The 142,654-nt window shown below is 44.9% G+C and overlaps 7 protein-coding genes across 14 annotated transcripts in view; 3 read left to right on the top strand and 4 right to left on the bottom strand.

Moving 5' to 3' along the window:
* The first annotated feature begins 33,766 nt into the window (after window positions 1-33,766).
* Window positions 33,767-44,379, top strand: ARAF (A-Raf proto-oncogene, serine/threonine kinase). 3 transcript variants are annotated; one of them, XM_025277167.3, is made up of 16 exons: window positions 33,767-33,973; window positions 35,632-35,786; window positions 35,930-36,033; window positions 36,821-36,923; window positions 37,007-37,161; window positions 37,274-37,372; window positions 38,793-38,934; window positions 39,039-39,066; window positions 39,146-39,291; window positions 39,386-39,588; window positions 41,228-41,404; window positions 41,506-41,552; window positions 42,039-42,157; window positions 42,393-42,524; window positions 43,490-43,624; window positions 43,815-44,379. In XM_025277167.3, exons 2-16 carry the CDS (start codon window positions 35,691-35,693, stop codon window positions 43,947-43,949), a joined length of 1,821 nt encoding a protein of 606 aa, XP_025132952.1. In that variant the 5' UTR covers window positions 33,767-33,973; window positions 35,632-35,690; the 3' UTR covers window positions 43,950-44,379. The 3 variants fall into 3 exon arrangements, with proteins under 3 accessions (XP_025132952.1, XP_006058624.1, XP_006058625.1); XM_006058562.4 differs by having other exon boundaries at window positions 33,768-33,973; window positions 38,778-38,934; XM_006058563.4 differs by lacking the exon at window positions 33,767-33,973 and adding an exon at window positions 35,406-35,541 and having other exon boundaries at window positions 38,778-38,934.
* On the bottom strand, window positions 44,374-98,837 carry SYN1 (synapsin I). Of its 2 annotated transcripts, none has more exons than XM_006058559.3 (13): window positions 98,272-98,837; window positions 82,782-82,839; window positions 82,584-82,675; window positions 80,395-80,551; window positions 80,133-80,222; window positions 50,537-50,599; window positions 49,342-49,484; window positions 49,169-49,243; window positions 48,966-49,068; window positions 47,553-47,699; window positions 47,086-47,173; window positions 46,395-46,986; window positions 44,374-45,455 (listed from the first exon to the last, which is right to left on the bottom strand). In XM_006058559.3, the coding sequence occupies exons 1-13, from the start codon at window positions 98,646-98,648 to the stop codon at window positions 45,320-45,322; spliced, it is 2,121 nt and encodes a 706-aa protein (XP_006058621.2). In that variant the 5' UTR covers window positions 98,649-98,837; the 3' UTR covers window positions 44,374-45,319. The 2 variants fall into 2 exon arrangements, with proteins under 2 accessions (XP_006058621.2, XP_006058623.2); XM_006058561.3 differs by having other exon boundaries at window positions 44,374-45,417; window positions 98,272-98,836.
* TIMP1 (TIMP metallopeptidase inhibitor 1) lies at window positions 54,734-58,660 on the top strand. The gene is made up of 6 exons (XM_006058558.3): window positions 54,734-54,891; window positions 55,779-55,907; window positions 56,662-56,741; window positions 56,924-57,050; window positions 57,303-57,427; window positions 58,387-58,660. The coding sequence occupies exons 1-6, from the start codon at window positions 54,756-54,758 to the stop codon at window positions 58,555-58,557; spliced, it is 768 nt and encodes a 255-aa protein (XP_006058620.1). The 5' UTR covers window positions 54,734-54,755; the 3' UTR covers window positions 58,558-58,660.
* A 4,416-nt stretch (window positions 98,838-103,253) lies between the features above and the next one.
* LOC102390159 (complement factor properdin) lies at window positions 103,254-109,109 on the bottom strand. The gene is made up of 9 exons (XM_006050976.4): window positions 108,523-109,109; window positions 108,290-108,440; window positions 106,903-107,081; window positions 106,259-106,429; window positions 105,930-106,121; window positions 105,573-105,746; window positions 105,134-105,325; window positions 104,857-104,971; window positions 103,254-103,485 (listed from the first exon to the last, which is right to left on the bottom strand). Exons 1-9 carry the CDS (start codon window positions 108,593-108,595, stop codon window positions 103,335-103,337), a joined length of 1,398 nt encoding a protein of 465 aa, XP_006051038.2. The 5' UTR covers window positions 108,596-109,109; the 3' UTR covers window positions 103,254-103,334.
* A 3,937-nt stretch (window positions 109,110-113,046) lies between these two features.
* Window positions 113,047-129,682, bottom strand: ELK1 (ETS transcription factor ELK1). Of its 2 annotated transcripts, none has more exons than XM_044936815.2 (6): window positions 128,545-129,682; window positions 119,223-119,496; window positions 116,423-116,866; window positions 115,299-115,766; window positions 114,531-114,632; window positions 113,047-114,446 (listed from the first exon to the last, which is right to left on the bottom strand). In XM_044936815.2, the coding sequence occupies exons 2-6, from the start codon at window positions 119,430-119,432 to the stop codon at window positions 114,348-114,350; spliced, it is 1,323 nt and encodes a 440-aa protein (XP_044792750.1). In that variant the 5' UTR covers window positions 119,433-119,496; window positions 128,545-129,682; the 3' UTR covers window positions 113,047-114,347. The 2 variants fall into 2 exon arrangements, with proteins under 2 accessions (XP_044792750.1, XP_025132954.1); XM_025277169.3 differs by having other exon boundaries at window positions 119,223-119,466.
* Window positions 129,683-129,826: 144 nt separating this feature from the next.
* Window positions 129,827-136,234, bottom strand: UXT (ubiquitously expressed prefoldin like chaperone). The gene is made up of 7 exons (XM_025277189.2): window positions 136,208-136,234; window positions 135,916-136,022; window positions 134,840-134,921; window positions 134,637-134,704; window positions 134,263-134,370; window positions 130,138-130,201; window positions 129,827-129,922 (listed from the first exon to the last, which is right to left on the bottom strand). Exons 2-7 carry the CDS (start codon window positions 136,011-136,013, stop codon window positions 129,872-129,874), a joined length of 471 nt encoding a protein of 156 aa, XP_025132974.1. The 5' UTR covers window positions 136,014-136,022; window positions 136,208-136,234; the 3' UTR covers window positions 129,827-129,871.
* Window positions 136,019-142,654, top strand: part of LOC102390493 (CXXC-type zinc finger protein 1) — a 65,898-nt gene continuing 59,262 nt past the window's right edge. For all 4 annotated transcript variants that reach the window (XM_044936818.2, XM_044936817.2, XR_006640647.1 and 1 more), the window contains exon 1: window positions 136,019-136,265. The gene's annotated coding sequence lies outside the window, so the exon portion shown is untranslated. The remainder of the gene's footprint in view (window positions 136,266-142,654) is intronic.

Below are 142,654 nucleotides of genomic sequence, written 5' to 3'. Positions count from 1 at the left end.
AGAAATGGTCCAGATTAAAAAAAAATCTAGAAAAAAAAAAGAAATTTAAGCAGGCAATTGAAAAAAGAAGCAAATAATCATATAAAAGATGCTCAGGCTCATGAATAAAATCTCATGAAGAACCAGAGGCAGTAGTCATTGTGCTATTAACCCAATACTGGAGATTTTCCAACACTGTAAAACCTACTTAATAAGAAAATGATTGCTTTCCTCATCATACATATAAAAATGATTTGTATCCAGTATATTCAATATCATATGAGTAAATGTAGCTAAAGTGTCTGATCTTCATAGTGATTCATACCTGTTCTACAATATTTATTTATTTAACAGCTTTATTGAGATAATTGTGCAGAGAAAAAAATGTTGCTTGCTATTTCAGTAAACAAAGAATCTTGCCTGTCATTCAAGCAAATGACAAATGTTGCCTGCCATCAAGTCATCCACCACTGTAGCCACCACTGATGATGCACCTTGAGGGGAATTCAGGATGGAGAAAAACAAGACACTGGCCCTAGATAGTTAAGATGCATATCTAAGGAATAATTTCAGTGGATCTAGATTCTTGCATCTTCCCATACATAGAAAAGCACTAAAGTAATTAACTTGAGATGTCTGTTTTTCTTGTTAGTAGTAATCTTTTCATGTTTGACTATATTTTGGGTTATTTCCCCCACCAAAAACTCCTATATATCCTGGCTCCTTCCTTATTACTTTGGAACAGTTCCTCCAAGCTCTCTGAGAGGCTGTCTCCCAGGCTATAGTCCTCAGTAAGGTCCTTGAATAACACCTAACTCACAACTTTTAGGTTTTGCTTTTTTTTCTTCAGTCAATAATTGACATATAGCATAGTGTTAGGTACCACCTCCATCCTGTCACATAGTTACCATTTTATTTTTGTGTGTGTAGTGACAATGTTACAGGGAAGATCCAACTTTGACTCCATGTTGGATCTGTTTATTTTACTTTAGTGTTTGCTTCCTAATGCTTTTGTTCACTAAAAAGATACTGTTTATACATAATGGCCTGCCTCAAGGAACCCTGCCCCTCTGCCTGAATGTTGATCTGATATGCCTTCCTTTAGGACTCTTTCCACCTGTTGATGACTTCAGGAAGGCAGAAATTGACACATCCCCACCCTGAAGCTGGCCACTCCAAGAAATATTTGTAAGATTAATGGCCCTTTTTACTTTACTTCCTCACCACCCCGCTCTGTTCTATAAAAGAAATTGGCATCTAGACCCCACAAGAGGGTTATTTTGAGACATTAGTCTGCCATCTTCTCAGTCTGCTGGCTTTCCAAATAAAAGTCATATTCCTTGCTTCAACATCTTGTCTCTTGAATTAATGGCCTGTCATGCGTGACAGAGCAAGCTTGGACTTGGTAACAAGAACATTTAAGATCTACTTTGTAGGCAACATTCAAGTATATGAACCAGTATCATTAGCTATACTCATCACACTGTACAAAAGAGCCCTAGTTCTTGTTCATCTTAAAGTTTGAATTTTGTGCCTTTGACCAGTATCTCCCCATTTTCCTATGACCAATCCAGGATAACCACCACTCTACTCTATTTCTGAGTTTGGCTTTTTTACATTCTACATATAAGTAATATCATTCAGTGTTTGTATTTCTCTGTCTGGTGCTTTATTTCGTTTAACACAATGCCCTCAAGGTTCATCCAAGTCATCACAAAAGTCCTTCTTACTCACAGCTGAATAATCTTCCATTATATATATGTGTGTGTGTGTATATATATATATATAACATCTTCTTTAACCCCTCATCTGTTGACAGACACTTTGGTTGTTTTCATTTCCTAGTTATTGTAAATACTGCTGCATTGAACATGAGAGTGCAGATATTTCCTCAAGATCCCAATTTCTATTCCTTTGGGTATATACTCAGAAGTGGGATTGCTGGATCATAATGTAGTTTTATTTTTAATTTTTGAGGAAGCTCCATACTGTTTTACTAGTGGCTATACCAATTTGCACTACCACCAATGGTGCACTAAGCTTCCCTTTCTCCATACCCTTACCAACACTTGTTATCTCTTGTCTCCTTGATGGTAGCCATTCTAACAAGTGGGAGGTGCTATCTCACTGTGGTTTTGATTTGAATTTCCCTGATGATTCGTGATGTTGATTACCTTTTCTTGTATCTTTTGGACATTTGTATGTCTTTGTTGGAAAACTGTCTATTCATTTCCTTTGCCCATTTAGAGTTGAGTTGTTTGAGTTTTTAATATATATGGATATTAACCCCTTAACATATAAATGATTTGAAAATATCCTCCCCCATTCCATAGGTTTCTTTTTTTAATTCTGTTGGTTTCCTCTCTGTGATGTAGTCCCACTTATTTATTTTTGCCTTTGTTGCTTGTGCTTTTGCTGATGTATTTAAGAAGTTGCTGCCAAGACCAATGTCAAGGAGCTTTTCCCTGCATTTTCTTCTGAGAGTTTTCTTATAAGAGTTAAATTAAGTCTTTAATTCATTTTGAGTTCATTTTTTGTGAGTGGTACAGATTCAGCAATATTGTATTACCCAACAAAAGGGTAAAGGAAACATATATTTCAGTTAGCTGCCTTACATTCTGTTGGCTGAAAACCCGAGAGCAAAATTTACTTGTACTATTAATCCCTTTAAACAACTACTCTCTTATAAACTTAAGGGGAAGGCAATAAGAACTCTTTTCTTCCCTACCAACTTGAGATTTTGATATCAAAATAGCATGCATCATGATTTCCAGGTGTTGTGACTTTTCCCTATTCAAGTAATACCATGATATTGTTCTATTTTGGGTAGTGATTATTTTAATTACCTGTTTCATGGCATTTTCTTTCTCTATCTCACTACTTATAAAACTGCAGATTTTTAAATAAAAAATAAATGAAATATTTCCAGTTTTCTGGGGTATCTAGTAGTTATTTGGGGAAAAAATGAAAACATGATATCTGTCTTCTCCTACCAAAAAAGAAAATTCTATCTGGTTTGAAGCTCTAAATGTTAAAAAAAAAAAAAAAGGAAAAAGAAAATAAAACTCAAAGGAAAAAAAAAACCTTGAAAGTGTTAAATTAAAATAAGGGCAAATATTTTTATAATTGACAGATCGGATGTCATGAAAGAAAAAACATTGATAAATTAAGCCTCCTAAAAATATAATTGTTTGTGTATGCTTCTGAACATTTTGCTATTCTTATACCAACAAAAGTTTTTAACAAAAAATAAGATCAGTGAATGCTTATTGCTCTGCAACTTATTTTTATTCACTTTGAAATAAAATAATGGCATCTTTCCAAATCAGTGCTTTTGTTTTCATGAAAATATATCTCATTATATAGAAATCTATAATGTATTCTTTTATATTCTTCTCTTTTGTTAATATCTTAACTCACCAGGTTATAGGAGGAACAAAGAGTAAGCCTACACCAACACTTATAATGCCTAGAGGTTCTTATCAAAGGGTTTCAAAGCATCTAATGCAATGCTTTCCTGATATTCTTTGCTCCAACAAGTGGCAGGAAATAAGTGATTCTGAAAATAAAACTGCTGAGTCATGAAGCATATTTTTTACACCACCCACAGGTGGATATGAAGTTTAGTATTTAAAAAAACTAAGATTCTAAGGAAAATAAAGTTATGGATGTTGAAAAGTACATAATTTTGCTTTTCAGAGTGATAATAAAATGCACCATCTTAGTAAATTTAAAAAATAAATTTAACGCATCAATACATCTCAGGTGATGCTAACAAAAAGGAGAGGAAAAATGAACTTTCTAATTTGATGATTTAAATGTTTTATCTTCTAAGAAGTTTCCAAATTGTATACAAAATAAAATGTATACTTAGTTGTCTTCTTTGGTTCTCAGAAAAAAATTTCCCTACATTACATTCTCCTTGGCTTGTTTCCTTCCAGAAAGCTCCCTGGATGGAATTTTGCATAAGGCCCAGAAGAGGGCTCTGTGTGTGTTCTGAGGCACCGTCAGGCATACATAGAAGACACTGCAGACACCCAGTTAGGGAATTAGGAATGAGGGCTCCTACCTCCCACACTCCAACCACAGGGCTATCAAGTTCTAGTTACAGCTGTTCAGCTAACAACAGATGGTGTTTGCCCTTCCTTTTAATCAAGGAGTCAGAAGAAATGGTTTCTAAGAATAACTAGCAGCTTGGAAAAATATCCCCATTATGTGAATTACCATGCAAGTATTTTATATTGCAGCTTTTATTCCCCTAAGTTCCTATTTCCATTTTAAAATGTATTTGAAAGATATACAGGTATATAACATAAATGCTCAGGAAAAAATACATTAAAAAGAACCACATCACAGTGGTGGTGAACAATGGTTATTAATGCAGAGGTTATGGTTGATTTTGCTACATTCTTTTTTTCTCTAAATTTTACAGTTTGTGCAGTTCTTTTGTTTTGAATATTCCCCTTTCAAAAAGAGACAATATAGAAGAATGAAAAAGCAAGAGACAGGAAGTGTAATGCTTATCAAAAAGATTCAAAACATTTGGAACAACTTTAAACAATCTTTATTTGAAAGAGTTTTTAGAACGGTTAAAAATAATGTATGTGAAAATGATTCAGTTAGCCTATATAGAATTGGACCATGAAGAAGGCTGAGCACTGAAGAGTTGATGCTTTTGAACTGTGGTGTTGGAGAAGACTCTTGAGAATCCCTTGGACTGCAAGATGAAACCAGTCAATCCTAAAGGAAGTCAATCCTGAATATTCATTGGAAGGACTGATGCTGAAGCTGAAGCTCCAATACTTTGGCCACCTGATGCGAAGAGAGCTGACTCATTAGAAAAGATGCTGATGCTGGGAAAGATTGAAGGCAGGAGGAGAAGGGGACGACAGAGGACAAGATGGTTGGATGGCATCACGGACTCAATGGACATGAGTTTGAGCAAAGTCTGGGAGATGGTGAAGGTCAGCGAGGCCTGGTGAGCTGCAGTCCATTGAGTCACAGTCGGACACAACTGAGCAACAACAATATATAATTGGTCATTTTTCATCTTTTCAGGGAAAAATAATGGAAGAATCCACTTATGTGAAGAAGGCATGGATCTTTTTTCCCAAAAACAAAGTTTAAAAGATGCACCATGAAGTACTGTTGTTTTTATCTCCGTTTCAAGGAGGGATGAAAACCCTGTCTGATGACTCTGTCATTAACATATATTTTGAATTAAAAGATCATTTACTCCTTTATTTCACAAATATTTAGATTCCTTTTATGTGCCAGGCACTTTCACACCCTGAATGCTCCCCTATCAAAACCACAAAAAAGGTTTGCCTGCCTAATCTAGATCACACGCCCTTATCAAGAAACTAAACATGTTACCATCTTATCCCCTTTAAGCAGGTCCTCTATCTCCCCAACTCCAGCTGTGACTTACCCAAGCCTCCTTCATTCTTTGGTTCTCCAACTATTCTTTTCTTCTAATTGAAGTCTAGTTGATTTGCAGTATTTTTTTAATATGCAGGTCAAGAAACAACAGTTAGAATCAGATATGGAACAACAGACTGGTTCAAAATTGGGAAAGGAGTACATCAAGGCTGTATAGTGTCACTCTGCTTATTTAACTTATATGCAGAATACATCATGCAAAGTGCTGGACTGGATGAATCACAAGCTGGAATCAAGATTGCCGGGAGAAATATCAACAACCTCAGATATGCAAATGACACCATCCTTATGGCAGAAAGCAAAGAGCAACTAAAGAGCCTCTTGATGAGGTTGAAAGAGGAGAGTTTAAAAGCTGGCTTAAAACTCAACGTTCAAAAAACTAAAATCATGGCATCCAGTCTCATCACTTCATGGCAAACAGATGGGGAAACAATGGAAACAGTGACAGATTTTATTTTCTTGGGCTTCAAAATCACTGTGGATGGTGACTGCAGCCATGAAATTTTTGATACTTGCTCCTCAGAAGAAAAGCTATGACAAACCGAGACAGTATATTGAAAAGCAGAGACATCACTTTACTGACAAAAGTCCATATTGTCAAAGCTATGGTTTTTTCAGTAGTTGTCTATGGATGTGATAGTTGGATGATGAAGGCTGAGCGCTGAAGAACTGATGCTTTCAAACTGTGATGCTGGAAAAGACTCTTGAGAGTCCCTTGGACAGCAAGGAGATGAAACCAGTCAGTCCTAAAGGAAGTCAGTCCTGAATATTCATTGGAAGGACTGATGCTGCAGCTGGAGCTCCAATACCTTGGCCACCTGTTGAGAAGAGAGCCGACTCATTAGAAAAGACCCTGATGCTGGGAAAGATTGAAGGGAGGAGGAGAAGGGGGTAACAGAGGATGAGATGGTTGGATGGCATCACGGACTCAATGGACATGAGTTTGAGCAAACTCCAGGAGACAGTGAAGGATAGGGAAGCCTGGTGTGTTGCAGTCCATGGGGCCACAAAAAGCTAGACTCTTACTCCATTTAAAGTTATTATAATGGCTATATTTTCCTGTGCTGAAGTATGTATCTTTGTTGCTTATTTATTTTATACATGGTAGTTTGTACTTCTTAATCCCTTACCCCTATTTTTCCGCTCCCTCCTTGCCAGTGGTAACCACTAGTTTGTTCTCTATATCTGTGAGTTTGTTTATATTTTGCTATATTCATTTGTTTTATTTTTTAGATTTCACTCTCCAACTATTCTTCAGGGAGATCTACTCATCTTCCCCCACTGCAACTAGCTTCTGCTCTCTACCACCAGGTCATTTGCTGAACCAGGAAGGAAGGGCTCAGAAAATTCTTGAGCCAAACCTGCATTTTATGTATGTGTAAGTGAACTGTACTTATAGAAAAAGTGGGTTTGTAAGCATTCTCTAGTTCCAAGATGGGTCTTCCTTCTCTTTCCCACCATATTTTATTTTACTTTTCAAAAACTGAAGCATAGTTGATTTACAACATGTAAATCAGGTGCACAGCAAAATGATTCCGTTATATACATATATATTTCAGATTGTTTTCCATTATAGGTTTTTACTAGATATTGAATATAGTTCCCTGGGCTATACAGTAAATCCTTCCTATAGTAGTTTGTATCTGTTAATCCCATATTCCTAATTTATCACTCCTCCTCTCCCTTTCCCTTTTGGTAACCATAAATTTGCTTTCTATTTTACATTTTTAAATGTTTATTTTGAGATTATTTTAAACTTAGAAAACGTGTAAGAACAGTTCAAAGAACTCCTTCGTCCAGATTCCTCATTTGTTAACATTTTGTCCCATTTGCTTTATCCTTATCTCTTTGCACCCCCCTTCATTTATATTGATGACTTAAAAAATAGTCATAACCTAGAGGTCTAGAGTTGTTTTTTATTTGGTGGAAATTTTTAGGACTTCAAGTTCAGGAGACAGCATCTCAAGAGACCCTGAGAGAATTTCTGAGGAGGTGGGGGTAAGTGGGGAGGAGTCAGGTTGTATAGAAGCTTGCAACAAGAGGCAGGTAGTCTGAATATCAAAAGATTATTGTTAATTAAGGAAAACCAGATATCTCAAAGTTAAGGAACTTAGCCCTTTTCTATATATGGGAATAAGCAAGAGTCTGGGCTTACTAAAATCATTCCTTTCATATGCATCTCAGCCATCTGAGGCCAGTATCCTGGCTTTTTTATATCCTTGGTTTTCTCAGTTCACTGCAGGGAGTGGCTGCAGCCTCATGGCAGCTTGATGGCTGCCGGAAGAACACAATTCTTCCTGGGTGCCCTCTAGGCCCAGAAATTCACATTTGGAGGGACAGGAGAGTTGATGGCTGTGACATCCTTGTTTATTGATATGAAAGGAAATACACCACTTCACAATATATATAATATTTTGGCATGATTTCCATTTACCCTTAAACATTGTGAGACTTTAAAGAAAATATTTTCATGTTTCTGCATATTCAGGGTTTTCTGAGCAAAGAAATTTAGGCTAAAAGATAAGCCTTAGAAGCTAAAGGGTGATTAGATAGGAGGAGACCACTGGGAGAAATTCAGAATCCCAAAGATATGAGTTTACATATCAAAGTGAGAAGAAATCCAGATCCAGTTGTTTACCTTCCAGAGGATTCTGAAGGACTGGGACTAAGGTACAATGGATTCTCTCTCTCTTTCACAGAAAGGAAATGGGTGGGCAGCTGTCCTATTCCTACTTAAGTTCCAAGATTCTTAATTTTGGTCCTCCTCTCTTATAGCCTAAACCCGGTATTGCATGTCTGTCAATTTAACTCTTAATGAATTCCCCTAGAAGAGGGAAAGATAGGGGCAAAGGGAAACTGATGTAGTTATTCCTGTAAGTAAATAACCTGCCTTGAAATCTTATGTTTACTTTCAATATAATATGAATAAATACAGATATTAAAATTTTATCAAATACTTCAGATTGTATTTCCTATTAACAAGGGCCTTCTCTTACAAAATCACAATTCAATTATAAAATTCAAGAAACTTATCATTAATATGAATATTGTCTACTCTACAGCCCTTATTCAGACTTTGACACTTTTCTTAATGATGCCTTTTAAAGCAATTTTTCCTGGTCCAGGATACAATCCAAAATCACACATTGCATTTAATTGTCAAATTCATTTTAGTTACTTTTAATCTGAAACAATAGATTTGTTTCAGTATTAACTTTGATCACCTGGGTAAGGTGATGATTGCCAGGTTTCTCTACTGTAAAGTTACTATTTCTTTCTTCCTAATTAATAAGTATCTTGTAAGGAGACACTTGGAGACGGCAATGGCAACCCACTCCAGTACTCTTGCCTGGAGAATCCCATGGACGGAGGAGCCTGGTAGGCTGCAGTCCATGGAGTCGCTAGGAGTTGGACACGACTGAGTGGCTTCACTTTCACTTTTCACTTTCATGCATTGGAGAAGGAAATGGCAACCCACTCCAGTGTTCTTGCCTGGAGAATCCCAGGTATGGGGGAGCCTGGTGGGCTGCCGTCTCTGGGGTCGCACAGAGTCTGACACGACTGAAGTGACTTAGCAGCAGCAGCAGCAAGGAGACACTTTGATGAATAGGATATTTTATAGGCTCAAACTCCTCCCCTGCCATTCATTGATTGTTGTTGTTTTTGTTGTTTAGTTGCTAAGTTGTGTCCAATTCTTTTAGACCCCATGGACTGTAGCCCACCAGGGTCCTTTGTCCATGGGATTTTCCAGGCAAGAATACTGGAGTGGGTAGCCATTCCCTTCTCCAGGGGATCTTCCTGATCCAGGGAACCCATGTCTCCTGCACTGGCAGACAGATTCTTTACCACTGAGCCACCAGAGAAGCCCATTCATTGATTATTCTTGCCTACATCAAGAATGGTTGAAAATAATGATTTTTCTAACTCTAAATTTTTTTCTACTGTTAATAACAGCTTTCTGGGCTTCCCTAGTAGCTCAGTGGTAAAGAATCCATCTGCCAATGCAGGAGACTTGGGTTCAATCCCTGATCTGGGAGGATCCCATAAGCCGTGGAGCAACTTGAAAACGTGTACCACTTTGAGTCTGTGCTCCAGAGCCAAGAAGCTGCAACTACTGAGCCCACCTGCCACAACTACTGAAGCCCACACGCCCTAGAGCCCATGCTCTGCAACAGGCCACTGCAGTGAGAAGCCCATGCACCACATCTAGAGTAGCTCTCACTTGCTGCAACTAGAGAAAAGCCAGCCCAACAAGAAAGATGCATCACAGCCAAAAGTAAGTAAATAAAAAAGTGCTGTCTAGTGTAAAGTACTTGGTATAGACTGAATATTTGCATACTGCTAAATTCATATGTTGAAAACCTAACGCCCAATGTGATTGAATTAGGAAGTGGAGCCTTTGGAACATGATTAGGTCACAAGGGTGGAGCCCTCATAAATGGAATAAAAGAGGGCCCAGAGAGCTCCCTCTTCTCTTGCACCAAGTGAGGGCGCAGAGAGAAGTTGGTAGTGTGTAACTCAGAAGAAGGCCTTCGCCAGAATCCAGCAATGCTGGCACCCTAAAATCTTGGACTCCCAGCCCCTAGAATGGTGAGATAAATTTCTGCTATTTGTAAGCCACCCAGTCTGTGGTATTTTGTTTTAGCAGTTTGAACAAACTAATATAACATAGACACATGTATGCTAAGTCACTTTAGTCATGTCCCGACTCTTCAAAATTTTATGGGCTGTAGCCCGCCAGGCTCCTCTGTCCATGGGATTCTCCAGGTAAGAATACTGGAGTAGGTTGCCAAGCCCTCCTCTAGGGGATCCTCCCGACCCAGGGATTGAACCCACAACTCTTATGTCTCCTGCACTGGCAGGCGGGTCCTTTACCACTAGGGCCACCTGGGAAGCCCATATATATTATATGATATATAATATATATATGGTATGGATTCATGGATTCTTAGTTTATTAAAATGGTTACAGTCTATTACGATGACAATCTATTTTGATGCTCATATGATTCCGTATTTGCTCAAATAATACCACATTTGGCTGGTGCAAGCTGGCTTTTGTGTCCTTTTGACATGTCTCCATCACTGTTTGAGCACATCCTCACTTAATTGCACAAGATGTTCCAATTTCATTTGTTTCCCCTTCCCTAGGTTCCTTTTAATGGGCAATGAAATTTAGAAATCAAGATTTGTATGCATATTAAATCTTGAAGAAGGAAATGTCAACCCACTCCAATATTCTTGCCTGGGAAATCCAGTATTCTTGCCTGGGCTACAGTCCATGGGGTCACAAAGGAGTTGGACACGACTTAGTGACTAAACAATAAAATGCATGTTAAAGCTTTTTATTTATAATTTATCAATTACAATTTACATTTTCCTTATAACAGTTAATATTATTTTTGAAGCAAATAATTTTAAATGTAAAAAAGTTTTTACATTTTCATTTCATTTCTTTTTCTATTTCATTTAATTTATATTGTGATGGAACACATAAAATTTTGTATACTTATTTCAATTGCATTTTATTTTTAATCCTTTAGTTCATTACTATCAATACAACCAAAATTTCACAAGATCTTGATTTTAGTATTTTTGCTAAAGTGAAGGAAAATAAATTATATGGAATGTACATGTAATAACTTAAACATTTTATGTGAATTCTTATTTTAATATTCATCAAAATATCAGCTATTCATCAACAGAATACATATGGGCAATGATAATTACAATGTAATTACATTACAATAATAATGTAAAGCACTTGGTGCTTTTTTAAAATAAAAAAGCAATTTTTTATTTTATTTATTTATTTTTGGCTGTGATGCATGTGGTGTTAAGTGGTTCAGTCATGTCCAACTCTTCGCAACCCCATGGACTGTAGCCCACCAGGCTCCTCTGTGCATGGGATTTCCCAGGCAGGAATACTGGAGTGGATTGCCATTTCTTCCTCCAGGGGATCTTCCCAACCCAGAGATCAAACCCAGTCCCCAGCACTGCAGGCAGACTGTTCACCATCTGAGCCACCAGGGAAGCCATAATTACATTTAGCCACCTATAATATTTTGCTGACTTTCAGTCATAAAACTACAGTTGCTCCAACCCGTAAGAGCTGGAAGATGTCTCTCCCATATTTATAATAAGAAAAAAGTTGGTAAAACTGAAAATCGATGACTCTTCTAAGATCCATCAGAGAACTGAAGTCACAGGACAAACTTCCACCCCCAAACTGGAGAGACCCATGAATACAGAGAATTCATGTCAGTTTACCAGAAGCAGAAGCTACTGGAGCCAATAGTTTACGTTTGGCCAGGGAAGGGGGAAAAAGTATCCATTCAGAAATAATCCCAGAATGTTCTCCCATAATGTTAATCCCATAGCAAAGAACTACCCCACAATGGAAAATTCTTTGCCAGGGCCTTATCCAACTTGGAGGAAGGGAAATTACCCAACTTTAGTCCTCTCCAGGCTTTATGTCTGAACTAAGGGTCAGGGAGGAGCTGAGAAACACTTGTGTATGTCACGGGCCAGGGGCAAAGAGTCACTAAAAGAGAAACCTAATCATATGATTATAGAAAGTTTCTCTTCCTCCCACACCTACCATCAACATGGTTCCTGTATAATAGCAGTGGATTAAGCTCAAAGAAATTCGAGCCTTGGTCTCCGTTTAAGAAGAAGTTTCTAGGGAAACCCAAAAACAACAGGAGCTGTAAAACAATGACACTAGAGGAAATTGAAGCCCCTGAAACTTGAAGATACGACAAACTGTAAACACAGCTTACCTCTAGCCGTATCAATATAAAACCTCACACTAAAGGTCTATCTACCTCAGTTCCTATTACCCAATATATCGTGAATGGCTTTTAACCAAAAAAATTATAAGACATGCTAAAAGGCAAGAAAAGACATGGTCTGAAGAGACAAAACATGCAACAGAACTAGACTCAGATATAGCATAGATTTGGAATGATCAGACCAAGAATTTAAACAGCTCTGATAACGTGCTAAAGACTATAATGGAATAAGACTATAATGACTATAATGGACAACATGCAAGGATAGATAATGTAAGCAGAGCAATAAAAACTCCAGAAAGAATAAAAAGGAAATGTTAGAAATCAAAAACATTGTAATAGAAATGAATTATTTTGATGCACTGATCAGAGGACTGGACAGGATCAAGAAAAGAATCAGTGAGTTTGAAGATCTGTCAACAGAAACTTCCCAAACTAGAATGCAAAGAGAAAAAAACCAATGAGAAAAACAGAACAGAATATCCATAAGATGATTAATGAAAGATGTAAGAAAAATGTAATAGGAATATCAGGAAAATAAATGAATTGAAGAAATAGTTGAGATAATAATGGCTGAGAATTTCCCAAATTTATTGATATAAACAAAACCACAAATTCAGGAAGTTCAAAGTATACCAAACAGGATAAATAACCCAAAACATTTATATCTAGGCATACTGTCAACCATGCAACCTTGAAGAGAGTGGAGTGAAATATTCAAAATCTAAAAAGAAACCCCATTAACTTAGAATTCTGTATCCAGTGAAATTGTCCTTCAAAAGTGAAGGAAAAAGAGACTTTATCAGGTGAACAAAAACAGAGAATGTGTTGCTAGTAGACTTGACTTGCAAGAAATGTCAAAAGAAATTCTTCAGAAAGATGGAAAATTATATAGGTCATAAATTTGGATATACATAAAGAAACGAAGAGCATCAGAGAAAGAATAAATGAGGTCAAGAGAAAATATTTTTCTTATTCTTATCTAATAGAGAATTGTTTCTTCAAAGTGATAATAGCAACAATGTATTAGGTGATTATAGCATGGATAAATGAAAGGAATGGCAGCAATGCTATAAAAGATGGGAGGGAAGAATTGCAAATACTCTGTTATAAGGTACATGTACTACCCGTGAAGCACTATAGCTTTATTTGAAAGTGGACTTGGACTAGTTTTAATGTATATTGCAAACTCTAGCGTAACCACTAAAATAAAATTTTTAAAAGATGCATAATTTATATGTGAAGGAAGAGAATAGAAGCAGAGGGAATTACTTCCTAATTCATTCAGCAAGGTCATCATGATTCTTAATACCCAAACAAAATAAAAATGTTCCAATAAAAGAAAACTATAAACCAATGTCTCTCATAAACACACGTTAATATCCTCAACAAAACAGTAACAAATTGAATCCAAGAAACAAGTACACAGCACGACCAAGTAGGATTTATATCAAGTATGTAAGGCTGGTTCAATATTTGAAAGTCAACTAATGTAATTCATGGCATCAACAGCCTATGAGGAAAAATGGTATGACCATATTGCTAGGTGCAGAAAAAACGTTTGATGAGTCCTAGTATTCTTGCCTGGAAAATCCCATGTTTGGAGGAGCCCGGTAGGCTGCAGCCCATGGGGTCGCTAAGAGTCGGGCACGTCTGAGCAACTTCACTTTCACTCTTTACTTTCATGCACTGGAGAAGGAAATGGCAACCCACTCCAGTGTTCTTGCCTGGAGAATCCCAGGGACGGGGGAGCCTGGTGGGCTGCCATCTATGGGGTCACACAGAGTTGGACACGACTAAAGCGACTCAGCAGCAGCAGCACTTATTCATGACAAAAGCTCTGAAGTGAAATAGGAACAGAGAGAAACTTCTTAAAGTTGATAAAGAACCTCTACAAAAACCTACAGATAACATACTTCAGAGTGAGAAACTAGAACTTTCCCATTAAGATCAAGAAAAGGTAAGGGTGTCCCCTCTCACTACTCCTTTTCAACTTTGTACTGGAAGTCCTAGTTAATGCAGGAAGACAAGAAAAAGAAATAAAGGTTATACTGATTGGGGAAAATGAAGTAAACTCTGTTCACAGATAACATGATTCTCTATGTAGAAAATCCCAAAGAATCGACAGCAACAACAACAAAAACCCCTGGACATCATAAGCAATTAAACAAGGTCACAGAATATAAAATTAATATATAAAAGTCAACTGCTTTCCTATGTGCCAGCAATGAATAATTGGTATTTGAAACTGCAAACACAATACCATTTACATTAACATCAAAAATTACTTAGGCATAAATCTAACAAAATATGGACAGAATGTATATGAGGAAAACTATGAAACTCTGATGGAAGAAATCAAAGAAAATACAACTAGATGAAGAGATTTGTATTCATGGTTTGGAATTCTCTGAAACTTCATTTATACCTACATTCAATACAGTCCTAATCAAAAATCCCTGCAAGTTATTTTGTGGATACTGATAAACTGATTCTAAAGTTTATATGGAGAGGCAAAAGACCCAGAATAGCCAACATAATACTGAACCAGAACGAAGTCAAAGAGCTAACTCCTAAACTTAAGACTTAATATAAAGCTACAGTAATTTAGATAGTGTGGTATCAGTGAAAATATACATAAATTGATCAATGGAACAGAATATAGATCCCAGAAATAAAACCATACAAATATAGTCAATTGATCTTTGAAAAAGGAATAAAAGCAATTCAATGGAGAAAGGATAGATTTGTTGTCTTTGCAACAAATGGAGCTGGAATAATTGAACATTAATATGAAAGAAATCTAGGCACAGTCCTTATACCTTTCACAAACATTAACTCAAAAATGAATCTTAGACCTAAGTGTAAAATGCAAAACTATAAAAATGTGGTTCTGGAAAAGACTCTGGAGTGTCCCTTGGACAGCAAGGAGATCAAACCAGTCAATCCTAAAGGAAACCAATCCTGAATATTCATTGGAAGGACTGATGCTGAAGCTGAAGCTCCAGTACTTTGGCCACCTGATGCAAAAAGCTGACTCATTGGAAAAGACGTTGATGCTGGGAAAGATTGAGGATGGGAGGAGAAGGGGGTGACATAGGATGAGGTGGCTGGATGGCATCACTGACTCAATGGACATGAGTTTAAGCAAACTCCGGGAGATAGTGAAGGACAGGGAAGCCCAGTGTGCTTCAGTCCATGGGGATGCAAAGGGTCAGACATGACTTAGTGACTGAACAACAATAACAAATAAAACTTCTAGATGATAACACAGGAGAAAATCTAAGTGACCTTAGACCTGGCAGTGAGTTTTTAAATATAATACCAAAAGCACAATCCATGAAAGAAAAAATGGTTAAGTTAAAATTTAAAACTTCTGCTCTGCAAAAGATACTGTTAACAGAATGAAGAGACAAGCCACAGACGCAGAGAAAATATCTGCAAAACACATATCTGATAAAAAATACTTGTATCTAATATATACAAATAACACTTGAACCTCAACAAGAAAACAAGCACCCCAATTAAAAATGGACAAAACAAAACAAAAAACTAAATGGAATCAGGCTCAGATGGTAAAGAATCTGCCTGCAATGCGGGAGACCCAGGTTCAATGCCTGGGTCGGAAAGATCCCCTGGAGAAGGGAATGGCTACCCACTCCAATATTCTTGCCTGGATAATTCCATGGACAGAGGAACCTGGTGGGCCACAGTCCATGGGGTCACAAAGAGTCAGACACAACTAAGCGACTAATACCAAAGGAATCAAACTGTCCTTCTATAGGTGAATAGGCAAACAAACCATAGTACATCCATATAATAGAATATAATTCAGTGATAAGAAGAACTGAACTATTAAGTTATGAAAGATACAGATGAACTTTAAACACATTGCCAAGTGAAAGAAGCCAGTCTGAAAGGCTACATACTGTATGGTTCCCAGTATGTGATATTTTGAAAAAAGCAAAACTACAATAAAGACAATATAAGATCAGTGGTTGCCTAGGGTTCAGTATAAGGGAGGAAAGGGATAAATAGGTGACATGTGGGAATTTTTTAGAGTGGTGAAATTGTCAAGTATGATACAGTAATGCTAGATACATATCATTTTGCATTTGCAAAAATGCATAAAACTATAATACAAAGAGTGAACCTTAATGTAAACCATGAGTTTTAATTATAATTTTGTATCAATAAAGATTTATTCCTTGTAACAGATATACCATATTAATTCAATATGTTAATAAGAGAGGAAACTTGTATCAGTGGCAGGAGGGATGTGGGGGACAGGGCTCTATGAAACTCCATGCTCAATTTTTTGGTAAATTTATTTATTTATTTTTTTAATTTTAATTTTATTTTATTTTTTAAACTTTACATAATTGCAGCCATAAATAACAATTTTTTAAAAATAAATTTACCAATATTTTTGTAAATTTATTTTTAAAAAATTGTTATTTATGGCTGCATCAGATCTTAGTTGCGACATGTGGGCTCTGTAGTTGTGGCATTTGGGCTTAGTTGCCCCATGGGATGTGGGATCTTAGTTCCCTGACCAGGGATCCAAGCCACGTCCCCTGCATTGGAATGTGGATTCCTAGACTGGACCACTAGTAGTGGTGCTCAGTTGCTTAGTCATGTCCGACTCCTTGGGACCCCACGGACTTTAGCCTGCCAGGCTCCTCTGTCCATGGAATTCTCCAGGCAAGAATAGTGGAATGGGTTGCCATTTCATTCTCCAGGAGACCTTCCCAGCCCAGGGATCAAACCTGCATTTCTTGCATCTCCTACACTGGCAGGTGGATTCTTTACCACTAGTGGGTAAAGGGAGCAGCCCAAGGAAGTCCCCTATTCTGTAAATTTAAAACTAATTTTTTAAAGTGTGAAAAAAACCTGTCATTGATCAGTATGAAATTTGTCAAGGCTGGAAGAGACAACACGTTTTGTTAAATTTTTAGTTAGATTTATAGCTTTTAAATGTGTATATATACACATATTGAAGAAGGCAATGGCAGCCCACTCCAGTACTCTTGCCTGGAAAATCCCATGGACGGAGGAGCCTGGTAGGCTGCAGTCCATGGGGTCGCTAGGAGTCAGACACGACTGAGCGACTTCACTTTCACTTTTCACTTTCATGCATTGGAGAAGGAAATGGCAACCCACTCCAGTGTTCTTGCCTGGAGAATCCCAGGGACGGGGGAGCCTGCCCTGGTGGGCTGCCGTCTATGGGGTTGCACAGAGTCAGACACGACTGAAGCAACTTAGCAGCATATATATATACATATGCATTATTGATATGTGTGTATATATGTGTGTGTGTGTGTGTGTGTGTGTGTTATACATATATAGAGAGTATGTGGCCTGTATCTTCATTCTTGCTTTAAGATCTGATAGAGGCAGCCTTAAATTGTGTAGATGATCTTTCTGAGGAAAAGCAAGTTTGGAAGACTTGTTCTACCAGATTTCAGAATGTTGACAAATTAGGGCAATATTAATAGTTATAGGGATAGGCAAGCAAATACTAACCCAGGTGGTGCTAGTGGTAAAGAACCTGCCTGCCAATGCAGGAGATGTAAGGGATGTGGGTTCGATCCCTGGGTTGGGAAGATCCCCTGGTGAAGGAAATGGAAACTCACTCTGGTATTCTTGCCTGGAGAATCGCATGGTCAGAGGAGCCTGGTGGGCTACAGTCCATGGGGTCACAAAGAGTTGGACACAGTTGAAGTGACATAGCAGGCAAGCAAATAAATGAAGTTGAATGGAAAGTATAACAGTGTGTCCAATATAGACCCTTAACCTATGATCAAGGTGTTATTACAGAGCAATGGAGAAAGTAGGCCTTTTCAATAATTGGCTCTGGGTCAGCTGTGTATCTATATGGAAAAAGGCTGAAACTGGTTCCCTCTTTCACAGTGTCCACAAAGCATCAACTATCAGGGCATTATAGATCTGAATAAGAAAGGCAGAACTATAAATCCTTTAATTGATAAGATAGGGGAATATCTTCATGAGTTGGTGGAAAGGAATTTCTTTTTAAATGAAAACTCCAAATCACAAATCTTAAATGTGTGATTTATTTTACTCTATTAAATTAAGAGATTTGTTCATCAAATTATACTGTAATTAAAATAAAGAGATAAGCCACAGTATGGGAGAAAATTTTGGCAAAATAGCTATGAAAAGGTGAAAAGAGTTTTTGCAAATCAATGTAAAAATGGGCAACCCAACAATTAGGGGACATACAGGCAACTCATAACTAGGAACTTCAGATGACATGGCATATAAACATATGAAAAACTGCTCTATTTTACTAGTAGTAGGGACAGTGCCAATTAAAACCATAATACAATGCCACTACCCACTCAAGAGATTGTCAAACATTTTGAAGTTTGATGGAACTGTAAAAACTGCACCTTTATCTAATGACTTTATGGATATGTACTCCCTATGACACAGAGATAGAAACACATCTCTGTTCGAGTCATTCATAAGGATAAAGTGCCATAGGCTGGCTGCAGCAGTTTAATCCATGCAAGTGTAAGGATTTCCCTAAATAGTTCAATTGGTGTACATTTCCTGAACCCCAGTAATTTGACCATTGAAACCCTATTTCTAACATCCACAAGCTAATAACAAGCGCTTGTTTTGCAAATGAAAAGACATTTTAAATATTCATTATGCAAATTAGCAAAGCCTCAAACGTTGATCAGAGAGAATATAGATGAATAACCAGTAGTAGCCTTCCAGAGTGAGGCCTTCCTGAACAAATGCTAGCTCACTCTCCTTGCTCTGGGAATGCTCAATTAGAATAACTTGTTGTTCTAGGTGTCAGTTAAAATCAACCCACCTAAGGAATTCCTTGTGGTCCAGTGGCTAAGACTCAGTGCTCCCAATGCAGGGGATGAGGTTCAATCCCTGGTCAGGGAACTAGATCCCACTTGCCACAACTAAGAGTTTGCATGCTACAAGGTGAGATGTATGGAGAGAGTAACATGGAAACTTACATTACCATATGTAAAATAGATAGCCAACTGGGAATTTGCTGTATGGCTCAAGAAACTCAAACAGGGGCTCTGTATCAACCTAGAGGGGTGGGATGAGGAGGGAGATGGGAAGGAGGTTCAAAAGGGAGGGGATATATATATACCTATGGCCGATTCATGTTGAGGTTTGACAGAAAGCAACAAAATTCTGTAAAGCAATTGTCCTTCAATTAAAAAGTAAGCAGATTAAAAAAAAGATCTTGAATGCTGAAACAAAGATCAAAGGTCCCACATGATCAAAGGTCCTGGATGATCATGAAAGCTATCTTAGGAACAGCTAGACTTGTCCCTCTGTCCAGTCTGGCCTCTCTGCCTCCCCTACACATGTACCAATAACAAGAACATTCCAGTATAAATCATCTGAACATTAAACTCCATCATGGGTTGGGACTGCTTGTTAGAGAGCCCCACCTGAAACATCAACTTCTTATCTTGCTGCCTATGCTGTCAGGTTTTAAAAGAAATGACGAACATTGCAACTACCAGATCAGATGGATGAGTCTATGGCTTCAAGGTATATGGTTTCAAACTTGTGTATATAACATAGCTATATTCTAGAATACACCTCAAGTTGCAAAGCTTCAGCCTGCTGTGAAATGTGTTCATTTTGAAGACATAAATGGAAAAAAATCATTTAACTCAGCTTAGATTTAAATTAGTTTGTACAAATGCTAAGGTATTCATATTCTTGGATTAAACCTGAAAATTTTTCCATTAATTGTAAAAAAAGAAAGAAAAAGAAAAAAAAAACCGATGCTCTAGAAATACAAGAATTTTATCTGAATTAAAATTTCATATTGAAGGTGAAATGGTTTTTTACCATCTTAGCCCTTTTTGTTTCTTATATTTTATTTTTTTATTTTTATTTTTATTTTTTTTTTAGTTCTACCAGTTTATTGCTACCAACCCGTGACCCTCCACCCTCATGCACACATGCTCAGTCATGTAACCCCATGGACTGCAGCCAGCCAGGCTCCTCTGTCCATGGACTTTTCCAGGCAAGAATACTGGAGTGGGTTGCCATTTCCTTCTCCTGTTTCTTATATTTTAGTGTGACATAAATTTTAAGATTAATCTGAATAGAAACGTTTGAACTCAGAGTAAAAATTTGCAACTTTTTACAATCTTATGCTAGTTTCAGGTATACAGCAAAGTGATTCAGTTTTATATATATATATATATATATAAAATTCAGTTATATATTAATATATATTCAGCTATATGGTATGGGGAGGGAGGAGGGAGGAGGGTTCAGGATGGGGAACACATGTATACCTGTGGCGGATTCATTTCGATATTTGGCAAAACCAATACAATATTGTAAAGTTTAAAAATAAAATAAAATTTATAAAAAAATTATTTATTTTTACTTGAAGGATAATTTCTTTACAATATTGTGTTGGTTTCTGCTATACATCAACATGAATCAGCCATAGGTATACATATGCCTGCTCCCTCTTGAACCTCCCTCCCACCTCCCTCCGCATCCTACCCCTCTAGGTTGTTACAGAGCCTTGATTTGAGTTCCCTGAGTCACATGGCAAATTCCCATTGGTTATTTTACTCATGGTAGTGTATATGCTCCTGGAGGAGGGCATGGCAACCCACACCAGTATTCTTGCCTGGAGGATCCCCATGGACAGAGGAGCCTGGCAGGCTACAGTCCATGGGGTTGCAAAGAGTCGAACATGACTGAGCAAGCACACAGCACAGTGTATATGCTTCCATGTTGCTCTCTCCATTCGTCCCACCCTCTTCTTCTGCTCCCCCGGACTTGTCCTTACGTCTGTTCTTTATGTCCGTGTCTCCATTGCTGCCCTGCAAATAGGTTCATCAGTACCATCTTTCTAGATTCCATATATATGTGTTAATACATGATATTTGTTTTTCTCTTTCTGACTTATTTCACTCTGTATAATGGGCTCTAGGTTCACTCACCTCAGTAGCACTGACTTAATTGCATTCCTTTTTATGGCTATTATTCCATTGCATATATGTACCACAACTTCTTTATCTGTTCATCTGTCAGTGGACATCTAGGTTGCTTCCATGTCCTAGCTATTGTAAATAGTGCTGCAATGAGCATTGGAGTACATTTGTCTTTTAGAATTTTAGTTTTCTCAGGGTATATGCCTAGTAGTGGGATTGCTGAGTTATATGGTAGTTTCATTCCTAGTTTTTAAAGGAATCTCCATACTGTCTTCCATAGTGGCTGTTAGCAATTTACATTCCCACCAACAGTGCAAGAGGGTTCCCTTTTCTCCACATCCTCTCCAGAATTTATTGTTTGTAGATTTTTTTGATGATGCCCATTCTGACTGGTGTGAAGTGGTATCTCATTGTAGTTTTGATGTGCATTTCTCTAATAATGAACCATGTTGAGCATCTTTTCATGTGTTTATTATCCATCTGTATGTCTTTCTTGGAGAAATGTCCTTTTAGGTCTTTGTCCATTTTTTGATTGGGTTGTTTGTTTTTCTGATATTGAGTTATATGAGCTGCTTGTAAATTTTGGAAACTAATTATTTGTCAGTTTTTTCATTTGCTATTATTTTCTCCCATTCTGAGGGTTGTCTTTTCACCTTGTTTATAGTTTCTTTTGCTGTGCCAAAGCTTTTAAGTTTAATTAGATCCCACTTGTTTATTTTTGCTATAAATTATTCAGTTATATATTAATATATATTCAGTTATATATATTCTTTTTCAGATTCTTTTCCATTATAGGTTATTACAAGATATATTAATAGAATATATTTCCCTGTGCTATACAGTTGGTCCTCTTGTTTATCTGTTTTACATATAGTAGTGTGTATCTGTTAATCCCAAACCTCTAATTTGTATGTCGCCTCTGCATCTCTTTGAAATAGACATTTTTTTGTGCACTATAAATGCTTAAGTCTTTGTTGAAATCTTTCAACAGTGCCACCAGAGGGCCTGCACCTTAGGAACACTAGGTATAGTAGAGATTACTAGGTTTAGCAATTGATGGTTTTAAGAGCCTTAAAAACTAAGACAGAAAATAACCTGCATGAAGGAAATAAGAAAGAGAGAGATACAGAGAGAGGTAGATAGTGACAACAAAGCATTAGGTGTTGATGGGTTACAAAGTGTGTTAATTGCTCAGTCGTGTCCAACTCTTTGAGACCATGGACTGCTGCCCGCCAGGCTCCTCTGTCCATGGGATTCTCCAGGCAAGAATACTGAAGTGGGTTGCCATTTCCTCCTCCAGGGGATCTTCCCAACCCAGGGATTGAACTTGGGTCTCTTGCATTGCAGGCAAATTCTTTACCCTCTGAGCCATCAGGGAAGCTGATGGGTTACAGGAAGGATCTTAAATGTCCTAGGGCCTAACAGTGCCAATATTGCTCTTCAGAATTAAGAAGTACCATTTCTTATGGGAGCCTGAACTTTTAAAGAAAAAAGGTTAAAAGAAACTCACCCTTGGGGACTTCTCTGGTGGTTCGTTGGTTAAGACTCCACACTCCCAATGCAGGAGGCTTGGGTTCCATCCCTGATCAGAGAACTAGACCGACATGCCACAACTAAGAGTTTGCATGCCACAACTAAAGATCCCCAGTGCAACAACCAAGATATGGTTCAGCCAAATAAATTAAGTATTTTAAAAAGTAAAATGTAAAAGAAACTCACCCTTCTTTGGCATCCTTAAAAGCTTTGGCACTGTCTCTAGCATCTGTTAGAATTCTCCTAATATTATGATGCAAATTACATTAAGAGCAAGATTGGGAATAAAGAAGTGGACACAGGTTTAGAGAGCTAGGCTAGGCCCTGCTGGGAAAGGCAGATCTAGGCCCCCTCATTTTGTCCCTGGGAAGTTTGGCCTCCTCATACTTAGGACCAGGGAGGAAAGAAATGGGATCTGATTCTCCTCACTTGTTCCAACTTCATGTTTGCCAGCCTCTGCCTAGACTGACTCCAACTTAGGACACCTCACTCTACATCGCTTAAGACATCGCTTTTCTCTTTTGCATTGAAAAAGGCTTCCCATGAGGTAGAATAACATTTAGACTGGAAAATTTGGCATCATCTATAAAATTGTAAAGATTTTCAAATGTGTGTGCATTTGTGAATGCCAAGAATTGTTATTTTTCAGTGATTTCTCAAGGGAACACTGATAAGAAGATGTTTTGAATATTTTCCTTCCATGCCCTTTGCTAACATCATCTTTGCTCACGCATTTGCTGAGAACATGAAACAGAGACAAAAATGTTGTGCAATTTAGAGGAAAGAAATGTTCCCAGATCCTTATCCTTGAATGAGAAATATGGTGTATTTAGCTTCAGAAGTTCCCATTACAAAATACCACAGACTGGATGACTTAAACAACAGAAATTATTTCTCACACTTCTGGAGGCTGGAAGTCCAAGATCAACCTGCCTGTGAAGTGAATTCCATTCTGAGACCTCTTCTCTTTGTTTTTAAGCAGCTGTCATCTCTCTGTGTGCTCACATGACCTCTTTGTGAAGAGGAGGGGAATAAGAAGAAGAGAGAAAGGAAGAGAAGGAAGGAGGGAGACAGAAGAGATAGAGAGGGAGAAAGAGAGCTCATGAGCACTTTCTGATGTCTCTTCCTATAAGGACACTAAACCAGCAGATCAGGGTTCCATCCTTATGACCTAATGAATGCTTGCTAAGTTGCTTCAGTCGTGTCTGACTCTGTGTGACCCTTTGGACTGTAGCCCACCATGCTGCTCTGTCCATGGGATTCTCCAGGCAAGAATACTGGAATGTTTGCCATGCCCTCCTCCAGGGATTTTCCTGACCCACCCAGGGATTGAACCCACATCTCTTAGTTCTCCTGCATTGGCAGGCCGGCTCTTACCACCAGTGCCACTTGGGAAGCCCCCTTATGATCTCACTTAACTGTAATTACTGCCTTAGAGGCTGCATCTTTAAATATAGCACATTGGGTATTAGCCGTCAACATGTGAATTTTGAGGCAACACAACATTTACTCCCTAACATATGGTGAAGATGCCTTCATTCTCTTCCATGAATAAGGAGCTGAATGTACTTGATATACTTGTTCCTAATAAGTATATTGGTAAAATCTCTTTAAATATTAAAGCTAAGAATGGAATTTTACAGCATAGTAAAGTTTTTTCAGAAGGCTCAGAGAATATTCTTTCTATGCCTAAAGGTATTTATGTTTCTTATAAAACAGCTGATTAACAGAACTACTGTGCTGAAGCATGTTATATACCTAGACTATTTCTATATTAAGCATTTAACTGCTAACCTAGAATTAAACCCAAGAATAACAGACAGAGCTTTTCAAGAGGAAAGATGCTGTGTGTAGCAAAACTCCCGCCAATGTGAAAAAAAATTTTCGGGGAAACAGCTTTTAAAGAGACTTTAACCAGACTTATATCGTTATTTTGGGGAAAGCTCCAAGATTTTGATTTAGGGGTTTACGTGGAGCCACTAGGAAAATGAGCAGGCACTTCTTATTCCAGCCAAGATGAAGTAACAGGTAATAGATATAACCTTCCATCTAACAGAACCAGAATAAATGAAACAATATAAATGAAAATGGATAAAATAAATGAAACAATGGGTTTTTAAGACACTGGCTATCAGGTAATGAAGGAGAATGATCCATGAGATATGGAACATAAAGTGAGACCTGTGATTGCCCTACCTTACTGCCTTGAGAGAGCTTCCATGCCCAGCAAACCATCAGAGAAAGAGATGAAGCCCGACAGACTCCTTTAGTTGAACAGATCTCCTGGTTGTGATAGTGTACTACAGTTTTGCAAGATGTCACTATTGGGAGAAATTTGGAAAAAGGGTACACAGACTTCTCTTTATTGTTTCCTACAACTGCATGTGAATCTACAATTATCTCAAGATAATTTGTCTTAAATTTTAAGTTTTAAAAATCTTAACTTTAAGAATAAGAGAAATAAAGGTGCTTCAGATATAGAAAAGCTGAAAAAATTAATCATTAGTAGACCTGTAGTATGAGAAATGTTAAAAGCATGTCGTTAAGGCAAAAGGCAACTGATGTCAGATGGAATGATGAACACATAGGAATGATGAACACTGGACATGTAACTACATATATAAATATATAAGATTTTGCATATTCAAATCCCTTTTAAAGACAATTGCCTGGGCTTCCCTGGTGGGGGTGGCTCAGTGGTAAAGAATCTGCCTGCCGATGCAGGAGACATGGGTTCAATCCCTGGTCTGGGAAGATCCCAGATGCTGCAGAACAACTAAGCCTGTGCATCACAGCTATTAAGCTGTGCTCTGGAGCCCGGAAACCACAACTACTGAAGCCTGCGCCCTAGAGTCCATACTCTGCAACAAGGGAAGCCACCACAATGAGAAGCCTGCGCACTTTAACGAAGAGTAGCCCCTGCTCACCACAACTAGAGAAAAGTCCTTGAAGCAACGAAGCCCCAGCACAGCCAAAAATAAACACATAAATATTTTTTTTAAAAAGACAACTGCCTGTTTAAGCAAAAATATTAATACATGTTGAGGTTTATAACAGTTGTAAAAATATAATGCATGACAACAATAGTATAAATTTCAGGAGGGCAGAAATGGAAGTATACTGTTTAAGGTTCTTATACTCTATATGAAGTGGCATATTGTAACTTGAATGTAGACTATGATAAGTTAAATATGTTTACTCTGAAACCTAAAGCAACCACTAAAATAATAATTATAGCTGGTAAGTCCACAAAGGAGATAACATGGAATCATCATAAAACTATCAATCCAAAAGATGGTAGAAAAAGAGATAAAAGGGCACAAAGAAAAAGAGACAATAGAAAATGATTAGCACGAGGATAGACTCCAACCTAACCGTGTCAATAATCACACTGAACATAAATGGTCTAAACAGCCAAATTAGAAGGCACAGATTGTCAGACTGGATAAAAAGGCAAGACATCGCTATATGCTTCCTATAAGAAACACACTTTATTTTTTAAAAATTTTCATTTTTTTAACACCAAAACATTTGTATTGGGGTACAGCCAATTAACAATGCTGTGGCAATTTCAGGTGAACAGTGAAGGGACTCAGACATACATATACATGTATTCATTCTCTCCCAAGCCCCACTCGCATCCAGACTGGCACATAACACTGGGCAGAGTTCTATGTGTTATACAGTATGTCTTTGTTGGTTATACATTTTAAACACAGCAGTGTGTACCTGACCTTCCTAAAGTCCCTAACTATCCCTTCCCCCTCGGCCACCATAAGTTCATTTTCTGTGAGTCTCTTCTGTTTTGTAAGTTCATTTGTATCAAGAAACACACTTTAAATATAAAACCAGAAATAGGTGAAAAGTAAGAGTGGGAACAGATGCACTGTTCTAACACTAGTGAACACGAGTGGAGTGACTATATAAATATCACACAATGTAGATACCAGAGCAAAAGACTATATCACAGAAAAGGTCATTTCATAATGATAAAGTAGTTAATCAAGAGAACATAACAATCCTAAACATTTATGTACCTAATAACCGTGGATCAAGACACATGAAGCAAAAACTGATTGAAATGCAAGAAGAAATAGAAATTTCAATATCTTTGTTTCAAAAGCTGATAGAACAAGTAGGCAGAAAATTAACAGGAATACAGTAGATGTGAACAACAACTGTAGTATTCTGTTCAGGCTGCCATAACAAAAAAAAGACTAAGTGACTCAAACAACATAAATTTATTTTCTCACAGTCCTAGGAGTTGAAAGTCCACAATCAAGGTGTTGGCAGGTTTGGTTTCTCCTGAGGCCTCTTTCTTTGGCTGCAGATGGCCATGTTCTTACTGTGTCCTCTAAATCCACTATCATAGTTTGAAGATTTAAAACACCTTTCTTTCAGAAATGGACAGATCCAATAGGCAGAAACCAGTAACTAAAAGATCCTTGGAAAATCCCCCAATATTTGGGAACTAAATAATACACTCCTAAATAACCCATGGATCAAAGAGAAATCAGGAAGAAAATTTTTTTAATCTTAGAATTTGTGGGATAATGCAAAAGCAGTATTTAGGAGGAAATACCTATATTAGGAAAGAAGAAAGATCTCAAATCGATAAGCTTAGCTTCCACCTTAAGCAACTAGAAAAAGAGGAGCAAGTTAAACCCAAAGTAAGCAGAAGGAAGAAATTTGTAAAGATCAAAGGAGAACTCAATGAAACAGAAAACTGAAAAATTAGGAAAAAAACAATGAAATCAAAAGTTGTTTTTTTGAGATCAATAAACTTGATAAACATCTAGATAGACTGAGAAAAAAAAGGCACCACTTACAAAACTCAGGAATGAAAGAGGTGACATAACTACAGATTCTACAGATATTAATAAAGATAATTAGGGAATATTATGAACCATTTTATGGCAATAACTTTGACAACATGGATGAAATGGGTTAATTCCTTGAAAGACATAAACTACCAAGGCTCACTCCAGAAGATAACCTGAGTAGCCTTAAAGAAATCGAAACTGTAGTTAAAAATGTTTCTATAGAAAAATGAAAATCTCCAGGCCATGACTTTACTGGTGAATCAACTAAATATTAAAGAGGAAATAACGATTTTACACAAACTCTTCCAAAAAATTGAAGAGGTGACAATACCTCCCAACTCATCCTATAAGGTCAGCATTATCCTCGTATTAAAATCAGACAATGCCATTACCAGAAAAGAAAACTACACACTAATATCCCTCAGTAATATAGACACAAAATTTGTAAACAAAATTTTGGCAAATAGAATTCCATAATATGTTAAAATCGTATTACCTTGTGGCCAAGTGGGATTTATCCCAGGAATGGAGAATTGGTTTAACACTTGAAAAGCAATTAATGTGATTCACAATTACCATAATGACAAAGTAGGAAAGAAAACCATAATCATCTAAATATATGCAAAAAAATATTTAACAAAATCTGATACTTATTTTGATGAAAACTCCAAGAAAATTAGGATAACAGAAAATTGTATAGGGTATCTGGGAAAAGGAAAGGAAAGGGAAAGAAAGGAGCAGAGCTGCTGAAGGCCATAGCACTGGCTAAGCAGGCTAACTGCAGGCCGCCAGGATTGCTAAAACATGTCAGTGCTGGGAATGAGCCTTCTGAAATGACTCTAGCCTTCGTACTGGATTCTTGGAGATATTTAATCTATTGTAATCCTGTGAGAATCCTTGAACTTGGATCATACATCAAGTTCTGCCAAGGGACAAAGATCTTTGCTTTGATATTTTATTAATATTGGCGGTGATGATAGTGATAATAGGAGTAGCTAACAATTACTGCACAGCCATATGCACCAGGAACTTGATATAGATTGATATAGATAGTTCACAGAATTTTACAACAACTCTATCACGGAAGTACTTTTAAAAAATATATTAAAGATAAGGAAACCGAGACATAGAGAAAGGAAATAATTCATCCAAGGTCACACTATTACATACCAGGACATGGAGATACTCACACACTCCAATTGGACAAAAGGTCAACTCCTAAGGCATTCTGGGTAACTTCAGAATTGATTTTCTCATACCACATGATGTGACACAACATTTATATGGGTAGCACAAAAACTATGAGGAATTTTTATATACATGTGTGTGCTAAATGGTTTCAGTCATGTCTGACGTTTTGCGATCCTATGGGTTGTAGCCCGCCAGGCTCCTTGGTCCACAGGATTTCCCAGGAAAGAGTACTGGAATGGGTAGCCTTTCCCTTCTCCAGGGGATCTTCCCCACCCAGGGATCGAACCCAAGTCTCCTGCATTGCAGGTGGATTCTTTAGTCTGAGACACCAGGGAAGCCATCCCCTTTTATATATACAAATGACAAAATATAATACATATGTCAATAATGATATAGCAAAGACCACATGTTGGTCATTTATGCAGAAATAATGAAAATTTATTTGGTGCATATTTATCTGAAATCTAATTTACAATGGTTTTACAAATTGAATAAAAAATTATTAAATAACTGTGAGGTAAACCTACAGATATTAAACTCTTTTTTTTCACCCTTGATGGGCCTTTGGATCAGCGTACATGTGTTTGGAATAAATATGCTAACCTTGATAATTTTTTTACCAAATGCATTTCTGATCAAAACCAAAAGCAGACATTTCAGGACCACTTCCTTTGGGGAAATTGCTTTTTGTTTGTTTAATTAATTGATTAAAATAAAAAAATAATTGCTGACCATATTGAATTGCAGTCCCTACGGAGGGAGCTACCATGGAGGGTCAGAGGTGTTTGTCACTGTTATAGCATCTCAAAGATGGCTCCACTGATCAGTTTGTAGATTTATATTGATCCCTTTGCTCAACTATTGAGTATTTTCATATTTGAGTTTTGCTTTATTTCTGAGAAATAAACATACCCACCGAAGGATTTCCTTATCAGAGTAAACTTAAATTACAAGGCTGTTATTCGGTTTATTTTTTGACCCAGCTTTATTGAGAAATAATTTATCTTTTTTAAAACTCATCTGGTCCTTGGGTTTGGAAATTGAAAATATATAAAACTGCACGTTTGATTTTACAAAAACACAGAAGTATATATATATAATATAAGGAACTTTAAAAAAATTTAAGAACCCTGTTTGTTGGTTTAATAGTGTGGTTTCCATCAATTTGGTTCACAGAGATAGCAAATTAAAATTACCACCCATTGCATTTTGTAGGACATTTTAATAAGGAATATTAATGTTACAAGTAGCATTTCGGATCATTTGTAAATTTCCCACACCTCTGACCCCGAGGTTGTACATTAAAAAAATCTCTTCAAGGAATATTCAGAAGTGGAAATTTCCATACTCTGCTGTAGATGGAACAACTACAATTGCATTGGCACTCATTTAAAAGCAGCATTAAATTGCTGGTTAGTAGCAAGTCTCAGTCCAGCACCACCTCCCATTGGCTGGGACCGCCCAAAACCCACCTCCTATGCCTAACTACTGGTCTGTCAGTGGCTCCTAGGTCTGGATGGCCTCTCTCTTTTCACTCTTAAACGCTGGCGGTGAGGTAGGGCCTATCAATGGCCCCAGGCATCCCAAAGCCCGCCCTCCACTCCATTGCCATTAGTTGATCTCGCTGCCTGTCGGAGGCCTTGGGCTCAAAGTGACTCCCTTCAGAAGAGCCAACAGTTGAGGACGCTGAGTCAGGGCTTTGGGACACCTAGCAAAATTTGAATTGTCGCTCAGCAAAATGTATACGCAGTCACATGTGAGGTACATGACTGAAATCGTGTTAGTTTGGGATGGGTTTTGAGTGAGCCTATGACTCTTTGGAGAGAAAGGATTACCCTTGAGTGAGCCTCGCCTCCCCCCCCCTTCTCCTCCCTACACAGCACCTGTGCAGTGAGCTTACCCTGGAATTTTGCTCATCTTTTTGTAAACGTTGACCAACGGAGTCAGAAATCTGTGTTCAAATACTGCCTAGAAATTAAAGTTTTTAAACAAATTAAATAATATTTAGATGAACTGAAATTTAAAATACACTCTCCCCATCCATGAAATTATCCTTTCTCCTGGTAAGCATTTTGGAGCCCTTCACTGAGCTCCAGCTGAAGTTGTTCCTGACCCTATGTGGTGCTGAGGTTGCCACCAGGGCTCCTGCACTGGGAAATGGGGTGCCTGGTCCAGGGATTCAATTTCAGAATAGCGTATTTTTTTTTAATCCTCTAACCAATTAGAATTTATAAGAAATCAAATGTTTAGAATTACTTTTGAAGCCATTTTTTTTTGCCATGAATTTTTTAAAATCAAGGTATATTTTACATACAATAAATATGCCCATTTGCATGGAATTCCCTGGTGGTCCAGTGGTTAAGAATCCCTCTTCCAATGCAGGAGATGAGGGTTCTGTCCCTGGTCAGGGAACTAAGACGCCACATGTGAGGGTCAACGAAGCCCACATGGCCACAACCACTGAGCCTGCAAGCCACAACTAGGGACTCTGTGTGTCTCAACCATTGAGCCTGCGTGCCCCAACAAAGTTCCCGTGTGCAGCAACTAAGACCTGATGAAGCCAAAAATAAAACTAAAATATCATAAATAAACATGCCCATTTTCAGTACAGATTTCAATTTTTGACATATGCATACTGAACAGCCCAATCACCTCCAAAAGCTCCTTCATGCTCATTCCAATCATTCTTCCCCAAGACAACAACTACAGATTACTTTTCCTGGCTTAGAATTTCATACAGATGGAATAATAACAGCATTTCTCTTTTGTCTGTGGCTTCTTTCACTCACCCTTATGTTTATGAGCTTCATAGACATATGAAGTAGTTTGTCTCTTTCATTTGGTAAATAGTATTCTATGATCCCATTGTTGTGTTTGTTAGTTCTTAAGTTGTTGGACTTCTGAGATGTTTCCAGTTTTTTGCTATCATGAAGAAAGCTAATGTGGGATTTCCTGATGGTCCAGTGGCAAAGACTACGCTCCCAATGCAGGGGGCCCGGGTTCCATCCCTGGTTGGGGAATTAGCTCCCACATGCCGCAACTGAGAGTTCAAATGCTGCACCTAAAGATCTCGCCTGCCACAACGAAGATAGAAGAACTCACGTGCTGCAACTAAGACCTGGCACAATCAAATAAATATACAAATTTTTTTTTTAAGAGAAAGCCAATATGAACATTTGAGCACAAGGTTTTTTGGTGTGTGAACATATTGCAGTAGTATGCTGTGGCTGGCTCACCACAGTCAATTTTGCCAATCTCTTCTCGACTCTGGTTCTGTGATGTCATATTAGTACACAGTTTGAAATAAGCCAAGATGGGAGTATTTATACCATAGCTGGCAATCGCTACAAATTAGAGCTTTATTTCCCTGGAGAGCTGGTTGGTAAACATATACCAGCACACCATCAGACATATTTGTTTTCATTGTTTTTTCCTTTTTTTAGAGTAAATACCTAGGAGTGAAATTGCTGGACTGCATGATGTATCTATGTTTGACTTTATATGAAGCTGCCAAACTGTTTTCAAAGTGGTGTAACATTTTACACTCCCAAAAGCAACGTATGAAAGTTCCAGTTGCTCCACATTCTCATCAGTGCATGGTATTGTCAGTCTTAATTTTAGCCATTGAATGAAGATCTGAATAGAAGAGGGGTGATGGGAAATGGAGGTTATATGGCAGCCCAGTAAGCCATACATTTGTTTTCTCTTCTTACAGATGGAGAAAGCCCTCAAATATTACAAGTAGAAGCATGTTGAGATCCCCTCACATAATACCCTTTCTCTGATGTTCCCATTTCACTGCAGAGGAATGTTGATGCTACCAACATTCCTTTGTGGGGAGAAGGTGGTCACTTCAAACATAACAGGCCATGTTCATGATGTTGGGGAATAATTAAAAATAAAATCTCGTGCCAACTCAATGAATTCTCTCCACAAAGGTAGAAAAGAATGAACTGGTTTTATTATCGAGTAAGCATTAAAACAAGACAGTGAAGTGTATCACAAACAATTCACTAAAGTGATTTAGGAGAAAGTAACCTCATCCTTTTATATACCCAGGCAGATACAACCCATTTCATACATGTTCTTAAGACATGATAACTTGCCTTCAAGAGAACTTGACAGCACTATTTGCTACACACAGTTCATCTCAAATTTACCTGGTTATTGGTGTAGCCATCTGCCTTTAGGCAAAGGAAAAACAAAACACATATCTCTTTGACAAACAGCGACTTGGAGCCAGCCGCCTAGGTCAAATTCCTAGGGACCAGAAGATAGGGCGCTATCTCCGCTGACATTTACATTTCAAAGAGATGGCCCCCAGGGCCTCAAGAACGACATTCCTGAGTTGTAAAACTGGCAGGAGGCCTATTTAGTTTTTATTAAAAGGAGTTACATACATGTTGAAGGGAGGGAGAAAAAATTACAATTGAAAGTTTTCTAAGGGAACTACACCAAGAAAAGGGAAGATGGAAAGTCTCATTTGTGACACCAGAGACTATTTTACTTTTAAAAACTTTGTGTTTACCCTACAATACCTCCACATGCTTCCCAGCGTTATGCACCATTCCAGGTCCACAATTCCCCTGCACGTCTAGGATTAGTCTTTCAAAACCCGTTATCAACTCCATTCCTAAAGGAAGGAAGCCTCCGCCACTGCTAGGGTAAGACCTCCAGCCCCGGCTACACTAGAGACTCGCTGTTATCAAAAGCTATTACTACAGTCTTTCAATTGGACTACAGTCTCTCTGAAAACGTTGCAGATGTTTGGTGTGATTCCAACCCATTTCAAAGACGGTAAAACTGAGACCCAGGAATGGTACTTAGGGCACTGGGTCACTGGAGCAAAAAGAGCGCTTAAGGATCTCCCACCCATTTTCGGGAACCCCTAAAGTCAGCCCCAAGTGACCAAAAAAATAAAAGCCCTGCCTTATTCCATTGTGGCAAGATTGGGGTTAAAACCCTTGGCACGCAGGTCTTTTCCCGACTGCGCCTGCGCGAATCCGGACGAGCGAATTTGCCCTAGACCCTGACGTTTCAGGCAGCCTCTCCTAATCCGGAACACGACCCACATTCCGCCGGCCCTGCCTTGACAGGCGTGTACCTAATCCAATAAGGATGGAGGACTGAATCCTCCGAAGCCAATGACCAAAGTCCGAGGGGCGGTGGAGGCGGACTCTGTAAGGAAACAAGAAGACAGGCCCAAGATGGAGGCGGCGGCGGCTGTAGCGGCGTGACAGGTGAGGGCGGACCCGGTAGGGTTAGGTTTCTGGAGCTACTGTTGGGCACGGGTAGGGAGCCGGGAACGAAAGCTCAGCTCCAGGATGACTGCGCCTGAGCCCTGACGCCCCCCACCCGGAACCGGAGGAGTGGTTTGACCCGGGGCGAAACCATTGTCGACGGCGGGGGGGCGGATTGGAATGGGTGCAAGGCTGCGGGGGATGGTTTCGCCCGTCGCGTGTGGCAGCGCGCTTGCGCAAAGCTGGAAGGCCCTCGGTGGGCGGAGCCGGGCCGAATGTGGCTTGGGTTGTGGTATCTGTCTTGTGGAGTTCTTCTTAATCTCTTTAAGGTATCTGATGCCCATTCCTTACCAACAACGGGGAATGCGTGAAGACACGGCTCATTCCTCGCTTTCCTTATTCTGGATCAATGTCTAACCCAATAGGAGAATGTTTGAGGATTCTCACATTCCTCCCCTTTAACCCTCTCCAGCCTACATCCATTATCACTAGTAATATGTCTGCGACCCTTTCATTAGCTGTCAAGGAGAATGTTGGAGCGCCCTCTGCCTCATCTACGCTTTACCCCTGCTTATCTCACCTCAGCCACATCTGGTGATGCTCCATAACCCTCATTTCCCCCATTACAATGTCTGGTGATACCTGTTATCCACTCTTCCTCCCATTACAGTCTCTCAGTTCAGTTCAGTCGCTCAGTCATGTCCGACTCTTTGCGACCCTATGGACTGCAGCATGCCAGGCCTCCCATCACCAACTCTGGAGTTTACCCAAACTCATGTCCATTGAGTCGGTGATGCCATCCAACCATCTCATCCTCTGTCGTCCCCTTCTCCATCTGCCTTAAATCTTTCCCAGCATCAGGGTCTTTTCAAATGAGTCAGCTCTTCGCATCAGGTGGCCAAAGCATTGGAGTTTCAGCTTCAACATCAGTCCTTCCAATGGACACTCAGGACTGATCTCCTTTGGGATGGACTGGTTGGATCTCCTTGCAGTCCAGGGGACTCCTTACAGACTCCTTACAGTCTCTAGTGATGACTATTACCTCTCCCCTCAGCATAGTGTCTTTGAGCCTTTATGAACTCCCTATCACAGTCTGGTGACTCCCATTAGGCACCTAGCACAGTACCCGTGAACCTACTGTCATTACAGTCCAGGGCTTTGGGATGCCCACAATGTCCTTACAAATACTGTTTGGTGCAATTCCCATTTTCCCCAAGCTAAGGGCAGTGTCTGATGATCCTCGGTTAGTTCCCCATCACCCTGTCTGACTCCTCCCACACCGCAGTATCTGGTAACCCCCTTCTCCATTCAAAAGCCAGGACAGCCTGTTCATGTCCATTATGTACTTGACACGCCCCAGTGTAGTGCGTGCTGACTTCCCCATTAGTCCCCAGCACAGAGACTTATGTACTCCTATGCCCTGCGGGACAGTGTGTGCTGCCTCTCACTATGTCCTACCCCCACCCCTCCCCACCCCGCCCTGTGCAGTGAATCTGAGACCTTGGCACTTAAGCATGAGACAAACAACTGGAGGGGCTGAGCAGAGGAGGAACTGGATCCTTTGAGCGGTGTGGAAATAAGATTGAATTTTTTGTCCTCTGCTACTTTGCTTCCATACTATCATTATAGGACCTCTGAATTCTTCCTCTGTCTTTTAGGAGCCCCATGGCACCTACCCAGCCCCACCTTAGCCCATCTTGACAAAGTCCTAGGCTCCATGGAGCCACCACGGGGCCCCCCTGCTAACGGGGCCGAGCCCTCCCGGTCAGTGGGCACCGTCAAAGTGTACCTGCCCAACAAGCAGCGCACGGTGGTGAGTCTGATGGGAGCAAAACTGGCCGGGGGTGGGCATGGATCTTGTTGTAAATCTGGGATAAGAAATGTGACAAGGGCTGGGAGAGTCCACTGGGGACCCCTCGGGGTGCTGACTCCTTACATGTGTGCACACACACACAGGTGACTGTCCGGGATGGCATGAGTGTCTATGACTCTCTAGACAAGGCCCTCAAGGTGCGGGGTCTCAATCAAGATTGCTGTGTGGTTTACCGGCTCATCAAGGGGTAAGTGTGGCTCTCCCACCCTCAACTGGGTGCCCAGCCTTCTACCCCCTTATCAGAGTCATCCGACTCCTCCACTCTGCTGTGCAGTCTCTGTTAGTCTTCCCTTCATTTAGTGAATCCATAAGTCCATCCAGCTTTTGTCTTATTGCTTCATTAGTTCATTGGCCTGTAAGGTCAGTGATTCATTTTCTTCTTAGATCGTGAGTCCTTACCATGCTCCGTCGTCTCCTCCCGGAATTCATCTGTTTCATTCTTTCACTGTTTTATCAACTTGTCAACTCCCTCCTTCCTCTGTCTCCTCATTCTCTGTCTGCTGTGTGGGCCTTGCTGACCTTCCAGTTATTCCTCTATTTTAGAGTTCCTTAACTTTTGTATTCAGTTCACACATTGCTTTTTTTTTTTTTTTCACGCATTGCTTTTTATTTGTTATTTCACTGCCTTACCAGCTGCTTTGTCAGGGGCTTGCTTAGCACCTCTGGGATTTAGTTGTTTCTTCACTGTCTCATTTCCTCCTCCTCTTGTAGCTAAGAACATGGACTCTTCACACTGCCCTTCCACTCACAGTCCCTTGTGGCTCTGGGCAAGTCATTTCATCCCTCTTTGCCTCAGTTTCCCATACATAAATAGGGGTAAGGATAGTACTGGTTCCTAGAGTTGCCATACTAAAAATGCAACATGTCATCTATTCTTCCATGGATAGCAGGCTTGGAAGGACTTTTGGTGGGTTCCCTTCCTCCTTGTGGCCCCTGGCCACCTTCCCACTCACTCCCTTCCATGCCTTCTGCAGGCGAAAGACAGTCACCGCCTGGGACACAGCCATTGCTCCCCTGGATGGCGAGGAGCTCATTGTGGAGGTCCTCGAAGATGTCCCCCTGACCATGCACAATTTTGTGAGTGGAGAGTGGGGTCAGACCGTGGGCATGGTGGGAGAGTCCGTGACCAGGCTTCAACCTTCTCTACTCTGTGGCAACAGGTACGGAAGACGTTCTTCAGCCTGGCCTTTTGTGACTTCTGCCTTAAGTTTCTGTTCCATGGCTTCCGCTGCCAAACCTGTGGATACAAGTTCCACCAACATTGTTCCTCCAAGGTCCCCACAGTCTGTGTCGACATGAGTACCAACCGCCGACAGTGAGCCTGGCCTGGGGTGGGTGGGGAGATGGGGAGGACAGAGGCCCAGCCACCAGGCTTTTACAGACAGCTGACCCATGTTCCCTTGCTTTATACCCCAAATGCCCTCAAGGTTCTACCACAGTGTCCAGGATTTGTCCGGAAGCTCCAGACAGCACGAGGTTCCCTCAAACCGCCCCCTGAATGAGCCGCTCACCCCTCAGAGTCCCAGGTAGGGGATGCCTTAGCTGAAGGGCTACTGTCAGAAGAAAAAGATCTGGAGGCCTCGGTAGAGATCAAGCCATACTTAATTCTTTTGTCTACTCAATGAACATTTAGTGAGCACCTACAAGTGTAAGTAAGGGCATGGAGCTGTGGGGCCTCAGGCAAGTTCCCTAGTCTCTCTGGACCTTAGTTTTCTTATTTGTAAGGAAAGGATAATGATACTTTTACCACATAGGGTTCTAGTGTGGATTAAATAAATTAAGGTGGGTCCAATGCTTAGAACATGATCTAGCACAGGATAAGTTCTTCTTATTAATTATAATATATATCTATGTATATATCATCTAACTACTTTGTTAATACTTCCAGTATAACCATGCTCAAGCCTTTCTACTTTGGAATACATATTATTTTTCTCATAAATTCACTTTTACTTCTCCTTTAAGTATAATAATACTATAATATATTTCAATATTTAAATATACTATCACTAATATATCATGTTTATATGATATGCATTTTATATGTATATGTATTTTATGATGTCAGTATTTATGCTATTGTATTATGTGTTATGTTGATAATATTTTCATATAATGTAGAATATTAAACATTTTTATGTAATATATAAAATAGTAAAGTTAGGGCATTATGTTATTTTTAATTATGGGCACATGTGAATTGATTACCTATGAATTGCATTTCAGGATAGTGAAGGAAACATTAAGAAATATTTTTATAACATTATAATATATTTAATATATATCATATATAACACATGTATGTATGTAACATTAACATTATTATATGTTCATGTAAAGTATTGCCATTTTAATATAGATAACATTGTATATTACATAATGCATAATATATTTGAGTACTGCATATAGTTATACAATATTACATATTGCTCCTCCCCTACTAACTGTGTGGCTTGCTGTCCTTCCTTTAAGTCTTTGCTCAAATGTCGCTTGCTCAGAGAAGCCTTTCCTGACATGATCAGGGACACTTCTTGTCTTCTTATGTTGCTTTATTTTTTGCTTTATTGCTTCTACCATTGAATATATGAAATATTATTTGTTTTTTATTTGTCTCTCTCCCTACTGCAGTTAGTCCCATGAGGGCGAGAACCTTTGTTTTTCATTTCTTTTTTTTTTAATTTAAAAATTTTAGTACAGTTCAAATCAGCATGTGTGTAGAACCTTTATTTGTTTTGTCCACAGTTTTATTTCCACTGTCTAGAACAGTATCTGGAACACAGCTGGCAGTTAGTCAGTGTTTCTTAAACAAATGCATAATAGTAATGACAGTGGACATTTACTCTGTGTGAGCTAAACACATACCTAGGAAGGGGCAGTGGGTTGGGGGGGCATTCTACTGGTTCTCTCATTCACTCAACAGTGATTTCACAGCCTTTCCCCTGCCAGCTCCTGCACCCAGCACCGCGACCCCGAGCACTTCTCCTTCCCTGCCCAGGCCAACACCCCCCTCCAGCGCATCCGTTCCACATCCACCCCCAATGTCCACATGGTCAGCACCACAGCCCCCATGGACTCCGGCCTCATCCAGGTTGGTGTTGAGGCAGGCGGTCACCAGGGAGCACGAGGCAGAGGGGAGGGCCATTCCTGTTGTCCTCCATGTCCTCTCTCTGACTCCCAGCCCTCTTCTTCCAGCTTACTGGCCAGAATTTCAACACTGATGGTGAGCCCCCCACTGCCTGTGCCCTGAGCCCCCAACCCCACCCCACCCAGCTCCACTCACATCCTCTCTGTAACTGCAGCTGCTGGGAATAGAGGTGGTGGCGATGGAGCCCCCCGGGGGAGCCCCAGCCCAGCCAGCGTGTCCTCTGGAAGGAAGTCCCCACATTCCAAGTCCCCATCAGAGCAGCGGGAACGAAAGTCATTGGCTGATGACAAGAAGAAAGTGGTGAGCTCCAGGGGACACCTTTGGTGGGGGCACCACAGGCTGAGTGATGAGGGGTGTGGGCAGGCCCCTGAGATGCCGCCCATGTGGCCCACAGAAGAATTTGGGGTACCGGGACTCGGGCTATTACTGGGAGGTGCCACCCAGTGAGGTGCAGTTGCTGAAGAGGATCGGGACAGGCTCGTTTGGCACCGTGTTTCGCGGGCGGTGGCATGGCGATGTGGCCGTGAAGGTGCTCAAGGTGGCCCAACCCACAGCTGAGCAGGCCCAGGCCTTCAAGAACGAGATGCAGGTGCTCAGGTGAGATTGCTCGTGTGTGTGGATGGGGCGGGGGCGGCAGGCACGGCCTCCGTGCCTCTCTGGGGAAAGGCCCTGCTGGGGGTGCTTCCTCACATCCCCCATATTTATGTTGGGTTATAACCATAATAGAAGTTGTTTCTTTATCAGAGAAGTGCCTTTCCCCTCTGGGAAACGGGTATGTTTAAAGGACCTCTGATGAGGCTGTTTGTGTAAATACTGATATTAATGAATGGCCCTGCCTCCAAAATGTGACTCTTTTTGCTTGCCTCTTGTGAAATGAGTATCACTGCAGTGTTATTGTATGTACTGACATCAATAGCATAATGTTAGTTAACTGCATCGCCCAGCAGCCTGGCAGCCTTCCTTCTCCTCTGCTTGTTCTGCACCATTAGTATGTGTTTGCTGTGTTATATTCTTGTTATTAATTATAATAATACTATTCTTTAAAGAACAGTATTAAAACTATGATAAGAAGCATAATTTAATCATTGTTTGGTCAATGATTGTGATTGCTCTACTTAATATATCATTCCTACTATATTAATTCATTCACACCGAGAAGCCCTGGTACTCCCTTTTGTCACCCTAGTTACTACCACTCTTGGGGTTGCTGGTGTGGGCTTTCCCCTCTTGACAAGTGGACACAATTATGTTGCAGAGTTGATGTTTTCAGTCTCTGCTCCTTTCTGTCAAATGGCAGTGATTTGAACAGGCTGTGAATTTGCATTGTGTTTGTACTGAAACCATAACCTAACTGCTATGAAGAACTCATGTGCTGTTATCCACTCTGATGTGTGCAAAACTGTGGACCATCATTGATGTTCTTTGCATGTATGTTACCATTGTAACTATAGTAATCCTTCTATAAGGAATGAAAGTTTTCTTCTAAATGAGGGTGGCTGTTCGTACATGACAGAGTTTCTCTAAGGTAGATCCAGGTACCCAGTAGCGATAACAGCACAGACAGTGGTGTTTTTAGGGTGCTTGCTTGTGTTTGGCCATTCAGAGCACCTTACAGGTTATTATGTAGTCCTCCCAACGCCCGTGCCAGGTATCTCAGAATAATCACAGTTTTTCCGTTAAGGAAAATGAGGCACAGAGAGCTTAAGTGTCCTCCCTGAGATTGCACAGTGAGTACCTGAGGAAGCCCGGATTAGAACATAATTTTAGTCCAAACCCCAAACTCTTTACCTCTAAGCCTATCATGGTTAACAGGACATAGTCACACATCACTGATGTTTTTACTCAGCAGTTATCAATGTTATGTTGATTTATCGCTGATGAAGGTTGGCATTCCACTTTTTCATCTTATCTCAAATGGTCACAGGCTCAGGTCATGGTCATGGTTAGAGGTGTGGCAAGTTTGATGATTAAGGTGCTCCTGGTCAGTAGGGAGTGAAGGGTTATCCCTCCCTCCTGCTTTTGTTGGGAGATTTGGATGAGGAAGTTCAGGATATAAATGCTCAGCCCAGTAAACATATCTCAGAAATTCACTGAATCTGGCCATAGTCTGGTCCTGAGCCTCCTAAAAGACAGGGTGGAAATGATGGCAGAAGGCAGCAGTGAATAGCGCCCTTCCAAAGGCTCAGAAAGTTGCTGTTTGCCCTCCCTGCCCTGATACCGCCTGCCCCACCTGCAGGAAGACACGTCACGTCAACATCTTGCTGTTCATGGGCTTCATGACCCGGCCAGGATTTGCCATCATCACACAGTGGTGTGAGGGCTCCAGTCTCTACCACCACCTGCATGTGGCTGACACACGCTTCGACATGGTCCAGCTCATTGATGTGGCCCGCCAGACTGCTCAGGGCATGGAGTGAGTGTTCTGGCTCAGGGACTAGGGAAGGGGCTAGGGGGCTGGGGGTAGGGAGATGAGGTAGCCCCCAGACAGTCTGACACCTGCTTGTACCCCTACAGCTACCTCCATGCCAAGAACATCATCCACCGAGATCTCAAGTCTAACAGTATCTACCTGTCCCTCTGGGGCTGGGCTGGGGCAGACGGCACCAAACAGGATGAGGACTTAGAGGGATGGGTTTTGTGGGGGGCCCTTCTGGGGGGCAAACATGGAGGGGCACCTGTTGCATTTTCCTTTGCCAGGTGCCAGAGTTGTGGCTGGTTCAGGTGATATTCTTTGGGACTCTGGTCAGGGTCTGAGGAGTGACAGTGGTGGAAGGCATTATGGGAGTTCCTGGTCAGTGTCACAGGCATGGTGAGTGTGGGTGCCATGAGAGGAGCTTCCTAGTCAGGAGTCGCAGGGGAGCCAAGTATAGGGAGTATTAATTAGAGCTCCCCTCCAAGTCAAGATTGTAGCTAGTTTGTGTGACACTGGGGGGCTTCCGGTTAGGATTAGAGGCAATGACTGGTGTGGAGGCGTCGATGAGAGCCTCCTAGTCAGGGAAAGAAGCATGGCTATTGGGAGACCCTGTAGTGGCCCTTAACCCCGGTGGACATCTTCCTGCATGAGGGGCTCACGGTGAAGATCGGGGACTTCGGCCTGGCTACAGTAAAGACGCGGTGGAGTGGGGCCCAGCCCTTGGAGCAACCCTCGGGCTCTGTGCTATGGATGGTGAGTTGGACCAGGCTGGACTGGGGGTGTATAGGGACATGGGCTGCTGGGCTAAGATGTGGAAGGTGGAGTGGGGCCAGGGTTTCCTGCACCAGGTGTGGGTGTCTGGACCACTCATGCTTTACCTCGTGGGGGCGGCTCTGAGTTATACTCAGTGTGGCTGGTGGGATCTGGGCCTGCAGGTCAGTCACTTGCTGACCTGCACATTCCTCCTGCCCGGTCTGGTCTGCTGAAGGCAGCTGAGGTGATCCGTATGCAGGACCCGAACCCCTACAGCTTCCAGTCAGATGTCTACGCCTATGGGGTTGTGCTCTATGAGCTCATGACCGGCTCACTGCCTTACAGCCACATTGGCAGCCGAGACCAGGTGAGCCCCATACCTTACCTGCCTTATCCCAGGCCAAGGGATCCCCTTAGTCTCCAAACCTCAGATCTCCTTTGCACAGACCACCAACACCACTCTGCCCCCAAAACCCCCAAATTTTCAGAGCTGAGGACTCCCAGACTCTTCTGGGTCTTCTGTACCCAGAATTATTTCCTTCACTCATATCCACTTCTCTGGGTCCTCAAAGTCCAGAATCTCCTGAGTCCCCTATACCCAGAATCCCCCAAGTCCCCAAAAGTCCCCCTAGACACATACAGTCCTCTGACCTGTGTACTCAAACTCCTCAAAGCCCAGAATCCCATTTCTCCCAGAAACAATCCCTTTGTGCTTCTGGAATCCCCACAGATACCCACAACCACTGAGGCCTTGGGTATCTGTCAAGCTCTAGGGCCCTTGAATCCACAATACTCAAGGCCCCAGACTCTCATATTTCTCCAGGTTCAAAGACTAGAATCTCCCAGGCCCTCAGAAACCCAAGATCCTCTAGGCTCCAGGTACCAATAGTCTTTGGGTCTTGAGCACTCACTGTCCTACAGGCCACTTGGACCCATAGTCCTCTCAGCCCTGGACCACTACAGAAATACAGGTTCCTGAGGACTACCAGCCTTTAACTCCCTGCAGACTCAGAACTTCACATTTCCCCCAGGCTCAGTTCTTTCCAGGCCCCTAAGCCCCCTAGAAACCTGTGGGCCCATAATCCTTTGGGCCCCAGATACTTAACCATCTTTGATCCCCCCAAGCTTAAATCCTTCTGTTCTATTAAGCAGAGAATCCTTCCAAGTCCTCAGGGACCCAGAATCTCTAGATCCACCAGATACCCACAGTCCTCTGGGCCCCAATATCCAGAATACCCCAGTTCTCCCAAAAGGAGTCCCTGAGGTCCCTCAAGACCCAGAATTCCCTGGGCTTCCCAGCCCAGATCACCCCATTCCTGTCCCCTCTCCCAGATTATCTTTATGGTGGGCCGTGGCTATCTGTCCCCGGACCTCAGCAAAATCTCCAGCAATTGCCCCAAGGCCATGAGGCGCCTGCTGTCTGACTGCCTGAAGTTCCAGCGGGAGGAGCGGCCCCTTTTTCCCCAGGTGGGCTGAGGAGGAGGGCTGGACACCCTGGGGAGGGAGCCTCTGAGGAGCGAATGTGAACTGTGTGTGTTCAAGGCTCCGAAGTGTACAATGTGTGTGAGTGTGTGTTTCCCCTTTAGACTGGGGTTTGGGGGTGTTTGGATGCCCACGTGGCTCTGGACACCCCCTCCTCACCTGCCCCTGCCCCCAGATCCTGGCCACGATTGAGCTGCTGCAGCGGTCACTCCCCAAGATTGAGCGGAGTGCCTCCGAACCCTCCTTGCACCGTACCCAGGCTGATGAGTTGCCTGCCTGCCTACTCAGCGCAGCCCGCCTTGCGCCTTAGGCCCCACCCCCAGCCACCAGGGAGCCCATCTCAGCCTCCCACGCCAAGGAGCCCTTCCCACCAACCAATCAATGTTCTGTCTCTGCCCTGATACTGCCTCAGGATCCCCCATCCCTGCCCTGGGAGATGAGGGGGTGCCCATGTACTTTTCCAGTTCCTCTGGAACTGGGGGACCCTTGAAGACCAAACCCATAATTTGGTTTCCTCTTGGCTTTGGGGATACTTTTAAATTCAGGAGCTCCTCCATCTCCAATGGCTGGGATTTGTGACAAGAATTCCACTGAGCACCTCTCTGTAATTTGTGCCTGATGTGCCTTCCACTGGATTTTGGGGTCCCAGCACCCCATGTGGATTTGGGGGTCCCTCTGTCTCCTTTCCACCATTCAAGGACTCCCCTCTTTCTTCACCAAGAAGCACAGAATTCTGCTGGGCCTTTGCTTGTTTATTTTGCTTCCCGACTCTTCTCATGGGGTTCAGAGCCGCTGAGGGGTGAGGGTGAGTCCAGGCAAGGTTGGAGTTTGGGGGGAGGTGCGGATCACACAAACAGTGCCACTGCACGCATCACCACAGGCGGCACGATGAACGAGGACCACATATGCCAAGCACGGGCACGAGAGGAGGCCACGTCAGTCACAGACACAGACATCACGGCAAAGGTGGGGAAGTGGGAGACCACTGGCCTTCTGTGTGCACAGGATGCTGGGAGGATGGGTGGAGTTTGCATATTTAAAGACAGCTGTCAGAGGCAGGAAAGTGAGGCAGGGGTCCCTGGGGAACTGAGGGGTCCTAGCAGTGGGAGGAGCTCTCAGTGTGTTGAATGGGGTTGAGGGCAGGGAGGACTGAAGGGAAAACCTTGAGGGGCTTGGTGGGGACAGTTGAACAGGTGGATCCCCAGAGATGGGAAATCCAAAGAAAGGGTATCAAAGGGAGGGGTTTCTTAAGGATTGGGGAAATTTTGCTGGGGAACAAGGTGCGCTGGAGAGCTCTGGGGGCAGGAGTGGGGTTTCCCAGGAATTTCAGGGCTCCAGGAGTGATTGCCTGGTGTTTGGAAGCTTCCAGGAAGGAAAATGCACTCGGAGGGCACCAGGGGTTGAGGTCTTCAGGGATCTGGAGGTTCTAAAACTGAGAAGTAGTTCTTGAGATGACTGAGAGTGGGGTTTTCAAAGGACGTGGGAATTCCAAATGTGAGGATTGGATTTAGGACCAGGAGTGAGGTTTCCCCAGGGACTTGAGCATTCTGAGGAGTGAGAAGAGGGATCTTGATGATCCAGGAGAGGACTTCTCAAGGGATGAGATTTCCAAAAGTGAGAAATAGATTCAAGGCCCAGACAGGGGTTGCCCAGGGATTTGGGGGTTCTCAGGGTAGGGTGTCAGTCGGAGAAGAGGCTTGCGAAAGACTTCCTCAGGCTGCGGATGGTCTCAGCTTTCACCTCATCCTGGCTAAGGCTGGGCCTGGGCGGGGCTGGCTCTGGAAGGTTGAAGGCATTGGTCAGAGACTGGGATTTGCTAGAGAGAAACAAGGTGGAGGCGTGGGAGGAAGGGGGAAGAGGAAGGGAGGAGGGGGAGAGAAACACAACGTTACCCCAGGCCCGGCCCCAGCCCTGCCCCTCTGGTCCTGGGGCTGTGCCTGTTACCCTCCCACCCAGCAGCACAGGCCTGGACCCTGAGGGATTCTCAGGAGTGGGGGAGTCCTGGGCTGGGTGGGAGGATCTGGATCCAGGGTGAGGAAGCCTGGGATGTATGGGAAGAGTTCTGGGCTGAATCTTCTCAGAATTCTAGACCAGATTGGGAGGTGTTTGATACAAGGTGATGATGGGCAGGAAGGTTTCTAGTCCAAGGGCGAGGAGTCCAGAAAGAGGGGTGGTGTAGGGCTTGGACCAAGGACAGGCTGGAAGGGGAAGATCTGAGGGGGGAGCAGTTGGATGGGGCAGGGAGGGCTTTTGAGGTAATGGAGGAGGTCTGGAATGGACAGAGAGGATAGTGTGATTTGGGAGGAGACTCGGATGGACAAGAAGGGAGCCTAGACTCTAGAGAAAGGAGGAGGATGACTGGAAAGTGAAGTAACTTAGGAGGATTGTGGATTGGGCTGGGAGGAGTTTGGGGGTTCAGTTGCAGGGAGGTTGGGTAGGAGGAGAATGAGTTGGGCAGGGAAGTACTGAAGAAGGGTTAGCAAGGCACCTGGGGTAGGCCAAGAGGAGCTGGGCTGGGGGGCTTTCCCAGGGCCTACAGGGAGGATTCTGAACTGAAAGGGGGGGTTCTCTGGAATGGAGGGTAGGAGCTTCTGTGAACCAGGAAGGGTCTGGCTCAGACTGGAACCGGAGAGAGAGCTGTTAGGACCCCGTGCAGGACCGGAGTCTGAGGAGCCGGGGATCCCAGGGCTGCCCTCCACGTGCAGGAGCCCATTTTGTGAGCAGCAAGGTGAGGGCTGCTGTGGGGTCCTCTTACTTGAGCTGCGGGTGTGGGGGTCCCCCGGCAGCAGCAGTGGCAGGTGGTGGCACATCCTGGCTGGGTTTCTGGGCCAGTTGTGGCTTGGTGGGACGTCCAGCAGGACCTGGGCCACTGGGTCGCGGCTGCTGTGTAGTGGGTGGCCCAGTGCGGGGCATGGGACCCGCCTGGCTGGCCTGGCGTGTGGGGCCAGCAGGGCCTGGGGGTTTCTGGGGTGGGCCCTGGCGCTGCTGACCACCCGGTGGAACTCCTGAGGCCTTTGGCGGAACCTGACCAGAGACCGATGTCTGACGAGTAGCCTGTGGGGGGCCCGCCTGGCGCTGAGGAGATGGGGAGGCGGGTGGGCGGGTAGCTGGAGGTGCCCCAGGTCCTCCAGCCACTGGCCGGGATTGGCGGCCTTGACCCTGGGTCAGCGGTGTGGCCTGGGATGCAGGCTGCTGGGGCACTGATGTGGGACTTGGTAGACGCTGGGGCAGGGGGCTGCCAGCAGGGGGTCCAAGGCCCGAAAGGTGCTGCTGGCCCTGTGGGGTCGGGCGCTGCTGCAACGGGGGTCCCTGGCGTTGGGGGCCTGGGCCCGGCTGTGGAGGGCCGCCTGAGGGACAGAGAGAAAGTGCACATGTGAGAGCGAGCCAGTGAGAGGTAGGAGGCTACCGGGCAGAGTCGGGGCCCAGGAAGCTGGCCCCTCACTTACCCTGTGGCGGGGGTCGTTGCTGAGCTGGGGGCCCCGCTGGCTGCTGGGAGATCTGGCGGCCCAAGGGCAGGGCCCCTGGGGACGGAGTCTGCGGCAGAGGAGTGGAGCAGGAGAGGTTAAAAATAGTTACCAGCCAGTGGGGCATCAGCCAATCAGAATGACACGGGTTCCCTGTATGCTGGGTGTTGCCGCATTTGTGGCTGAGCTGAGGGATGGCAGGTTGTGGGGTGGGGGGGGGGGGGAATTTATTCCCAGGGGAGGGGTCAGGAGGTACTCAGGGAAGTCAGGGTAGCAACTATTTATCAAATTTTTAAATATTGGACAATTTTTAAAAGTTGGTCATTGCCGCAACACATGTGTGTCCCTGTGTTACTCTTAGCCTGCTGGTTATCAGCTTTATGACACAGCATGACCAAGGGCTGGCCTGCCCACATCTAGCCCCTGAGGGCCAGAGCCAGGGGCCTGACCTGGCTGTGGGAGCCCCTGCCAGGGGAGGCATCCCGCTGCTGCTGCCGGGGCAGGGCCTGGGCCATCTTGTTGACCACGAGCTCTACGATGAGCTGCTTGTCTTCATCCTGGTGGTCACCGATGAGCGGCATGGAGGAGCCCACCACCTGGAGGAGGAGAGGGGATCCGGTGAGGAGAGAAGCAGGAAGTGCATGGGAGGGCAAGGATGACAAAGTGCTTGAAAAGTTGGAAAGAGGCATGACTGGCAGCTGGCCAGGAAACAAACTTTGGTTTGAGAGGCACTGATTATGCAGTGTGGGAAGGCTTGTCTTTTACGAGATACCTTACAGCTTAGGATATACAAACAGGGATGAGCAAATGAGGGCTTACCTACCGGCCAAATCTGGCCCAGCACCTGTTTCTGTACAGTCCGCCCCCCTCCCCCACCGCCTCCTGAACTAAGGGTGGGTTTTATATTTTTTAATGGTTGAGAAAAAAACCAAAAGATTTCATGTCCTGAGAAAACTATATGAAATTTAAATTTCAGTGTCCATAAACCAAGTTTCATGGTAACACAACCCCCTTTACTTTCTTGCCATATTGTCTGTGGCTGCTCTTGTAGAACTGAGGAGCTGCAACAGACATTATATGGCCCACAAAGCCAAAAATACACACTGTCTGGCCTCGGTAGAAAAAGTTTGCCAATCCCTGCTTTATAGTTTGCTAGGTGCTTTGTCCTTTACAAAGAACTTTGGGGTTTATGTGCTACTTTACAGCATACAAAGCGCCTTGCCCTTGACAAAGGACTGTTGCATATATGGTGTGTTTAGGCTTTAGAAAGTACTTTGCAAAGGGCACCACTGTTTACAAGATGCTTACCATTTATAAAGCACTACCATTTACCGTGCACTCTGAATTTTCAAGGTATTTTAGTTTACGAATTGCTTTACTGTTTGCTGGGGACACTGCTGCTTACAGAGAGCTTTAGAATTTTAAAAGCACTTTGCTATTCATGAAGCAGTACCTTCTTAAGGTACTTTACAGTTCGCAGAATGCTTTAGTGTCAGCCACCACTCTCTGAAGTTCTTTATAGCTTACAAAGTTCTTCGCTGTCAGCCAAGTGCAAGTTCACAGAATACTTTGAAGATTACTAAGTGCTTGGTCATTCACCATGGTGTCTCAGTTCACAGAGGACATTGTAATTGAACAAATATTTTGCTATTCACCAAAGATGTCCAAGTTTCACAGAGCAGTTTAGAATTTACTAAGAATTTTGCCACTTGCCAGGGAAATCCCAGTTCACAAGGCACTTTACAGTTTTACATACCGCCATTCATTCAGGGCTTTCTGGGCCCTGGCATGCTTCACAGAGTGTTGCTGCCCTGCACCTGCTAGTGTGTCTGTGCCCCCACCAAATTCTGGAGTGCTCCCACCTCAATGATGTGATCTCGTCCATCCTTGCCATGCAGCGCTTCCACTGCACAGATGTCCAATCCCCCAAAAATCTCTGAGCACGTGTCCACCCACAGCTTGTACCTGCCAAAATGCAAGGCGAGGAAGCCTGTCAGTACCTGGTCTGGGCAGCCACACTTCCACTCTTCCCCGCATCAGCCCCCACCAAGGTCAGGCCACCCACCTGTCAGACATAGCAATCTGCTCAAGCATCGCAGAACCAGTGTTGGTCTTCCAGTTTCCTGACACTGATGTCCTCCTGGAGAACAAAAGGAGACAGGAGAGAGGCTCAGGGGGCCTGGGCTGCACAAGGCAGGGCAGGGGGACCCCTCCCCAGGCCTTGGTCTTTCCACTCACATGTAGGCCTTGTAGTTCTGCCCAATCTTCTGGATGCGTACATCGTATTTGGCATCAATGAAGGGCTCGGTGGTGGCATACGTCTTGGTCAGTGCCACGACACTCGCAATGTCCTGGAAGTCATGCTGGTTGTCCACCTTGACCTATGGGAGTGGGGTGGGAGTCAGGGCCCAGTTAGGACGGGGCGGTAGTGGGCAGTGGGGGTGCCTTGGGGCAAATGACACAGGTGAGATGAGTGCACAGAAATTCAGTAGATAACCCCAAGGCAGTCAAGCATGTATTCATTCTGGGCCTCCTGGTTTTTACGTGTGCATGCAGATACCTCATGGGGTGTGAGTACATACAACCTGATTTTTAGACTCTTTTACTTTAAATGGGTCAGTTTATGGTATGTGCATTATACTCAATAAAGCTGTGAGAAAATTGTGTGTATATACAGTATATGAATATGGGCACCCAGACACAAAATCCATTGTATATACAATATATAAACAGAAGCATTGGCACAAACATAAAAATTACAAGTCTGCTTTCTATGAACACACAGACAAAATCAGATGGGTGGACAGCACACAGGATCCCGAGACCCTTGAATGTAAAAGATGACATAGTATGTGAGGCCTGCCTACATACAAACACAGGGCTGGAAACACTAACAAATAACAGGACACACAAAACTGGCTGAGTGCAGGATAGAAAACTGGGCCAACAAATGTAAGCACGTGGAAAAATACAAATAGATAAAGGACACACATACAGAATTATTTTATTCACTGAATACACAATATACTTCTACAGGCATACTTTCTTGGAGATACTGTGGATTTAGTTCTAGACCACCGCGATAAAGTGCAGGTCATAATAAAGCAAGTCACAAATTTTTTTGGTTTTCCAGTGCATATAGAAATTGTATTTATACTGTATTCTGTTAAGTGAAATACATATCTAAAAGAATAATGTACATACCTTAATTTTAAAATACTTTATTGCTAAAAGATGCTAGCCATCATCTGACAATGCAGGGTTGCCATGCACCTTCAATTTGTAAAAAAAAAAAAAAAAAAAAAAAAGTACCTGTGAAGAGCAATAAAGGGAAGTGCAATAGAACGAGGTATGCCTGTACTTACACCTGCACAGCGCCAGGAATACGCATCATTTACAAGCACACAGGTCCAAACCCCACCTGGCGACTTACCTTGCCCATCCCAGAGTGTGCGTGCCCCATCTTCACAACCACAGGGTACGTTGTGCTGCTGAGCTGGTAGGGTGGAAAGGCAGAGTGTGGTCAGTGGTCAGGGCATGAGGGCTGACAGCTTGGGGCAGGGGTGAGGGGAGCCCATCCAGTGGGAGCCACACTCAGCCATTTTCCCACAAGAGGTGGGTCAGAGATAGCCAGCTAGCAGCTGGGGGTCACACAGCACTTGGGAGCTCAGACTCCAACCCAGAGCCCTGCCTGCCTGTCCCTCCCTCCACCACCCCCGAGTCCCAGACTTCCCGCCTCTGCTTTCCCGGGCAGAGGCATGGGTAAGGGGTGGGGGACTTTTCCGGAAAAGGGAAAGTTTATTTTTACAGTGAATGGATGGATGATAGAGAAGTGAGTATGTGCATGTGCGTGTGTAGGGGTGTGGTGGTGAGCATGTAGCAACTGGACCCCTCAGCCAGGCCTTGTATGTGCATCTCCTCCACACACATACACAACCCAGAGACAGACAAACCCTCAGAACTCAGATCTACACTGCCACACCCAGAGGTTCCCACACACGCTGAGACCCAGACAGTGGAAAGACCCACCGCCAACACAAGCTCTGGAGCACGCCTTGTTCTCTGGCCACACAGCCAGCCAGCCAGCCCAGCAGTATACACTCAACACTTGTAGACATGCAGTCCATACTTTTGGGCACAGAGGTACACACAGCCCTCCTCTCACCCAAAGCCATGTAACAGAGGGACACACAACACAAAGATTACCTGTGCAACACTGAGACCCAACCCTCAGAGGCACACAGAAGTGTGACAGGCACATACAACAGAACTGGGTACATATTCAACACTCACACATACAATATTCCTAGGCGTATGCACACCGAACGGAAAGACCCCCTCTACATCCAGAGGTACACACACTTCTAGGTATTCACAGAAGCACTGAGACCCACAACACAGAGACACACCACCCTCCTGGACACATACAAAATGTATCTAGGGACACACATACATATAAAACTTGCCTTGCCATATATACAAACAGGCATGTACACAACCAGGGACATCACAACCTCTTAAGTACGTGAACAACACTGGGGTGTGTATGTGCACGCACACACATTTAGGTGTGAGGATACCTCAAGTCTCCCCCGACCCTGGGCAGGGTAGAGGGAACTGAGTTAGCCGACCCCAGCCTCACCACACATGGATGCACACACAGGGTTGTGCCCTCCCTCCGCTGTGTCGACGGGCGACAGGGTAGAGAGCAGCATTCCCGGAGGGGCTGCTGGGGTGGTGGCGGTTCTCAGTTCCCGACACAGGCACAGGAAGCCCGCAAGGTCAGGGTGGCCGATTGACCTTCAGGCCTCACCCTCCCTCCACCGCCCCCCTACCTTCCTCATTTCCCAAATGAGTGGCGTCACGATGGGGTGCTGAGAAGCACCGAGTTGTTACCTTGTTGCCAGGATGCTTTAGATAGCGTTCCAGGCAAACCGGGCAGAAATGGCAGGTGATGTAACACAGGCGCACACCCAGCTTACGGGGTGACAGCACACCCTTAGTTCCGTGCGCAACCCAGACCTGCTTTACAGAGGCAGATACAACTCCAGAAGCAACACAGACATAGTGGGCTCTCCGAAACATTCAGGTACACACCGCACACACACCACACACCGCACACACACCACACACATACCGCACACCACACAGAGGAGCACACACCACCTAAAACCACACACACACCCCTCAGAAGCAGAGACACAACAGGATGCTGTGTGTAAGCGCACATGCACACTCCCCCCTGAAGTCTTTAGGCCCCTTTTATAAACCTTGTTTTCTCTGGACCTGAGCCTGAACACAACACTGTATGTATGTGTGTGTGTGCCCACACATGCTGTGCCTGTAGGGATCTCTGAACACTGGGATCCCTGAGCCAGCCCTAGGTTTGAATCTTGGCCTCTCCTCTTCCTAAGGCCATGTTTAACCCCAAGCAGGTCACTTAACCCCCTCCAGGCCTCAGTTTCCTGATCTGTACATAGGGCACAATCAGGCCCAAGCACTTGGTGTGTGGGAGGACTGTCAGGTGTCTGCACACCCAGCTGAACCCCACATCCCCCACACCCACCTCACCAGGTGGCCATACCAGCTGGACTACCCCTCCAGAAAACCCCACTGGTTTCGAGATCTGCACAATAACCCGCATCCACACAACCCCTCATGTGTAGACAGTGGGCAAAACTCTGTGCTGACTCAGGTTTCAGACTCAGAGAGCTGGCGTCAGAAGCAGCGCTAGCGAGGGGCTGCAGCAGGACTTTCCCTGCCCTCACTTCTCCCTTTGCCCCACCACTGACTTACTCAGCCCCCGTCTCATCACTCTCACTCCCCACTTTCACAATCAGCTTCTCTAAATTCCTGGTTTATGTCTCTTCCCCCTTATCTAGTCCCCCCCCCCACCTCCGCCCCAACCCAAAGAGTCATTTCTTCACTCTCATTCCTGGGCAGATCACTCGACCCTTTTGTCTGTTTCCTCATCAGGATAATGAGAACAGGAACAGTCTCTAACTCACAGATTTTTGTGAGGAACACAACAGCTATTTCAGACAAAACATTTAGCACTGGCATGGTAAAGCCTGTGCTGGCTTTAGTATCTGGCACACAGGAAGTCTCCATCCTCAAAAAGTGTTGAGCACTATTATTATTATTGATTTTAACATCCCTAGGTTCAGATCAGATCGTCGCCCTAGGTTCAGATCAGATCGTCGCTCAGTCGTGTCGACTCTTTGCGACCCCATGAATCGCAGCACACCAGGCCTCCCTGTCGTTAGCCAATATTAATAGACAAGGAGGTAATCGGGACTGATGACATAGAGTAGCTACAAAGATTTAAGAGCAGTGTTTGATGTGTAGTAATAGTAAGAACTCCCTAGTGCTGGCAGTAGTTTCTGTTGTGGCGGTATTGGTGATGGTGATGGTTGTGCTAACCTTGCTGAGTTAATCAAGCTTAATTAGCAAGGAGGTAACAGAGATCTGATGACAGAATTACACGAAGGCTTCAGGGCACAGTATATAATAAGTGCTCCGGAAGAGGCTGCTATCATCATTATTGGCTTGTCCTCCCTGAACTAACCAAGGATGTTAACTGGCCCTCAGAGCCCTTTCCCAGGACCCAGGGAAGGTCCAGGCAGCATCTGGAAGCTGGTGGACAGATTGTCTCACCCCACCCCCCACCAGGGGCATGGGAAGGTTGGTGGGGAAGAGGGAGGGCAGGATGGGAGGGGATCTGTTTTCTACTGACTCACTGGCCTCTTTCACCACCTTTCAGCTCCCCCCACCCCAATGCTCATTCATTCACTGGCAGCTTCCCTGCTTTCCAGGACTGTGCTCTGCCTGGGTTAAGATCCTGGCACCAGTTAGCCTAGGTTCAAATCCCAGCCATGCCCTGTGGTCCTGGGAAAGTTCTTCAGTTCCTCTCTGCCTCCTCTGGGAAATGGGGATAATATCAATAACCATCTCAGAGGCTTATCATGAGCTTGAAGTGAGTTGTGTTAGTTGCTCAGTTGTGTCTGATTCTTTGCGACCCCATGGACTGTAGCCTGCCAGGCTCCTCTGTCCATGGGATTCTCCAGGCAAGAATACCCGAGTGGGTTGCCATTTCCTTCTCCATGAAGTGAGTTGGTGCTATATAAATGCTGATTGTTTGCCTGTTTTTGTTTTTGTTTTTTTCTGAGAGGGGTTAAGATCCAGGCTTTGGCTCTACGACCTGAGTTCAAATCCCAGTTCTGCCACTTATTAACTGTGAGCTTGGATAAATCATTTAACCGCCTGTGCCTCAGTTTCCCCACTGTATCCGTCCTCCATTCACCTGACCTATCTCCCTCCACTGTTTCTATTTGTTTGCTCTCTGCCTCCCCCCACAGTAGTTGCACACCAAAGTGTTTATTGAAGGAAGGAACCATTTGGGCTTCACCCATGAGGGGTTTGGGGGGATGTGGGTGATCAGTTAGATTCTGGAGACTTTAGGGAATTGCATTGGGCGGAATCCTGTCTGTAACCCTCCGCTGAGACCGCCTGGAGGGATAGTGCCTGACGTGGAGACGGGGGAGGGGGTGGTCAGGGCGAGGCTCTGGGGGAGGGAGAGGAGAAGGATGCATCTCCTTTTTGGCAGTCCAGGGCCCGCCCCTTGGCCTCCGCGGATGGTGGGCGGATGAGTAATGCATCCAGGAAGCCTGGAGGCCTGTGGTTTCCTACCGCTGCTGCTACCCCGCCCTCGCATGGATATTTATCCTCCGCAGCTCAGGCCCTGCCGCCATCGCCGCAGACCCAGCGCCCAGAGAGGCTACACCAGAGGTAGGCAGGGGCTTGGGCGGCCCGCAGGGCCTGGAACTGGGCTGGAGCTTTCCTGCCTGATACTCGGCTGCTCAGCCTGGCCGGCGGGTACCAGGACCTTGGGCTGGAGCAGGGGAAAAGGGCGGGGGCGGGGGAGGGGGGCTGGAATCGCTCTTTCAATCCCAGCACTCCCAACTCCTTTGAACCCCTGACATCCATCCCCAGCTCCCCTAAAGCCACGAGCCCCGAAAGCCACGAGCCCCTAAAGCCACAGCTGTCTCCCAAGCTGCCAAGTCCCCTAAATTCCCTCTTTGTCCCCCAGCAACCCAAACCCCCGAAGCTCCCTCAGCCCCCACAATCCCTAGCTTCCCAAATTCCCAACTCCCTAAACTCAAAGCTTTCTCTGCACCCTAATTCCTCAGGCACCCCACCCCCTTAAGCCCTCAAACTCTGTCAACTTCTTAAATCCCCAAGCTCCTCCAAATTCCTCAACTTCCTTCAACTGCCCCACCTCCTCTACAACTCAATATGCACAACCCCCAAACTCCCAACCTCCCTGCAAACTCCTTCAGCTCCCCTAACCCCAAATTCTTCAGCCCCAACTCCTCAACCCTCCCACTTCTTTGGCACCCCGAAATTCTCCAACTCCCCCAGCCCCCTAAACACTGCAGCCCCATAACTCACCCACTTACCTAGTGCTCAAAGTTGAAATTGCTCAAACTCCATGACTCCTAAACTCTCCTGACTCCCTATCCCCCTAAACTCTCCTGGGTTCTCAAATCCCCAAGCCCCTTAAAATCCCCACTGTGTGTGTGTGGAGGGGTGTGGTGTAGAGTGGGGTGGGAGGCCTGCCCAGGTATGTGGATCAGCTGGGCTGGGGGCCCTCTGAACCCTCCCCCCCCCCACAGAACGCACCATGGCCCCCTTTGCACCCATGGCCTCTGGCATCCTGTTGCTGCTGTGGCTCACGGCCCCCAGCCGAGCCTGTACCTGCGTCCCACCCCACCCACAGACGGCCTTCTGCAGCTCCGATGTCGGTGAGTGTGCCCACCTCGCCCACACACTCCCAGCTCTGGTTTCCCTCTCAGGTCAGCGGGGTGCACGAGGGTGCCTACCTCTAGAACAATTCCACTCAGCACACTGACTCTGCTTTAGCTGCTCTGCATCCTCACGCTTTCTTGATTACTCAAGGCCCAGACCAACCTCAGAGCCCTTGTACTGGCTGCTGCTTCTGCCTGGTATACCCATCCCCCCAGGTATCCACATAAGTGGCTGCCTTAAATGTCACCTTCTCAGGATGACCTTCCCTGACCACCCTATTCAAAACTTGAACCCCTGTCCCCTAGTACTCCTGATCCCCCTCACCCAGCTCTGAAGTTCCCTATCACACTTACTACCTTCTAACGTCCCATATACTTAATTATTTCACGTGTGTTTAGTCTCCTCCTAGTTAGACTGTGAGCACCACAAAGGGAGAGATTTCTGTGTTTTGTTCCCTGCTGTGTCCCTGACACCCAGAACAGTGCTCTGGCACGGAGGAGATGCTCTAAAATATTTGTTGTGTGAACAAACACAGGATGAATATAGGAAAAAGGGTTGAAGCAGTGCTTGGCCAAGAATAGGCATTCAACATACACATGAGACAATTAACAAATGTATAAATCTCTAGGGTGCTGTCTGGCATCCAGCAATCCCTATTTAAGGATGTGCTTTGCTAGTATTATTGTGATTATTTGTATTGGCCCCTTGTAGTCCCTTTGACTTGTTTTTGTTTCCCCTCTTCTTTTGCAGTCATCAGGGCCAAGTTCGTGGGGACCGCAGAAGTCAATGAGACTGCCTTATACCAGCGTTATGAGATCAAGATGACTAAGGTAACCCTTCAGTTCTTGCCCCAGCAGTTCCTAACATCTTCCTCCCCATCAGAATAAAAGCCTCTGGCCACTGGTTTGGCGGGAAAGTTAGCTGTGATCTCAGGATGCTATCTGACTTCAGGGAAGAATGTGGAGTGGGAGGGCTGTGTCAGTACAAGACTCTTGCCTTCATCCACTGACAGATGTTCAAAGGGTTCAGTGCCTTGAGGGATGCCCCTGACATCCGGTTCATCTACACCCCTGCCATGGAGAGCGTCTGCGGATACTTCCACAGGTCCCAGAACCGCAGTGAGGAGTTTCTCATAGCTGGTGAGGTTCCACCCCATCGCCCTGTGCCACGCCAACCCTCCGCTGCTGCCTGGCAACTGCGCAAGTGCAAGGGAAGGGAGGCTCTAAAAGAATGATCCCCGTTGAAATGAGGAATGCCCTAATTTCAGCCTATCAGAAGGCTGGGGCTTTACCCAGCGGGTGTCGGAGGTCCTGGGACACCAATCTGGTGCCACTCTGTCCCTGGCTTAGCCAATCAGAAGCTGCCTATTGACCCCCCCTCCCCCACCACAGGACAATTGTCGAATGGGCACCTGCACATCACCACCTGCAGTTTTGTGGCTCCCTGGAACAGCATGAGTTCTGCTCAGCGCCGGGGATTCACCAAGACCTATGCTGCTGGTTGTGAGGAATGCACAGTGAGTGCCTGGAGCCTGCCTACCTCCTGGAGAACAGTCCTTTGTCTTGTCCCCAAACCACGGCTTGTTTCTTGCTCCCTCTAGCTATTCCTTGTCCCCATGGCTGCTCCCCAAACCCTAGGGATATTCCTATTCTCTCTTGCTGTTTCCTCAAATCCGAGACTGTTCCTCGGACATTCTGCTTGTTCCTTTGCCCTGTGTCTGATACCTGGGGATTCGCAGTTCCCTAGACTATCTGCCGGAGAAGGCAGTGGCAACCCACTCCAGTGTTCTTGCCTGGAAAATCCCATGGACGGAGGAGCCTGGTAGGCTGCAGTCCATGGGGTCGCTAGGAGTCGGACATGACTGAGCAACTTTACTTTCACTTTTCACTTTTCATGCATTGGAGAAGGAAATGGCAACCCACTCCAGTATTCTTGCCTGGAGAATCCCAGGGACAGAGGAGCCTGGTGGGCTGCCGTCTATGGGGTCGCACAGAGTTGAACACGACTGAAGCGACACAGCAGCAGCAGCAGACTATCTGCCTGCTTTCTGTTCCTCTCACTCCCCCTTGTGACTGCTCTGCCACTCGGAGGGTTCCAGGATTGCTCCCTGATGGCCCTGGAAGTCCTCTGACCCCAGTGACTGTCTCTGAGCCCCATGTCTCCTTCTTAGGCTTAAGTTTCCTGCCTTCCAGTTGTTCCCTGCTACTGCCAGCTATTCCCCGTCCAATGGGACGGTCCCCCCAGGTGACCTGCCTGACTGCTCCCCTACCACCATTCCAGGAAACTGATCTTTGACATGGATTGCTGTCATCTCACCAAGCCCAATGACTATTCCCCACAATGGGAGGGACTGTTTTTGAGTCTGTACCCACCAGGTCTCCCTAGCAGCTCTGTGTTAACAGCTGAAGAGTGCAAAGTTCTCTGGAGGGGCAGGAGGAGAAGCCCTCAGAGCTGTTCCTCCCTCCCCTCCTCCAGGTGTTTCCCTGCTCATCCATCCCCTGCAAACTGCAGAGCGACACTCACTGCTTGTGGACGGACCAGCTGCTCACAGGCTCTGACAAGGGGTTCCAGAGCCGCCACCTGGCCTGCCTGCCCCGGGAGCCAGGGCTGTGCACCTGGCAGTCCTTGCGGGCCCAGATGGCCTGAATCCTGCCCCCAGCAGAAGCTGAAGCCCGCACAGTGTTCGCCCCTGTTTCCACTCCCACCTTTTTTTCTTCAAGAGGATGAAATAAAGAACTACCACCCAGCAGGCAGTCTCCCTGTGTAGTGTCTGGGAACAAACCCATGTCACTTGATGACCTGGTGGGGGTACCCGGGGACCAATGCTGAGGGAGTGAGGGGTGTCCAATGCTTTTTATATTTTATATACAGTTTGAGGTATTGATAATTATTCTGTACATTGGCATTAGCACTGCTGTCATGTAACCTGCCTTACCAACCATGACTTACTGGATTATCTCTCTACTCAATACTTAAAAGCATTTTACCAGACTAATTTGTCGTTCCTACTACATTGAGCTTTCTAGTTCAGAAATTATCCTACTGCTGCCACATGGCGGGGGCTTCCCAGGTGGCGCTAGTGGTAGAGAACCTGCCTGCTAATGCAGGAGATGTAAGAGATGCAGGTTCAATCCCTGGGTCGGGAAGATCGCCTGGAAGAGGAAATGGCAACCCACTGCAGTATTCTTGTTGGAGAATCCCATGGACAGAGGAGCCCGGCGGGCTACAGTCCATAGGGTCATGGAGTTGGGCACGACTGAAGTGACTTAGCACGCATGCATGCACACCAAATGGCAACCTCACTGGCAAATTCCCCTATTTACAAATCCCTCCACTGGACCAGCTCATTGACGAATGCCCTATCAATCATTTGTAAACAGCTCTCGCTTCAGGCGCTGTCCTGATGTCATCCAGGGAGGACGTTTTACCCCATCCAAACCTGTGGGTGTCACTGTTGCAACCTTAGGTTTGGTACTGTGAGTCTGACTTGAGTGAACAGGGAGACTTCCAGTAGGCCCAGAGATCGCCCCCAGCCCCCATCAACATAACCCAGCCAGGGACTCTGGAAGAAAGGGCAGCCCTGCCCCACTCCCCGCCACGGCCTATGGGAGATTTCTTGGAAGTATTCATTTGGGGACAAGGAGGGAGGGGGAGAAGGTGTGATCTGAAAATCCCCAAGTTCTGCCCTTCTCCATCCCCCCTATTTCTGCTCCCCTCACTCTTTTGATCAACTGAAGCAGTGAAGTGCAGCGAGGGTCCAAAATCAGGACCAACCAGGTGCATCAGCCTACCCGCACCTCCACCTTCCCCTACACAGCTGTCCATTCACCAAAACTTAGGCCTCTAGACTCAAGCCTCACCTTTCTGGTTCATCTTCCTCCCAAAAACCTGAGTGAGAGACCTTCCAAACACTCCTTTCCTCATGACTTCTTGCTTACACAGCTTGGCCCAGGCCCTTCTCAGTCCCTAGAACCTGCTCCTTACACTCCAAAGATCCAACTGAAGTGAGGTCCCTGGGAACTGGGCTTTCAGATTGGTGCAAACATTCAGTAGAACACTCAAGTGTCCTGTTGACTGGAATCTGCTTTACATAGATATTTGTCGAAGGAAGGGCTTCCCAAGTGACTCAGTGGTAAAGAATCTGCCTGCAATGCAGGAGACCCAGGTTTGATCCCTGAGTCATGAAGATCCCCCTGGAGGAGGAAATGGCAACTCACTCCAGTATTCTTGCCTGGAGAATCCAATGGACAGAGGACCCTGGCCGGCTATAGTCCATGGGGTCACAAAGTTGGACACAACTAAGTGACTAACATTTTTACTTTGTTGAAGGAAAATACTTCCAAATTCCCTCCCATCAGACTACCTACTGGTGCTACCAGTAAGAACCCAGGTCTCCTCCAGGACATTCTGGGTCACCAAGTATGGCCCCCTAGATCCTCTTGGTCCATGTCCTTTTGTATTCCTGGAAGGTTCTGCCAGGGCTCAAGGTATGTCCCAGGGATGGATGGATTTTGAGCACCCAATGGCTACCTGTGCAGATATTTCCAGCAACAATTTGTGTCTTAATATTTACATGTTGGTTATACCCTGGGAGGATTGAACCCTGTCCACCAAAAGGGGCAAATGGCAGCCTCTGCTGATGGGTACAAAGAAAGGACCTGGGCTCTGGCCTTGTCTCTATTGGCTCAGCTGCCTGCAAGTGTCTGGCAGCTTCTGACAGTTCACTAAACCCTAGTACCAGCTCCCTGCACTCTTACACTGTTTCCTGACCCCAGGGCCTGTTCTCTGCATGTATTCATGTGTGTTCAGTCGTGTCCAACTCTTTGCAACCCCATGGACTATCACCTGCCAGGCTCCTCTGTCCATGGGATTCTCCAGGCAAGAATACTGCAGTGGGTAACCATGTCCTTCTCCCAGGATCTTCCTGACCCAGGGATCGAACCCACATCTCCTGCATTGGCAGGCAGATTCTTTACCGAGACACCTACGAAGTGCCCTAAGCTCTCCATTATTTTACCCCTGGGAGGAAAGTGGCAGTAGAAGGATGAAGCCTATTGTGGAAATGGTTCTCCTGCCAACCTGCCCACCTACAGGTAGTACCCTGGATCAGGACTCTGTACTTCATGGGATAACCACCAGGCCCTACTGCAGCCCTTTTCACAGAGTCTCAACACACAAGATCACCTCCCCCAGACCCCAGCAGGAGCTCCAGGCAAGATATGCATAGTCCTGGGGTCATTACACCCCCCATCACTCTTCTGGAAAATCAACTAAAGGACTTCTCTGGTGGTCCAGTGGTTAAGACTCCACACTTCCCATGCAGGGGCCACAGGTTCGATCTCTGGTTGGGGAACTAAGAATCCGCATGCTGCACTACAGCCAAAAAAAAAAAAAAAAAAGAAAATCCACTAAAGTAAGTAAACTGAGTTGCCTTTCACCCCTAGCATTCCATGTGTCTGTGTGTGAATCTCTGATTGGAAGAGACTCTGATGGCTGAGAAGAAGCAAGTGGGGGGGTGGCAGTCCTGTGAGGTGTGCAGCATGGGGTCCAGCTCCACGGGTAGCCTGGGGGCTGGCCCTTCTCACCCAAGCCTCAGTTGTTGATGTTGTTCAATCGCCCAGTTGTGTCCGACTCTTTGCAACCCCATGGACTGCAGCATCTGTCCCTCACCATCTCCGGAAGTTTGCCCAAGATCATGTCCATTGCATCGGTGATATCATCCAGCCATCTCATCCTCTGACGCCCTCTTCTCCTGCCCTCAACCTTTCCCAGCATCTCCCTGAAAGATGGGCCTTGCAGTCCCTACCCAGAATCCTTCTGAAGTCTGTGCTAGCGTTGGAGGATGATTAATGAGTGCATTCACCCACTGGGTATTTTGGGGGTGTCAAAACACATGAAACTCTCATAACAATAACTTCCTATATAATGTTACAGTAATTTAAATTTCTAGACTGGTAGTGTAGTGTAGTGATTAAGAACCTAAACACTCAAGCCAGGTCATTTGCATTCAAATCCCGCCCGTTACATGTACTAGCTCTGTGACCTTGGGAAAATTACATTACCTCTTTATACCTCAGTTTCCACCTCTGTAATATTGGTATAAAACGAATGCCTAACTCATAGGCATGTAACTTTACGTGTAAAGTGCCTGGAACAGTGCTAGGTACATAGCACTTGTAAGTATTAATTAGGAGTAGTATGATAAATGTTATTTAATGTTTAATAGTGATTATCTGTATCACTAATGATTATTTACAATATTGAAAATCATGTTTAATGTCGGGAATGATAATTTACAATATTAGAAATAATGTATAATATCAGTAGTAATAATTGAATGCACCCTGGAAAACTTAGTTTAACTCATCATCCTGATATCTTCCCCAGAGATGTAACAAATATTTAATACGCTCATGTGTTATTTTTTCTTATCATGTGAGACTTTTACACTGCTTCCCAATGTCCAAATCACCCCACTTACAAATACTGACATTTTCAAAGACTTCTGAAGGCAAGCCCTCCCCTCAGTGATAACGTTCCCCACTATGAAGTCCTCACTGTGGACAAATCATCACATTTATAAATCTCTATTGCTGCCAAAACTATAGGTGACAAATCTCTAAGCCCTTGGCATATTTTTTCCTTTGAAATGTCCCCTCTCTTCACTGCACAAATTCCCTTTTCCACAAATATCCCAGTAAAAAATACCTCTGTTGAGCTACCTTCTTTATTCATAAACATCTGATTGATGAATCTCCACTGATGACCTCCCACTGGCAAGTCTCCCCATTCACAAATACCCAGGAGCAATCTATCATCCACTGATGGACTCTAGTGACAAATATCTCTCTTGATGATTACCCAATCTGTTGGCATATCTCCTATGACCACTCAGTTGAAAAATCTTTCTACTCATGAATACCTTTTAATGACATAATTCTCATTGATAACCTCTATCAACAAATCTTCCCAAGAATACATTCTACTGGCATATCTCCCCATTCAGGCATGCCTATCAAAATGCTCTCATTGTCAAATCTTACCATTCAGAACCATTCAGAAATACCCACCATTGATATCTACCTCATTGCTAAACTCACTTGAAAAGCCTTTCCATTCATAAAGCCTCGTCCATCCATATAGCCCCTACTGATTGACCACCCTTCCCCACTGACACATTTCCCCATCCTTAGATATCTCTAGTTGGAAAATCTCCCTGCTGGAACAGCTCTCAATATATTACCCTATATGTTGAAACATCTCTCCATACTCCCAATGACAGATGAAAAGGTAGAACAATTCTTCCTTTTCATCAATACTGACTGACACTTAGGTCTCACTCTCCAGCCTGGGACACCTCCTATGCCAGTAGTGATGAAATCTGAGGACTAACCCCAGTTATACCATAGAGCGCCCACCAAAGGAAATGATTAGGGCACACACACTCTCTGGATGTAGAGGTGAAGGTGGAGCTTGAAAAAAGAGATTAGCTGAAAGTCTTCAAAAGAAGTTGTTAGAACCCCAGACACTCCCCATTGCAATAGAAGGCTGAAGATATGAGCTCTTAAAAAAGCAAAATAGAGAGTTCATGTGGGCAGGAACGCCCAGGCCACACCTCTTTGTTGTTAACTATTTATCCACCACTGAGCCTGGGCCTCCTGCTGAACCTTTGTGAAGAGTTACAGCTCTGATGGGTGGAGGCGGGGCCACTGGTACCAGAGGGCAAGTCTCAGTGTCCTTTCCCCCCATCATATCATGAGGGTCTCCTCTGACTCCAGGCCCCTGGAAAGCTCCTTGAATCCTCTCCTGTTTGAGGGTGAGCTGGGCCAGGAAAAGCTCATGCTTCAACTCCGCTCACCCTCACTGTGTCTCCAGGTCCCTGCCATGAGTCCCAACTTCCTGCTGGTCCCTGCTTTGTTCCTGGCTCTGTCCCTGACCAGCCTCAGGCTGGCCCTCAGGTGCTACCAACCACACCCCCACACTATTTATTGTAACTCAGATGTGGGTAAGTCTGGGCAGACCTCAGGAAGGCCTCTAATGCAGGGACTCACAGTGAGGATCCAGAAGAGTGGATAAAGCCCTATGAGGTGGTTGAACCTAAACGGCAGATGCTCTGCAAACTTTTTTTTTCCCCAAGAGTATTGGGACAGGGAAAATCTTGAATGTTTGAAACCCAAGGGATCCCCTGACACATTTCTCCCACCATTTATCCCTGTGGCTTAATTCCTGGGTATTCTTACTGAGACCATGAAGCATTATGAGTTCAAAACATCAAGGCACCCTGCTCACCTCCTTCCCCATATCTGTCTCCTCACCAAAATACAGGCCCCTGACCTTGTTCTGGCTGAGGGAATAGGGTGGGTCTTTGAGGCCTCAAAACTAGGGATGTGATACTAAGACCCAGCCCCTCATCCATTAAGTATTCTTCAGTCGCAGGGTCCCTCTCCCTTTTCCCCCCCTCACAGACAATCAATGTTCTAAAAAACCCAGAATCAATGTTTCTGGGTCATGAAAGTACTCAAATATAAAGAGCAATGTGGTTATATCTATCTATCTACACACCACAGCAGTGGTGACACCCCTGGGGAGAAGTTTTCTTCTAGGAATTCCTTATCTCAGGCCAGCCTGCATGTCCCTACCCTGCATGGATACCTCATCTTCAGGCCTCTCTCTGTCCCAGCCCTAGAACAAAGTGTCCCCTCCCTGGAGCATTTTCCACCAAGTGCTCCTAATCCCAGCATGCTGTGCTCCTGATTTCGGCCATCCACAGAAAATTCTGTCCCCAACCCATAGTGTCCTGGATCTTTGGGACTGAGTACTTGGGGATCACAATCTGTCCCAGCCAAGGGACATCTGGTCACACTTTACTGACCATCAGGGAATGGCATTCACCCCCTTTATGCTCTTTGATGGATGAGAATGTGCACTGAGTTGTGTAGTGTTGGAAGGGGCTCAGGGAGGAGTGTATCAGGGAGGGGTCCTGATCATCTACAAGTATGCCTGCAGGAATTCCAGCAGAGCTATTTAAAATCCTAAAAGGTGATGCTATTAAAGTGCTGCATTCAATATGTCAGCAAATTTGGAAAACCTAGCAGTGGCCACATGACTGGGAAATGTCAATCCTCATCCCAATTCCCAGGAAGGGCAGTACTAAAGAATGTTTAAAACACCGGACAATTGTACTCATCTCCCATGCTAGTAAGGTTATGCTCAAAATCCTTCAAGCTAGGCTTCAGCATTATGTGAACTGAGAACTTCCAGATGTTCAAGCTGCATTTAGGAAAGGCAGAAGAACCAGAGATCAAATTGTCAACATTCGGTGGATCACAGAGAAAGCAAGGGGATTCCAGAAAAACATCTACCTCTGTTTCATTGACTACGCTAAAGCCTTTGGCTGCGTGGATCATAACAATCTGTGGAAAACTCTTAAAGAGATGGGAATACCAGACCATCTTACCTGTCTCCTGAGAAACCTGTATGCGGGTCAATAAGCAACAGTTAGAACCTTGTATGGAATAACTGATTGGTGCAGGACTGAGAAAGGAGTACAACAAGACTGTTTATTGTCACCCTGTTTATTTAACTTATATGCAGAGTACATCATGAGAAATGTTGGGCTGGATGAGTTACAAGCTGGAATCAACATTCTGGGACAAATACCAACAACCTCAGATATGCAGATGATACCACTCTAATGGCAGAAAGCAAAGAAGGACTAAAGAACCTCTTGACAAGGGTGAAGTAGGAGAGTGAAAAAGCCAGCTTAAAACTCAATATTAAAAAACTAAGATCATGACTTTGGGTCCCATCACTTCATGGCAAATAGAAGGGGAAAAGGTGGAAGCAGTGACAGACTTCCTCTTCTTGGGCTCTAAAATCACTGTGGATGGTGACTGCAGTCATGAAATTAGAAGATTGCTTCTTGGCAGGAAAGTTATGACAAACTTAGACAATATGTTAAAAAGCAAAGACATTACTTTGCCGACAAAGGTCTGTATAGTCTAGGCTATGGTTTTTCCAGATGTGAGAGCACTGTACATAAAGAAGGCAGAGCACCAAAGAATTGATACTTTTGAACGGTGGTGCTGGAGAAGACTCTTGAGAGTCCCTGGGACAACAAGGACATCAAACCAGTCAATCTTAAAGGAAATCAACCCTGAATATTCATTGGAAGGACCGATACTGAAGCTGAAGCTCCAATACTTTGGCCGCCTGATGGGAAGAGCTGACTCATTGGAAAAGACTCTGATGCTGGGGAAGATTGAAGGCAGGAGAAGAGGGTGATAGAGGATGAGATGGTTGAATAGCATCACCAATTAAATGGACATGAACTTGGGCAAACTCTGGGAAATGGTGAGGGACAGGGAAGCCTGGTGTGCTGCAGTCCATGGGGTCACAAAGAGTCAGACACGACTTGGCGACTGACCAACAAAATGCCTGCAGATATAGATCCAGCTCTTCCTTGTTCTTTCTGTTCCTTGCTCTTGTTTGCTGGTCCCTTCTCCCTCTCCTGATCCCCTGCTCCTGCTCCTTCTCCATGTTCTATCCTTTTCTTCACTCCTGCACCTTCTCCTCACACTCTTCCTTCCTTACTGATCCACACTCCTCCTTGTTTCACTGCTGTTTGCTATTTCCTTTCACAGGTCCCTGGCATCCATGCCTATCCTTCATCCTTGCGACCCTTCTCTTCCAAAAGCAGAAGCTATGTAGAGAAGCGCATGGAGCAGTGTTCTGCCAAATCACCCCCAGGTGCCTCCCTGCTACCCCTGCAAAGTCACATACCTGAGTATCAACTTTGCACAATCCCTGTGGAGGGACCCTGAGTGCAAGGATATGAAGGCATAAACTTTGCTGTTTTCCTTGGTGACCAGATATCTGCTATTGAATCTTCATGTACAATAGCCTCTGGCCTTGGACCCAGACTTCTACTCAGCCACAGTGGGCTGGGGATGCTTCACCTTCTTCAACAACATAAACCAATGTAAGCCCTTCAACCTCCCATCACCACCTCCTCAAGCCTCCGAAAGACTCCCAGCTCCTAACTGTGCTGGGGATCTATCTGGTTCACGTTCTGTTTCTTGATCTGGATGCAGAAGAGAGGACTATGTTCACTGTGTGAAAATTCAGTGAGCTATATACTTATGATATGTTCCCTTTTCTGAACTTGTTACACTTCAATGAAATTGGCCCCTCAAAAGAAAACCCTGTAAACTACAAAAATATACTGTGCAGCACAGAGAATATAGCCACATTTTATTATTACTATAAATGGAATATTATCAAGAAAAATTGTGAATCACTATGCTATACGCCTAAAACTAATAAAATACTGTAAATAACTTATATTTCAAATAAAAAATAAGTTAAAAAAAGAAAGGGAATAAATGACGTCCCCCACACTCTTGTTTTCCCTTGCTTTTTCCTTCAATTGCTCCCTCACTCCTTCACTCTCTCTTTCACACAGTCTCAAAGTCACTTACCCTGTTGATTCTGACCGTGAAGCACCCTCTCTTTCCTTATATCACAGGGACCATGAATCCTGGGCCCAGAGAAGGCACTGGATCCAGAAAGGCCTTGGGTTCGGACTCTGCCTGTCACATCATGAACCCTCTACAAACATTTGCTGAGCCATAAATCACCTGGAGTGCAGGTAGCAAGGAAAGAGAAGTCCCTACTCCCACAGCAACCCACCCTCTAGGTCTGCATAACCAAGCTGATGTAAGTAGATCACCAGGCTAGGGAAGTTAGGGTGAAGAGAAGTCAAACTGTACCCCACACTTGACTGGGAAATATTTAGACACACTGAGCTGAGCATCCTAGAGGATTCCTGGTGGTCTGCAAACTGGATGGGAGTAGATAGGGAAGCGGGGCCAGAGTCCTGATGTGTCTGCCATCTCAGCTTCCAAGTATGGGGTTGGGCAAGGCTGCTCCCACAAATCCAGGGCCACCTTTTACCCCTCCATGTTGTACAGTGTTGTTGAGGACAAAAGAGGAAATAGGGGAGGCAAGCTGGCTGGCAAAAAGTCTAATGCTTCTGCCATCACCTGCCACCATTACCCACCATTAACTGTCTTCCTCTGAAGGCCCGTTCTTTCTGTCCCTGACAAAAATAGCCTTTGTATAGCTACAAAACAGCCAGGAGGTACTATCAGGAATTAATGAGAAAATATAGCTATTAAGATAGCACTGAATTGGAACAGGTATAAAGAAAGTGACCAGTGGACTAGAACAGACTCCTGAACTTGCCCACACATACATAGGAATTTAGGATATGATGGAGGTGGCATACCAGATCAATGGGGAAAAAGGGTTATCTATAAAGGAAAAGATGAAACTGGATCCCTACCTATCTCATACTGTATATGAAAATCAATTTTAAAGAACACATGTAATAAAGATGTTTGGAAGACTGCTAGGACTGCTATATTGAGAACAGCATTATGTAAGTGAATGGATGCAACAGCCATTCTGTAATGCATGTAGAGAAGTATTAAAGAAATGTAATAAAGATGTTTGTAAGAATGCTAAAAAGAGAAAGGAAATCAATTTCAGATGGATGAAGAATTTAAATGTCAAAAACAAAGCTTGCTACTTGTATCATCTACTAAATTTCCATTGTACATGGATCTAAATCTGGACTTTGAATTTTTCTTCCTTTAGTCTCAGTCTGTCTATCCATGTGTGTCATAGTGTTTAAATTAGAAAAGCTTCATAAAATGTTTGCTTGCAAAAGCATTAAACTTGTAGACTGGAAAGGCTAGTCCCCCCTCAAAGCTCTTCTTTTTCAGGTTTTCCTGGCTATTCTTGCATGTTTGCTTTTTCATATGAACTTTACAATCAACTTATCCAGCTCCAGATAACAGCTTATTAGGTATATTTGGGGAGGTCATATTACATTTATAATTTAAAAATAGAGACCTAAGAAGGGAAACTGATATCTTTATGATCTTAATTTATCCTATCCACAAATAAGGAATGCCTTCCCATTTGTGTAAATCTACCTTTGAGTCTTTCAGGAGTGTTTTAAATTTTTCTTCATAAAAGTTTGCACATGGGAGAAGGCAATGGCACCCCACTCCAGTACTGTTTCCTGGAAAATCCCATGGATGGAGGAGCCTGGTAGGCTGCAGTCCATGGGGTCGCTAAGAGTCAGACACGACTGAGCGACTTCACTTTCACTTTCCACTTTCATGCATTGGAGAAGGAAATGGCAACCCACTCCAGTGTTCTTGCCTGGAGAATCCCAGGGACGGGGGAGCCTGGTGGGCTGCAGTCCATGGGGTCACACAGAGTCGGACACGACTGAAGCGACTTAGCAGCAGCAGCAGCAAGTTTGCACATATATTGTTAAACTTATTCTGAAGCATTTTATCTTTTTTGTTATTACCTTAAATGGGGTTTTCTCTTCTGTCTGGTTAGTTGTATATATGGAAACTACTGATTTCTGTATGCTGATTTTATATTCTGCTGTTACTATTATTGTTTGAATTTGTTATTGAATCTCTGGGGAATTTCTAGGTATACTATCATGTAATCTATAAATAGAGATATTTTTACATCCCCTTTACCCATTTTTACATCTATAATTGTTTTGCCTAGTCTAACTGCATTGGTCTAATACCTCTAAATGCAAAAAGGCAAAATGGTTGTCTGAGGAGGCCTTACAAATAGCTGAGAAAAGAAGAAAAGCTAAAGGCAAAGGAGAAAAGGAAAGATGTAAGCATCTGAATGTAGAGTTCCAAAGAATAGGAAGACTTCCTAACTGATCAATGCAAAGAAATAGAGGAAAACAATAGAATGGGAAAGACGAGAGATCTCTTCAAGAAAATTAGAGATACCAAGAGAATATTTCCTGGGGAGATGGGCACAATAAAGGATAGAAATGGTATGGACTTAACTGAAGCAGAAGATATTAAGAAGAGGTGGCAAGAATACACAGATGAACTATACAAAAAATATCTTCATGACCCAGATAACCATGATGGTGTGATCACTTACCTAGAGCCAGACATCCTGGAATGTGAAGTCAAGTGGGCCGTAGAAAGCACTACTACAAACAAAGCGAGGGGAGGTGATGGGATTCCAGCTGAGCTATTTCAAATCCTTAAAGATGATGCTGTTAAAGTGCTGCACTCAATATGCCAGCAAATTTGGAAAACTCAGCAATGGCCACAGGACTGGAAAAGGTCAGTTTTCATTCTAGTTCCAAAGAAAGGCAATGCCAAAGAATGTTCAAACTACTGCACAATGGCTCATTTCACATGCTAGCAAAGTAATGCTCAAAATTCTCCAAGCTAGGCTTCAACAGCACATAAGCCAAGAAATTCCAGATGTTCAAGCTGGATTTAGAAAAGGCAGAAGAACCAGAGATCAAATTGTCAACATCTGTTGGATCATAAAAAAAGCAAAAGAGTTCCAGAGAAACATCTACTTCTGCTTCATTGACTACACTAAGGCCTTTGACTGTGTGGATCACAACAAACTGTGGAAAATTCTTAAAGAGATGGGGATATCAGACCACCTTACCTGCCTCTTGAGAAACCTCTATGCAAGTCAAGAAGTAACAGTTAGAACCAAACATGGAACAATGGACCGGTTCCACATTGGGAAAAGAGTATGTCAAGGCTGTATATTGTCACCCTGCTTATTTAACTTATATGCAGAGTACATCATGCGAAATGCCAGGCTGGATGAAACACAAGCTGAAATCAAGATTGCCAGGGGAAATATCAATAATCTCAGATATGCAGATGATACCACCTTTATGGCAGAAAGCAAAGAGGAACTAAAAAGCCTCTTGAAGGTGAAAGAGGAGAGTGAAAAAGCTGGCTTAAAACTCAATATTCAAAAAACAAAGATCATGGCATCTGGTCCCATCACTTTATGGCAAATAGATGCAGAAACAGTAGAAACAGTAACAGAATTTATTTTGGGGGCTTCAAAATCACTGCAGATGGTGACTGTAGCCATGAAATTAAAAGACGCTTGCTCCTTGGAAGAAAAGCTATGACCAACCTAGACAGCATATTAAGAAGCAGAGACATTAGTTTACTGATAAAGGTCCATATAGTCAAAGCTATGGTTTTTCCAGTAGTCATGTATGGATGTGAGAGTTGGACCGTAAAGAAGGCTGAGTGCCAAAGAATTGATGCTTTTGAACTGTAGTGTTGGAGAAGACTCTTGAGAGTCCCTTGGACTACAAAGAAAGCAAACCAGTCAATACTAAAGGAAATCAATCCCGAATATTCATTGGAAGGACTGATGCTGAAGCTGGAACTCCAATACTTTGGCCACTTGATGCAAAGAGCCCACTTATTAGAAAAGACCCTCTGCTGGGAAAGATTGAAGGCAGGAGGAGATGGGGACAACAGAGGTCAAGACGGTTGGATGGTATCACTGACTCAATGGATATGAGTTTCAGCAATTTCCAGGAGATGGTGAAGGACAGGGAAGCCTGGCTTTCTGGAGTCCAGTCCATGAGGTCACAAAGAGTTGGACAAGACTGAGCGACTGAAAAACAATACCTCTAAACACAGTACTGAAAAGGAGTAGAAAGAGTGGGCACCTTGCTTTGTTCCTCACCTTAATGGAAATGCTTTCAGTGTTGTCCTATTAAGTTAACAGTGACTTTTGGATTGAGGTATACAAATTTGATCATGTTAAGAAGGCATGAGTTGATTTCTATTTTTGAATGATTTTATCAGAATGGGTGCTAAACTCTGTTAAAGGCTTCAAAAATATCTATGGAAATGATCATATGACTTTCTCCTCAGATCAATTAATATGTTGCATTATATTGGGTTGGCCAAAAAGTTCATTCTGGGTTTTCCATAAGATGGTACAGAAAAACCCAAATGATCATTTTGGCCAACCCAGTATATTACCTATAACAAACCATTCTTGCATTCCAAGGGGGAAACTTTATACACAGTTATATTATATTATTTTCTTAATATAGTTTTGGATTTGTTTGCTAATATTTGCTTTAGGATTTTTGCATTGATATTCATGACTGAAAATTGCCTATGCATTTCTTTTTTCTGTTGTCCAAGTTATAACTGCTTTAGAAAAGTAATGTGGAAGTTGCTCTTCGTTTTATGTTCTTTGGAATAATTTATGTGCCATTGGGATTAACTGGTCTCTAACAGTTTGGTAGAATTCCCCTTTGAAATCATTTGGGCCTGATGTTTTTTTAAGGCGGTAGTTTCTTAATAACTTTCTTCATTCAGTTCAGTTCAGTCGCTCAGTAGTGTCTGACTCTTTGCAACCCCATGAACCACAGCACGCCAGGCCTCCCTGTCCATCACCAACTCCCGGAGTCCACCCAAACCCATGTCCATCGAGTCGGTGATGCCATCCAATCATCTCATTCTCTGTTGCCCCTTCTCCTCCTGCCTTCAATCTTTCCCAGCATCAGGGTCTTTTCCAATGAGTCAACTCTTAGCATCAGGTGGCCAAAGTATTAGAGTTTCAGCTTCAACATGAGTCCTTCCAATGAACACCCAGGACTGATCTCCTTTAGGATGGACTGGTTGGATCTCCTTGCAGTCCAAGGGACTCTCAAGAGTCTTCTCCAACACCACAGTTCAAAAGCATCAATTCTTCGGTGCTCAGCTTTCTTTATAGTCCAACTCTCACCACTGGAAAAACCATAGCCTTGACTAGATGGACCTTTGTTGGCAAAGTAATGTCTCTGCTTTTTAATATGATGTCTAGGTTGGTCATAACTTTTCTTCCAAGGAGTAAGCATCTTTTAATTTCATGGCAGCAATCACCATCTGCTGTGATTCTGGAGCCCAAAAAATAAAGTCTGCCACTGTCTCCCCATCTATTTGCCATGAAGTGATGGGACCAGATGCCATGATCTTCGTTTTCTGAATGTTGAGCTTTAAGCCAACTTTTTTATTCTCCTCTTTCACTTTCATCAAGAGGCTCTTTAGTTCTTCTTCACTTTTTGCCATAAGGATGGTATCATCTGCATATCTGAGGTTATTGATATTTCTCCTGGCAATCTTGATTCCAGCTTGTGCTTCTTCCAGTCCAGCGTTACTCATGATGTACTCTTCATATAAGTTAAATAAGCAGGGTGACAATATACAGCCTTGATGTACTCCTTTTCCTATTTGGAGCCAGTCTGTTGTTCCATGTCCAGTTCTAACTGTTGCTTCCTGACCTGCATACAGGTTTCTCAAGAGGCAGGTCAGGTAGTCTGGTATTCCCATCTCTTTCAGAATTTTCCATAGTTTATTGTGATCCACACAGTCAAAGGCTTTAGCATAGCCAATAAAGCAGAAATAGATGTTTTTCTGGAACTCTCTTGCTTTTTCCATGATCCAGCAGATGTTGGCGATTTGATCTCTGGTTCCTCTGCCTTTTCGAAAACCAGCTTGAACATCTGGAAGTTCACAGTTCAGGTATTCCTGAAGCCTGGCTTGGAGAATTTTGAGCATTATTTTACTAGCCTGTGAGATGAGTGCAATTGTGTGGTAGTTTGAGCATTCTTTGGCATTGCCTTTCTTTGGGATTGGAATGAAAACTGACCTTTTCCAGGCCTGTGGCCACTGCTGAGTGTTCCAAATTTGCTGGCATATTGAGTGCAGCACTTTCACAGCATCATCTTTCAGGATTTGGAATAGCTCAACTGGAATTCCATCACCTCCAGTGATGCTTCCTAAGGCCCACCTGACTTCACATTCCAGGATGTCTGGCTCTAGGTGAGTGATCACATCATCATGGTTATCTGGGTCATGAAGATCTTTTTTGTACAGTTCTTCTGTGTATTCTTGCCACCTCTTCTTAATATCTTCTGCTTCTGTTAGGTCCCTACCATTTCTATTCTTTCTTGTGCCCATCTCTGCATGATATGTTCCCTTAGTATCTCTAATTTTCTTGAAGAGACCTCTAGTCTTTCCCATTCTGTTGTTTTCCTCTATTTCTTTGCACTGATCGCTGAGGAAGGCTTTTTTATCTCTCCTTGCTATTACTTCTATGGAAATTGGTGTGGTAAACTCATATGGGGTAAATTTTGGTAAAGTGTTCCCCTAATGAAATTGGTAAACTGTGTTCCCCTAATGAAATTATCCATTTCCTGTAGGCTTAAATTTTTATCTGGGAATGCCTTTTTATATTTTGACTTTTGGAATCATGCTAACATATTACATTTAAATACATAAAATTAAGTCAATATAGATAGTAAAAAACCTAAAATTTACTATAAAGGGAAACAAACTACATTTGAAATAAAATGAGTAACACAACTGTTTTGAATGACAAAATGAACAAACCATGTAGCATTTGAATATAGTACTTTGTATATTCTCATCTAAAGACATAAAAAGGGCAAACAAATCTCGTTATACCTTACTGTGGTTGTGTTTTACAGTGGTAAGGGTGTTGAAATTCTAAAAATATTTTCTGTGTATTGTAGGATTGAGCAAATGAGTAAATATGTTGATGATGTTGGAAGCTAGGGCTCTCAATGTTAGAGAAGAGAAATATAAATATGGAATGGGGAAAGGCTAGAAGGAACCTTATATTGTGTTGGATTAGAATTGAAAGTATCTGTGGAATTCCCTGGTGGTCCAGTGGTTAGGACTTGGCACTTTCACTGCTGGGGGTCTGTGTTCGATACCTGGTTGGGGAACTAAGATCCCACAAGCTGTGTGGCATGGCAAAAAAGTATCAGTATGAGCACACTGCATATAATTTCATACATGTGTATATATATAATTTCATATGTATATATGTCATAAACCACTCCAATAATCTTGCCTGGAAAATGCCATGGACAGAGGAACCTGGTGGACTACAGTCCATGGGGTCACAAAGAGTTGGACATGATTGAGCAACTAAACAGCAACAAAAATATATTTCCTAGCTCTGCACAATGAGACAATTTAGAAGCAAGGACATTCCAGTAGCAATGATCTAGGTCCCAGATACTGACTTTGAAATGCCATTATCCTAGGGCAGGGAAAGAATAAGATATACCTGGAGGAAAAGTCAGCAGAATGCCAGGGTAAGTGCCTATAACAGTCCTCTCCTCTGTAAAAGCAATGAGAGTACTGGCCAAAGTGGTCACAATGAACTTTGTCAGAATTCTGAAAATTGAGCATAGGCTTACAGTAATTCAAGAAGTATTTATTCAAGAAAAAGGCTGAATCTCACTAAGAGCAGTTACGTTTTGTGACATTTGAACTTTTTCTGTTCTTATTCTCTTCTTTCCACCTCCCGAACAGATTTGAAAATCAGCAGTCTTGCAATTCTGAAGAAAACCGGCAGGCTAGCAGCCAATGGAAGAAGCAGAACAGGGTTGGAGTCCTCCAAAGCCCCATTCCCAAAGAACTATCTTTATTTGACCTGTCTTGGACTTCCCTAGAAAACTTCACACACAGGACTTATCTATTTGACCTGACTCAGAGTTCACCTGATGTGAGAAGTTTTTTGGGGGGATGCTTTTCAAAAATAATCAGCAGCAATTATTTAACACAGCAGCTGCTTGAGGCAACAATTATAGTTAAGACAAACAACAAGCTGACCAAAAGACTTAACAGAAAAATCTGGGGACTAAGACATCCATAGGAGTCTTTGAAAACTTCTGACATATTCCTAGGAATCTAAAAAGCCATAAATATGCATAAGGCTGTGTGCTTGAATAGGATCTCTGGCTGACCCCGAGGCTCTGCACAGGCAGGAAGTGAAGGCTAAGCAAAGTTGTAAAAACGTGAAGAAATAAGCACCTGTAACAGTATGAATGGATACTGTTATGTTTTTTTTTGTCTCTGACACTTTTCCCTGCCTATCTGATTTAAAACACAACTGCATCAAGCAATAATTCATAAGTCTATATTCATGGGCATATGATGTGTAAAGATGTAATTTGTATGACAACAATAGCACAAAGACAGACTGAGTGAATAAAGCTATAAAGAGGCAACTTTTTTTTTTTAATACTATTGAAATTAAACTGGCTTTAATTAAAATGAGAATGGTATAAATTAAAATGTTAATTGTAATCCCCAGGGAAACTACAAAGAAAATATATATTTTTTAAATATGGAAAAGAAATATCAAGAGAATTATAATGGCACACTGGAAAATATCTATTTAACACGAGGGTATGCATTAACAGAGAAATACAGGAACAAAAAAAGGCACAAGAAATATAGAAAACAAATAGCAAAATTATAAACATAAATTTTACCTTATCAGTAATTACATTAAATGTAAATTAATTAAACACTCCAATTAAAGGGCTGCTGCTGCTAAGTCACTTCAGTCGTGTCCGACTCTGTGAGACCCCATAGACAACAGCCCACCAGGCTCCCCCGTCCCTGGGATTCTCCAGGCAAGAACACTGGAGTGGGCTGCCATTTCCTTCTCCAATGCATGACAGTGAAAAAATAAAGTGAAGTCGCTCAGTGGTGTCTGACTCCTAGTAACCCCATGGACTGCAGCCCACCAGGCCCTTCTGTCCATGGGATTTTCCAGGCAAAAGTACTGGAGTGGGGTGCCATTGCCTTCTCCGAATTAAAGGGCAGAGATAAGCAAAACAGATGAAAAACATGACCCAATATATGCTATTTACAGGAGATACACTTTAGAAACAAGTTGAACTACACTTTCAAATAAGTTGAAAGTAAATGAATGGAAAAAGATTTACCATGCAAACAGTAACCAAAAGAGGACTGGCATTGCTATACTAACATCAGATAAAATAGACTTTAAAACAAAAACTGTTACTAGAGGAAAAAAAGGACATTTTATATTGATAAAAGTGTCAATCTATCAAGAAGATTTAACAATTATAAACATATATGCACCTAACAACAGAGTCATATTGAAACAAAAAAAACAGGCAGAACTGAAAGGGAGAAATGGACAATTCAGCAATAATTGCTGGAGATTTTAATACCTCACATTAAATAATGCATAAAACAACTAGACAGAGGATAAACAAGGAAAGAGAAGGCTGATGATGCTGATGCTAAGTCGCTTCAGTTGTGTCCGACTCTGTGCGACCCCATAGATGGCAGCCCACTAGGCTCCTCTGTCCCTGGGATTCTCCAGGCAAGAATACTGGAGTGGGTTGCCATTTCTTTCTCCAATGCATGAAAGTGAAAAATGAAAGGGAAGTCACTCAGTCATGTCCGACTCCTAGCAACCCCATGGACTGCAGCCTACCAGACTCCTCCATCCATGGGATTTTCCAGGCAAGAGTACTGGAGTGGGGTGCCATTGCCTTCTCCTAAGAGAGAAGGCTAGAACAGGACTATAAACCAACCAAACCTAACAGACATCTATAGAACACTCCATCCTACAACAGCAGCATATGTATTCTTCTCAAGTGTACATAGAACATTCTCTAGGACAAACTATATGTTAAGCCACAAAACAAATCTCAATAATGTAAAAGGACTGAACCATACAAAATATGTTCTCTGACTACAACTGAATGAAATTAGAAATAAATAACAGAAGGAAATTTGGGAAATTCATTAGTAAGTGGAAAGTAAACAGCATACTCTTAAATAAACAATGGGTCAAAGAAGTCATCATGAAAATTAGAAGATACTTTGAGACAAAAGAAAATGAAGACAACAAGTAAAAATTGCTTATAGGGAAATTCATAGTTGTAAACTTCTATTTTTATTTTTATTTTTTTTGGGGAGGAACTTCTATTTTTAAAAAGAAGAAAAATATCAAATCAATAGCCAATAATCTTCCTAAGAAATTAGACAAAAAGCAAAAACAAAAACAAACACCAGAGCAAGCAGAAGAAAAGAAGAAATAAAGATTAGGGTGGAAATAAATGAAGTTGAAAATAGAAAAAAAAATAGAGAAAATTGGTGAAACCAAAATTGATTCTCTGAAAAGATCAACAAAATAGACAAACCTTTAGACTAAGATTTCAGAAAAGAGAAAACTAGCTACTAAAATTAGGAATGAAAGAGACATAATTAATAACCTTATAGAAATAAAAAGGATTATAAGAGTACTATGAACAATTCTATGCTAATAAACTAGAAAACCTAGCTGAAATAGACAAATTCCTAGAAAGACACAAACTTTGGATACCAACTCAAGAAGAAATGAAAAATCTGAATAGACCTACAATAAATGAAGAGATTGAATTAGTAAATAAGAAAACTTCTTCACTGGTAAAGTATACCAAAAATTTAAAATAAAATTAACACCAATCTTTCATTAACTCTTCCTAAAAATAGAAGATGAGGGAACACTGTCTATTTCATTGTATGAAGTTACTATTACCCCAATACCAAAACCAGACAAAGACATTATAAGAAAACTACAGATCAATGTCCCTTATGATTACTGACGGCATAATTTTCAACAAAATACTAACAAACTGAATCCCACAGCATATAAAAAGGATTATATGCCAGATCAAGTGGGATCTGACCCAGGAATGCAAGTGTGGCTTAATTCAGATAAAAATCAATTAATGTAATACACCATATTCATAGAATAAAGGCCAAGAGCTGTATCATATCAATAAACACAGAAAAAACATTTGACAGAGTCCAACATCCTTCCATGATAAAAACACTTCAAATTCAGAAGGGACAACAAACAAGTGTTCATCAACACTAGGTAGCAGTTAGTATATATGCTAGATGCACTGTTCTAACCACTTTATGTTTGTTAAATAATTTAATTCTCACATTAACTCTATGAGGCAGGAACTATTATTACCCACATTTTACAGATGGGAAAACTGAGGCGCAGAGCATTTAACTAATGTTTCTTATATTCAGAAGTTAGCAAGTTGTGGAGCTAGGATTACAACACAGAAATTCTGACTTCAGGGTCTGTGTTCTTAACCATAGTTTCTCAATGAATATAAGATAATAATAATGATGAACAAATTTGGTTTCAAAGTAATGATTTGATTTTCATCTACAAGTAAGCTTAATTCATAACACTACTGATTTGTATCAGTGACCATAATTTGTAATACTTGTAAGAATTTTTACTACTTTAATCAATGTTTATTTAAGTTGATAAAGCTGGGTCAATATTGATATTTAATCATAATTTAATTCATAAAACTGGTGATGATAACTTATATAAGTAAACATAACTTGTAAAAATCATAAAAAACTTGTAAAATTAGCTATAAAATTTGATGGCACTAGGCACAGTGACTCAATTTCTATTTGGAACTAAAATTTGATTAATAACTGCTCTACTCTTAACATATTATAATCATAATTTTAATATTAGTAACTATGATATCAATAGGATTATTAACCATATTAATAGTGATTTCTATTAGTAACTGTAGGATAGCTCAAAATATATATATTCATAATTTATATTAGTAATATTAATTTATAAATATTGGCAATAATTTATAACAGTATGTTACAATGTTTGTACTAATAGCTTAATTTCTTTCAGTAATTATACCTTAATTCACAAAATAGGTTCTAATCACTTATATTGATAACCTTAATTTATAACACTGGTAATAAATTGTAATCTTAGTTATAATATTTGATGACATTAGTAATGATAATATAATTTTTATTATTAAGTATGACATAATTCAAAACAGGGACTTATAATTTGTATTAGAGCATAATTTATATATTGACAATAATTTAAATAATAGTTATAATATTCAGTGATACTAGAAATGATTACTTCTATTTGGAACTATAATTTATAACACTGGTACTCATAATTTACATCAGTAAGAATAGTTTGAAATAATGGGTATAATTTATAATGTTAGTGATTATATTTGTGATAATAGTAGCCAACAGTCAAATTTTTTATTTGAATACAATTTAATTCATAACATTGCTACTGATAATCTTTACTGGCAACCCTAATTTGAAACACTGTTAACATTTCTATCAGGAGGAATATTTGATAATGTTAGTAACAATGCCTTGATTTGTATATGTAATGTAATCTGAATCATTACATTAATTCTGTTTACATCGGAAATCAGTTTCTTAATACTGGTGAGAATAGACACTATAGCAGGATCAATGATTTAAATCATACTTGTAACTACATACATAAATGTATGGTATTAATAAACCCTAACACAAAGCAACATCGCCCTCCATGTGCATGTGTCAGCTGTACTCTCTGATGGCATTCCACCAGCAACACATCCATTGGCAATATTATTGCAATAGGCATGATGCTTTTCCCTCCTGCCCACTCCCTTCCCCTAGACTCACCATCTCTTTGTGATTGGGGTAGAAGGTCTGATCGATTAGAGGGAATTCCTCTGTTCCCAGTTTCTTGTGCAGTCGAACCATCTGGGCAAACTATGAGAGCCAGGAGAGATGAGTCAGCAAGTCCCTTCACCTGGAGGGAGTCTGTAAGCTGGGACTTCAAGGTTCCAAGCTTCTTCCGATCTCCCAAATCACAGTGGGTTCAAGCTCCCGCATGCATGTATGAGCAATTCCCTCTGCCAGTAGCACCCTTCCTGTCACTTACCACCCAGGGTTTGTCACAGAAGTTGTAGACAGAATGCAAAGAGTTAATGCTGGGGATCCCGGCATACTGCAACCCAATAACCAAACTGCGGTAGTCTCCATTCCGTGCCATGCTGAAGGCATGCTGGCGGATCAGCACAAAGTCTGGCTTCAGAGACCTGGGGTGGCAAGGGTAAGAGTGTTGAGGGTCCCTCCAAAAGCTCTCCACCACCTTTAGAATAAAGGTCAAGTTTTGAAATCTCCACAGCTCCTAGAAATGGCATAGTGGTTTCTTACCTCAGCCACATACACAAGCTATTCCTCCACCACATGCACCCTTCCTAACGTCTCCTCATCTGGTGACCCCCTTTTAAGCCTTTCATGCCTGCTCTTTTACCTCACCAAGGTAGGCTTGCAGCTTGCCTACTCAGCTCTCACAGTTTCCCCATCATAATCTCTCAGACTACCACTGTACACAAAGGATGCTGCCCAGAATAAATTCCAGCCTCAGGGCTCTACATGGGCTATTCCTTCAGCCTGAAATGTAGCCTCCCTAGATTTCTGCATGCACCACTCTTCTACCTCCTTCAGGTCTTTCCTCAAATCTCTCTCACTCTTTTGATCTACATCAACCAAACTGCAGACTCTTCATCATCCAACAATCACTACAGCCCTTTGCTGATATACATATATATGTATATATTTTAGCACTTTGACATTTTCTTCTTTGTTTATTATGTGTATCCCACAGTAGAATGTGAGCTTCATGAGAGCAGAGGATTTTTTTTTTGTGGTCTTTTTGGGGTCTGTTTTGTTCACTTCCAGGACCTCAGCATGAAGAATAGCTCCTGGCACACAACAGATACTCAGTAAATATTTGTTGAATGTGAAATGCTGAGAGTAGCACCCAGTATGCAGTAGATGCTCAAGAAATGCTTGTTGAATTAGTCACTGAAAAATTTGGCTTGTTGTCTTCTGAGATCCTTGGCTCTTCTTCAGAAGAGAAGCTATCTCTTTTCATTCTGTTCCTAAGTTCTTTATGTCAATTATAATATAAGTGTAAGGTGTATTGTTGTTGTTTAGTTGCTAGGTTGTGTCCAACTCTTTTGCAACCCCATGGACTGTAGCCAGCCAGGCTCCTCTGTCCATGGGATTTCCCAGGCAAGAATACTGGAGTGGGTAGAAAATCCCTTCTCCAGAGGATCTTCTCGACCTAGGGGATGGAACTGGGGTCTCCTGCATTGCAGGCAGGTTCTTTACCACTGAGCCACCAGGGAAGGTGTATAACATGTTATTTGATACATTTACATTAATATATTATAATATGATTGCTATTGTAGCATTAGTTAGTACCCTTGCTGCTGCTAAGTCGCTTCAGTCGTGTCCGACTCTGTGCGACCCCATAGACGGCAGCCCACCAGGCTCCCCCGTCCCTGGGATTCTCCAGACAAGAACACTGGAGTGGGTTGCCATTTCCTTCTCCAATGCATGAAGGTGAAAAGTGAAAGTGAAGTCGGTCAGTCATGTCCAACTCTTAGCGACCCCATGGACTGCAGCCTACCAGACTCCTCCATTCATGGGATTTTCCAGGCAAGAGTACTGGAGTGGCTTACCATGTCACATAATTATCATTTCTTTTTTTCATGGTAGGAATAATTAAGATCTAGTCTTTTATAATAGGAGCTTTACTGATTATGATATAGTATTATTGTCTATATCATGCATACTGTGAATTAGACCTCTAGGACTTATTTATCTACCAGTTGCAAACTTGGACTCTTAAACAGCTCTCCTATTCTTACACACCCTCCCCCACCCTCTAGCAATCACCTTTTTAAAAAGGTGATTTCTATTAGTTTGGGTCTTTTAGAATCTACATATAAGTGATATCATACAGTATTTCTCTTTCTCTGTCTGATTTATCTCACTTAGCATAATGGCCTCAAGATCCATCCATGTTGTCACAAATGGCAGGATTTCCTTCTTTCTCATGGCTGAATAATATCCCTTTGTGTGTGTGTGTGTGTGTACCACTTCTTCTTTATCCATTCATCCATTGATGGATACTTAGGTTGTCTCCATATTTTGGCTACTGTAATGTGCCTAAGTCTTGTTCACAGAAAGATAGGAGAGGAGGTGAGGAATCTCTCTCAGCTCTAAGGGAGCCCTTATGTCTCTCCCATAATACCAAGGTAACCTTTTTACACTCACCGCACAACCTTCACCCCATTCCGAAGAACTTCCATGTCCACAGAGAATCCACCATTGGCATGAGCCACGAGGTTGAGATCAGAGAATTCAGCCTGGGAAGGAAAAAAAAAATCAGAGATTCACTCACAGCACACACAAAAGACCACTCAGTTTGCAGTATGGACAGTTGACCCCCCAGGTCCACCTGCCCCAACTAACCTGTTCTACTTTAATGTCAATTTCTCCATGGATCTTTTTCCCTTTGAAGTATTTTGCCCTGGAGAGGAAAAGCAGAGCACATCTGTCAATGCTCAGATCTCAGAAAGACAAAACCCAGACTGGTCCTTTGACCCCTTTGCTCCTTCAGTGCCACTACAGAAACTATAAAGTGATTTATGATGGTTGAAATATTTTGAAAAAACCTAACAGTTGTTTGTGAACAATGAAGTCTGTTATAATCCTTGTGGAGGTATGTAAATATCAAGGTACTAAATCGCTCAGTCGTGTCTGACTCTTTGTGACCCCATGGACTATATAGTCCATGGAATTCTCCAGGCCAGAACACTGGAATTGGTAGCCTTTTCCTTCTCCAGGGGATCTTCCCAACCCAGGGATCAAATCCAGGTCTCCCACATCGCAGGAGAATTCTTTACCAGCTAAGCCACAAGGGAAGCCCTGTAAATGTCAAATTGAAAGTGAAGTCGCTCAGTCGTGTCCAACTCTTTGCGACCCCATGGACTGTAGCCTACCAGGCTCCTCCATCCATGGGATTTTCCAGGCAAGAGTACTGGAATGGGTTGCCATTTCCTTCTCCAGAGGATCTTACCAACCCAGGGATTGAACCCGGGTCCCTGCATTGTAGGCAGACGCTTTACCATCTGAGCCACAAGGGTGACTTAAATGTCAAAGGACACTGCAAATTATAAATTCTTAAAACAGAGTGCAGGCATTTCCCAAAGTATGGTTTGCTTGTCACAGTGCTATTTGAAAAACTTCTCAAAACAAGGAGTACTTTGTACACTGTAACATACTTTGAAATACCATGGAGGTTTGTAAAATGGCATAGATTCTTAGAGGACATATCTATATCTGTGTGTGTGTGTGTGTGTGTGTGTGTGTGTGCATACTCAGTTGTGTCCAACTCTTTTGTGACCCAATGGACTACAGCCTGCCAGGCTCCTCTGTCCATGGGATTCTCAAGGCAAGAATACTGGAGTGGGTTGTCATTTCCTTCTCCAGAGGATCTTCCCAACCCAGGGACTGAACCTGCATCTCTTGCATCTCTGCATTGGCAGGCAGGTTCTTGACCAGCTGAGCCACCATATATATATATATGGAGTGTGTCCAAGTGCGTGTCAGTGCCAGTCTGTGTGGGCTGCAGCATCTCTTTGCTTAGGTCCTTTCCCAAGGAGGAACACATTTACCATGTGTCATTGTGCACCGAGAGGGACACAGCAGCCATGAGTGGGCAGCTGCATCAGAAAAGGAAGAGCAGACTAAGGGCCGCAGGCTGGTGAGGGATCAATAGAAGCTGGAGTCAACCATGATAAGGTTGGAGAGAAATGCCGCTGAGGATAAGGGGAAACTACAGGAGTGAAGAGGGGTAGGAATGGCAGTAGGCATATCACGAATTGCTAAGTCACTGTCCCTGGGCCCATCCCCAGCTAGACTCCTCCACCAGGCCCAGGATTCCTATCCGACAGGCTTGTCCACAAACAGAAGCTCATCACCAATCAGGTTTTTCATAGACAGGGATTGAGGGGAGGAGCCACTCCTGGGATCGCCTACATGCACACCATCAGGGTCTCTGATATACATGCTGCACAATTGAACTCTGGTGATTTCACTGACATACCCCAAAGACTGCAAGCTATTTTCTTCTCTCTTTCACTCTTCCCTCCTACCTCCCACCTCATCTCTGACACTGTCCCCTCACAGATGTTGGAAGAGAGTCTCTTAAACCTGTGCATTTTTCATTTAGAAAATGATGATGAGTGTAGATTATATCACTACTTTCTTTTTCAAACTTTTTTGACCATATATGAAGTGGATACTATGGTGCTCTTCTCAGGTCTCCTCTTCAGGGCCAATGTACCTTGAGTATCAGCTGTTGACAGATTGCAGCTGTGTCCTTTGGGGAATTATCTTCTACCATAGGGAACTTTCCTGCCCAAGGTTATACCTATTTTGGACAGCCCATGGATTATATCTGGTCTGTGAGTGAGTATGGAAGCCAGCCTCTTTGTCTCAACTATAGGCTGACTCTGAAGGACCACCCTAGGATCTCCCTAGAAGCTCTCCCTAGGATCAGCCGAGGCCTCAGAGGCAACTGTGCTGTGGACTCACTTCTCCAACTGCTCAACTTTGCCTTCCTTACAGCTGTTGATCCCAATGCATGTGTGCTAAGTTGCTTTAGTTGTATCTGACTCTTTGCGAGCCCATGCACTATAGCCCACCAGGCTCCTCTGTCCATGGGATTTCCCAGGTAAGAATACTGGAGTGGGTTGCCATGCCCTCCTCCAGGGGATCTTCCTGATCCAGGGATCGAACCAGCGTCTTACATTTCCTGCATTGGCAGGTGGGTTCTTTACCACTAGCACCACTTGTTGATCCCAAAGGCACTCCCAAATAAGCCTGTGCATGCAATTCTCTTCCTGAAAAATCTGTTTCAGAGATCCCAATCTAAAACAGTGGGTCAGAGAAGTCAAACAACAAAGAAAACTCTACTGCCTTTCTGGAGCTGGGCCACCCAGCAGCCCGCAGGCAAAAAGGAGCCATCATTTGTGCTGGTGGAGCATAGATGAGGGCTTCCCTGGTGGCTCAGTGGTAAAGAATCCGCCTGCAATGCAGCAGCCTCAGGAGACATGGGTTCAATCCCTGGGTTGGAAAGATCCCCTGGAGGAGGGCATGGCAACCCACTCCAGTGTTCTTGCCTGGAGAATCCCATGGACAGAGGAGTCTGGTGGGCTACAGTCCATGGGGTTGCAAAGAGTTGGACATGACTGAAGCAACTTAGCATGCAAACATGCAGCATAGATGGCCTCTGACATGCTGTAGTAACACAAAGTGCCCTGTGGCATGTCTGGGCTGTGGTACAAGCAGGATGCCACTTGCACCATAAGATGTAGCAAACCCAATGACACTGGAGATGTCTTCAGGGAGAAGATGTGGCATGGAGTGGATTCTCCTGAGTGGGAGAATTATAGTGCAGGCCCACGGGGTTTTGAAGCAGCAGTAACTTAACTGATGGTGGACTGTAATGAGATACTAGTGGAAGGGAATGCACCAGCTGGTGAAATATTGCTGGTACTTGACAGGTGTGAGGGAAATGATAACCAGACTTGGGGGACTAAACACCATTGATTAGCTGAAGAAATATATGACATGCTCAGGGTGAATAATCACCAATTCAAAGCAAAATGTAGGGACTTCCCTGTGGTCCAGTGGCTAAGAGTCTGTGCTTCCAAGACAGGGGGCCCAGGTTCAAACCGTGCTCAGGAAACTAGATCCTACATGCTGCAACTAAAGATCCCATATGCTGCAACTAAAACCTGACACAGCCAAATAAATAATTTTTTTTAAAAAAAGCAAAATGTAAAAGACAAAGACCTCCTTGGGTGTATTTAGTTCAGTCCAGTCGCTCAGTCGTGTCCGACTCTTTTCAACCCCATGCACTGCAGCACACCAGGTTTCCCTGTCCATCATCTACTCCCAGAGTTTACTCAAACTCATGCTCATTGACTCCGTGATGCCATCCAACCATCTCATCCTCTGTTGTCCCCTTCTCCCGCCTTCAATCTTTCCCAGCATCAGGGTCTTTTCAAATGAGTCAGCTCTTAACATCAGGTGGCCAAAGGATGGGAGTATCAGCTTCAACAGCAGACCTTCCAATGAATATTCAGGCCTGATTTCCCTTAGGATGGACTGGTTGGATCTCCTTGCAGTCCAAGGGACTCTCAAGAGTCTTCTCCAACACCACAGTTCAAAAGCATCAATTCTTTGGCACTCAGCTTTCTCTATAGTTCAACTCTCACACCCATACATGACAACTGGAAAAACCATAGCCTTGACTAGATGGGCCTTTGTTGGTAAAGTAATGTCTCTGCTTTTTAATATGATGTCTAGGTTGGTCATAACTTTTCTTCCAAGGAGTAAGCATCTTTTAATTTCATGGCTGCAGTCACCATCTGCAGTGATTTTGGAGCCCAAAAAATAAAGTCTGCCACTGTTTCCCCATCTATTTGACATGAAGTGATGGGACCAGATGCCATGATCTTAGTTTTCTGAATGTTGAGCTTTAAGCCAACTTTTTCATTCTCCTCTTTCACTTTCATCAAGAGGCTCTTTAGTTCCTCTTCACTTTCTGCCATAAGGATGGTATCATCTGCATATCTGAGGTTATTGATATTTCTCCTGGCAATCTTGATTCCGGCTTGTGCTTCAGCCAACTCAGCATTTCTCGTGATGTACTATTCATATAAGTTAAATAAGCAGGGTGACAATATACAGCCTTGATGTACTCCTTTTCCTATTTGGAACCAGTCTGTTGTTCCATGTCCAGTTCTAACCATTGTTTCCTGACCTGCATACAGATTTCTCAAGAAGCAGATCGGGTGGTCTGGTATTCCCATCTCTTGAAGAATTCTCCACAGTTTATTGTGATCCATACAGTCAAAGGCTTTGGCATAGTCAATAAAGCAGAAATAGATATTTTTCTTGAACTCTCTTGCTTTTTCGATGAGCCAGCGGATGTTGGCAATTTGATCTCTGGTTCCTCTGCCTTTTCTAAAACCAGATTGAACATCTGGAAGTTCATGGTTCACGTATTGTTGAAGCCTGGCTTGGAGAATTTTGAGCATTACTTTACTAGCGTGTGAGATGAGTGCAATTGTGCGGTAGTTTGAGCATTCTTTGGTATTACCTTTCTTTGGGATTGGAATGAAAACTGACCTCTTCCAGGTCATGGTGGAGAGTTCTGACAAAATGTGGTCCACTGGAGAAGGGAATGGCAAACCACTTCAGTATTCTTGCCTTGAGAACCCCATGAACAGTATGAAAAGGCAAAGAGATAGGACACTGAAAGATGAACTCCCCAGGTTGGTAGGTGCTACTGGAGATCAGTGGAGAAATAACTCCAGAAACAATGAAGAGACAAAGCCAAAGCAAAAACAACACCCAGTTGTGGATGGGACTGGTGGTGGAAGCAAGGTCCGATGCTGTAAAGAGCAATACTGCATAGGAACCTGGAATGTTAGGTCCATGAATCAAAGCAAATTGGAAGTGGTCAAACAGGAGATGGCAAGAGTGAACGTCGACATTCTAGGAATCAGCGAACTAAAATGGACTGGAACGGGTGAATTTAACTCAGATGACCATTATATCTACTACTGTGGGCAGGAATCCCTTAGAAGAAATGGAGTAGCCATCATAGTCAACAAGAGTCTGAAATGCAGTACTTGGATGCAATCTCAAAAATGACAGAATGATCTCTGTTCATTTCCAAGGCAAACCATTCAATATCACAGTAATCCAAGTCTATGCCCTGGCCAGTAATGCTGAAGAAGCTGAAGTTGAATGGTTCTATGAAGACCTACAAGACCTTTTAGAACTAAAACCAATATAAGATGTCCTTTTCATTATATGGGACTGGAATGCAAAAGTAGGAAGTCAAGAAATACCTGGAGTAACAGGCAAATTTGGCCTTGGAATATGGAATGAAGCAAGGCAAAGGCTAACAGAGTTTTGCCAAGAGAATGCACTGGTCATAACAAACACCCTCTTCCAACAACACAAGAGAAGACTCTACACATGGACATCACCAGATGGTTGACACCGAAATCAGGTTGATTATATTCTTTGCAGCCAAAGATGGAGAAGCTCTATAACAGTCAGCAAAAACAAGACTGGGAGCTGACTATGGCTCAGATCATGAACTCTTTATTGCCAAATTCAGACTGAAATTGAAGAAAGTAGGGGAAACCACTAGACCATTCAGGTATGACCTAAATCAAATCCCTAACGATTATACAATGGAAGTGAGAAATAGATTTAAGGGACTAGATCTCATAGACAGAATGCCTAATGAATTATGGATGGAGGTTCGTGACATTGTACAGCAGACAGGGATCAGACCATCCCTAAGAAAAAGAAATGCAAAAAAAGCAAAATGGCTGTCTAAGGAGATCTTACAAATAGCTGTGAAAAGAAGAGAAGCAAAAAGCAAAGGAGAAAAGGAAAGATATACCCATTTGAATGCAGAGTTCCAAAGAATAGCAAAGAGAGATAAGAAAGCCTTCCTCAGTGATCAGTGCAAAGAAATAAAGGAAAACAACAGAATGGGAAAGACTAGAGAGCTCTTCAAGAAAACTAGAGATACCAAGGGAACATTTCATGCAAAGATGGGCTCAATAAAGGACAGAAATGGTATGGACCTAACAGAAGCAGAAGATATTAAGAAGAGGTGGCAAGAATACACAGAAGAACTGTACAAAAAAGATCTTCACGACCCAGATAATCACGATGGTGTGATCACTCACCTAGAGCCAGACATCCTGGAACATGAAGTCAAGTGGGCCTTCGGAAGCATCACTACAAACAAAGCTAGTGGAGGTAATGGAATTCCAGTTGAGCTATTTCAAATCCTAAAAGATGATGCTGTGAAAGTTCTGCACTCAATATGGCAGCAAATTTGGGTGTATTTAAGGAAACCTCAATCTTCTGTGACCAGAGGGCAGACAGAGGAGAAGATCAGACCTAGGACTTAACTGTAAGGGTAGCAGAACTTCAGAGAAGGTTGAATTCTCAGGCCCAGTACATCCCCTATTCCATGCTCAGGGGCCTAATAGGACATGAGTGGAGCCCTGAGATTGGGATGGGGATGTCTGGGAAGATGCATTTAACACCCTGACCTTACAGATTCACCTGAACCCACTGGGTCTGCAGAAGTAGCCCACTTCTCCTTGTTAGAATATAGACCTTCCCTTTGCTCGAAGATGATGCACAGGCCTTGAATGAAGCATGTGCCTTATAAAACAATTCTTCTTCCTCTCAGAATCAACGTCCCTTCCCCTCCTGGCAACTAGATCAATAACCAGGGTCAAATCCTAGCACAACCTGACTGGAGAGGTTCTCAGCTTGCAAAGGAAGGAAAGGAATGATAACGTGCAAGCTGAAGAATCTGGCTAACATGTATCAGCAGGAGCTGGGAAAGCATGCCTGAGACTGGATGCTGAGGACAATGGATCAAGGGAATGAAGCATGAACTTGGAGCACTGTCCCAGGACACAGAACTTAAAACCACGGTAAGGACTCTAGGAAATGTTGCTGATACAATTTTTGGATGACTTGTGGAAGCCTGGCAAGAACAGTGGCCCACACCAAGTGAAGTAGAAACACCAGACTTCAGTGGCAGATTGTGGAGGAAAGGATCAAAGGGCTCAGAGAAGCTGATGTGTTAGAGAAGATACACTACTCCAGTCTGGAAAACCAACTAGCTGACTATATTCTATGGGAGGGCCCAGAGCGTATACCCAAATTACAAATGAGGGATAGGTTGGTGAGAGTAGCACCAGACATGTTGAGAAGCACAGTAGAAGGAAGGTCATAAATGAAGTCCCAGCCCAGTTCCTGCTCACAGTGGGTACACTGGGTCCACAGGTCTACCTAGTGATCACTTCCCCAGCTCACAAACACCTAATTGGAATGGACATATCTGTAGTTTTCAGAACCCCTACATGAGTTCCTTGGCCTATGGGGGAAGAGCTATGGTAGCTGGGAAGTTCAAATGGATGCCTTGGAAACTATTCCTGCCTTCTCTGAGCAAAGCTATAAGTCAAAGACAATATTGTATCTATCCTAAGGGTGATGGTAGAAATTAGTGTCCCTCTGAAAGATCCAAAGCATGCAGGGGTGTTAGTCCCATCATGTATATGTGCTTAGTCGCTCAGTCATGTCTGATTCTTTGTCACCCCATGGACTGTAGCCTGCCACGCTCCTCTGTCCATGGGGATTCTCCAGGCAAGAATACTGGAGTGGGTTGCCATGCCCTCCTCTAGGGGATCTTCCCAACCCAGGGATCAAACCCAGGTCTCCTACATTGCAGGTGGATTCCTTACTATCAGAGCCACCAGGGAAGCCCAAGAATACTGGAGTGGGTAGCCTATCCCTTCTCCAAGGGAACTTCCTGACCCAGAAATTGAACAGGGGTATCCTGCATTGCAGGTAGATTCTCTACCAGTTGAGTCACCTGGGAAGCTCAGTCCCATCATATCTCTGCTGGATTAACCAATTTGGGCCCTGAGGAGGCTGGATAGATCCTTGAGAATGCAGACTACTGCAAGCTCAACCAAATGGTAGTACTGATTTAAGCTGCAGTACTAGTCATGCTGACATTGCTGGAGCAAATGAAAAGATCTCAGGTATGGCAGGTGGCCACTGATATAGTGAATGCTTTTTCTATTTTGATCAAAAGATCAGAGACGTTTCACATTCATCTGGGACTGACCACAATATACATTGATGGTCTTGCCATAGGGCTAAGTTATCTTTCTCACCCTATGTTATCATATAGTCGAAGGAGAAATGGACTATCTGGACATCCCAGGGACTATCACATTGGACTACTATAACAATTACATCATATTGATAGGCAAGATGAGCAAGAGTTGGTTAGCACACTGCATTGGTAAGACACATGCACTCCAGAGGGTGGGAGGTAAACCCTAAAAACACTCAGGGTCCTGCCATATTAGTACAGCTTTTAGGGATTTGTGTGTCCAAGGTATGCCAGAACAGCCCCTCCAAATCATAGGGCAAAGCATCGCATCACACACCTCCCACTATGATGAATAAAAACACAACAGATGGGAAGATTCCTCAGGTTCTGGAGGCAGCATATTCCACACCTGGGAATACTGCTCTGATCCATATTTCAGGTGACATCTAAGGCTGCTAGCCCTGAACAGGTCCAGGCTGTGGTACAAGCAGTCCTGCCACTCAGGGTATATGATCCAGCAGATCCTACGATACTGCATTGTGGGGGAAAATGCAGTGTGGAGCTTATGGGATGCCTGATTGGGAGGCCCCTGGGGTTCTGGACCAAGGCCATGCCATCTGCAGCAGAGAATTACACAGCTTTTGAGAAACAAATCCTGGTACAGTACTGGATCCTGGGTGAGACAGAATGCTTGACCACAGGGTACCAAGGAACCATGTATCCTGGTGCCTGTTATGAGCTGGGTCATGCCAGGCCCACCAAGTAATGAACAGGCCCAGCAGCCAGGATCAATCCCAGACAGGGCCAAGCAAGCTGTCTGAGCAAGTAACCTGGATGCCTGTATCATCCACACGGTTGTGTTACTGCCTCCCTCAGCTCACTAAGATAACTCCTTAGAACCAGCAGATGAAGGGAGAAAAATCTTAAGCTTGGTTCACAAATGGGTTGGCTTGCTATGTGGGTGGAATGGACAAAAATGAACAGGGGTGATCCTATAGCCCCATTCAGAGTGGCCTTGAAAAACAGTGGCAAAACTCCTAAGGGGCAGAGCTTTGGGCTGTGCACCTGGTCATCTGTTTTGTTGGGAGAGAGCAGAAACCCAAGATTCAAATTCATATTCACTGATGGGCAGTGGTAAATGGCTTGGCTGATTAGGCAGAGGCCTTGAAGGAACAATATTGGAAGATCAGGAAAAGGAGGTCTGGGACACCGAAATGTGGGTGGACAGATGGGATTGGAGATGAAACGGAGTGAAGATCTTTGTATTGTGTGTTAACACCCACCAGATAGCATCCACCCTGAAAGTGGCACGAAGCAACCAGGTAGCTAGAATGACTCAGCCAAATGATGTCAGCCAGTTTCTGGAATCAGCTGCCCCAGCGCTGGCAGATGGGCACACATATGAAGTGGCAAGGGTAACAGAGATGGAGGCTGAGTGTGGGGCCTATGGCATCATTGCTGAATGTCCAACCTGCCAGCATCAGAGACCAATATTGGGTCCCCAACACAGCACCATCCCTTAGGAAGGCAACCAGCCACTCTGCGGTGAGCTGACTACACTGGACCCCTTCTACTCTGGAAAGAGTAATGATTCATTTTGACTGGAATATTCTATATATGAGTTTGCTTTTCCTGACTACAGGACCTTAGCCAGCATCATTGTCCAAGGGCTTACATAATATTCGATCCACCAGTATGGCATCCCACACAGCAGTGAAACAAACTGAAGGACACACTCCACAACCATGAAATCAACTGACATTTTATACTGATGACATTCTATACCACACCATGCAGAAGCTGCTAGTCAGACAGAGTGATGGAACAAATTGGTATATCCACAGCTAAGATTTCAGCTTGGAGGTGATACTGTGCAAGAATGGGGTACCATCCTCCAAAACACAGTATATACCTTAAATCAATGAACATTGTTTGGGCTGTGTTCCTTACAGGTAGAATACACTGGTTTGGGAACTCAGAGGTGAAAGTAGGAGTGGCCTAGCTTACCATCAATCCCTGGATCCACTTTTGGAATGTGTGTTTCCTGTTCCCTCAGGGCTCTGCAAGGTTAAAGGTCCTGATTCTACAAGGGGGAACACTGCTACCAGGGGACACAGCAAAAACCCCATTACAGTCTAAGCTTTGACTGTTACCTGGACACTTCAGGTTTCACAAGCCAATGGATAAGAAGATGAGTCTGTCTCAGCAGGCGCATAGACCCTGATCATCAGGAGATAGTTGCTGTTGTTTAGTTGCTAAGTCGTGCCTGACTCTTTGCAACCCCATGGACTGTAGCCCGCCAGGTTCCTCTGTCCATGGGATTTCCCAGGCAAGAGTATTGGTGTGGGTTGCCATTTCCTTCTCCAGGGGATCTTCCCAACCCAGGGATCGAACCCAAGTCTCCTACATTAGCAGGTGGATTCTTTACCATTGAGCCACCAGAGAAGCCCAGGAGTTGATAGGGCTGCCATTAAACAATGGGGGCAGGGGAGAATATATCTGGCCCCCAGGCTATCTGCTTTGACATCTTGTTGGTATTTCTTGTTCAACACTGAAGGCAAATGGACAAGTACAGCAGTCATAGCCTGAGCAGATGGGGACCAGGAGCTCAGGGGTCCCTCAAGGATGAGGGAATGGGTCACTCACCAGGTAAGTCACTGTGACCAGGAGAGGTGCTAGCTGAGGGTAAGGGGAATCTAGATTGTGTAGTACAGGAAGGAAACAATGTATCATTTATTTATGCCACATTTATCAAACTACAGTGGAGGCCGTAGTTTGTCCCACTAACTGTGTTCTTTCAAGTGCACTCCAGAAAACAAGACCAATTAGAATCCTAGAAACTCTGTTCCCAGATGGAATGAACTTACTTCTGAAAAGCAAGTGAATCTGAGAAGTCCTGGGGGTTGCCTATGTGCTCTACTCAGATCTTCAAGCCCCTCCTTCTTGTCATAACTGTCCTACAGGTTCTGGGAATATCTGCTGCTGAAGGCTCACAGTGCTGTCCATCACTGGGAACTGCCCCCTATAGCAGGGACTCACCTTCTGCAAGATTATGCCTTCTCCCAGAGGGCAACCTGTAGTCACTGACTGACTAATGCAGGACTACAAAAGCCTGGCCATCCCATCTCAATTGGGACAACTCTGAAGGGTCATCCCATCTCCAGAGCTCCCCAGATGATCGGTTGGAGTAATTGTTGCACAGCACCACAGCTGTTCAACCTTTCCATCTGCCAAGTCCTGCTTCCCCCACTCCTCCTCTGCCACACGCGTTGTTCCCAAGAGCTCTCCCCGATCAATCTGCACACAAATCTCAGAGTCTCAGGGTCTGCATCCAGGGAAGTCTAAGAAAAGAAGCCACAATAAGCATGTTCTATATATATAATATATATTATATAAGACACATATACAGAAAATTTAATATAGGATGACTTACATAACATATTACATGTTATATATTATGTGTTGCAGTATCTAGAATGTATATAAATATGCATATAGTAGAATGAAAGTTTCAGCAAATAATTACCTTTAATATGTACAATGGGGTCATATTTCCTATTCTATTTTATTTCATTTCATGAAAAGAAACATTCATTTCATGAAAAGAAACATACACATATATATGTATGTGATACTATAAACCCATTGTATAACAAATATATTACAGAATACATATAATATATATGGTACACATTAATGATTATATTTCTTATTGGAGTAACAGTTTCACTAAATAATAATTCCACTTACTATGTGCAATGCACTCTCATTTTTTATTTTCATGTATCAATATTATCATTTATCATCATAAGCCAAAAGGTGACCTACAGCTGGAAAAACACTGGACTAAATGATCTGTAAAAAGAGGTGATGAGTCTCAACTCTGAGTTTGCAGCTTTAAAGCACACAGGACTCAAGACCTAGGAAGGAATGAGAGTGGTGCAGTTTGGTGGGGAAAGCACCAGACTGTACTTAGGTGTACAACCCCATTACAGAGTTTGCACAATTCCTTTTATTCCAGGCTGAAATCCCTAAGCTTGTGTGGTTCTGTAAGTCTGCAAGTTGGTGATGCAGAGTCTCTGTTCCTTGCACTAAACCTGGTGTGTACACAGGCTCTCTCCCTTTACCCATCCCACCCAATCTATATCAGACACTAAATAAATAGTTGCTAGGTTGACTGGAAGAAAAGACTGAAGCAACTGCTGGGATAAAGGAAGGTTTTAGGGATACAGAAGTGGAAGGGAAGAATGGTTGACAGAATTCAGCAGGTGCTCAGTAAGTGCTTGCTAGACAAATTAGAAGAAAAAGTGGAAAATACAGGAGTTGTGACTATGGAAAGGGGAAGGGTCTTGTCAGTGGTCTGTAGATAATTAATAATTGCTTAATGGAATGAAGGAAAAGGCAGCAGCAACCTGCCTGGAGGGTCGGAGTGAAGAAGGTAAGTCGAAAGGAGGGTGGTTACTAAAATATTCCAGTGGATCTTTCCAAACCAGGGATCAGAACCGCATCTCTTGCATCTCCTGCATTGGCATGCAGATTCTTTACCACTAGCGCCACCTGGGAAGCCCCCAATGTACAGCAAGGGCTTCAATAAGGTTTGTTGACTTCAATAGAGCAAATTTAGCCAGGACGATGGCATATGTGCGAGTGGGTGTTGGTGAAGGAATTAAAACACGTGTTCAATAAATGCTTTATGGATTGAAGGAGAAAAGAGTGGAGGAGTCTGCTGCAGGGATGGGAATGTTGTTGTTTGAACAGAACACAGTAAGAGAGTGATAAATCCTTTTTGGATTAATTGGGGGGAAAGGGCAGTGGGGAAGATGGCTACTATATGGGAGAGGGTTCCTAGTCAGAATGCAGTAGGTACACATCGTGAGTTTTTGAGATTGTGTCATGTGAAAGGCAGGATGGAGATTGTTGAAGGAGGAATTAGGGCTACAGGAGGGGAAGAAGAGGCACTGACTATGGGTTCTCAGTAGTACAGAATAAGTGCTCATTAAAAGATTGTTGGGGCTGAGTGGAGGAGAAGGTATGAAGAATCCAACTGGTGGTTGGGATTAGAAGGAAAAGAAACTGAAGGAGGCTTCTTCCTAGTGTATTGTAGTACATAATAAATGCCTCCCATAGTTGAACACATCAAAGTATGCAACAACTATCGTAGAATGAATAAATGGCTCTGAATAGAGAGAAAGCCTGCTGGGTAAGGGCTCCTGGCAGAGGAGAGGTAATTAACCAGTAAAGAGCTGGTACTCAATATATTTAGGCTGAAGGGGACCCCTGGAGAGAGAGCTCTTGAGACAAGGGCAGGAACTTCCAAGCTTGGAAAGGGGAAGTTGAGAATGGCTCTTATGTAGTAAGTGCTCAGTTAAGTGTTTATTAGCTTAAATAGAAAAAAAGCACTTTGGGGTCTTAAGATTGGGAGAGGGAATCCTAGGGAGACTGAAGAGAGTGAGAAAAGGCTAACTCTTCTAAATTTGGTTCTAGATTTATCGAAGGAAAGGACTCTGTGGAGATGTTGTATGACTGGCACAGGTTATCCTAAGAGTAAAGAAGGGGAATCTACTTCCTACACACAACAGGTACTGCAAATGTGCTCATGCACCCACTGGAAGAAAAGCACTTTGGGGAGGAGGTGTGAATATAGAGCACACAGGAAGCACTACACAAATGCTCACAGGAGCCACTGGAGGAAAATGCCTTTGGGGGAAGGTAATCTAGAATCAAGCACCTGGCAGACAATGACCAAAGGTTCACTGCATCCGTTAAAAGAAAAGGTCTTTGGGGAAGATGAGGGGGAGGCTATGGAAGAGCATATCATCACTGGATCCACTGGAGGAAAAGTCTTTGGGGGAAGGGAAATGGGGATACAGTAACTTGATTTATGTAAGCTTGATTCGCCATCCTTGGGAAGAAAGGCTTTTATGGAGAAGGCACAGAATCGGCACACAGTGGGTACTCCACAAATGCTCCAGGAGTGATTTTTTAAAGAGGTATATGGAAAGACAGATTGAAATGCTCTACACAGTAAGTGAAGATATATGATCACTGTATTAACTGGAGGCAAAGGTCTTTATGGAGAAGGTCTGAGGTTGAGTCATGCAGATGGTGCTCAATATATACAGACTGAAGCCACTGGAGGAAAAGGCATTGGGGCAAGGGTCTGGGGTGACATAAACAGTGGGCACTCAATAAATGCTTGCTGAATACACTGAAGGAAAGAGCCTTTAGAGAAGGCTCACACATTTAGATCAGGCAGTTAATAAAGGCTTGGTGGGTCCACCAAAGGAAAGATCGTTGAAGAAGTAGTTTGAGAATAGATGGTAGGGGAGGCACTCAAATGAATGCCTTCTAGATCCGTCTGTTGTAGGAAAAGGATTTAGAGCCGAGAGTGTGAAGATAAGCCTCACACAGTAGGTTTAAAAATGCTCATAGAACTCATTTAAGGAAAATATGTTTGAGGAAAGGGCTTGGGGATGGGGCATACACCAGGCCCTTAATAAATGCTTCTTAGATCCTTTGGAGAAATAAGCCCTTAGGGGGGCTGAATTGGGGCACACAGAAGGAATTAAATAAAAACTCACAGGATCCATTAAAGGCAATGTTTTGGCAAGAAGCTGGGGTGGGATACACAGCAGGCACTTAATCAATGTTCAGTGAATAGTTTAAAAGGTTTTTGAGGTGAGGGCTGGGGTGGGGCACATAGTGCACTCTGGATACATGCTCACGAGATCAGAGAAGGCCTTAGGGCAAGGACTGAGGAGGACAAAACAGATATCAAGCTCCCAACAAATGTTCACAGAATTCATGTAAGCCAAACGCCTTGAGGAAGGGCTCCCCACTGAGGCACACTGCCGGTACTTGATAAATGCTCACAAGATCCATTAGAGGACAAGACCTTTGGGGCACGGGTTGTGGGGTGCAGGGCACATCAGACTCTTGAATGCTCACAGGATATACTGAAGTCAGGTTTGTGGGATGGAGGCACACAGCAGGCGCCTGATAACTGCTCCCTGTATGGATCAAGAAGCCCTGGGTGAGGGCAGCGGGGAGGCAAGGGCGGGGCACACTGAAAGCGCTTCGTATAATAATTTAAAGGAAGAGGGTTTGGGCGAGGGGGGGCAGACAGAGGGCAAACAAGCGGCGCTCAATACTTGCTCATCATGGGATGATCTGGGGACCCAGAACCGCGGGGGGACGTCCGCAGCAGTGGCTTACCAGTCGGTGTGGGGTTCGTCGATTACCAGCAGCACCCTGGCGGCGGCGCCCCCACGGCCTGCGCCCCCAGAGCCGCCGCCCACCTGCTCGCTGAAGGTGGCGGCCGCGGCCGCCGTGGTCTGCTTGACCGCATTGGACAGCGACGAGAAGAAGCCACCGCCCCCCGAGGACCCGGGGCTAGGGGCAGCCGGAGAGGCCACGGGGGCGACCGAAGAGGCCCTCTCGACAGTGGCGGTCGCAGGACCGGTCGTGGCCCCAGGACTAGGGGCAGCGGGCGGCGGTGGGGGCGGCTGCGGGCGCTGCAGGTCTGTCATGTACCCATTTGGCAGATTGGCCATGAAGTTGCTGTCCGACAGGCGGCGCCGTAGGTAGTTCATGGCTGCGGCGCGGGGCAGGGGGTCTTAGGAGCAGTCTGGTCAGGAGCCGCGGGGGCGGACCGCGAGGGGCCCAGGAGCACCGCTGCGCTCTCAGGCACGACACGTCTCTTCCGCTGCCCGCTGCAGACTGAGGCAGCGCTGAGTCGCCGCCGCCGCCGCAGCGCGGTTGGTCGCGCCCGTGACCCCCTATTTCGCGCCCCGTGTGGTGCAGTCCGGCTGGGCCGGCGGCGGCGCGGACGCGACCAAGGCGACTGCGAAGGGGAGTTTGTGGAGGAGCGGCGAGTGACGTCAGCGCGCCTTCAGTGCTGGGGCGTCGGCGGCGCGCGCCGGCAGGCGGGGGCGAAGGAGCTGTCCGCGGTGCTGAAAGCATAAGTGCGCAAGCGCCACGCCGCATCCTGTCTCCCCTCCCCCGCCTCCGATTGGGGGTGCGCAATTTGGGGATGGGGGCGGGGTGGAAGCCTGTCCGGAGGGTCGGGTGGGTGCATCAGGCAAGCCTCCCACCCTGTCTCATCCTGGTCTTCACATGCACTCGCACCCACACCTAGGACCCTCTGCGGATAGTAGGTTTCCAGTGTTGATATTCACCACAGGAGGCATTTGGCGGGTGGGAATGGAGTTATACTCAGAAACTCAAAAGTAGAGAAATAACCCCTTCACAGCGAGAGCCGAGGGTCACACGCAGTACTCTGCAAGATCAGTTTCCCACATCCACATAGGCTTAGCTAGGCAGAGAGATGGATGCAGGGGTGGTGTAGACAGCATCAGACAGGTGGAGGTGGACACTTGGGTGGAGTGTACTCTTGCCCAGGGTTGGGGGGCGTCCTGGAGGCACACTGGGAATGACACGTATGTGGAGATACATATCGAAATACACAAAAGTAGGGAAACATACGGAGGCATGTACAGAGATAGAACACACTGATCTAAGTATCTATACTGACACAAACAAGCCCAGGGTAATACTCATGGGCATACATGCACATGAATACGCCTACACACACACACACTCACACACACACACACACACACACACACACACACACAGAGGCCCCACACAGACACACAGAGACCTAGGGAAACTCACATGAGCATGCACCCCCGGACAAAATGCACCCACAATCATGGACAAACCCAGATCTCCATACAGACACATTCCCTGAAGTCTAGTCCTGACGTGTGTTCATCTCTCCCCACACACACTCGGCCAACAAGCCCCCATCCTTTTGCCCTGGACACAGTCAGAAACCATGATATCCACCTGGCATTGTCAGTGCCCAAGGCTATCATCCTCTGTACCAGAGAGCTTTCCACTGGCAAAGGCAGACCCATCCTAGGGTATGCAAGCTGTAGGTGCCACATGTTCGCCACATGGGCCACATGTGCAAATGATCTTTGTAGTCTAGGCAGAGGTGGGCTGTGAAAGCTCCTATAAGATCCTGATTACAGTGAAGACACAAATTCATTTAAAAATAATAATTCGCTGACTGATTGTACCCAATTCTCACAAAACTATGGAGTAGGTAATATGATTTCCATTTTACAGATGGAATCCAAGAACTCCAATTCATTCTCAAAGGGTCATGTTCACTTTGTGATACATACTTTTTAAAAAAAAAGTATGTGCCAGAAAGGGATGTTAGTGTGGCTGGAGCAGAGTGAGTGAGGGAGATTGTGGCAGGAGAAGGGGTCAGAGAGGTTAGCAGGGTCCAGATGGAGCAGGGCCTTGTGGGGCATAGTGAGTGATGATGGTGGACCAAGTGAGATGGAAGAAGATATGGCAAGAAGTAGGCAGATTTGTAGTCTTTTCTGCCTGAAGAAAATACAGAGATAGAATACACCGATCTAAGTATCTATACTGACACAAGCCCAGGGTAATACTCATGGGCATACATGCACATGAATACGCCTACACACACACACACACACACACACACACGCACCACACGGACACACAGAGACAGGCAGATTTGGAGTCTTTTCTGCCTGAAGAACTTTCAAATGAATCATCCACTTATTCATTTGTACATTCTCCATTTATTAAATCTTTGGCGTGTACAAACAAGGTCATGGTGTGAGGTCTGGAGTCAGAGTGCCTGGATTCAAACTGGCCCTCTACTATACTCTTGGAAAAGTGACTTAACATCTCCGAAATTCGGCTTCCTCACCTGTAAAAACAATCACCTGACCAACTCTCAAATATAGGGGTGGGGGAGTGCTGTGACTTCTGCCAGGAGTGTCCTTTCTTTCTCTCTCAAGGATCACTTTTGGCTAAGGTCTCCAGGAAGTCCCCTCTCCCCTTAGGCTCCTACTGTCCATCGCCTCTGCTCCCTCCTCCATCCCAGCCAGCTTCAGTCCACCTGCAGGTCTTTGCTTTGGCCATTCCTTCTCTCTCTCTCTCATGGATGCCCTTTGGCATCCCACATTCCAGTGTTCCCCAGATGGGGAACTGCCCAGAAATTGGGTATTTCCCAACATTGCTAAGTATATGCTCCCGTTTCTGCTCAGTAATGGAAGCAAACAAGCTCTGCTGGGTCTGTGGTGACTTCTCTGAGGGACAGGAGCAGCTGCAGGTCTACAGACCTTTTTGGATCCTCTAGGAGTAAGAAGTCGGGCTCCTTAGGAGTCTGTCTCTAGACTGCCTCTTCCCAGTGGCCCTGTTGCCAGGTTTATAGTACCATGCCCCTCAGTGTCATCCCCTTTCTCCAGGTAGCTCATTTTCCAGAAATTAATTTTTTGTAGAAAAATGAAGAGTTTCCCACCCCCACCCCGAAGGAGTGTCTCAACTCCTCTGCACTAACTTCATCTTCTCCAGCAGGAAGGAACATACAGAAGGGGCTCCAAGAATGTTTTTCTTTGTTGTGCATTGGTGAGCAGACTCTGAAACGCACACCCTTGACATATGTTTGTAATCAGTATTGTACCCATGTTTATGGGCTTCCCAGGTGGCTCAGTGGTAAAGAATCCACCTGCCAATGTAGGAGCTGCAGGAGACATGGGTTTGATCCCTGGGTCAGGAAGATCCCCTGGAGGAGGAAATGGCAACCCACTCCAGTATTCTTGCCAGGATAATCCCATGGACAGAAGAGCCTGGCAGGCAATAGTCCAAGGGGTCCCAAAGAGTCAGACACAACTGAGCACACATGCACCCATGTTTATAACTCACAATACATATCCATGCCACCTGTGTATGTATGAGCATGTGCACACATATACCCCCACACCCTTATAACTCACACATTGTTATGGTGCACACAGTTGTAACTTCACATGCACTCCACACATACTCAATATATCCTTAATTCTTGCAGAGACCCTATAGGTCTTCCTATCACACATACACAAAGATACGTGCCTCATAATATACACATACAGACAAATTTCTACTTTCTTATAGACGTATAACTTTCTCATACCCTGCAGTAGCAACCAGACTCCCTCACTTAGGCTCATTCCTCTTATGATAACTAATATTCATTGATTTCATCTTTACCCCTACCCATCAATTGATCCATTTTACACAAGGGAAAATTGACCCAGAGAAGTGAGCAGCCTGACAGACTCTGGGTGTCACTATCTCCCATCTGAAGCCTCCCACACAGAGGCACCCCTCCACTCACAGGACAAACTCCTAAACTCTGCTCCTGGCATGGTGTTTCCCAAATGTCTAGCCCATTACCTTTCTATGCCTGTTCCCTCCTGGGTAAAATGCAGATAATAATATTGACCTCATATGTTCGTTTTGGGTTAAATGAATTCATGCTATGGAAAGTCTTAAAACACTACCAGGCACACATCCTTGTTCTCTTCACTGGGGAAATACATATCGCTCTGACTCTTCTTCCCCATCTCCCATGATGTCCAGCGCTATTTATACAGTAAGCGTTGCTAAATGTTCAATAAATGTTCGAATGAAAGGATCTCCCATTTTGGTCTGTTCCCTGGCTCAGATGTCTTCTCTACCAGCCTTCCTTCACCAGGAGCCCAGACTTAGCTCTAGTATACAGTAGATGCTAATAAGTGTTGAATGAATGAACGAACCCTAAAGAAATGTGTCTGAGTGTCTTAGGGGCTCCTCCTGGAAGATGCTGACTATACCTTCTCTTTGCTCCTGTCCCAGTTCAGAGCCCCTCATAGGCACTTCCTCGGTTCCCCATCCCCCCACCTCCGCCTCGAGGAGCTATTTGTCGCCGCTAATTGTGGTGTTGGAGCTGGGCTGTTGGGAGTGGGAGGGTGCAGATGTTCGCTCTGCGGGGCTCCAACCCCAGCCACGCCTCTTTGCCGGATTGACGCAGAATCTGCCAGCTGAGGGAGCCTTTAGTAGGGAGAAGGAAAACAAGCACTCCAGCCAATCAGAAAGTGCCTGCCAAGGCATATAGCCAATCAGAAAGCTCATAAATCAGAGCTCTGCAGAGGGACGTGCTGGGTGCCCCAGGGCACTGACAGAGAAGGGGACAGACATCAAGGCTACAGCAGGGACGAGTATTCGGATACGCACCTTCACTTCCGTCACACCGTGGCCACAGTGGAAAGTACTGTTTTCCACCACAGGCCACTGCGACTTCCCCTGTGCTGCGCTCTTTGGCCTAGAAGATGCTATGGCCCCACTCCTGGGAAAAAGACTAGTTTATTGAAGTCTGAGAGGTCAGGGGGTCAGAGTGGAAGAGAGAGATGTGAGAATTCTCATCCTCAGGGTTCTTTGCAGGGAGGCACGTGTAGACATGGCCGTTTCTCCTCCACCATCACCTTCTGCCCTTGCAGCACATCACACTGTACCAACGGTTTCCCCCAGAAGGTCACGTTCTTCTCACCCTGACCTTCGACCATGGTAACGGTGGGCCTGGTGCGTTAGTAGGGGTGGGGATGAAGAGGATAAGCTCAGGGAAGGCAAGAATGCATTCAACAAACTCTTACTGAGTGGATACATTATACGTATATTTTTAGCTGGGAGATACTGGGCAATTTATCTCCTCTGTGCCTCAGTTTTCCTCATCTGAAAAATGGGAATAATAATAGTCTCCTCACTGGGCTGAGTGAAGATAAATGAGTTGATTCGAGTAAAGTGCTCAGAGTCATGTCTGGTACACAGTAAGTGCTCAATAAATGTTGGAAATTATTAATATGAGCTACCATCTCTTACCTTTAAAACCTTTAATTTCTTTCCCCATTGCCCACTGGAAAGAATCCAAATGCCTTGCTTTGGCATTCAAAGCCTTGTTGTTGGGCCCAAATCTCTGCCCCCAGGTCAATCTCTAGTTCTTTCTTACACTTTATTTAGACAGCCCCATGTCCAAAATGGTCTTCACCTGGGTTATTTCTTCCACTAGGCAAACCCTCCATTCACTCCCATCCCAATTCTCCCAATCAGTCCTTTCTCCATTCATTCCCTCCCTCTGTCAAGTCCTTTGTGTCTCCATTCAACACCCGTAACTCTTCTTCCAGACCCACTCTAAACCCCACACCTGGTGACCAGGTAGCAGGCCTTCCATGAGTTGGGAAGAGGCCACTTAACCTAGTAGTTTGATGCTTGTGGAAATAAGGAAAGGATAAGTGTTTTAACCCTCTTCAACACCTGGGCCACCCTGGCCATCTGGAAACATTTCAGGCAGCTGATTACCTGTGTCCAGGACTCTGCTCACAGTTTTGATGGTGGGAAAGTGTTTCCCAACCTCTTCCTGCCAGGGGAGGCCCAATCAGCTTCCTGGACCCAGACCCAACATGCCAACCATTCCTCAGATGTCTTCTGTCAGGGTGGAGTGGGCCTGGATCCCTTAGGGGAACCCATGGGATCTGGGTTCTGAGTGTTTGCAACTGTTGCCAAAAAGGCCTTAGAGCGTCTTGGGGCACAGGTGACAGAGGGAATGAGAGGGTGAATGGAGGCATGAGTGACCGAATGGGCAAATCAAAGCTTGGGTAACTAAGGAAGCAGAGCATATGGACACAGGAAGGACAGAGTGAATGGGAGAATGGCTGAGTGACTGAAACAGTGACTGAAGGGCACAGATGTTACTGATTCTCCCCTCAACATCCTCTTTCTCAGCTTCTTCTTTAGTTTCTCCCCTCTTCCTACAACTGGAAGATGGCACTCAGCCAGGCAGGCACCTTGGACCCAGTGACACAAGCCCTGTTTGGTGGTGACCAACCCTCCTGCCCTATCTGCTGACATATCGCTATCATAACCCCCTCCAAGGCACATTGCCCCCTCACTCACGAGAACTTGGGGAGCGTGGCCTGGCAGAGGCGCTGGCGGGTGCGGATGGGGTTGGGTCCACATGGGGGTATGCACAGCCCCCAGGTACTCCACTCCGACCAGGAGGAGCCTTTCCCTGCAAAGAGGGGAGAGGTTCCTGAGTCAGAATTAGAGGTCTTGGTGGGGGGCTTGTGAGAGAGAGGCTGCAGGAACATGGGATCTGCGGCAGAGAGTCAGAAAGCCCCTGCCCCTGCACGGGCTGCCCCACCCTCGCAGCATGGTCCCTGGGGGCACTCACAGGAGCAGCGCTGGATGTTGTAGCAGTGCCGGATATCCTGCTGTTTCCCAACACATCGCTGTCCGTCAAATTTGCGGCCCTTGCAGATCCTGGAGCGTGTCTGCTGGCCTGGGATCTCCTGGCAGCTGATGTTTTTAATGCTTGGGCGGATGCAGTTGCTCCACTCCCCCCAGAGCCCCCACTGTCCATTCACTGCAGAGACAGGGGCAGCTGGGCTTGCACCAAAGAAGGGAGTCAGGGGGCTCAGAGGAAGGAAGGGGGGCTGAGGAAGACAGTAGGAAGGATTGGATGTGGGAAAGGGGGATCAGACATGGAATCAAGGCACTGGGGCCAGGAATGGAGGGATTAGAGGCAGGAACAAGTCATTAACAACAGGAATTGGGCAGCAGAGATGGCCGGGGGCCTTAGGCATGGAAATTGGGCATCTTGGGGTGCTGACCAGGGCAGTGCACAGCCGTCCCGCAGACGTGCGTCCGGGTGGCATCACCGACACAGAAGGGGCCCCCATGCTGGGGCACAGGGTGATCACATGTCCGTTGTTCCTGGATCTTACCCAGGCCGCAGGTCACAGGGCAGGGGCTCACAGCACTCCATGGCCCCCAGCCCCCAGCCACTGTTGGGAGGACAGAAGTGAGGAGAAAGGCCACCTCAATCTCCCTGACTCAGCCCCTAGACCCATGAGGCAGACTGCTCCCAAACGAAAAGTTCCATGGTCACATGGTCTCAGATCTCTGTTTCTTGAAATGTCAGAGCAATCCCCATGTAAGTTAAGAGCAGGGGTCTCATTCTCCAGTACCTGGGCAAGGTGGCAGGCCAGTGCAGGCCCGCTGCTCATAGGCTGACCCTGAGCAGGGATTCCCAGGAGGCTGTGTGGAGGGCTCAGGTGCAGAGCATGTGCGGCTTCGTCTCTCCACAGCTGCATTGGGTCCACCGTGGCAGGTGCCTGAGCAGGGGCCCCAGGGGCCCCAAGCAGCCCAGGCCCCGTGTGCTGTGATGGGGTAGGGGTGGGGAGATACCAAGTGTGGTCATGCATGTTGAAGTCTTCACAACATGGAAGTTCCCTGCTGTAACCCCTGGACCCACCCTGGGTGCCCGCATCATTGCCCAGTGGTTGCTGTCACTCACTGGGGCAGACTTGTTTGGTCTCACAGGGCTCTGACTCCTGTGCCTCTCCTATGCAGTGGCCCCCACACTTGGGGGTGGGGCGATTACATGCTCGACGACGAATCTGGATCCCTCTAGAGCAGGTGACAGAGCAAGCTGCCCAGGGTCCCCAGTCGGACCAGCCACCCATCTCTGTGGAAGAGAAAAGAAGGAACAAGATGGAGGTGGTGGTATCACTCAGTGGTCCAGGCTTCCTCATGTACCCCACATCAGCTTATCCTATCCCCCCAGTTTCTGCCATACCTGGCCTACCATCATTGCTCATCTGGACTATTGCAGTAGCCTTCACACTGGTCCCTTTGCTTTGCTACTCAGCACATACAGTTTGTCTTCCTGACAGCAAAAGGGATCTGTCACAACCCAAATCAGATCACGTTTTTCTGCCATCACTACATCACTCAGAATAAAAGCTGACATCCTCACCATGACCTCCAGGGGTCAGTCGCCCTATGACCTCACCTCTCATCACTCTACTGCAACCATGCTGACCTCCTCCTTGACACCTCACAAACATCGAGCACAGTCCCACCCTCAGGGCTTTTGCCTTGATTGTTCCCAGTGCCAGGTAACTGACAGTGCTCGCCCGCCTTGCTGATCCTCCTCACCAGGACAGCATGGCTGGTCCTCACAGGCCTGTAGCTGCCACTGGAGGGTTCCAGGCTCCACCTTCTCGGGGGAGCATTGCTCACCCCAGCCTGTGCAGTGCCGGTGCCGCAACTGGGAGCCCTCAGTGCAGGTCACTGAGCAGGGGGTCCATGCGGACCACGGTGACCACTGTGGGAGCCTGTAGGGAGAAGCACACGTCCCACCCTGGCACACTCTGGCAAGGATGGTATACGGGACCAGAGTGTGTGTAGGCATAGGCAGGAATGCGGGATAAATGTATGCAGAATGGAATGATGGGAGTACCTACCTCTTAGTGATGTTGGGGGATTGAACAGGAAGAGGTGAACACTCAGTAAACACTTATCATTTACCTTCATGATCAGGAATCTGGAGTTACCCTTTGAAGTCTCCCAAGGACAGTGCCAGGCACGCAGTAAACAAGGATAAGGACTAGGGGCCCAGAACTGCTGTCAAAAGCCCACCAGGCCACAACTATGCATGGCAGCAGGCAAACAGGAAGTGTTTAATAAATAGGAGCCATCATCCCAATAAGCTCAAAAACCCCACCCCCACCATGGCATAATGCTAAACAGATGAGACCTGTTGACAACTAGGGGCCTGCCTTCAAAAATCCCCAAGCTACACATCCCTGTAGCTGTGTGTATCTGGTGTATACACAGTGTATCTGGTGGTGTATATGGGATATATAGTAAGCAGTTAGAAAATATGTCTGACATACAGAAAGGGCTCAATATATGTCAGCGGGCATTATGATTAAGAGACTAGAGCTACTCAAAAATCCTCTCAAAAATCCTCTACTACTCCCAATATCTGCAATGAATCAGGATGCTGGAAGTATTCAATGAATGTGAAGTGTCATTTTAATTTGGAGCCTGGAGTTGCCCTCAGAATTGCCCAAACACTTCCCTTCCTGCAATGTCTCTATACAGTATGAACATGCCATATGAGCTGTCATCACCATTTATGAGGGCTTGAGCTACCCTCAGAAATAGCCGAGCAGCAACCCACCCACAATGCTTCTGGTATGCAAGAAGTGCGCAATATGTGTAAGCCATCTTGGTTCTCAACCAGGGGTGACTTTCACCTGTCTGGAGACATTTGAGTTGCTGCAGATTGCTACTGATAACTACTGGGAGGCCAGTGATGTGATAACACATTCTGCCCTGCACAGGTCAGCCCCTCACAAACAAATAATTTTCTGGCCCCTAAGTGTCAACAGAGCCAAGGCTGAGAGACCTGGAGCTACAGTTGTGATCAGGGCCTTGGAGCCATGCTGGAGAATCTCAGAGAAAGCAAGAGCCCAAGTTCTGTGTTGCCCCGCATACAGTCCTTTTTGCCTCCCACAAACCCCAGGCTCCCCCTGACCTGCACACCATACAGAGATTGCTGCCAGGCTTCTGGAAGGCATAGCCAGCATTGAGACAGCATTCTTCCACTCTGACCCCTCCCCCAAGGAGGTCCTTGCACTTGCCCGTAGATTCCTCATACTGGGCGAAGCAGAATACAGGGTCTGAGCCTGTAACAGGGTGGGGGAGCATGGTCAGGGTTGTGAGGAGCCCAGGCACCCCTGGGGGCCAGCTGGGCCCCCACCCACTCACCTGTGGCTGGCAAGGTGAGCAGCAGCAGTGGCAGCAGCGGCAGCGGCAGCAGGGCCTGCGCTTGGGCGGGCATGTTGAGCACTGTACCCCTGCAGCCCCACCAGGGAGGAGGCCTGGCTTTATGTGCGCTGACCTGCTCCCAGAGTTAGTGGAAAAGAGGAACCAGGGGCAGGAGGAACTAGGAGGGCGAAGGGCAGTGTGGGAGAGGAGGAGTGGGGGGAGGGGAGGGTATTGTGCTGGTCTCTTCAGCTCCAAACTCTCCTGGCCACCTCTGTCCCTGAGCTTCCTCCTCTCCTCTCCCCTCCCTACTTCCTGCATCACTCTTGTGAGGTTCTGTTGTGTTTGTCACCGTATCCCCAGCACCCCAGGCCCCGCCCAGCAGCCCATGGGCACTCAATCAATGCACCTTGGACAAGTTCTTACTGAGGGGGAAATGGAGCCTGGCAGTTGGAAGCAAGATAGAACTTCTTCACTGTGTGACCTTGAGCAAGTCACTTGAACCTCTCTGAGCCTGTTTCCCCACCTATAAAAAGCATGCCCTCTACCACGATGACAGGGCCAACCTCACGGGGGTGCTGAACATTAGTGAAGTGAGCACGGTGTGCTCAGCGTGCCCTGCCTCATGGGGTGGAGCAGGCATCGAGGTAATTGCTTCATCCTCCATCCTGCCTTCACCACCACCCTCCTCTTTCCTGAAAGTGAGATTCTTCGTGGTCAGCAATGTGGAGGGGAGGTCAGCACAAAGGAAGTGAGAAGGGGAAGTGGCAAGAGTGCGGGGAGAATTCAGGACTGAACTGGTGCTATCCACTGCCCCACGGGCAGCTGGGGGTACCTTCAGGTCCCAAGGAGGGGGTGGTTGGCTTGGCCATGTTCCATCGAAAATCTTGGATAGGTAGTAACTGCCCCCCTCCCCACTCCATACACAGCCTACATCATAAGGCATTTTGAGCAGATCTGGAGTTAAGGTATTTAAAAGTCCTTAGCCTAGTGCCTGGCATACAGCAGGTGCTGTTTGTTAAAAACATTGATTAAACATTTATTGAGCAACTACCGGGTGCCAAGTGCTGTTCTGGACATTGGATGGAGCAGACAAGAAGAAGCCCCAAATGCTAGCCCTCAAAGGACTTTTGTTCTAAGACAGGGAGACAAGGTCACCTCCCTCACAAAAGGGTATCTGTCACTCTCTAGCCCAGAGGCTCTCAAATCTAAGTACGCATCAGAATCATCTGGAAGGTTCGTTAAATCCAGATTGCCAGGCTGCCCCAGTTTCTGATCCTATAGGTTTGAAGTGGGGCTCAAGAACGTGAATTTCTAATAAGCCCCAGCTGACACTGATGTTGCTGTTCGAGGACCACACTTTAAGAGCCATCATTCTAGTTCCTGACCCTTTTCTCTGTGGGTCTCATGTAGGAAAACTGTTCATTGTAGTCCTTATTTTACTGTTAATAATTAATTCCAATTCAGCCTAAGCTCCACAGAGCCTTTTTTTTTTTAAATAAGCCTAATGAGTGAAACTCCAGAGCCTGCTTTAAAAACAGAAATCTTTTTAATTAACAAAAAGGAGTGTAAGAAAGTTAGGAAGGCAATGTCTCATTTCCTCTACATCCATTTAGGAGCACTATTCTGCAAATTAAAACAAGGTTGAATGATTTGATTCGGTCAGGTGTGTTAAAACAGAGCTTTCTCAAGAATACTGGTCTTACTTTACGGGTGATAAGGCATGTTGACAATTCATATCCGTTACAGATGTACTGTTTTCTGATAACATAAGCCTGTCTTTGAACAAAGCGGTCTTGTTAAGTTTCCAGGACTTCAGTGCTGTTATCCTATGAAAACAAACTCCTCAAGAAACCTGTAATTCTGGTTGGTTGCTTTATCTAATCATCTTTTGCCCTGGTAATGATGTTATAATCGATACTTCATTTATTCCTAAACTCTGTACCTACTTACTGGTTCCCCTGGGAAGAGGACTGTCGCTACTTTCATCTTCTCCCACACATTTAGGCAATAAAATGACTGCAGATTTCTTATTTAAACAAAGACTGAGAGTCTTATCTCATGTAATCATTGCAACACCACCACGATGCATTTGTTGCTTGTCCGTTGTCCCCACTACAATGCCAGCTCCACAAAGGTGGGATTTGTGTCTGGTTTGTTAACTGCTGTATCTGCAGGGCCTGGATGGGCACCAGCAAACAGTAGGTGCTCAATCAACATCTGCCGAATGAGTAAGTAAATGCAACAAACAGTGCTTTCAAGATTCTGAAAAGTGCTTAGAGGAATAATCTGGATTGGAGGTAAAAATGTGATCATCATGGCGGGGAGAAGCAGTGTTTCAAGTGCTGGAACTGGACCAGACAATCTGGAGAGGGCTTGGCTTGTGAGAAGAGAGAAGGGAAGCCCAGGCAAAGCCCTGGGAAACTCCAGCATTTCACCTTGTGGAGAACTGGGAGAAGCCAACCCAAGGGCCCGAGGAGGAAGAAGACAGACAGAAGAGAACTTTCCCCTAAGCTTGGCACAATCCATCCACCAGCTCTCACCCACTAATTCAGTTTCAGTCATTCTCTCTCGAGATCTCTTTTCTTTTTTACATATTTATACACACACTTCAGAATTTACAGCTTCTACCACAGCCACATACAAACAAGATCACATACATACTTGAACACACAGCCTCTCTCAGCCACTCTTTCAGGGAGTCATTTGCTGTCATTGACATCAGCCTGACTGTGGTCTCCTTTCAAGAACAGTTTCCCACACAGTCACGTCATCTAGCCTGTCTCCTTCAGCCAAGGCCACAATGACTCTCACCGGTCAGTTTTGCACATACACACAGTCATGTGTTTTGATGTTTCAACTGCTCATTCGGGCCATCATTTTCTCATATACACAAATGTTTGGTGATTTATAGCCACTGCTAGTCCCTCCGGAAGGTCCCTGCACACACATGATCACTCTCTCTCCCACCTCTCCATACTCATGCCCATTTCACACACCTAGAGTGCCTGACTAGGCTGAATTTCACTCATGCACAATCAGTGTCTCAGACACTGTCTTAGTCACCTAGTCTCACATTTCTTTGCAAGCAGCTTCCAACATGCCCAGTCTTTGTTCTACAGTCTTTGAAGTCTCTTTTAGAGTTTTTCACAGACCCTCAGCCTGTCAGACATTCTGTCACAGGTACAGTGTCACAGTCACTTGCCCTCATTCACCCTCTGACATCCTGTAGTCACTAATTCACAACTGTTACTAGGCTCTCTGCAAGTCTCACACACACAGTCTCTCACAGCTCATCTTAGTTGTTTACACCATCCAGCCAGAGTATCTTGTACACTCAAACACAAGTAGAGCCTCCCAGATTTCTTGCACAAACTGACCGCATAGTCTCTCAGTGTCTCATTTGCTTAGCTTCATTTTCTGTTTTTCACCAGCATGTTTTCTCTGGTTTACTGTCTCTCATGAAATGTTTCACTCTCACACACTGCTCAGTCATCAGTTTTCTCTCACGTGGCGCTTACTTCCTTCTTTTTACTCCTCGCCTCTCACTCACAGTGAAGTGGTCTCTAGCACACTTCCACTCACTCTGTCTCACCATCATCTTCTCTTATACTTCCATAGTCCCTGAACCTGTTGGCTAGATTGGAGTACTAACTGCATCCATCTGCCACTAGGCTCAGGAACACGCACACACACACACACACACACACACACACACACGAACACACACACACACAAATTACAGCCTCTCACGCTCTCCCAGCTGCAGCCACTTTTTCTGTTTCTCATGCAGTCTTTGCTAGTTTAATCTCGCAGAAAGTTTTCATACATACAATCACGCATTCTGGTATCTTAAATCTCAGGCACCCATCTGGCCTCACAGCTATTTTCTCTCATACAATCAACCTCTCACACATACGCTCTCATTATTTCAGTTGATCCAACAGCCTTGCATGAACGGTTTCACACACAACCCATATCCTACACACTGAGTCACCTGCTTACTTATAATGAAGTTTCTCACGTATGCACTGTCCCTGACAATCTCCACTGCACTTTCATGCCTATACAGGCTCTCACATGTTGTTTTGGTTACTCTCTCTTGCTCACCGTCAGCTTGTCCAACAGTGACTGATGTGCAATCCCCACTTCCTTCTCATAAACACTGTTTCACACCAAGCACCAGTTTCTGGCATAGTATCTTAATCACTCATTCAGTTTTTGTGTTTTTTTGCCACCCAGCCACAATTTCTCACATAGACACAACGTCAAGTTTGTGGTTACAACTTCCACTCTCTCAATACATGGCTTCACAAATGTACACGTGCAAGCACAGCTTGCCAGAGTTTTCTCTTTTTCTCACACCTGGTTACCCAATCTGCAGTCTTTACTCTTTCTGACACACACCATTATGCTCTCTCCCCCATGATCAATCTCACACCCTTATGGCCTTTCACACAGAGTCGTGCCTTTGCACACAGTTATTCCCAACAGCTTCAGGGAAAAAAATGCTACCAGCCTCCAGCATCACCTTTAAAAATATATATTTACAGGAACAATTCCCCATTCTCTGGGACTCTTAGAAAAAAAAATTCATTTGGGAAAAAGTAAAACAAACAGTGGAGACAGGTGTAGCACCGTCCCCCAAATCACCAAGACCCAGGTCATAGGCCTGGGCTGGGACGGTGCTGATGGGAGGTGAACCCAGGAGTCCTCTGAACCCACCCTCCTCCAGCCTGGAATTCAGATTGAGCAGGCTTTATGTCCCTTGTTCCTCCCTCCCAACTCCAGGGACACATAAAGGGTCCTTTGTACCCGCCCGCAGGAAAATTGGGGGGCTGGGAGGGAGTTGAAAATACACATTTGGTATCAAAAATAAACACTTGGGGGTGGCAGGGAGATCCCCCAAATCCCTTCCTTCCCACCCACCCCATCTCAGATATAGGAAGAGATACCTCCCTCTCCCTTATTGAAAAGCCCTGTTTAAAAATAGATTATACTATCAAAATGGAAGGGGGTGGGGGACAGGGAGACCTGGAGTACTGGCTGGAGGGGCCCCCCAGACGGGGACCACGCCCCAAAAATCCCTCCATTGGGAGGTAACAGGCAGGACCCCAGGAGTTTGGCAGACACAGGAATGGCTTCTCAGGGGGAGAAGAACAAAAGGGACATTCCTCCCTGGCCGAAAAGGTGGTTGAGAAAGGACAACCTGTCTGAGAGAAAGGCTGGGGAGGTGGAAATTCCCATCTCCAAGGGTGTGAGTCTTCCTTGGCCAAGACTCCCAAACCATTAAATGGCACAAATTCTTCCTGGACCCTTGGGGAGGGCCAGGAATAATAAACTACAACAAGCTAGCTCTTCTACCCATACCCCAAAGTGAAGACAGGGCTCCCTCAGCTCCCCAAGGGCAGGCTGAGAAATAAATAAAGAAAGGCCTGTCTCAAGCCAGACCCCGATTGTCTCATCTTGGGGAAAAAATGTGGAACACGGGGGAGATGCCCTTGCCACCCCCTCCAAAAGAGTTGGGCCAGGCTCCTCCCAGTGGCCTTCAAAAAATAAATAAATAAACCATCCCCACCACTGCAGTAGGAGACGTATAAGAGCGGCCACTGGGGGACTGATCAAGAAGAGAGAAGTTGTATGTTTTTTTGTGGAAGGGTTATTGAGAGATCCTTCTTCCTAAGAATCCCTACCCAACCACGACTGGAGCACGAGTCTGTCAGCTTAACTATGTTTCTCCTTGAGACAGCTGGCTGGAGAGAAGTTCAGGGCATGGAAGGAGTAACCCCAGAAAGGGGTGGTGGTGGTTGTGGTGGTGGTGGTGATAGTCATGGCTTCTGGGGCCCTGGGGAGAGCACCACGGGGGTTGAGAGGCCATCCACGCTGATGGAAGGGATGTGCACCTGGGCGCTGCCACTGGACGGAAACTGAGGACAGAAATAGGGAGAGGTCATGGATGGGGACCGTGCTAGGGTCACTCACCCTTTCTGAGGTGGGGGAGCTGATCCTACCTGGAAGGAGAGCTTGGCCGGGCTACGGGGTGCAATGGGACTCAGGGTGCTCCAGAAGTGAATGCTGGGGGGCAGCGAGCTGGGAGTCAGCAGCACCGGGGTCTGTGGGGAAGGGGTGGTCAGAGCACAAGTGAGCAAGAGGGCAGCTGTGGGAAAACCAAAGGAACTTGGTTCTGGCCCCACCTGATTTCCCACTCATACTTCCAAGATCACTCCCCAAAAGTGCACAGGCCTAGACCCTAACTACTGAGGCCATGTCTGTGACAGCTCTCTGACTTCACACAGACAACTGTTTCTAACTTTGGAGGGCCCACCCCAGCCTCACTAGGCAAGACCACCTCCAAGAGCCCACCCACATGCTGTTTTCAAACCTCACAATCCCAGTAGCTCAGGATCAACTTCCAACTCTTATCCCCGGCCTGCATACCTCACAGGAAACCCGCTGAGAAAATCCCAAACCCCAAAGCCCCACTCAGGTTCCTCAAGCCATGCCTCAACCCAGAAACAGTTCCTGCAGAAAGCCTTTCGGTCCCTGCCCACAAAACTCCCCAGAACTGCCCTTCTTTGGGCACCTGATCCTTTGCATTGCAGACTCCTCCGTCCAGTAGCAATCAAGCCTGTCCCTCCACGCAGGCAATCCCACTCAAAGGCTCCACCCTCCCACTCTTTCAGAGGTAATCGCGTAGGTAAGTCTAACTCCTCCCTCCCCCACCTTGCCCCAATCCCATTTGTTCCAGGTGCCGGCCCCGCCCCTTTGAAAGTTCTCACCAATGTGTGCGTAGGTAGCAGGGAAGGCGTCAGAGCTGGACCTGGCGCCTGTAGACCTGAACCAGTTCCCGATCCCGGAGTCCGTTCGGGTCCTGGTCCACCCAGCAGGCTCGGGCTGAGTGGAAGCTCCAGGTCCCGGGGCTTCCGGCCCTTCTGAGGCTGGGCGATCTCCGTGCTGGGTGTTGTGGAAGCCGTGAGGCTGCCCACCTGCGCCGCAGTTTCCATTACGACAGCAGACAGCCGGGCTGGCACGCCCTCTGCTGGAGGAACTTCTGGGTCGACTTTGGGTTCAAAGGGCTCGGCCTTGACGGCTTCCAGCACAAACCCCGCCTCCCCACTGGCTGAAGCTTCTAACTCTTCCTTGGGCTCTTCCACTTTGACTTCTGGAGGCAGTGGCCGGCCCAACCCAGGCTCCATATTTGGCTCTTCGGATTTAAGGTTTGGGGCCTCGGGTGGGGTCAGGATGACCTGGGAGAGGAACGAGTGCAGAGGGGATGCCTAAGGATTGCTGGGGTAGTGAAGCCAGTTATTTCCCTTGGAAAGTGGAACCTGAGAGTAGGGGCTGGTCCTTTAACAAGATGTGGTACTTTGACAAGAAAATGGGGCTTCTTCTGGTCCTCCTATCTGGGATGCCTTCAGGGGTGGGACTCCAGGAGATATTGCCCCCATTTATAAAAGCAATGGTTCTCAAAAATTTGCTTTATGGACCAGCAGCATACACCTCATCTGGAAATTTGTTAAAAATGTAGACTCTTGGGCCCATCCCCAGACTCACATAAAGAAAAACTCTGGGGGTGTCCCTCAGCACCTCTGGCTTAAAAAGCCCTCCAAGTGCTTTCTGATGAGTGCTAAAAGTGTGAGAGCCAGTGCATTAAGCAAATACATTCAAGGGCACCTACTACATATTGGGTGTACTGCTAATTGTAGTGCACTCAATTTCCTTCTTCTTTCCCAGGGTTTGAATAGTTTTCCTCCCCATCTCTTTCTCCAAGGGGACTTCTGTGTCCCTCCTTCCACTATATCATCTTTAACAGGACATTATGTCCCTCCTCTTCCCAGTCCCTCTCTTCATTTGGGAACTGTATATCCCTCCCCTTGCTGAAATTCCATATTCCAGTCCTTACCTGCAGAGGCAGGCCAGCCTCCTCAGCCTCCAGGCAGGCCTCCAAGGGGTTTGGACTGGTGCTCCTGCTCCCCGAGGGAGGCACTGCTACTCCTGCAGGGCCGGTGTTGGGGAGCACTGTGGAAGGTCGAGGGTGAGAGGGCGGTTGTGGCTGCAGGGACTGGATGGTGAAGGTGGAATAGAGGCCTGAGCGCATGTAATCATTTCGGCTGCTGCGTGCCAAGCCACCTGGGCCTGCCATTCCTGCACCCTTGAGTGTGCCTGGCTTCCCAGAGGCAGTGTCCCCGGGGATGGCGTGTACAGCTGTGGCGCCTGCATTTGCCAGAGTGGAGGTGACAGACACCTCAGGCTGAGGCGGGCAGTCCTCAGTGGAGCACCCTGCGACCTCAGGGTAGGACACAAACTTGTAGACAAACTTCTGGCCGCTCACTTTGCGGATGATATTCTGGTAAGGGGGAAGAGACAGGATAGAGTGTCTTAGAAGAAAGGGCCAGAAAGAGTGGATGGTGAGGAGTGTCTCCTGGTGTTTTTTTCCCTGCATGCCTCTCCTGTCTACATATACACTGTCCCTGCTCAGTGTCTGTGTCCCCATAGGGTCCTCTTCCCAGCTTCTTTCACATCTCACTCATCTCTTAATCTGAGGCCTCCTCCCTTCTCCCCTACTTTCTACTACTCTTCCCCAACCCGATTTCCCTGTCTTCTCCCCCAGCTTCTTCCCCTTCTCTCTCCCCCCACTGCATAATCCTTCCTTTAGTCTACTGCCCTTCTCCCTTCCACATCTCAGTCCCATCCATCCCCCTCCAAGTCTCCCTCTGTCGTACGCTCACCTCCTTCTGTTCGATTCCCCCACCCCACCTTAGATACACATGGCCACACCCACTGGCTCCTCTCCACACTGGGGCCCAATAGGGAAGTAGATCTAGGAACAGGCTTTCCTCTTGGCTACTGGAACCAGGGGTGTCTGTGGGCTAATAGGGCCAGGCCTTGGGGGTGGCTGTCAGGACACAGTTTTGGAGTCTAGCTAATGCAGTAAGACAGGGAAATGAAGTCACTGATATAAATGTTGGAAGAGACTGAATGTGGGAGAATATGGTGATGAATTGTTAATATGAATTATTAGAGGATGATTTAAAGCTCTTGACACAGCCGTGAAACAGGGCAAAGTCATCAGGGTGGACAGGATGAGGAGCCTTATTCTTAATACCACTGGGGAGGTTTAAGCTGAGACAATTGGAAAATGAAGTAACTGTTAGCAACTAACAAGAATTTAAAATACTGGTATAAATACTGTGGGAATCTTAAGGCTGGCTTGGGTGGGTCACATAGCATGTTTGGGGTATTTCAGGATAGCCCTGGAGGATCTCAGGGATGTTCTGGTGATTTCAGCGCATAGAATGAGGCAGACTCATTATGAATAGTGTTCTGGAGGTTTGAGCTAAAGGATTAAAATATTAAAATGAAATAAATGCTGTAAGTGAGTAAGGGTGGGCAGCAGCACAGGTCTAGGGCTGTTCTGAGGGACAAGAGGCATCTGGGGGGCATTAGGGCACCCTGAGGACATCTTCATGTTGGCCACAAATGTCACAGGGTGGGTTTGTGTTTCTCAGAAAAGGAATGAAAAGGGAGACTCATTAATATTGTTTGAGAAGTTTCAGTGTGGGGTGAGAGGAAAGGGAATTGGATGAAGGCAGTCAAAAGGCACAAACTTCCAGTTATAAGAAAAGTAAATACTAGGGATGTAATGCACAACATGATAAATATGATTCACACTGCTGTATGTTATATATGAAAGTTAAGAGTGTAAAGATTTTTTTTCCTTTTTATTTTGTATCTGTATGAGTTGGTGAATGTTCATTAAACTTATTGTGATAATTATTTCTTGATGTATACAAGTCAAATCTTTATGCTGTACACCTTAAACTTATACAGTAATGTGTGTCAATCATACTGCAATAAAATTGGAAGAAGAAAAACACTGTTTTGGAAGTTTCAGGTAAAAAAATAAGAAAATGAAATAACTGGTATAAATGTGAGGGGGGATACCTAGCACTGGTTTGGCAGTCTGAGAGGAAAAGGAAAATTTACAATTTTAGCTACAGGAATAAGATGATAAAATAAAATAATTGATATAAATATTGGAGAGGACTAGTGTTGCTCTGGGAATACAAGAGGATGGGGTGTGGCACGGGCATTATACATGTTGTTTTGGAGGTCTTAGCTAACGAAATAGGATAGGAAAAGAATTGATAAAAATGTTGAGGGTCTTGGAGGATGAGATAAGCAAAGGTTAGGATAATGCTATCACGGAGGTTTTGATTCTAAGAATAAGGCTATTCTAAAATTCTTATTCTTGGATAAGAGCAGACCATGAAATACCTGGGGGAGCCCAGGACTGTTCCAGGATGAGGAAGACTCATTATTAATAGTGTTTTCAAAAGTTTTGGTCAGAGGAATAAGGAATAAGGCAAGAAAATGAAATGTTGTGTGGGGTGTGGTTGGGAGAGCAGGATTCTGGGGATCTCAGAAAGAGTGGAGTGAGCAGGGGTCAGTATTAATGTTGCTTTGAAGGTTTTAGCCAAAGTTAAAATACAAGAAAATAAAATAACTGGAATAAATGCTTGGGGGCCCCAACATTGGTCTGAGAGTACCAGAGGATGGGGTAAAAAATGGTAAATTTTAATACTGTTTTCAAAATTAGAGCTAGATCAAATTAAGACAAGAAAATGAAATAACTGGTATAAATGTTTGCTGGTGTGGGGGCGGGGGGAGTGGGTTCCCAGCCCTGGTCTCAGACATCTTACCTTGTCGTAATAGTACCGCAAGGCCCGGCTGAGCTTATCATAATTCATGTTGGTCTTATTCTTGCGCAGCCCCCATAGCCGGGCCACCTCCTCAGCGTCCACCAGCTTGAACTCACCACCATCCCGTGAGGTCCAGGAGATGATGTGGCCATTGCCTTGCTCTCTCAGCAGCTGCAGCAGAAACTGCCACAGCGTCACAGAAGGGTCCATCGCTGGGGAAGTGCTCACGCCATCCCAGGGGTACCTGGAGGGCAGACAGCTCAGAGCTAAGTGGCTGTGAATACATAAAGGGGAAGAGGTCAGTAGGAGAAAGATTCCTTTCTTTCCACCTTGGTTCCACCTCTGACCCCAGCGACCACCATCATTCCCTGAGTACCCTCAGCCTGGCTTTGGATGATGAAGGGGTGGGATGAGAATTTTGGAAATGATAGGATAGTGTGAATGCATTCTGCCTGTGGGACAAATGTGAACCTCTGGGGGCCAAAGGGCAGACTGTGCTAGGCAGAATAATGCCCCCCACCCAAAGATGTCCACGTTCCAATTTCTGGAAACTGTGAATATGTTACATGGCAAAAGGAACTTTGCAGATGGATTTAAGGTTATGGACCTTAAGCCAGAGAGATGTTTGGGTGAGCTCAATCTAATCACATGAAGCTTCCAGAAAGGAAAGCAGCCCTGATAACACCTGGATTTTAGCCTGGTGAGACCTGTGCTGAACTTCTGACCTCCAGAACTCTTAAGAGAATAATTTGTGTTGTTTTAAGCAGTTAAACACAAGCTGGAATCAAGATTGCTGAGAGAAATACCGATAACCTCAGATATGCAGATGACACCACCCTTATGGCAGAAAGTGAAGAACTAAAGAGCCTCTTGATGAAAGTGAAAGAGGAGAGTGAAAAGGCTGTCTTAAAACTCAACACTCAGAAAACTAAGATCATGGCATCTGGTCCCATCACTTCATGGCAAATAGATGGGGAAACAGTGGAAACAGTGACCGACTTTATTTTGGGGGGCTCCAAAATCACTGCAGATGGTAACTGCAGCCATGAAATTAAAAGATGCTTGCTCCTTGGAAGAAAAGTTATGACCAACCTAGACGGCATATTAAAACGCAGAGACATTACTTTGCCAACAAAGGTCCATCTAGTCAAAGCTATGGTTTTTCCAGTAGTCATATGTGGATGAGAGTTGGACTATAAAGAAAGCTGAGCGCCAAAGAATTGATGCTTTTGAACTGTGGTGTTGGAGAAGACTCTTCAGAGTCCCCTGGACAGCAAGGAGATCCAACCAGTCCATCCTAAAGGAGATCAGTCCTGAATATTCATTGGAAGGACTGATGCTGAAGCTGAAACTCCAATCCTTTGGCCACCTGATGGGAAGAACTGACTCATTTGAAAAGACCCTGATGCTGGGAAAGATTGAAGATGGGAGGAGAAGGGGATGACAGAGGATGAGATGGTTGGATGGCATCACCGACCCAATCAATGGACATGAGTTTGAGTAAACTCCGGGAGTTGGTGATGGACAGGGTGGCCTGGTGTGCTGCAGTCCATGGGGTTGCAAAGAGTCGTACACAACTGAGTGACTGAACTGAACTGAAAGCAGTTAAAAGTTTGTAATAATTTGTTACAGCATGAATAGAAAACCAGAACAATGCCCCTCACCTGAACATTTTCATTTGTACCTTCTACATCAAATACCAAGTTTCCCAGGAGGTTCCTTCTGTCAGCGTCTCATAAAGGCTGTTTACTCCATGCTGGGTTCCCTTCCTCTGCTTTCAAGTCTTCTCCATCATTCAAGTCTCATCCCAAGGAGCCTTGACTTTATGAAAATTTCTGACACTGAAATGTCTGCTCTCTTCTGTCTGTCTACCCCATGCTCCTCTGACCTGTTCCTTTCCTTCTGGTTCTCCTTCTTGACAACAGCAATAATGAACATTTACTGAGTGCTAAATACGTGGTTTTTCCAGTGGTCATGTATGGATGGGAGAGTTGGACAGTGAAGAAAGTTGAGCGCCGAAGAATTGATGCTTTTGAACTGAGGTGTTGGAGAAGACTCTTGAGAGTCCCTTGGACTGCAAGGAGATCCAACCAGTCCATTCTGAAGGAGATAAGCCCTGGGATTTCTTTGGAGAGAATGATGCTGAAGCTGAAACTCCAGTACTTTGGCCACCTCATGCGAAGGGTTGACTCACTGGAAAAGACTCTGATGCTGGGAGGGATTGGGGGCAGGAGGAGAAGGGGACGACAGAGGATGAGATGGCTGGATGGCATCACTGACTCGATGGACGTGAGTTGAGTGAACTCCGGGAGTTGGTGATGGACAGGGAGGCCTGGCGTGCTGCGATTCATGGGGTCGCAAAGAGTCGGACATGACTGAGCGACTGAACTGAACTGAAATATGTGCCAGGCATTGTACCAATTAGAGGCAATATGGCCTATTGGACGATCACCCAGGCTCCAGAGCCAGACTGCCAGGGCTGGAATCCTCATTCTGCTACTTATTAGCAGTGTGACCCTGGGTGTGTTCTTTAACCTCTTTGTGCCTCATTTTTTCCATCTCTAAAATAGATGGTAGTACCACCTAGCTCACAGGGTTATTGTACAGTAAATATACTATGCCTGGGGTATGATAAGCTCTTACAAAATATCCATTTCTAATTTGTTCCTTACTCCTTATCTGCTACTCTAAAACCTGATTTGAAACAAAGTAAGGCCTTTTGTGGTCTTTATGGATCTTCACTTGGTGTGATTGTTCATACATCTTGCTACAGAAATCTGAATGTAGTTGATTACAGAGCCCACTAAGAGTATTATGTAACATCTTGTATGTGTACCTTGTTACTTTTCTAAAATCTGAAAAATTCAAAATTGTGAAACACATCTGGCCCCAAGGGTTTTAGATAAGGGCATGTAGACCTGGATTGCTATTTTTACAGCTATTGACTCACTTCTCTCTCATCACAACGTTGGGAAATAGGTACTCTTATTATCTCTAATTTATAAAGGAGGAAGCTGAGGCACAAAATGTCTAAATGACATTTATGTACCACACAGCTCTAAGTGGCAGAGTCAAGATTTGGACCCAGGCAGCCAAGTTCCTGTTGTCTGAGCTTTTCAACCATTAGACTAAACTGCCCCTCATACTGACTATTCCCTCAGCATGTAATGCACAGAACAGGACCTTCCCTGGCCTTCTTGCCCCCAACCTATAACTGCTCCTTTTGCTCAGTGTGAGTTGGAAATAAACATGAGCTTCCTATTTCTTAAGGAAAGAGTTTTCATCAATCACCCAGCTGGGACTGCTGGGTTAAGAAAGAACTTCTTTCTATAATTTATAGCTTGAGTCTTTAATCTGTAATGAAATACAGTCTGATCCTCTTATGTCTGAGCTGTTTGGAAGTTCATTTGGCAGACACAATTTTAGGCAATTATGTAAGTCATAAGGCCACAAAGTATCCAGATTACAATCCCGTCATCAGAAACCTTGCTGGGTTTATTTGGAAGGCCTGTTTGTTTCAGAGGCAGAGAGTCCACTGTGACTCCTGGTGGTGACAACAGGCAATTTTATCAGTTCCCCTTTCAGCAGCCACAGAATCTATCACTTAAGGTGAAACCTGACAGTTGGCTTCAAGCCTCAGCAGCACACGGGGTTTTTGTTTATTATCACATCTCCCACATAACCCCTAATAAGAGTTCTAGTCATATGCCTCTCTCAGATGCATTTACTTCTCTTTATTTCATTCATTTAGCAAGCATTTATGGAGGGCCTGCTGTGGGCCAGGTGCTGGGGAGACAGCAGTGGATACAACAAAAATCCCTGCTCTGGCATAACTCAAGTTTTAGTGGGGAAGACAGACAAGAAGCAAGATAAACAAGAATTCTTCAGATGGTGATAAGAGCTCTGGGGAAAAAAAACAAAGAAGCAGGGGAGAAGTTATTTTCTGAAAACGTAGTCACTGTGGAGGTGATATTTGGGCAAAGACCTAAGAGAGGTGAAGGTGTCAGTTTTGTGACAACCTGGAAAGCAGTCATCCAGGCAGAGGAAATAGCTAGGGTGAAAGACCCTGAGGCTGGAGAGCCTGGCAGGTCAGAGGAAGGGAAAGGAATCTGGCATGGTCAGAGAGAAAACAGTGAGGGGAAAGTATCAACAGTAGGAGCTGAGAACAGAGGGGCAATGGAGGCCAGGCTGTGTGAGGCTCTTTTAGGCCAGGAAGGGCTTTGACTTGACTGAAGGAGATAGGAGCCATGAGATGGCTGTGAGCAGAGGAGTGACAGGCTGTGACTTGGATTTTAACAGAATCCCTCAGGTTGTTGTGAGGAGAACCAGCTGTAGGGGCTGAAGAGGCTACTGCAATAGTCCACGTAAGAGACGGTGGTATTAACAGTGGAACTGGTGAGAAGCGGCTGAGTTCTGGATAAAACCTAAAGACAGAACGAATGGAATTTGTTGACAGATAGCATTGGGGGTGGGGTGGGGTGAGAGATGACTCTAGGTTTGTGGCTTGATTACCTGAGATAGGAGCCCTGCGGGAGAGCAGGTTTTGAAGGGAGAACATGGGGTCAGATTTGGAGATGGTCAGTCTCAGAGGCCTGTGAGACACCTACATATATGCCAGGAATAATATTACCAATTTAAAAAACAGGAACCAGCCACACAGCCCTTACCATTTTAGTCATTTAACTCATTCAATCCTCAAACCAACACCATGGGTGGGCACTCTTATTACCCTCCCATGTTCCAGATGAGGAAATGGAGGCACAGAGAAGCAATATAACTTGCCTAAGGTCACACAGAGACAGCAATCAAACTGTGGCAGTTTGGCTCGAGGCAGTGATCCTAGCCACTTTGTTCCACCAGCTCTCCATAGAGCAAAACTGAAGGGTAAGATCCTTGAAGGGGACAGGGATGCTATTTTACACAGGGTGTTCAGGGAGGGCTTCCCTGAGGAAGTGACGTATGAGTAGAAATCTGAAGGAGGGGAGGTAGCAAGCTATGCTGACATCTGTGGGAAGGGTCTTTCAAGCACAGGGAACAGGATGTACAAAGGCTCTGAGGTGGACTGAAGCTTGGCATGTTACATCGTGGGCACCCTGAGTTCATCCAGTTCCCATCTCTAAGGATATGCATGTGCTGTTCTCCCTGCCAGGAGTGTCCTTCCCTCTTCTCAACATACGATGAACCCTTTATTACACACATCATCAAGTTCTAAGATCTCCCAGGCAGAACTAATTCTTCCTTTGTGTGATGAATAACTTGTCTACTCCAGCAGATCTTTCTTCTCTCTGGCTTGCCAGCCTCATACTCCTCTGTCCTGTTCTAGCTCTGTGACCATGAGCAAGTTACTCAACCTCTCTGGGTCTGTTCCCGTATCTATAAAATGGGGGATATGCCACTCTCAAAGTTAAGTATCTTCAAGATACACCTACCTGAAAGGTTTCTGGGAGGATTAAATGTCAGTATATGCCAATATCCACTGGATCATCGAAAAAGCAAGAGAGTTCCAGAAAAACATCTATTTCTGCTTTATTGACTATGCCAAAGCCTTTGACTGTGTGGATCACAATAAACTATGGAAAATTCTGAAAGAGACAGGAATACCAGGCCACCTGACCTGCCCCTTGAAAAACCTGTATGCAGGTCAGGAAGCAATAGTTAGAACTGGACATGAACAACAGACTGGTTCCAAATAAGGAAAGGAGTACATCAAGGCTGTATACTGTTACCCTGCTTATTTAACTTATATGCAGAGTACATCATGAGAAATGCTGGGCTGGATGAAGCACAAGCTGGAATCAAGATTGCCAGGAGAAATATCAATAACCTCAGATATGCAGATGACACCACCCTTATGGCAGAGAGTGAAGAAGAACTAAAGAGCTTCTTGATGAAAGTGAAAGAGGAGAGTGAAAAAGTTGGCTTAAAGCTCAACATTCAGAAAACTAAGATCATGGCATCTGGTCCCATCACTTCATGGCAAATAGATGGGGAAACAGTGGAAACAGTGGCTGACTTTATTTTTTGGGGTTCCAAAATTACTGCAGATGGTGATTGCAGCCATGAAATTAAAAGACGATTACTCCTTGGAAGGAAAGTTATGACCAACCTAGACAACATATTAAAAAGCAGAGACATTATTTTGTCAACAAAGGTCCATTCTAGTCAAGGCTATGGTTTTTCCAGTAGTCATGTATAGATGTGAGAGTTGGACTATAAAGAAAGCTGAGTGCTGAAGAACTGATGCTTTTGAACTGTGGTGTTGGAGAAGACTCTTGAGAGTCCCTTGGACTGCAAGGAGATCCAACCAGTCCCTCCTAAAGGAGATCAGTCCTGGGTGTTCATTGGAAGGACTGATGTTGAAGCTGAAACTCCAATAGTCTAGCCACCTGATGGGAAGAGCTGACTCATTTGAAAAGACCCTGATGCTGGGAAAGATTGAGGGCGGGAGGAGAAGGGGACAACAGAGGATGAGATGGTTGGATGGCATCACTGACTCAATGGACATGAGTTTGGGTAAACTCTTCGAGTTGGTGATGGACAGGGAGGCCTGGCATGCTGTGGTACATGGAATCACTAAGAGTCAGATACAACTGAGCAACTGAACTGAACTGATATGTAAAGGACTTTTGCTCCAGCCACGGTGGCCTCCTTCATGGCCCTTGAACATGCCAGGCACAATCCCTCCTCAGGGCCTTTGCACTGGCTGTTCCTTCCGCCTGGTACACTCTTCCCTTATACATCATGGGTCCCTTCCTGAACTCCTTCAAGCCTTAATTCAAGCATCACCTTCTAAATGAGGCTTGCCCTGTGCCTAAGATTCCAACCACCCTGATACTCTATTCCTACCTTCCCTTCTTCACTTTTCCTCCTTAGCACTTGTCTAACATACTAATTAGATTGACTTATTTATATAGTCTGCACTCTTAGCAAATGTCTGCTCCACAAAGGCAGGGATTTCTGCCTGTTTTGTTCCCTTTCATGTCCCCACCACCTAGAAGAATGCCTGGTGCTCAGTAAGTTTTTGTTGAATAAACAGTCCTGACTAGCCTCTTAACTAACTCTCTTATGGCCTCTTCATCTCCATCTGTCCCCAACTCTGATTTGTCTGAAATTGTTATTTTCTCCATTCATTTGTGCAATAAATTATCAAGTACTAGGTAAGAATTTTAGGTGTTGGAGACCTAGCAGTGAATAAGCAGACAGAACGAGTTCCTCATGGGACTCCTATTTTAATGGGGAAAGACAATAAATATGATAAATTGGTAAACAGAGTGCCTGACAGTGATAAAGGGCAAAAACAGAAATAAAGCAGAAAAGGGGCCTGAGTCCTGCTAGGTGTGCAGGTTCAGATGGTCAGGGACAGGTGACATTTGAACAGAGTCCTGAAAGGAACCATGCAGAGATGGGGGTAGACTGTTCCAGGCAGAAAAAATAGCCAAGGCAAAGACCCCAAGGCTGGATTGCGCCTGGTATTTCTGAGGATGAGTGAGGTCACTGTGGCTGGAACAGAGTTAGGGGTGGGTAGGAGGTAAGGTCAGAGAAGTTATTTGTTTTATTAATTCACAAGGCAACCCACTCCAATATTCTTGCCTGGAAAATTCCATGGACAGCAGAGCCTGGCAGGCTACAGTCCATGGGGTCGCAAGAGAATAGGACATGACAGAGCAACTGCACACGCACATTCTTTATTTACCCTGGAGGGGATTCTAGTTCTGATTCCCCCACTTTACCAATGAGGAAACACGAGAGAAAGTGGTTAAATCACAAAGGTCACATAGCTGCTGGGATCAGGTGTGGATATGTCCTGAGACAAGGTGTGGAATGGAGACAGCTGAGGGAACAGCAAAAACCAAAGCGTGGAGATAGGAACTAATTTGGTTTTTAAGGAATGGGGCCTCAAGTGGGGTGAGATGAAGTGAGAGAGGAAAGCGTCAAGAATTATCCTATGTTCTGAGGAGCAATCTAATCTGATACCTACTGGATCACCTTTGAGTAAGGTATCCCTATGCTGAACTTCCCTCAGTACCTATCTTAAAGGTTGGATTAAATGAGCTCATAACATAAAGCATTTTGCCTGGTACAAGTAGGTGCTCAATAAATGTTAGCATCTATTGGCAATATCACTATCATTAATGTATTCATTTACTGGAGGTAAATGAGGTAGGATGTCTCAGTGGTTAAAAGTGTGTATGAGAAAAAAAAAAAAGTGTGTATGAGAAAGTGTTTTAGGGTAAAAAAAGACCTAAGTTCAACAAGCACACAGGCTGATCCACGATTAAGAAGGAGGGAGGGTGACAGGGAAGGCCATGGACTGATCCACCACCATGAAAGGAGGGGGAAAATAAAAGCACATATGTTGACCCTCCTGGAGGGATTACAAGGCACTGGACTCATAGGAGGTTATAACAGAAGGGAAGGGTGTGAACCCAAGCACAAGGGTGGCAGGAAGGCCAATGGACAGATCCACAGTAAAGGTGTGTATGTGTGTAAAGGCTCACCTTATTTACTAGGAGCAAGGAGATCAGAAAGCACATTGACTCCTGCACAATAGTGGAGAGCCATCCCACAGACTGATTAAAAGGAGAGGGGGACAAGGCCATGGACTGGGCTACTGAAAATGGGGAGATAAAACACACTAAACTGATCCACTCTTAAGGAAGGGAGAAGCCCAAGGACCGGAGTGACAGTCTACAAAAAAGGGAGAATAGGGCAACGGGCTAATAAGCAGGGGCACGTGAAAAACAAGCATGTAGACGGATCCACTGTAAAGTGGTGTGTGTGTGATAAATCCATGAACTGATGCACTGGAGGCAGGAATACAAGTTCACAGATTAACTCGCTGTTTGGGGGCGAGGGGGTGGTGGTGGTACAACGCTACGGATTGACTAACTACAGGAACAGTAAGGGTGGAAAAACAAGGCCACAGCAGGGGCCCCTGAAAGTTGAGGACAGGAGAAATACAAACACTCAGATGCACCTACGGTCAAAGAGTCGGACACTGCCGGAAACTGGTTCCCTATAAGCGTGGGGTGGGGGGCAAGACCACAGACCAGTCTACTGTAAGGTGGGGTGGGGAGAAACACAAGCACGAAGACTGATCCATTATAGAACAGAAAGGGGGGTTAGGCCACGGTCAGATCCACAAGGGGCGATGGGAGGGGACAATGCCACAGGCAAGTCCACCAGCCGTAGTGGCGGCGGTGGGGAGCCGAACACCAGCAGGGCTTGGGCCAAGCCACATCTCCCCCCCTCCCCCCGCGGGGGCGGGAAGGATACTTGGGGTCATGGACCAGGCCCTCCAACCTCCAGGCCCCGGACTCACCTGCGCGTAGAGCAGCGGCGGTGTTGGCAGCTCCGGGGGGCGGGGGCTCCATGCGTTGCCCCACCGCCCCCCAGGCCCGGGCTCCGAGGCGGAGGCGGCGGCGGCGGCGGCGGAGGTGGCGGCGGCACCTAGAAGCCGCCCCTGCGTTTCTTCACCGCTCACGTGGGCCCGTGAAGGAGGAGCCGAGCGTTCTGCCGCTCGCTAATTGGCCAAAGTACCATGGATCGACCGCGCGGCTTCCAGGGCTGGGGAGGCGGGCACTGCTCCACAGACCTATGCTGTGATTGGCCCGAGGGGAACTGATGGAACGCTGATGGCCGCCTGGGTTCCGAAGAGGAGAGCTCGGCCCTGCGGTGCTTCACGCTGATTGGCTCAAGACAGACTGATAGGCCGGGGGCGATTGACAAGGTTTTGGGGGCGCCTGCCTCGCATGGATTGGCCTATATGGGATTGACGGAAGACAGCCAGCCTCCGAGGATACGGGTGATTAGGTCCTGCTTTCTGCTGATTGGCTACCGAGCGACTCCCTAGACGGCTGCCAAAACCCCAACGGGGCGGTGCCGAACTCCACGCAGCTCAGCGGAAGCAAGACTTGTATAGAAGTATACAGGCATACCAGCCCGCAGGGAGGAGATCTGGGTACTGCGTAGGCGGGCAGGGTAACTGTGTAGTGATTGGCTGGAAAAGACGAATTTAGAACGGAGCAGCTGCCAGACATACAAAAGTGTGTGCTGAGTGGCGGAAACTAAGTATCTACGGGGGCGGGGTCGAGCTGCAACCAGTTACAAACAGGCGGAACCTGGCTTTGCATGGATTGGCGGAAGCTGGACTCAACCTAGAATAGAGACCAGACCAGGGAGGGCGGGATCAGCCCTATTGCTGGAAGCTGGAACTACTTAGCCGCTGGGACAAGGCCAAGGTTGAGCCTAGATGGGCGTGAGTGTAATTTAAGGTGCCTGAGGAACGACTGGGGTGTGGGAGAAAGGTAAACCTTCCGGCCAGGGGTGAAAGGCTGAATTGCTTTGGGCAACAAACCTCCACCATGAATCGGCCCATTCTCTGGTAATTCAGAGTAGTGTACATGAAAAGAAATGGGTCAGGTGGGGGCCCAGGTTGCCAAGGCAACGGTAGAGAGGGCACAGAAGTCAAATGGCAGGACTTCAGTGATGCATTAATGATCCCACACAGACCGGATTTCTGGGCCTCCTAGTACTTTGTGCTTTAGAAACAGGGCACTTTAGCAAACAGTAGGGGTTAAGGGGGGAAAGAAGGGCCGTGTAACTCAAAGACATTCAGGCTCTTTAATGTCAGGGGAGGTAGGAAGAAGTCAGTTCTGAGTCTCTGGGAAATTCTGCAGACCTTGTAGCTCTCTAAGCCCCTGAAAAAGAGAACATAAGAGACTGAACAGAGACTGGGTCCAGGCCCCATCCCAGGCTTGCTCAGAACTCTCTTCCCTCTGAGCCAGCCTGGCTCCAGTTTGACTCCAGTTTAGAGGAAAATATGGTCCTTCCCATCTCTGGCTGTCTCTCCTTCTCGGGTCACCACCCTAAACATTTGGAGATAGAGTCTGGGAATGGAGTGAGCTGCTCTCACCTCTAGCAACATGTGGATATGGGCCTTGATATTCATGGAGTCCTTGGTGAGGTTGTCGCTGAGCCTGGAGAAAAGAAACAAGAAAGGTGAAGTGGGCAGGAGGATGATGCTTCTTCATCACTTCAAGAACTACCTATATTCTGTATGACTTCCACACGGTAGGTGGTAGGACATCCTACTACCTGAGCTGCTCCTATGCAGAGATGCCTGGCTGCCATCTGGACTGCACTGATTCAGAGACATTTATTGAGTACCTACTCTACACCAGGTCGTTTTAGTTACTGGGAGATAGCAGCAAACACAGCAAACAAAAATCTTGGCCTTGTGGAACTCAAATTCTCATTGTGGGGGGACAAATGATGGGAATAAAATACGCAGTTTGTCAGATGGTTATAAGTACAATGAAAAAATTAAATGTTAAGAGAGAATAATGAGTGCAGGAGTGGGGGCTGTAATTCTAATTAGAGTGCTTAGGGATGGCTTCACAGAGAAGCGCATTTGAGTAAAGACTTAAAATGAAGAAGCAAATTGTGTGGCTAGATGGAGGATGAGTGTTCCAGACACAAGGGGCAGCAAATGCAGAGGTTCTGAGGTGGGAGTGCACCTGGCATGTCTGAGGTACAGCAGAGAGGCCAGCAGGACTGGAGAAGGATCAGTGAAGGGGGGTTGTAGAAGGTGAGGTCACAGAGGTAAGCAGGGGAGAAAGATCATGTAAGACCTACCAGGCCATGGTAAGGACTCTGGCTTTTATTCTAAGTGAGATGGGAGCCAGAGGAGGATTGTGATCAGAGAAGGGATGTGACATGACTAGGGTTTAAGAGGATCCATCTGGCTGCTGTGTGGAGAACTGACTGGGGATAAGGACAGCTAGTGTGGAAGAGGAAGTCCAGTGAAGAGGCAGTCCAGGTGAGAGAGGCAGACTCAGACCACAGTGGCAGCAGTTGAGGTAATAAGAAATGACTAGATTTGGGATACATGGGGGCTTCCCTGGTGGCGCAGAGGTTAAAGCATCTGCCTGCAATGTGGGAGACCTGGGTTCGATCCCTGGGTCGGGAAGATCCCCTGGAGAAGGAAATGGCAACCCACTCCAGTATTCTTGCCTGGAGAATCCCATGGACAGAGGAGCTTGGTGGGCTACAGTCCACGGGTCACAAAGAGTCGGACACGACTGAGCGACTTCACTTTCACTTTCACTTTGAAGGTAAAGTCAACAGGATTTACCAAAGGAGGCTGTTGGGCGTGAGAAAGAGAACTCAAGGAAGACACCAAGGCCTAAGTGACTGGGAAGCCAGAGTTGCCTGAAACCATGCCGGCTCTGGGCTGTTGAGTTACATGAAAGAAAAAAAGTGGAAGTGTTAGTTGCTCAGTCATGTTGGACTCTTTGCAACCCCATGGACTGGGGCTCACCAGGCTCCTCCATCCATGGAATTCTCCAGGCAAGAATCCTGGATTGGGTTGCCATTTACATGAACCAGTCACTTTTTTCTCTCTATGCCAACTGGCACCAGTCTCACCCAAAGAATCCTAATTCACCCAAAGGATCAAGGAAGGCCTCTGAAGAATGAGTAAAACAGTAGGAGATAGTCTTTTCCACAAAAAGCCCAAAAGGCAGGAAAGAGCTTTTTAAGGAGTAGTCAGGAGGCCAGAGTGTTAGAAACTACGTGAATGGTGGAAGAAAAGTGGCACAAGTTAGGATCCAAGAGGTAGGTAGGGGACAGATCATGTAATCTTGATATTATGAGAGGAATATGGATTTTACTGTGTTGAGCTATCTGTCAATGTAAGAGTCAGTTTCAGGGAAATGAAATACTGTTAAGAAAAGTAGAAGGCAACAACAAAGGATATTAAATTGGGAAAAAAATAGTATGAACCCATTTATATATCACTATCTCTCAAAGTTGTATTTTCTTTCTTTTTTTTCAAAGTTGTATTTTTAGTCGGGCCCTCTCTCCCGAATTCCAGCCTTGGGAGTTTTAACTGCATTGTCAGAAAACTTACTTCAATGTTTAATGATCACCTCACACTTAACAGGTCCCAGACTGAACTCCTGATTTTCCCCTCCAAATCTGCTCTCCCCTTATCTTCTCCATCTCATAAAAGGGCAATTCCATCCTTTGCTCAGCTGAAGACCTGGACTCCTTTTTCTCACACCCCACTTCCAATCAAGCATTCTCAAATCTTCATCTTTTTCAATTACTAGGGAGTCCTACTAATTATAATAAAGTAAAGAGATTCATGGGCTTCCCAGGTAGCACTAGTGGTAAGGAACCCGCCTGCCAATGTAGGAGATGTAAGAGATGTGGGTTCAATCCCTGGGTCGGGAAGATGACCTGGAGAAGGGCATGGCAATGCACTCTGGTATTCTTGCCTGGAGAATTCCATGGATAGAGGAGCCTGGCTGGCTACAGTCTATGGGGCTGCAGAGTTGGACACAACTGAAGCAACTTAGCACAGTAAGGAATTCACATTTCTCATCACACTAATATACCAGATCAATAAATCAGAAAGACCAAACGGGGCAGGCAATGACAAATACCTCATTCTGGGGAAAGACATCAAGTCTCAAAAAATTAAAATCTATTTGAAAGGCTCAGGAATCCAGTGACATAATAAGGAAGGCTTTGTCATTAAAAAAAAAAAACAGACTTGGTCTAAATGGCTGCTGGTTCAGAATTATACTGGCCTATTAAAGCAGGCCCCTCAACCAAACTATTTACCAACTGATCTGATCACTAAGATTTAGAAATCTCCACAGGTCTGAGGCTCATTTGAGTTTATGAACACTGAAACCTCGAAAAGGTCTGAAAAGAGAAGAATTACTAAAACCTAAGGTAGGCAACTCTGGAAGAAATGAACGAGACATAAAGGGAAATATAACCTAGAAGGTAGAATTTTAGATCAGTAGTATTCACACTTGTGAGATGTTGTTAATCTAAGTGTATTTGCTCAGCGTCTCCTCACTCACTCCATCTGAGTGACTGAATGCTCACCATTCTCAGCAGTTCCTCTAACATGGCAGGCACACTGGTCCCCTTGCCAGGAATGCTCTTCCCTAGGGAGCCCTATGGTTTGTTCACTCAACCAAGTAACTCAAATGCTGCTTCCTCTGGAAGGCCTTCCCTAGCCACATTTCAGAAGTCTCCACAATCACAATTCCCCTTTCCTGCATAGAACCTTACACTCAGTCAGAGTTCATCCTTTATCCCCATATTACCTCCATCACCACCAACAGAGATCTACTAATCCTTCAATCCCCACTTAAATCTATTTCCAGCATATGCTTCGAAATTGATTCAACAAACACAGGGTGCCTCCTGTATGCTTTGTGCTATTCTAGTGACTTGAGATGCAGAGAAAATCTCTCCCTTTGCAAAGCTTATATCCTAATGGGAGCAGGCAATGAACATTACAAAAAAGTAAATCACACAGTAAACATTAGGAGGTCATAAGTGCTATGGAAAAAAAGAAAAAGTAGAACAAGGGAGGGGAATCAGGAGTGCCAAGGGTTGCAATTTTCAAGTTAGGTTATAGGAAGTGACATTTAAGCAAGACTTCAAGTGAATAAGGAGAAAGGAAGCCAAGCATGTATCAGAGGGGAAAGTGCTGTAGGCAGACAGAGAACAGTTACTGCAATTGTGCTGAGGTGGGATCACTTTGTGGGCATTTAAAGAAGCCTATGAAGGTTAGTGTGATGAGAGCACAATGAATGAGCAGGAAAATTAGCAGGAGGTGAAGTCAGAGGTAACTTGTTTTACTGTTACTGATTTACAGACTGAGACCTCCAGGATCTGGTCAAAACTGTGCTGATGTGTAACAGTTATAGCCCTTGTAGAATATAAGCTTTCAAGGAATTCTTCTGTCTTGTTCATGCTGCCTCCCCAACACCAAGCACAGAGCCTGGCATACAGCAAATGCCCAATAAATTTTTGTGTAAGTGAACAATACAGAGACCATTTATTGAGTACTTATGTGCTACACCTGGGGCTAAGCTTTGCCCCACTGTTCTCTCCCCTAGAGAGAGGGGAAAGTGGTTCCTAGGTACCATCCCAGGTAGCCAGGGTGAAAGGGGGAAGAAGGGTTACAAATGGTGGTGTTTTAGACAGTATCCTCATGCAATGGACTTACTCTGTGAGGAGATTGCTTTTACGATCAATGAACTTGAGAGCTTCTGCCAGTGTCAACTCCAGGAAAAAACCATATCCAAGGGCCACATAGATCCGTGAAGTGTCTGGGCTAAGAAAACAGTGGTGATAGAAAGTGGAGAAGTCCTTGTCACTGTTTAGCATACTACACAGTTTAATATTTCTTTTATTCCCCACCCCACATCTTCCCCAAACTGAAGGTGAGGGTGGGCAGAGAATTTGTCCTATTTTATTTACTGTCACATCTTCAGCACTGAGCAGTGTCTGGTTCATAGCAAATACTAACAAAAACATTTGTTGAATGAAGGAAAAGAGAAGCTGAACCCTGTGGGCTCAGAGGGGCAGGTAGACACTCACACCACTGTGTCAACGAAGAAGTTACAGCCCAAATCCACCTGCATATATAACTCCGAGTGATTGGCTTCCTGTGGGGCCAGGGAAAAAGAGGTAGGGATCAGTGGTCAACTTTTAGGTCAGGTGACAGGTTTTGGTCTTGGGTATCTCCTCTCTTCCCCCTCCTTTGCCCACAAAAAGACAGTACCTAACCCTGGCATCTTTACCTGGAGTCGCTCAATGACATTTCTCAGTTGAAGGTATTTAGCCAGCTGCTCATATACCTTGTCACGATGGTCCAGGACCTTTCTGATGGGACATGACAGGACAAGAGTAAAATGGTGACCAAGAGGAAACCCTGTCCCTCTTGGAATATCTCACATCATGACCCCCTGAGACTCTCTTGTCACTAGGGTCTAAACAGGAATTTTAGTGCAGAAGTCAAGGTTTGGACTCTGGGTCAGATTGCTTCGGTTTGAATCCAGGCTCTCCATTTTACTAGCTGTGTGACTTTGGCAAGTGAGTAACCTCTTTGGAACTCAATCTCCCCATCTTTAAAATAGGAATGAGGAGTATTACTTCATAGAGTCATTAAGAGGATTAAATGAGTATTTACTATAAGGCATTTAGAATAGTGCCCTCCAAACAAAGTTCTCTATATGCGTTAGCTCTTATTTATGAGTATTATTATTACACTCTACTCCCAATGCCTCCCTCCAATCAGAACATGCCATTCTCAACCTAGGAAAAAATCCTCCGTCTCTTTTAGGATGCTCATAATCCTAGACCTGAACACTCTCCTTCCTGCTCAGATTAATAATGACAGTAATAATAATTTTTTATACTCATTGAGCCTCTAGTATCCAAGTTAAACCCTTTACAAGGGCTGAATACACTGAAAACCCAAACCCACTGCCGTGAGGAAGGTTGCATTAAACTTCCCCATTTCACAGATGAGGAAACTGAGGCACAGAAAGTGGAGGCGAAGTATGTGTTCACAAGGAAAGCAAAATGGTCAAGCCAGGATTTGAACCTGAAAACTCCAGCTTCAGAACTCGAATTCTTAACCCTTTAGGGGCATCGGAAGCCGCGCATGCGCGGACACAGGCACCATTAAATCATCATGTCTCCCTCCTCATCCCACGTTGCACCCCGGATATCGCCCCTCCTTCCTCCTCGATTGGCGCACGGGGCCGAGCTCTGAACGCCTCACCCACCAATCAGAAGGCCAGGCCCTGACTTCCAACGCCCCGCTCACCACGTGGACCGCTCCAATCGCTCCGCCCCCTGTTCTGTCACTTACTGCAAGTCCCGCTGCAGCACGTCAGAGATGAAAGCCTCGTAGCGCAGCACTTTCTCCGCCGTGGCCTCCACCGCCCGCCGTTTAGGGGGCGTCGCCATGATGGGCTCCTGAGGAATGGGGAGGGAGAAGACCACGTTGAAGACCACTGGTCTCAGTTTGGTCTCAATCACAGTACAACTGCACCTTTTCAGTGTTGGGAGTTGGGTCGTCCGGCTTATGCCGAGAGTTCAGCCTTCCGCCCCTCCCAGCTCTGGGACCCCATCACACAGGGACACCCAAGTGCTGCCGTTACCTGAAAGCCGCCGGCAAAAAGGACTGTCAGTAAGAACCGTGGCTTCCGGGTGGCGCGGGTAAGTGACGTACGACGGGGGCGCAGGCCAACCAAATAACCAGGTGGGGTGAGGCGGTCCTGAACGGAAAAAAACGCCGGAGAGAAGGAAAGGGCGGGGCTTTAAGAAATCCGCTGATTAGGGAAGGCTGCAGAGCGTGGGAACCTGGACTGCGCAACAAGCCTATGGGGCTAGTGCACTGTTGCTGGGGGTGGGGTTTGATGGGATTTGGCGGGTTTCGGAGGAGGCGGGACACACAGAGCGAGTAGAGCTTTTGGTATTTAAAAGTCAGAGCTTCAGAAGCAGTCAGGCAAGAAAAGATTATGAATCTGGTCTGTAAAAAGGCAAGTATCGCCCTGGATTTTGAGTTTTCACAAGGGAAGCTTGGGTTTGACTTCCAATAATGGAAATAAATGTCAGCATTAAAAAAAAGTTTTGAAAAGGAGACAAATTTTCTGACATGCACCTTTGACGACTCCAGCTCTGTAGCCCACAGTCCATGACTGGGGTTCAAGCAGAGGTTGATATCAGTTCAGTTCAGTTCCAGTCGCTCAGTCGTGTCCGACTCTTTGCGACCCCATGAATCGCAGCAGGCCAGGCCTCCCTGTCCATCACCAACTCCCGGAGTTCACTCAAACTCACGTCCATTGAGTCGGTGATGCCATCCAGCCATCTCATCCTCTGTCGTCCCCTTGTACTCCTGCCCCCAATCCCTCCCAGCATCATTGTCTTTTCCAATGAGTCAACTCTTCACATGAGGCGGCCAAAGTACTGGAGTTTCAGCTTTAGCATCATTCCTTCCAAAGAAATCCCAGGGCTGATCTCCTTCAGAATGGACTGGTTGGATCTCCTTGCAGTCCAAGGGACTCTCAAGAGTCTTCTCCAACACCATAGTTCAAAAATATCAATTCTTCAGCACTCAGCTTTCTTCACAGTCCAACTCTCACATCCATACGTGACCACAGGAAAAACCATAGCCTTGACTAGACGAACCTTAGTTGGCAAAGTAACGTCTCTGCTTTTGAATATGCTATCTAGGTTGGTCATAACTTTCCTTCCAAGGAGTAAGCGTCTTTTAATTTCATGGCTGATCACGTCATTTAATCGGGGCGTCAAAGGGAGGGTTGCTGAAGTCCTTTGCCCCAGATAGGTTATCTTGTCGTTAGAAAGAGTTCCTATGTTTTTATTTAAATGTGTAAACTTTTTATTTATTTTTATGCACTCAAATTACCGAATGGATTTATTTCCTATGTTAGATTTTCAAATAATAGCATCTAACTCAGTAAGTCCAGGCCTGAAGAAGAACTCCAATGCCGGATCTCCCAAATGATACTCCTGCCTGCAGGCCCTAGAGCGCCCACCCTATCAGGGAAGTTTTCCCAGATAATTTGTGGGTTTGCGGTCTAAAACCAAGCTTTGTTTTAAATGCTCAAAACTTGAGCAAGTCAAACTTTTCTTTACCCTTAGAACAAGATGATTGCAAGGAAAACTTTGTGAGTTTAAAAAATTATTTTTGGTAAATCATCTCATGTTACATATAGTTACAATTATATTTAGTTTGATCAAAAGAGACAGTAGGTAGGTAGAAATATTATCTAGTTAATCTATACAAATTTCCTGTGGACAAAAGGGTGTTACATTTATTATCTTTATTTAACATGGAGAGCACAGAGTTCTGATGAGCTGGAGATGGTTTATTAGCTTACGTTTCACAAAAAACCGTTTTTTATTATGGAGTCCATGTAAGATTTCTTTTTTAAAAACTTTTTTCTGTTTCAAAACGTTTTCAACTTCATTTTAAAATGTCAAACCTACATGAAAGTTGGCACTGAATGCCCATATAGCCTTTACTTAGATTCACCAAATGTTAATACTTGGCAGCATTTGCTTTCTCTCCTTTCAGACCATCCAATAATTGTTGCTATGGCTGCATAGCATTTCATCTTTTGGATGACCTCAGATTTTTGAGCCAGTCTTCTGTTCCTCGATGTTTGGATGTGTCCAGTTTTTTTCATTGTTATAATCCAGAATAAGAGAACAGTCTTTGTTTTCAAAATTTTGTGTGCAACCATGTTTGTTTTCTTGTGACAAACTTCTAGAACTTAATTTATTGATCTAAGGGAGATCATTGCATTGTAAAGCAAGTGTTAAGTGACAATTGTATATCTACTTCCAATAACAAACTTCCTCATCCAAGTTTTACATCAAGGTCATCACACTGTAGCCCACTGTTTGCTGACCCTTGTTTTACTACTGTCCGCAAGCTAAGAGTACTATTTCCATCTTTTAGAGGCTTGAAAAAAAGTAAAAAGAGTATTTTGTGACATATGTGAAGGAAAGTTACACGGCTCAAAACAGCCTGGAGTTAAAACTCCCCTCTGGGTCCTCCCCACCATTCTATGCAAAACAAAGACCTCTCACCTGAAAAAAAAAAAGGACATTAAGGTTGATTATGTCCAGCTCCCAGCCGGTCCCAGCCTCTGGCCAATTTCCAGAATTCCTTGCCCAAGCTGTTTAAGAGATAACCAAAGCTGGTGGAGTTACTTCTAGCCGGGGATTCCTGCCCCCCTCCCCCATTCCAGCTAATTAATCCTCCCCACTTCCCTAGTTTTGGGAACCTGGGCCCTGAAGGGGCCCAATAAGTCAAGAGCCTTGAAAATGCACTGTGCAAATATATTGACTTTATTTGTCTCCGTTCGGGAGCCTCACAGACATATCTAGGTAAAAAGATCGTTAAATAAACACTGTCAGTCATCACAAAAAAAAAAGAGAGAGAGAGAGAGATAACTAATCCAAACAACTTTGGAGAAGAACAGGCCCCCTTAAGACAGTAGATTTCCACATATATGCCTATATATACTTACTCTTTTCTTGGGTTAGTTAGTGCAGCAGCTCACTAATCTGACTACTGCCCCTTCTTGCCTCATTAAAGGTGATCTGTTCCTGTAAAGTGCCAGTCTCATTCTTTCTCTGAACCTCATTTTCTCTAATTCCCTTACCCTACATTTTTTGGTGGCGAAACCCGGGAGGTTGAGGTTCCTTCTTGTTCTCCATGGCCAGCTCTTTGGAGCATGGAAGCCTGCCTCACTTTTCTGCTTGGGCTTTCAAGACCTCCTTGAGAGGATGCCCTGTGCCTTCGTGAGTGGTACAAGTCCTGTGTAAGGGCTTTATTGGTTTTCCACATAACCCGAGGAATACTGGTCTTTCTCTCTCTCTCTCTTCCTCTTTTCTCTACACTTTCTTTTCCTTGAGACCAACCAACTCCAGGATAGAGGCCTTTTGCCATTCGACCTCCCTCCATCCACCACGAATTCTCGCCTGACCCAGTAGCCCAGGTAAACTCTAGGGCGCCATAGACTATCGTCCTTTCCGGGTTACAGGGGAACCCTCCGGCCAAAAGGCCCTCTGGGGAGGTACTTGGGGGATGCCCCTCCCTCCTTCAGAGTCTCTCGCTCTCTCTCTCTCTGCCCAGTCAAAAGATTAGGTGACATCTTTTCTCTCGACCGGACAGTCGCTAGCCATTTGCTATGGGGTCAAGCCAATCCATCCCATGGGACTCTCCCTTGGCCTGCATAAAACGAAACCTCAAACCTCTACTCTTGACCAATCTCAAGGTTCATAAACTCGAGTCACTGTGTACTCAAATTTGGCCTCAATACAAACTAGATAACCAAAACCATTGGCCTGAGTTCAGGACTTTCGATTTCAGTATTTTATCAGATCTCACTAACTTCCTCAAACAGAATGGCAAATGGTCAGAGGTCCCCTATATTCAAGCCTTCTGGGATCTTAGAAGCCGTCCTTCTCTCTGCAAGGACTGTTCTACCTATCAAATCCTCCTCTGCTCTCTTTCCCTGTCCATTACAAAAGAATCCAAATCTAAAGCCCCTAAAAGGCCCCCTAAACCATCAGGCCCCAATTTTGACCCAGCAGATGAGCCTCCTCCCTACCACCCCAGAGAAGAAACTTCCAGAGATGAGATTCCATCCTCTAGCCCTTCCCCCTCCAAAACAGTAAGCAATGACTCCGAACCCCCAAAAGAGATTTACACACCCCCCCCTCCACATTGGCCACGACCCAAAGCAAACATATGTTTCCTTTCAGAGAGGTAGCAGGACCGGAGAGCCCTACACGGGTTCATGTGCCTTTTTCAATTTCTGATATGAGCCAAATTGAAGAAAAATGGGGATCCTTTTCAGAAAATTCTACTACATATAGAAAAGAATTCCTCCACCTTACACAAGCGTATCATTTAACCTAAAATGATCTTTACTACATCCTAAATGCCACTTTAACCCCTGATGAAAAGGAACAGATATGGCAGGCAGCCCGGACTCATGTTGATCAGCTCCATAACCAAGATAGGACTAATCTGGTGGCTGATGATATAGTCCCTTTAACCGAGCCATGGTGGACATATCAAGCAGGTAATGTCAGCATCCGGTATCTGCACCATATGATTACCTGTTTATTAGAAGGAATGCTAAAAAGCTCTCACATTCATGTTAACTATGATAAGATTAGGGAAGTGACTCAGGAAAAAGATGAAAATCCTGCTCTTTTTCTTTCACGGGTTATTGAGGCAGTCCAGAAATATACTAATTTAGATATTTCCACCCCTGCCAGACTTCTGTACCTACACGTCTAGTTCATAAGCCTGTCAGCCCCCAATATTCACGGAAAACTACGCCAGTTAGAGAAGGGCCTCAAAACCCCTCAGTGAGATCTCCTAGAAATAGCCTTTAAAGTTTTCAACAATAAGGAGGAAGAAGCAAAGAAAGAAAAAGAAATGGAAAGAATGGCCAAATATGTTTTATTTGCTGCAGCTAGTCAAGAAAAAAATTCAACCCCTTTGGCCCATCAACCTAGGCCCACCCATATGGGACCTAACCCTTCAGGCCCCTGCTTCAGATGTAACCAAATGGGACACTGGGCTAAGTCCTGCCCAAACCCCTGGCCACCCACCAAACCCTGCCCCACCTGCAAACAATGGGGCCACTGGAAAATAGATTGCTCTCAGACACTACCCACCAAGTCTCCGAGTCCACCCCAGGCCCAATAACAATGGGCCAGAAACCAGACTCAGGGGGGCTCTGACACCCCAGACCATGGTTCCTTGGATGAGGTGGGAGATGATGCAGTTGTGCCTGAATTATTCCAGTGATGGAGCCCAAGCTCCAGACTCCAAGTCTGCCCCGTACAGACAGACTCAGAGCTTTGGGTAATTGGCACGGTGGCTGTACACAAAGTCTCGTTCCTAATAGACACTGGAGTGGCCTTTTCACTTTTAACCTCCTTTAAGGTCCCTCTCCAACATTCAGAAGTGGTCATCGAAGGGGTCTCAGGCATCCCCGTTTATCCCAAAATAACCCCTCCTCTCCTTTGTTTCTTTGGTAAGGCAACACTAACACATTCTTTTATAGTAGTTCCTCAATGCCCAATGGCATTGATGGGACGTGATCTTCTGGCTAAGCCACAAACTTCTATAAACCTCCCATTCTTAGATCCCCTATCAATTCTTTGCATCCAAATGGCACCCAAACCCTTGGCCAGCCCTCACTCCCAAAACCTGCCCACTGACCTTCCCCCGATAGATCCTCAGGTCTGGGACACTGAAGCCCCGTCGGTAGTCTGACACCATTCCCCCGTACAGGTTTTTCTTAAGAATCCCTCTCAGGTAATAACCCAAACTCAATATACCCTGACCACAGAATCCTGACAAGGACTTAAACCAATAATCTCCCACCTGCTCAAAGCCGGTTTTTGTGGCCTATCTATTCTCCTCATAATACTCCTATACTGGCAGTCAAAAAGGGACCCCACTCCTGGCGTCTAGTCCAAGATCTTTGCAAGGTCAATGAGGCCATAATACCTGTACACCTCGTGGTCACTAATCCCTATACCCTTTTCTCACATATTCCCCCTGACACACTCTACTTCACGGTATTGGACCTCAAAGATGCTTTCTTTACTATACCTCTACACCACTCTTCACAGCCTCTATTTGCCTTCAACCTGGATGGACCCAGACACATATCAATCTCAACAATCAACTTGGACCATTTTACCGCAAGGGTTTATCTGCTGCTGCTGCTAAGTTGCTTCAGTCGTGTCCAACTCTGTGCGACCCCATAGACGGCAGCCCACTAGGCTCCTCTGTCCCTGGGATTCTCCAGGCAAGAATACTGGAGTGGGTTGCCATTTCCTTCTCCAATGCATGAAAGTGAAAAGTGAAAGTGAAGTCACTCAGTCGTGCCCGACTCTCAGCGACCCTCTGGACTGCAGCCTACCAGGCTCCTCCGTCCATGGGATTTTCCAGGGAAGAGTACTGGAGTGGGTTGCCACTGCCTTTTCCGAAGGGTTTAGAGATAGCCCTCATTTTTCGGTCAAGCCCTTCAAAGGGATCTACA

The sequence above is a fragment of the Bubalus bubalis genome, chromosome X (genome assembly GCF_019923935.1).
Source record: "Bubalus bubalis isolate 160015118507 breed Murrah chromosome X, NDDB_SH_1, whole genome shotgun sequence".
Lineage (NCBI taxonomy): Eukaryota > Metazoa > Chordata > Mammalia > Artiodactyla > Bovidae > Bubalus > Bubalus bubalis.
The sequence above is the reverse complement of the archived record's forward strand: the minus strand, read 5'-3'. Positions and strand labels throughout refer to the sequence as shown.

Bases quoted from the DNA above. Each gene is read 5' to 3' on its own strand.
- SYN1 (XM_006058559.3), bottom strand. From the start codon at position 98,648: ATGAACTACCTACGGCGCCGCCTGTCGGACAGCAACTTCATGGCCAAT. The intron at 50,600-80,132 runs GTGAGTCTAGGG...CCACCCTACCAG, and splicing joins ACCCCAATCACAAAGAGATG to CTCAGCAGCACAACGTACCC. The intron at 49,485-50,536 runs GTAAGTCGCCAG...CCACTCCCATAG, and splicing joins CACACTCTGGGATGGGCAAG to GTCAAGGTGGACAACCAGCA.
- ARAF (XM_006058562.4), top strand. From the start codon at position 35,691: ATGGAGCCACCACGGGGCCCCCCTGCTAACGGGGCCGAGCCCTCCCGG. The intron at 39,067-39,145 runs GTGAGCCCCCCA...CTGTAACTGCAG, and splicing joins CCAGAATTTCAACACTGATG to CTGCTGGGAATAGAGGTGGT. The intron at 39,589-41,227 runs GTGAGATTGCTC...CCCCACCTGCAG, and splicing joins AACGAGATGCAGGTGCTCAG to GAAGACACGTCACGTCAACA.
- LOC102390159 (XM_006050976.4), bottom strand. From the start codon at position 108,595: ATGCCCGCCCAAGCGCAGGCCCTGCTGCCGCTGCCGCTGCTGCCACTG. The intron at 104,972-105,133 runs GTGAGTGCCCCC...CCCTCTTTGCAG, and splicing joins CAACATCCAGCGCTGCTCCT to GGAAAGGCTCCTCCTGGTCG. The intron at 103,486-104,856 runs GTGAGTGAGGGG...CTAACGCACCAG, and splicing joins GCCACGCTCCCCAAGTTCTC to GCCCACCGTTACCATGGTCG.
- ELK1 (XM_044936815.2), bottom strand. From the start codon at position 119,432: ATGGACCCTTCTGTGACGCTGTGGCAGTTTCTGCTGCAGCTGCTGAGA. The intron at 116,867-119,222 runs GTAAGATGTCTG...CCCCCTTACCAG, and splicing joins TGCGGTACTATTACGACAAG to AATATCATCCGCAAAGTGAG. The intron at 114,447-114,530 runs GTAGGATCAGCT...TTCTGTCCTCAG, and splicing joins CGGCCAAGCTCTCCTTCCAG to TTTCCGTCCAGTGGCAGCGC.
- TIMP1 (XM_006058558.3), top strand. From the start codon at position 54,756: ATGCATCCAGGAAGCCTGGAGGCCTGTGGTTTCCTACCGCTGCTGCTA. The intron at 54,892-55,778 runs GTAGGCAGGGGC...CCCCCCCCACAG, and splicing joins CCAGAGAGGCTACACCAGAG to AACGCACCATGGCCCCCTTT. The intron at 57,428-58,386 runs GTGAGTGCCTGG...CCCCTCCTCCAG, and splicing joins CTGGTTGTGAGGAATGCACA to GTGTTTCCCTGCTCATCCAT.
- UXT (XM_025277189.2), bottom strand. From the start codon at position 136,013: ATGGCGACGCCCCCTAAACGGCGGGCGGTGGAGGCCACGGCGGAGAAA. The intron at 134,371-134,636 runs GTGAGTGTCTAC...CTGTTTTCTTAG, and splicing joins TTCTTCGTTGACACAGTGGT to CCCAGACACTTCACGGATCT. The intron at 130,202-134,262 runs GTAAGTCCATTG...TCTTTTCTCCAG, and splicing joins AAAAGCAATCTCCTCACAGA to GCTCAGCGACAACCTCACCA.